The following is a 102,410-nucleotide window of genomic DNA, read 5'->3' as shown; positions in this document are numbered from 1 at the left end:
TAAGTAAGGATTACGCGCGAGGCCCGAATGTCTGGGCCCAGAGCTTGGCTTGGCTTGGAGGCTGCTTCATGGGATAAATCTGCGACTGGCCGTGTCTGCGGTTCTGCTGCCCAACAATGGCGCATAATTTTCAGTTTTGACCTCTCAATTCGCCGTCGAGGGACCCGTTGGAGGGAGCCAAGCGGCTAGTCGAGCGGCAGGCAGACAGTCGGGGCAGGGCATCGGACTGAAGGGGCATGCTCGGCCTGGCTTGGCGCTCCAGTTGCGCGGCCTGTGCTGAGCTGCTCTCAACGTTCGTCAATTCAAATTAATCAGAATTAGGCAATTACAGAAATTACAAAAATTACAACGTAATTTTGTTGGGGCTCTTCACTTTAAAAGCTTTTGAAAAATTGCGCATGCGTATTGAGAGCGGGCTCCAGTGCCCCGCATAGCCCGCCCCTCTCCCCCTCCTTCTACTCTCCTGGCCCGCTGGCTGCATCAATCTGCAGCTTGTTTGTGGCTTTGAAATGTGGCCAAGACGCGACGTTTAGTTGTTTCGCTTTCTTCTTCTTCTTGTTAGTTTTGTTGTTGCTGGTCAGGAATTTATCGCAGTGTTTTTAAGTGCGGGTCGTGTGTTGTGCGTGTGTGTGAGTGTGTGTGTGCGTGTGTGTGAGTGTGTGCGGAAATAATTGTTAACGGCAAATTCAATTTTCGGCAACGTCAACGCGCTGAGCGTTGCCGCTAATTGGTTACGTCAGGCCGTAAAAATGCATAATCATTTGGCATTTTGCATGCTTTTTGTGCCACTGTGCAGCGGGGCCATTGGCTATGGTGACCCTGGCTTAAAGCAGCTGCCAGCTGGGGCAGCCCTTCCTCGGGCCACGCCCTGTTTGACCATTAAGCCTGTCTATGTCGCTGTCAATGTCAATTTATAAACAAAGTCGTTAACATTCCGCCCTTTTCAAGCGAGAAGACTCCATTTGAGTTTGAGCTAAGAATTACGAAGAATATTCTAGTCGGGTGTGCGCGACTGGCGAATACTCTGTGCTCATCAGATTAAGTGTCTTGCGATCATTTAAGGGAACTGGCTTAAACCTAAAATGAAGAAGCAAAAGAAATACAGCTAAGAAATCGATATATTTATGCCATAGATATCGTCAATGAATCGATAATAATCGATGTCATAAATAAAATCGATTTGATCGATACATACTCAGTGATAAATCGATATCAATGTAAAACATTTTTATCTATAACTTTCGTTAAATAAAATCGTTCATGTATGCAACAAAATTATACATGTATAGTACATATATGTATTTTTATACCGATAGCATAGTCAGGAATATTACTGTTATCGATAAATATTCTTTTTCTTTAAACTATTGATACGTCGATATTTCTGAATAACTTGAGTTCGTTTGCCAGCATATATAAGAATGAGGTATACAACAAAAGTAATCAATATCGATTTCTAAATATTTTTCATTCATCGATATTTATCGATTTTAAAATTGAGTGAAAATATTAAAAGTAATAGAAACTGCAAAATTCCCTATAAACTCTTTGTAGCAATTGTAAGACGTTTACAGGGTATACAAGGCTAATCAGGCGTGTACAGAAGCTGTTGGCCTCTAGTTGAACTGCGGCTAACTGACAAAAGCAGCTTGCTATAGCACTGCACTGACAAATACGTCAACAACTCAATCGCAGTGGATCGAAAAGGCAACAAGGCTACCGTTTTTGGATATCGGGCTATCAGCTGCTCAATGCGCTTCACTTAGCGTATCGGCAAATCTCTAAATTGCCACAAATTAACAGATAATTCGCTGCAGTTGCAACAGAGACGCAACTGGCAAGTGGCAACTGGCAACTGGCAAGTGGCAAGTGGCAAGAGGCGAACGACAAGAGCGACTCGCTAAACAGATTCCGTTTGACTCTGGCGCGCAAAGGCGACGCTAATAGATACTTTGCGTGCTCACACTTTCCAAGGGGATGGGGAGGGGGAGGGTTAGCGGTTGGGGGAAGGGGGTAGTGGCAGGGGGTAGAGAGGTGCTCCGACCAGCTGGACGAAGCCAGCCAACGAGCTGTGTGTTGCACAATACCCAAATCCAATTTTCGAATTCCCACATGCGTTCATTATCGGTCTGGACGCGGACAACACACACACGCACTAAAGCACGCACACACACGCTCACACACTCGCACACACGCACACACACACACACTCTTTCGGCTGCTGTGGCGGGTGCGCGCGTGCGCATAACTCATTTCGCACTTTGTCCATTTCATAAGACCAATTAAAGCGCCTCGCTCTGAGCCAGAGTCGAAGCAGCAGCCGAGCAGCAGCAGCAGTTGGACCAGTCACAGCTCCAAGAGATTCGGAATCGCAGTTGGATTCGGCTGGAGGGGGCGCACCGTGGGGCGCCTTTTGGCTGCGACAATTTTCCATGCATACGCGCTGCCAAGCGACGCGTCGGATTAAGTGGGAAATTTGACAAATGCGCTGAGATTGGCTCCCAGCCTCGAACTGGATGATAATCACCTGCTGCCTCTGCCCTCCCTGCCCGCCTTCCGGCCAGCCAACCAGCCAGCCGGAGACCGTCTCGAGCAGAGATTTAGCCAACATTTGCGGAAACATACAAATTTGCGCATTTGTCCAAAGCAGCGTGAACATTTGCACAATCAGCGAGGCAACGAGGCAGCGATTCAGCGAGCCCGAAAACCAATGATTCGCATCATCTTCAGCAGCAATTGCGGACAGTGGCGTAGCCCGGCAGGGGCTGCCCATTTAACTCCCCCTCCGTATGTTGAGCTGTGCAGGAAAGGGGTAATTAACTGCATTTTGAGCTGATGATTTGAGAGATCTTATGGAATGAAGAATAATAAGCTACAGGGCTTGAGTCGCCGGCTGGTATTTGAATGTAGCCTGAGATTCTAACTCTCTGCTTATTTGTTTGGATATTTAGAAAAACAACTGTAGGATAAAAAAGGTCCAGGGTTCGAGTTCCAGACTGTTGTATGAATGTAGCCTCATTGACAGCTTTATATATAACTATAGCTATAGCTAGATATTTTTATGCGATTTACCTATAAATGCTATATTTTGTCTGTGGCTAACGGACATATTACATTGAGTTAGCCTTGCTGAGAGCTGAGTTTACATAGGTGTTATTATTGGGTGTTATCATAGGATGTTATTATCAAAGAATATTATTATCAAATTTTCATTCCGGCTAAGATATTATTCACTTTAAACCTCTTAGGCATAAATATTTTGTGTCTCACAATTATAATTCCCTGCAAGCTTATATTAATGTTTCTTTTTAGTCATTCCCCCCTTCAAAACCTTTGTGCAGCCGCCACTGACTGCAACTGCAGCTACCAAAGGGGAGCTCAAGTTAAAAAAAAAAAAAAACGAAAAAAACGAGAACCTGACTGCCTTTTTTAATGCGCACATTTCGTTTTCAATGCGATTCGACCACGAAATTATGTCAATAACTGAGGTCATATGCATAAATTCTGGTCAGGGGCCGACGTCGTGTCTCGCCTGCCACGCAGACCCACAGACCCATAGAGAGCCAGGGCGCAGGCCAGCCCAGGCCAGGCCAGGCCAGTGGCTGCGGCATGTTTAACTGCATACTAAATGCAAGAGGCAGCCCGCTTGCCACACCCCGCGTCACTTGCCGCCGCTGCTGGGCCCAGCTGGTGCTTTTCATTAAGAATTAAGTCAAATGCGGATAGTTGAGCTGCTTGCGGACTTGCGGACTCGTTTGGCAAGTGCACGTGGCTCGTGTTTGTTGTCGACGCCACCAAAAGAGCGCTGCAACAGACTCAGACACAGACAACAGACAACAGACAAGGGACAGCGGAAAGCAGACAGCAGACACCAGAGCGAAGCCATCCATAATATGGCCCAGCAGCATACGCCCGCACCGCCGCGCAGCACAACGGACACAACGGCATGCTAATAAAACGATATTTTATTGCTTTTTGGCGGCTCATCATGGCTAAAATGGTAATGGGAGCTGTGCGGGGAATGCGGGGCATGCGGGGCATGCGACATGGCAAATTGGCTGGCACTTGTGTTGGCCGGCAGTCGTGCGTGGCCAAACGCATTCATTGCCAGCCACAAAGATTAAATGCTCCATTTGCAGCCGCCTGATTGACAGCAGCCGGTTGGCGGGGGGGTGGCGGGTGCAGCGGCTCCTCCCACAGCTGCCTAGTTGTGAAAATTGCAAGCAAGCAGAAACCAGGACTTGCAGGTTCTGACCTAGTAATTGCCTTGTAAGACCTGCAGCAGCAGCAGCAACAAGCACCACCACCAACTCTTAACGGGGCGAATTGGTTAGAAACTAGCCCATAACACGATTAACCCACATCTTGGACGACGCGATCATAAATTATTATGCAGCTAAGGCAGCCGGCTGGAGCAGGCATGTCGCGCGTTTTTCTCTTCTTTTCTATTTTTTTTTTTTTTTGTTTTTTGGCCATTTGGCGACTGCTGCTGCTGCCGCTGCTGCTGCTGCTTCTTCTCCTTCTGCCAGCCACGAGCTCTGGGTACAAGCTGCAGCGGCACGAACATGACTTTCTAGCGGATTTCTTTGCATGCGCCTGGCGCGCTTTTGTTGTCGCTCCTCGCGGCGGCTGCCGGGTCCAGAGTTGGGTAGCTAGACACACATACCACGCTGCTTTTTGTACCCTTTAAGTTATTGATTGAATAGGGTATATTGATATGACAACCAGCTGGGTCCCTCTGGCCATGTTTGTCTGTCTAGAGTTTCAAATTAGTTATAAGTGTATATGAAAAAACAAATTTATTAATTTCCTCGATAAGTTTAATATTCCTTAAAATCGATCAAAATCGATTTGGCAAGTTAAGTCATCGATAACTTTTTTATTTCCTAAAATCGAAATGGCAATCGATAAAAATATAAAACACATCCCGTCGGTTACAAGAGTTTGAAGCACCTAATTTTTTTATTTAGTTTATTTTACTCTTCGCATGCTTAAGCGGATTTTGTCAACAACTTTAATTTAAACCCTTTATGCGAATCATTAATAGGGATCCGCACAGCTTAAAAAGGTATATCATTCCCAAACCGGACATTGTTTATCCAAGATAATCAACAACAAAAAAACTCAAAGAGTTTCCGCGCGGAATTATGTCGTCTTTAAAATCAAAATCAACATTTTTACCCAAATTGGAAAAAAAATTAATTAAAATAATTCTAATTATTATTTTTACGAAAATCGGGTTTGGTTTAAAAATGAAAATTGTTTTGATGATTTTTTTGGAATATCTCGCAAATATCTCCGCTTGGAGATATGACGTTCCAAAACGACATATCTCCGCTTGGAGATATGACGTTCCAAAACGACATATCTCCGCTTGGAGATATGACGTTCCAAAACGACATATCTCCCGCGTCATACCAAGCGGAGATATCTCCGCTTGGAGATATGACGTTCCAAAACGACATAGCTCCGCGGGAGATATGACGTTCCAAAACGACATATCTCCCGCGTCATAACAAGCGGAGATATGTCGTTTTTAAAACTTCATATCTCCCGCGGAGCTATGTCGTTTTGGAACGTCATATCTCCAAGCGGAGATATGTCGTTTTGGAACGTCATATCTCCGCGCGAATATGGAGATTTGTCGTATGTAGGCGGAGTTATATCGCTTAAAAACAACATAATCTCTCGCAAATTTTTCATTTTCTATTTTCAGACAATTCTGCCAATCCCATGGACAACATATAATCAGCAAATGATCGATACCCTTGGTACCTAGTTGACCTATATATCCTTGGTTCCATATCATGGATATAGTCCTAGCGAACCTAAAGGACCGAGTTCTCGCAAAATGCGCGAGAACAGGGTCCAAAAATATGTATGCTTTTGTTTTACAGCCGCCCCCAGCAGCAGTCCCGCCCCCTGGATGGTTTCTAGTTGACTAACATATCCTTGGTTATACCATGCCATTGATATAGTCCTTGGAAACCTAAAGGATCAGATCCCTGCAAAATGTGCATTGAAATGGTCCAAAAACATGTATGATTTTTCTTTTACATTAGCTGCAGCTGCAGCTGTTGTTTAACAGCCGCCTTACATCACGCTGTTTACATTATCTGCTATTTAACAGTACTCATTTTAATTGAGTTACATTTTTGCCCCTTAATGCTATGCAATGAAAATTTTTATTCAAACCACTCGGCGACCTTCTGGGCATTTCTGTTCGCCTGGTATTTGAGTGGAATTTTAGGGCAAATTTGGGGCGTAGCCGCCGACCAGGGCGCCCCGTGAGGGTATGCAATGAAATTTTTCGGCAGCTAAAAATATTTTTTGTCGACCTTCTGGGCATTTCTGTTCGCCTGGTATTTTGGCAGAATTTAAGAAAAATCCCGGCAGGCAGCGGTTGCCAAAAAACGCCCCTTGGGGTATGCAATAAAAAACAGGAAATTCTTTTTTATTTTAAATATTTACTTTATTTATGTTTAAATGTATAAAATTGTTGTTTTTTATGCTAATTTCTTAATTATATGTCTTAAAAATAAACAAATCGAGCATAAATTACAAATTTTGTCTTTTTTTCGCTTAAAATAGCTATATCTGGCTTAATTGAAGTCTGATCCTGGAAAAATATGCTTTGTCAGTCGTGGAGGTCCTTAGAGCTCATTGTAGTCCTTAATTTGTCAGTCTGAAATGATAAAAACGCATTTAAAATGAAATAAATAAAAAAAATTTTTGTAAGGAAAATGGGCCATAACTCGGGCATGTCCTTGCAGATTTTCAAAGGACATGGTGCGTTAGGATCCTATAGACCCCCTGCATCGATCTGCATCATAAAAATATGGGGTCATCTAAGGATCATATTACCCGAAATTGGACTTGTAAAATTTCAGTCCCCGGAGCGCACGGAAATGGCCCGAAATCACAAATCCTTCAATATCTCCAAAACTAGCAGGACGATCTTAATGAATTTTGGCCAGTTGGTAGGCCTGGTCCATACAATTTATTTGCCACAGGACTCGTCAGGATACGACAGGATATGGCGGAGTTATGGCCTATTTTCTCTTTCAAAAATCGTCCTTAAAACTTCGCCGTTTGAAGGACTATCGTCCTTTTTTTTGTATTTTCTTAAATGGGAGGCCGAGCACTTTCTACAGTTCAAAGGACATCCCGATAGTCCTTCAAATGGCGAAGTTAGACCCGAATTTTTCGATTTTGGCCACTTTTGCGACTAAACCCCTATGAAAAATTTTGGTGAAATTTTTTGTCGAATCTTGGAAATCCTTGAATGCCAATCGATAGTCCTGTTCCCCACGAGTTCAAAAAGGTATATCCTTCCGATATCCTTAAGGATTTGGCCGAGTTATGACCAATTAAAAAATGTCCTTTTTAGTAAATAAGGCATATCTCGGAAAGTAGAAGGACGATTTTGATGTCCTTTGGACAGTTGATAGCTGGGATCAATACGAGTTGTTTGACACAGGACTCGTCAGGATACACAAGGATACGGCTGAGCTATGGCCTTTCTAATATTGAAAACAAATGTCCTTATATCCCGGCTCTTAGAAGGACTTTCGTCCTTTTCTTTGTATATTCTGAATTGGCAGGATAAGCACATTTTGCTCACCGAAGGAAATTCGCATAGTTCTTTAATTGCCCGAGTTATCGCCGATTTTGTGATCATGTCCTTTTTAGAAAAATAGCCATAACTCGGCCATATCCTAACAGATTTTCAAAGGAAATGGTGCGTTAGGATCGTATGGACCACCCGCATCGATCTACATCAAAATATGATGGGGTCATCTAAGAATCCACGACTTGGTAAAATTTCAACCGAAAATTACTTGGAAATTAGGTGAAAACAGAAAATCCTTGATATTTCGGAAAGGATAGGACGAGCTTGATGCCCTTTGGCCAGTTGGTAGCGCTGGTCAATACAATTTATTTGCCACAGGACTCGTCAGGATACGCCAGGATATGGCCAACTTATGGCATATTTTCTTTTGCGAACATGATCCTTAAAACTTCGACACGTCCATGGACATACATACAATCAGGAATTGAGCGCCATTCATGGCCTATATGTCCTTGGTTATTTTATATCATGGAGATTACTATCGATTGGCATTAAACATATGATAATCGGGGTCGCTTTGAAAATCTGAAATAAATTGGAATATTTAATATAAAAACCATTCGATTTTTGAAAGTAATACCTTTTTGAATTTGTACGGCAGCAGTGCAACAGCTGCATTGCCTGTCCCTCCGCTCCTCCTTAAATACTGGCAAGAAGGGGCTGGGCAGTAAAATGCGGCTGAGACTGCGCAGGATCCACTCTGTCCTTTTGCCAAACTGGGTAATTGGATCGCTATAAATAAATACAAAAATTCATCAATAAAAGGAAACGAAGTATAAGACTTAAATAAAAAATTAATTTTAGGTATGTTAATCCCCTGATTGTACAGTTAGTTTAACACGCGAAGGAAAAGTATCAAAAAATATTCCAATAAAGGAATTTAAAAAAAAATTAATTTATTAAATAAATGAAAATCTAAATTTCGACCCAAATCGAAAAAAAAAAACAAAAATAATTGAAAGGGGTTTGGTTGTACAGGGTATCTGCTCGTCTAGCACACACATGGGCTAGGCACTTTTACTTGTTAGCTGCTGCTGTTGCTGCAGTTCGCTGCCCGCCTCTCCACATTTAATTATTTTGTTTAAAAAGTTTTGACACCGCGACGCGCATGCAGATTTACAGTCTGGCAGCTCGGAGCTCGGAGCTAGGAGCTTGAAGCTGGCAGCAGCTTCTGCCCGCTGCCAGAATGACAGCCCTGGCCAGCGGCAGTGTTGCAAGTGGCTGAACGAGTGTGTGAGTGTGTGTTGCAAAGAGGGGCAAGACATGACGCTGTGGCAATAGCCAAAAAGAGAGAAGTTTTTTGCCATTCAATTTGAGTTGCGGCTTGTCGTAGATTGGATGGCAACACTGGCTGATGGCCTCCCTGGCTCCTCGTTAGTTTGTTGTTGCAGTTGTTTGTGCTTGTTGTTGTTGTTGGCCAAAGTGTATCTAGATGAAGGCGCGACAATTGGCATGCATTAAGTTGTTGCCGCAACAGCCGCAGCTAGTTTTATGGCAGCGTGTGAAGTTGCGCGTTGGATTAATTTAAGTCCAAGATGTGACAATGCGACAATGGAGCCTACGACTACGACTGCGACTTGGCCAATATTTGGCCAATTCAGTTGCATTTGTATATACTAAATTTAGATGTTGTTGTAGCGCAGGCTAACTAGACATAGTATGAATAGCAGCTGGCATTGAGGTTAAGCTCCGTTGACTAAAAAGATAAAAGTGATGATTGAATAAATACTCAATGCTTAATAAGAAACAAATTATAATTATATTTCATGTTTGTTTCTCTTTCCCAGAAAAGCTCTTAATCAAAATTCTTTTATCTCCTAGCAAGGAGCCTGCTAAAGGAAGGAGATTAAAAAGGACCATCCCAACAGATCTGGTCCAGCGATGCCTTTAGCGTCAGCCCAGCACACTAGAATCTAGTCTAGTCTAAATACCTATACTAACTGTATATAAATATACTACTCAATCAAAAAACTATTGTTAGGCAATGAACCAACCGATCCTCACTCTGATTTAATAATGCAATATAAGATTGAAGCAAAGATAAAGAAGAAAAATAATACTTTCTGCTGCCATCAAATCCCTTTCTCCATCAAATCCCTTTCTTAAACATTGTACTTTATGTGTTTGGACCAATATTATGTTAATAGCTTCTTTAATGCACATTTGTGTACCATAAATTGTTATTCTTGTATTACATAAACTGCACTTAGCTGACATTTGAAATTGATTTATGCTAAACTCAAGGAACAACGCCCGCAGCCATGCTAATTATTTGGCCCGAAACTGAATAATAATAATAGAAAAAACAACTAAATGCGCTGGCAATTTTAATTGTTAGTCAGCCGAGTATTTGCTTGGGCGCTTTGTCTGGCCGCCGCTGGAATTGAGCAAACGCAGAAACAAATTGAATTCGACGCATTCCACGGCTAATCAAGCGGACAACTGGCCAGCGTGGTGCTGGTGGTGCTGCTGGTGGTGGCGGTGGCGTTGGCTGTTTGCACTGGAATTTTAATTGCAACGAAATCGAAATCGCAGCCAAAAACCCCGCCACATACGAGCATCGATACACCCCAGCCCCTGCTCCAACCCCAGCCCCAGCTCAAGTCGCAGCGCACCTGTCGATGGGGCCCACAAATGCCAGCGGTTAGTCAGCTTGCGGTGGTGCACATTGGCTTTTGGTTTGTGGTTTACTTTCCGTTTCGGCCCGAAAGTCAAATCGAGTCAAAAAGTTAATTACGAGCAGCCAAAATTGTGTGCACTCTTGACACCGCACGTGACGTGACAATATGAGAGATGCCAGCAGCAGCCCGAAATACCCTGTAAGAAGCTTTTGCCCATATTTACAAACATTTTGTTTCCTATAGGCAAAAATTTAAAGTTCGTCGCGCCGAAGAATTAATACCCTTGCAGACAGAACCTTTTCAGATTAAAGAAATAGTTGATGCCAAAAAGTTGTTCCTCATTTTCGACCGATCGTTCCTATAGCAGCTATATATAGTATTTCCGGTTATACCATACCAACAGGGAGACTAGTTTGCAATGAAACAGACAAACGGACAGATGGACTCTTGTTTATATCAAATCGGTTATTGATGCTGATCAAGAATATATATACTTTATGGGGTCGGAGAGGTCGCCTTCTAGTGTTGCACAAAATTATAAAAAAAGTTGAAAAAAAAATATAGACAAAAGATATTTTGTTTAACTTTCGTTTGGTCTAAAAAAGTTTATAGCTTGCAATTTCTTACAGTGTATGGGAGCCTGCTAACTGTTTGCCGCTTTGCACTGGAATGTTTTTCATGCACTTAGGCAAATGCCCATTGAGCCTGGCTGCTCCTGGGGGCTCATTAAAAACTTTCTTCTGGCCAACATTGAACTCGACTTTTCCCGTGCAATCAGTTTTTTTTTTTTGTTTTGATTTTGGCCAAAACTACTTCATTGGCTGCGGCCAGTTCATGAATTTAATGACAGCTTCGTTATGGCGGGGCAAATAGGAAAATGTTGTTTTTTGTTGTTGTTGTAAATCATCGTCGCAGCCAGACATAATCTCAGCCAGCGGTCAGTGGGTTAATCATGGAGCTTGTGGCTGAGAGCTGCTGCTGCTGATGTTATTCGCGGGGCGCCCAATTAATCATGCCCTCTGACTTCCAGTGGAAAGAGCCCAACTCAGAAGTTGGCGAATCAAGCCGCAAAGAGGCGAAAGTTAACGTTGATTCTATGGCTCGGGGCGCAACGGGGTGGCCAACACTTTCACAGCCGAGATTATGCTCCAGCATGCAAATGCCTCATCAATCAGTTAGATACACACACACACACGCACACACACATACATGACGACCTTTTATGCAGATGCTGGCAAGTCAAACGTTCGGAACGCAGCTGACATTCCAGCTGGCTACTGTGCTGCGCCGCAGACGGCAATCAACGCGTCAAATGTGCAGGAAACACTGACTGCCGCCCCCTCAACTCCCCTCTACGACGTAAGCAAACACAGTTAGGCAAACCGTTTGCCATTTGGCTTGCAGCGATATGTGTGAAATCTTGAACAGTCGCAGTCGCAGCAAGCAGCATCCGAAGCTAGCAAAACGTTTTTGACAGCTGCCTACCAAATGGCAGCCCGTTCCAGCTGGGCAGCAGCTGGAAAAGAGCGGGCGGCGGCAAAGCAGTGCAGTGCAAAGCTCTTATTAGCTGCACGCTAATTTATGCCAGAAATGGGAAGAGAGCTGCCAATTGGAAATGAAAGAAAGAGCGAGACAAAGCGGCGCCAGGCGAATTGTGAAAAATGGCAATTGCCTGCAAAATTAGTGCACACAATTGCAGCTGGGCGCTGACCTTGAAAATTGAGCGAGCAACTAGAAGTGAGAACGAGAGAGAGAGAGAGAGAGAGAGAGAGAGAGAGAGAGGGAGAGCTGCAGCAGCTTAGCTGGCGCACACATACAGATATACATAAATAATTTTAATTTAATTGATAAACACTTACATACATATATAAATACACACATTTGCGCATGCTTGGCTTTGCCTTGGAAACAATTAAAATACAGTCTTATGACTCACCACACAACTAACTGTTCTTTGAAAGCACACACGTATAACACAACATAAGTCCGACACGCACTAACCCTTCGGCAGCTGGCAGAGCACTGAACGCATGCGAAATATATGTACATATGTATGTAAATTACTCAATGGGTTTAGCTTAGGCACCGTTACAGTTATGCTGCGCTCTCAATAGCGCCCTGCATTGTTGCTATTTTTGGCGCTCCTTCTGTTCCCTTTTCTGCATGATGCGTACGTCACAAATTTAAACAGCATAAGCTGAGCAGCATAGCTTTTCTATTGTTTCTAGCTAGCGAGGCCAATTCGATGTCGAATTGGAGTGAGATTTTGCTGACCAGCACTGTTATCGTTGTTTTCAAGGTGAGACAAATACACCAAAACTGTTACTCTATTGAGTTTATTTTTTTTTTAAAGGCACACTGAAACTTTTTATTAGCAAAACGTATTTTTTTCTTTTTGCTTATGATTTTACACATTGTGTGCAAATATTTATATATTTAATTTGTTCAACATGTGCCAAAAATATATATCAAAATATGTTTTTTTTTTTTCAAATGCCCAGAAAAATATAACAATGTTAATATAACAAAATGAAACATTTCTTCAATTTCTACTGCAAGTTCGAATTCGAGTTAGAGCGCTTATTGAACAGCAGACCATTTGCTGTTGCTTTTCGCTTCGAATTTAACTCGAATTTCGAGTTCGAAATTGCCCTGCTCTCATGCAAGTGACATGCTTCACCAAGCAGCCCTGTTAATACAAATGTTAACGCCTAAACTAACTTTCACTTGTCCCGAATCGAATCTTCGCATAATGTTGTCCATTCTCTTTATCGCGCGCTCTCTCCTTCTCTCTCTTTCTCTCTCTCTCGCTGTCTAGATCGCTCCGCATTCACACTTTCGGTTTTTAATTGCAAGCCGAAATTGAAACGGGCAGCAAATGGCAGAGGCAAAGGTAACCAACTACAACCTAAACCTGTAACCCGCGCCCCCCAGCGACGTGCCGATCATTTGCATAAAACAAACAACAATTTTTCGCATGCAAGTTGTGAGTGTGTGAATTGCGCGATCTAAACAGCGCTGTAAATGTGGCCCGCAGCGACGACGAGTGCAAAACGAAATCGACAAACACGAGCAGCGGCTCGCGACTGCGCAGTCGCCAGCGGCCCACGCTGCTAGGCCACGGGTGGATAAAGAGCAGAAAAGTGACGAGTGAAGAGAGAGCGGCAGCGAGAGCATATGAGGATGGCAGGGCAGCAAAAAGCGTCACATCAAACATGCATCAATAGGTACACACAAACACACACACATGTGTGCATTTGCAATTTGCAAATTTTGCATAGCCAACCAAAATGGAGGCTGGCCTCAGCTCTCGTTGCGGGGCCCAAGGCAGGTGCGGCTGTTGTCGTCGTCGTGGCGCGTTGAAAAGGAAATTTTTCATCTGGCAAACAAATGGTCCGAATGGAGTTGTTGCCCCGGCCGAAAGCGCATAGCGAAAAAAAAGGCTATCGCTATCGCTTGTGGCCAATCTGCATGCGCCGCGGCCTGGGCGAACGTTGCGCTGCGTGTGTGTGACCAGCCGGTGGAGCTGCTGCCGCTGCTGCCGCTGCCGCTGCCGCCGCAAAGAGCGGACAATGACAACAATGAACAAATCATGAGCACTTTGCATTTGCCAACAATCCACCCACCCCCTGGCCCATCTCCTTCCCCCTTCCGCTGTGTCCGGCCCAGCCAGCATTACATGCCACACAAAAGGCTAAACAGCTTAGAGATGAGCGCGAGCCAAGCACGGCACAGCACGAGCACGAACTTGAAACACCTCTTGAAGATTATTTGCAAACAAATTACTTTGAGTTACATTTAACTTAAATGAAAAATGAAAATTAAAAGCAATTTTCAGGCTATCCGTTTCCTTTTTTTTTGAGAATAACTTATCCTATTCCATGTTTCAACATACGGACAGACGGGCGGACGGAAAGACAGATGGACATGGCTAGATAGACTCGACTATCGAAGCTGAACAAGAATATATATGCTTTTTATTGGATCGCAGATGCTTGCTTTGTTCCTTCTTACCCATTTTCAATGGGTGCAGGGTATAAAGAGATAAGATTTTGAGAGGGATAACATTTGGTACATAAACCTAACAAGTTTCTAATAAGTGTCTTACCTAGAACTCAAGCTACCAATGCACATGATTGATGACATATTGGCCGTGGTTTGAGCTGTAGATTTATGAAGCATTTTAAGTTGAAGAGATAAGTTTTCCAGCGCGATTTGTAAGCACATTTCATTGAAGCTAAAAATTGAAGATAAGTTCAATACATCTTAATTCTAGTCTTGCATTAAGTATTATAGGAATAAGTTATTAATATAAAGAGCACGAAACAGTTTTGAATATATAGCTCGTGTCACGGCACGCGTTCATCTGTTGCATAGAGTATACATTGCTGTGTGTTTGTATGTGTCTGTGTGTGTGTGTGTGTGTGTTAAAGTGAGTCGACAACAAATGGCATTTTTAGCTTTTGACATTTCACGCGTTGCGGCAAGCGTTGCCCGTTTAGTCCGCGTTGTCACACACGTCGTATGCGTGATGTGATAATTTTTGGCATGCCGTGACCCGGCTGCCAACAACAACAACAGCAACAACAAGAACAACCTGGTCGGCTCTTGAAAGCTGATCGGCAATGGCAGTGGCAGCTTCTAATGCCAGACATTTGATTTGGCCAGCTAATTCACGACAATTTGCGCTGATCGGCGATTGCAGTTGGAGAATTCCCGTTGTTGCCGTGTTCCTGGCTGGCTTCACTTCCTAGCGGCAGCCGACGCGGCGGTCTACGCGCCTCTTTAGGCCGCAAATGCATTTTTAATTACATTGGCAAACATTTGCGCGTTGCCAAGCAGGCAGCAGGCAGCAGGCAGCAGGAGCAGGAGCAGGAGGAGCGATCTAACAATGGACTTGGACTTGCTGGCAGCGACTGCAACTCCATTTGCCTGATTGTTGTATTTTGGCTCGAACTGTTTAATGCACGGTTGCAGCTTGGCTCAAATGCCTCAGTCCCAGCCGCATCGAATCTGACCACGTATTGATTTCAGGCTATCTTTCTCTCTCTCTCTCTCTCTCTCTCTCTCTCTACCGCTCCCTCACGCCACGCCTTCTGTTTCGTTTTCCCACTCCCAGCGAGCTGTTTCCCAGTTCATCTTCGGCTGCTGCGCGTAAATTTTCATGTCGCTTCTTGATTTGCAAGCATTTAACAAAGTCAAAACTATTTTAATGCGCAGACGCGGCAGTTAATTAAAATTGCAACGAGCTGTTGACCATTTGTTATACCCTGTAACCATCAGAAATGGGGTATGCAACAGACAAATCAGCAACTTGTGCACCAGCAGAAAAAGCACTTAAATATTTAAATAAAATGAAATAACAAAATAAATCAAATAAACAAGAGGTTCTAGTCGGGAGCTAACGACTAGGGGATACCCTGAACCCTCTTCTTACAACATCAAATGCATATATATATTCTTTTTTAGAAGCTATATGTCAAGTTTGCTGACTCTAGTTCTTATTATTTACCAAAATTATCCAAAAAACAGGATATCGATATCGATTTTTATCGATTGAACGGAGTAAGTTATCGATTATCGGAAACAAACTCGATCTGCGCGGGAACTAGGAGCATCTACATCTCTAGCTCTTATAGGTTCTGAGATCCTCGCGTTCATACATACGGACAGACGGACGGACGGACAGACGGACATGGGTAGATCGACTCGGCTATTGGTGCTGATCACGAATATATATACTTTATGGGTTCAGGGTATAAAAAGTAACTCCTGACTGGAACTCGCCTCGTTTACTGCGCATTGATCTTGGTCAAATACTGGACTCGAGCTCTTGCAGCACAACTCAGAGTTCTGGCTAGAGGGTATAACATAGTCAGGCATAGATGGCAAGAGCATTCACTTGTCGTCGTAAATGATTTTGCTGTTATTGCTCGCTTGGCTATTTTGGGCAGCTCCCAGGGCAGCAGCTGGCAACTGGCGACTGGCAACTGGCAACTGGCAACTGGCAACTGGTAGCCACCCGACACTTGTCAGGCAGTGCTCGGAGCGCCACCAACAACTCACGACGGCAGCTTGGCGAATCTTTTGGCCGCTGGCCCGGGGCTGTGGTTGCCTTTGCCTTTGCCTTTAACCAAATCAAATTAATTTTAATGCCGTCGGCAGCTTTGGCGCACATTAATTACCGCAAGCATCTTTCGGCGAGTGCAACTGCAACTGCGCCTGCTCGGAGCATCGAGCATCTGCATCTCAACTTGGCGACTGGTTTATAATTCAATAAAATTTGATTAGGCATTAATTTGCCGTCGCAACTAATTAATGAGCGCACAAATGCGCCGATGCCGCGACCTCTGGGCTCGATCTATGCTTCCGCCTCGCAAATGCAGCCTCCTATTCAACTATTCCAACTTCCCCCCAAGCCCGATCTGAGTGCTTGCCATATTTGGTTAGATCTGAACGTTTAATGCCAACTTTTAGACTAAAACATATATTAAATGCTTTTCGCTGTGTCAAATGGGCGTTCAGCGGGGCTGGGCGGTGGGCGTGCCACACACACACTGCCACTAACAACAGCAACAACAACGACAACAACAGCAACAACAACGACAACACTCAGCAAAAATATCAAGTACTTTGCGCTCGCATCAAGTTTCTAGCTCAAAGTCTCTTTAACTAAGCACAAAACTATTTTTACAACAATTTTTTTATTAGTTGACGAAATGCTGTATTTATATAAGTTTTTTTGTACTTCAGTTAAGCTCGCGTTGCACTGGCTTTAAGTATGCTTTTCTTGTTATAAATAATCACTATTTTTTTTAGAATTTTTGAACTTAATTTAAGCACGCTTTATACTTATTAAAAGTGTGGCAATTGTTGTTATAAATGTTTACTGACGAATTCAAGATATTTGTTCTTATTTTCCAAACATTTCAGAGCATATTTGTGAGCAAGTGCTATAAATTTTAATCTAAAAAGTATTTTGAATTTCATTTAAGAAGCTTTTTACTTAATTTAAGAAAGTTTAAGGAAATAATTGAATACAGATCCAAATGAAGAGTGGAATAAAAGATGCTTGTCATAAGTATTTTGTGCTCAATTGAAGCAATTTCCTCAAAGTTATGAGAAGTTCCTTACCTTATTAAGGTAAGTTTATATATAATTTATATTTGTTTGTTACACTTAAGAACAGCTTTAAGTTAAGTAATATTAAAACTTAATTCAAATATATCATACGCTTAAGATTTGCGTGCTGAATTTAAGAAGTCTTGCAGCCTCTAGTTAAATTTTTCTGCGCTTTCCTCCTTTTATTTTAAAGTTAAGAAGAGTCTTAAGTCAAGCAATATTAGAGCTTAATTTAGGAACATTTTTGCATACAATTTACTTGAAATTTTCTTAAAAATATGAACTCTATAAAGATTATATTAGTTGTCTTTCGCCGAGTGTACTTGAAACAACAACAATGTTGTGGTACAGTACGACCTACTGCCTGGCTCTGTGGCATAATAGGCCAATTATTGCTGCAATTTGCATTAGAACATAGCCGCTGTACGGACGGACAAACACACACACAGGCACACACAGAGACACACACACTGGTTGTTTGAGATGAGCTTTAGCTGCATATTCGCATTATGAGAAGGAAGCTGGAGACGTCCAAAGAAATTCTTTAGCTCTGCGGCAGCGTGTTGTTATTATGAAACCGTTTAGAGAACGTGTTTGTGAACACCACAGTAATTTGGTTAGATTACCAAGGCGACGGCTCTGCCGCGGCGGCAACGTATGACGATGCATTCAATGCAAGCATATGACATGGACCAGGGGAAGGTTGCTGGAGGTGGCTGCAGCTTGAAGCTGGGGGAGCTGCCGCTGCCGCTGCTGCTGCGGACGTTGCCTGGAAAATTGGCAGCCAAACGCGACTCACAACGAATGTGGGCCAATCTATCACTGATGGAGCAGCAGCTCTTCCAGGCCAGTCGTACCATGAAGCAATCGCGTACCCGTTCCCGTTTCAGTCGAGGCGTGTGAATAGAAACGTTAGCGCTGGCACGTTCTGGGTGCCCAGCCTGATAAAAGTTGATTGCAAATTTATAGAGGAGCTCTGTGTGTGCGCGCGCACAGATTGGCCATAAATGTCAAGTTCCCTGTTCTCTCTCCCTATCTCTCTCCCTCTCGCTCTCTAGGTACCAGCTAACAGCCAAGAGCGGGAACAACTTAAGCGCCCAGTTTGATTAGAATAGCAATCTATCTACTGCTTCATTTATCTATCTATCTATCAATTTATCTACACACACACACATGTATGTCTTCAAAGTGTCATGGTAAAATATCAACGTGATTCTACACATGTAACTACAAACCAATCGATAACTCGATATATCGATAACATAATCGAGTTCATTGTCGCATGTATCGATATTCCTGTAACATTTGTAAATCTATGTGATTATTTTATTTCAAAGGAAAAGATATATCTAGTTAAATAGTTGCAAACTTATCAATAGCTTAATCAAATGTATCGATTACAAAATCGAACTCATTATCGCATATATCGATATTCATGTTATGTATGTACATTTTGTGTGGCCTCTCTTGAAGTTTGTTTAGTAAATTGGCATAACTTCTTTAATTAGCCATTCATATTGCGTTAAGCTTTGTATTTGAAGCAGGTTTAATAGTATAGAGATATCGATTGCACTTTTCTATCTCATCGATTGGCTGCTCTTGTCGATTGTTCTTGACAATATCGATAGGTATTAATCTCTGTTCTTTCACCCTTATCGCAAAGACAACAATGAACAATTGTGTTGATATATATCAATATATTAATTTTACATACCAAATATTTCAAACAATAGTTCAGTAACTAAATTATCTACTTCGAATGAATGATAGAATCGATAAGGGCAGCATTTGACTATCGATAGTCGACTGGCAACAGTATCTGATGCATGCATTATCGATAACTTTGGTAAACGCCCTATTTTAAAAACCAGACCAGAAATTCTATTATTTTTTAGATGCTATCTATCTTCTGTCCGTCAGCGCACGTAGATAAGCTACCTGTCAATTGTCAACACAAAAACAACTTCCGCAAGCACTCAATCATCTGGCAGCTGCTGTAACATCAGCTTTAACGGCAGCCTTAGCATCAGTATTTGCCACGAAAGTGAAAACCGATTCAGGAATTGTCCAGTGACTGCTCTTCTAATTGAATTAATTAGCAGCAGCTATGCAAATGCGGCAACTTGTTGCACATTTATTTTACGATTTTTATTCGCCTCTAGATGGTTACTTACTTAACATGTTCGCCAAGTGTCAACACAAACAACACAAGCACCACAAATAACGTGAGCTTAACAGTCGCATATATATATATATACATATTCACATGACTATTCACATGAGTATTCACATAAGTATTCACATATGCTGGCCCATTATTCTTTAAACTGCGCCGCAAGCAGCCGCAATCTGACTGATCTCGATCTAGAGCTCTTATGGGCTATACACTATCTAGAGAGTCCTTTGGCTTTGTCATGCTTTACAGATGAAAGAAGTTTGAATATTTTATAAATCCTTTTTCTACATATTCCTTTCTCATAAACTTATATGGAAGACCCACTTCACTAGCATGAATAAATGGATGGGGAAAGCAAGGTTTACCAGGCGCACCTAAAAGCAGGAAGCTGGTTCAAACTACGAAGCATACCACATTTTGATTTGTCTTGTTTTACACATGAATGAAATATGATTATTTTATATATTGTTTTTCTATATATTCTTTTTCCATAAACTTATATGGAAGATCCAGTCCTCTAGCATGAATAAATGGCCCTCGCAAACCAGGTTAATTAAACGCAACTGAAAGCAGGAAGCTGGTTCAAACCGACAGTGAACCAATCCATTGTCTAATTATGTTAGGTATTTTGTTTAACCAATTCGAATTCAATCCAAAGATATTTTCTACAAAAATCCCTTGATTTTCATATCCCTTTATAGCTAAGCTTCTTGGCGTTAATTAGTAAAGGGCATCTGAGCTTCGGCATGCCCGGGACAAGCTGTGCATTCTTATGGCGGTTTGTTTGCACTCGTATTTCATTTTAGCAGCAACAGCAGCGACGACGACGACGACGACGACGGCGAAGGCAACGCCAACACACTCCAAAGCTGCTGCCAAGTAGACCTTCAGACGCCAAACACTCCAACGCCAGCCGAACAGCCAGCCAACGCGACAAGAGCAGTCAGCCAGTCAGCCAGTGGGACAGGTGGGACAGCTGGACGGGTGGGACAGGTGGGACAGTGGGACAAATAGACAGCGAGACAGTTGGACTGGTAACAGCCGACAGTTGGGCTTGCAATTGCGCACTTTTGAATGCGACTACAATTTTGATACGTACAACACCACAAAAAGCACCACACAGCACCACCGAGCACCACCGAGCAACACGCGGCAACACCACACACAGAGACCGCGCGGTCTTCCATCTTTATAAGTTGAAAATGGCAAGCATTCGAATATTGGTAAGTCGATGCGTTAATGCCCTGCACAGTAAAGAGTTTGTCCTGAATGACTAAAAACTTATCAAAACGCAAGAGCGAGGGCCTAGACAATTCCTGGTTCCACCTGGTTTCGGACAATTCGAACTTTAAGTGGATAAAAACGTAGGTCAAAGTTTGCAAAGCTTCAGACATGAACAAGCGTCGAACTAACGAGCGAAAAGTCGCTGGTTCAAATCCAGCAAATCCTAAAAAAAAAACATAAGTAAAGAACGACCATAAAATGGAAAATGACAAATATAAATGTTAAATCAAATATATCTTTTATTTTCCTTGCTTTATCAGCTACAATTCTATGATATTCCTTGACAGAAAGTTAAGAGATCGTACCCCTTGAATAGAGCGAAGCGGAAAGTTTGGAGATTGAGCGCCTTGTGAGCAGAACGGAGCAGGAAGTGTAGGGTTCGAACCCACAGGAAGACAACGTATTCCAATAATTATAATGAAATACAATTCTGTCATATGTATTTTTTAAATAGTGCGGACCAGGAAGATAAGGGATGCAGCCAATTGAATTGAAGTTTGAGGATCGAACCCCATGAAATTAAAGTATTCTAATATAGATCTTGATCTCTTGATCTTGACTGAACTGTTTGATTTCGATATCTATAGCTAAGAAAAAAGCAGCCAAATCAAAGCTAAAACCAGGCAAGCCGTTAAGTATTCAACTTGCATGCACACTTCACGCCTAAATTCGTATACCCGCATTGTTAGGGTATACACATATAAGAAATATAGCCGCCATGTGTTTTGCAGCTCATTTGTTTATTCAGTGCTTGATTCATTCACCTGCGCTCGCAGCTCGCAGTTCGCAGTTGGCCTCAAGTGCATTCAGGCAGCGAGTCGGCGGGTCGACCTGGCTGTGTGGATATGTATGCATGTGACTTGGCGGATTGACACCTGACATGGCTGCAGAGCTGCACAGCTGATAGTCAGTCGAGTGGCCCGCAACTCAAATTGCCTTATCTCTAGGGGGCAGTTGCGGCTTCGAGCTGCGGCGGCGGAGTCTGCTCTAGTTGCTTGCAAATATACCTAAGTGTATTTATATTAGATACGACTCGTGTCTATATAATTATATAAGGCCCGATTTGGTTGGCCTGTGCGCGAACACCACTCGCAGCGCTTGGCAGCGCAGGCGTTGAATTATTAGAATGAATAAACTTGTAGATGATTCATGCACTCATTTACTCACCCAACGATCGATCGATCTATCACACGATTTATGGCCATGTTGATAGGCAAATATCCGTTTTAGCTCTGCAACTCATCAAAATGTCGAAATTAGTACTTAAGGGTTACATTTTTTTTATCGATTGGTGTGTAATACATGTATCGATAAATCAAACGATACGATGGCGTAACAAGATATAATTGCTTAATATAGATATAGAGTACAGATATAGCTACAGATATAGATAGATATAGAAATAGATGAAGTTTGATATAGATATTAGCTAAATAGATACAGATAGACATATATAAAGACATATAGATAGATAGATAATATATATAGATATATCGATATATAGATATGTAGATATATAGTTATAAGATATATAGGTATATAGTTATAAAGATATATAGATATATAGATAGATAGATATATAGGTATATACATAGATGTATAGGCATATAGATATATAGATATAAATAGATAAAGATATATAGATATATAGGTTTATAAATATATAGATATATAGACATATAGATATATAGATGATATATATAGATATAAAAAGATACATAAATATATAGGTATATATTTAATATAGATATATAGATATAAGTATAATATAGATATATAGATACTATATAGATTATTAGAATTAGAGATGTATGGCTTTAGATTTATAGATGTATAGATATATAGATGAATAGATATGCATATAGGTATAGATCGAATAAATCGAATGCAGATTGACATTATAACTTTCTGTATTTTTATTGTATTCAGCGTATGCGTACAAATCGAATGTTGGATATGGTTTAGTTTGCTTTATAAGTAAGTATATATGTTTCAATATAATCACACTAATACTACTATCAGTCTACGTATGCATAAGGGTTATATAATCATATATATATATATATATATATATATATGTGAGTGTTAAGAAAAGAAAAGTTAAAGGACTCTAACTGAGGTGGGCTCGAATAACTAAATAAGTAAATCTAAAACTAGGCCAGCTTCGTTTACAACCTGCGCATTTGCACTTTGAAATCATAGGTATATAGTACATATAGTTATAGATATATATATGATATATATTAGAAAATTGTCATAAATCATAAATATATTATAAACTTTCCACTCTCGCCGTCAATGACACAATCACAAAAATAGGTCGCCTAGCCGACCGAGGCGCTTATTAAATAATACCCATAAAGATTATGCATATAGTTTAAAACACATCACAAAAATGTTTGTTTTCTTCTTCATCTTCTTTCTTCTTCTTGAAGTAGGTTTTGTGTATATAATAATATTTGTTGTCTACCATTTTTTTTCTTCTTTTATTCGTTTTTCATATGCCTATTAATTGATTCATATGTGTGTGGTATATATGTCTATGTATGCGAATCTTGCAAGTGAAGTCTACTTTGTTTTTCAACTATTATTAATATATATTCATTTGCGATCCGAGTCGCTTGTATATATTTTTATCTACTGATATTTTGGTCAGATCTCAAAATTCAAATTCGAATACGTGCACTCAACAAAAAATTGTTACCTACATTTTTATCAAGATTTGCCGCAAATAAAAAAGTTTTCCAATTTCAAAAAGTTTACGTTTTTAAAAAAAAAATCAACCGAAAAAAAACAATTTTGAATTTTAAGGAAAATAGAAAAAGTTTTCATGTAAGGCAAATTTTCAAAATTAGTAGCACATTTTTTTTTGAGTGTATAAGTATACAAGTGCATATATATATAAGGTGTATATATGTGTGTGTGTATATATATGATATACTTTGGATTCTTCTTCTTATTTGTTTCGGGGTGGGCTCAAATCATAGCTAAATTCTATTTGGACAGTCTCTCAAACAGTTGGATTCATATTTCTATTTTTTCGCTGAAAAGTGGCTTCATCAAATATAAAAAAAAAAGTCTTTCAAAAGGTATTGTTGTTGTTGTTATTGGGGGGAACACTGTGGTCTATTGGTGGTACTCTACGTGCTGGTGCTGCATGCTGCATCCAAATCCGGCTTAGACCCGTCGATTGCTCTGCTCCTGCTGCAGATTCACATTGTTCATGACGGCGTTCATGTCCACGACGACGGCATCGTTCAGCTGGCATTTGCCGGGCGATTCCAGCTCCGTTTGACCCTCGAGCAGGCCAACATGCAGTCCATTGGGCGTGCCAGCGGGCAGATCCTACATTTTGCATCAAATGCATCAAGCATCAGAGGGTAGTGCGAATCACCTGAGTTACCTGATAATTGACAGCAGCGGCATCCAGAGCCATCAGCTCCTTGCGGGACAGCTCCTCGACGACGGCGGCGGCATAGCAATCCCCGAGCATGTTGTTGGTGGTGCGAATGCGATCACTGCAATATCTGAGCCTTTAAACATCCACGCAAATACAGTAAAAACTCTGCCTAACGGACACAGCTGCCCTGCGGACTCGAGCTCCAAGTTGTCTTCTTTTTTCCCAGATTGATAAATATGCGATATGATATAGTGCTCCGATCCAATCGATTGTAACTTATCTACACATCTACTTATCATCAGATATTTGTAGATATATTCTGGAGGTAAGTTCAAACCGGCCAGATCAATTTGCTTAGAAGCAGACAAAGGTACAGACAGACCTGGCTATGACGAACAGTTTACTTATAAAATATGCTTCTAAATATGCTTTACAGTGTCAGAAATATCTCCCTCTAAGCGAAACACAGTCGAAAAAAGAGAAATATTGTAGATTTTTCCTGAAGGTAGATCAATTTGCATGAAAACAGACAAAGGTACAGACAGACCTGGCTATGACGAACAGTTTACTTATAAAATATGCTTCTAAACATGCTTGCATAGTATCAAAAAACATCTTCCTCTAAGCGAAAGACAGTCAAGAAAAGAGAAATAATGTAGATATTTCCTGAAAGTAGAGCAATTTGCATGGAAACAGACAAAGGTACAGACAGACCTGGCTATGATGAACAGTTCACTTATAAAATATGCTTCTAAACATGCTTGCATAGTATCAAAAAACATCTTCCTCTAAGCGAAAGACAGTCAAAAAAAGAGAAACGATGCCTTTGCAGTGGAAACATACTGGTGCGTTCAAGGGAGTTTTCACTGTATGTGTCTATGTTCACCTGGTTTACTTACACAAACCAATCCACGGCGAAGAGCAGCGTCACATCCTGAACGGGCGCATCGATGGCGGTGAGGACAACCAGAAGTAGGACCAGAGCCGCGCTCGGCACACTGGCCGAGCTCATGGAGGCCGCCGTGGAGGTGAGCAGGACGGTGAGGAGTTCGCCAAAGCCGAGTACCATGCCGCTCATCTGGGCTATAAAGATGGAGGCGACGGCTATGAAGAGGGCGGTGCCGTCCATGTTGATGTTGCAGCCGATGGGCAGGACGAAGCGTGTGATGCGCGGATCGATGCGCAGCTTCTCGTTCATGCAGCGGAATGTGAGCGGCAAGGCGGCGGCGCTGCAGGCGTTGCCAGATCAATTGAAGTGCGTTTCGGGCGTGGTTTCAAATTCGTTATCGATTGTGATTTAAATTCGATTGTTTTGTTTTTTTTTTTTTTTGTGAGTTTTGTGAGTTTTCAAATCAAAAGAGTTTGTTTTTTTTTTTTTTATAAAAGAGAACGTATGGAATATCAAATCGATTGGTAACCAAAAAGAAGGAAAAATACTTGTAACATGTTAAACGTTCGCATAACAACCAGAGAGAGTGAGAGAGTGGGGGGATTATATGTCTCCACAAAGAGAGAGCAAGAGAGAGAGAGAGAGAGAGCATAGATTTTAATGGCTTACGTTGATGCGGTGGCAAATGCGGTTAGCATGGCCTCAATGAGGCCCGCGTAGAACTTGAAGGGATTGCGTCGCACGAACACAAAGTAGATGAACTGCATCACAATGAACTGGTAGATCACCACACCGATGGCCACCGTTATGATGAACCAAACGAGCTGCGCCATCACCAGACTCAGATTATCGACACTCAGTATTTTGCCAGCGATGACCGAACTGATGCCCACCGGTGTCAGCCACATGACGCACGTCACCATTTTCATGATCACCTCGAAGACGGCCGCAAAGAAGTCCACAACCACCTGACCCTTCTGCCCGATGGTGCCCAGTACGGTGCCAAACACAAGACAAAAGAACACAATGCCCAAAGTATTTGTGCCGCTGCGATATTGTACGTCCCGCACCAGCACCACCTCCTCCAGTTCCGGCAGCTGTCGTTGCGCCTCCACGCCGTGCAACAGCGCCGCAGCCGTATCATTTGTCACCGTGTCATTCGGGCTGTGGACCGGGATTGGCTTGGGCAGGTAGACGGTGTGCGCCTGCTGTATCGATGCCTGGAATAGGTTGTCCGGAAATACGTTTCTGCAAGCATTCAAAATATTCACAGTCTGTAACGGACGCCGCGAGAAGTTAACAGTCTTGTAAGCAGTGTAAGCTAACAGTACGTCAAGCAGGGAACAAGCAGTTGAAGTGAAGTTGTAGCAGTTACTTTAAAAGGTAATAAGCAGTGCAACTTATCAGAGTCAAGCAGTTCTTGCTGGCAGGTAAGCAGATTTGCTTAACAGTTTTGCTAACAGTTAACAGTGCGTTAAATTATTGATACACAGATATTTTACGATAAAGTCCACTTTACGAAATTTAAAAAGAATCTTCTTGCCAAATAAAAACGCATAAGGCATTTAAGTTCATACTTAAGGTAACAAATGGAATATCTTAATAAATTAATAAAATCAACAAATGCTTCAAAGATCTAACGGACTGAATCTATGTGCATAGGAGGATTGTATTAAAACATATAAATAATAAATAAATAACAATAAAAAGCTATTTAAAACAATAGCAATGAACTACTTTTTTTGACGCTTACTCTTAATATGTTTAATGGTTCTTTTTATATATGCAAATATAGGTAAATGATAAGATAAAATATATAACACCTTCAACACTTAAACTATTGCTTATAAAGAATAAGCAACAGAAAAATATAGGAAAGCTTCAAAATATATCTTTCTATCTTAAGCGTACTAAAATCATGTGAGTGGACCCGAAACTCCCCTTAACAAATGTTGGGTTCTGTAAACCACGATAAGCAGTGCACACACGACTGCTTGCAAGCAGTTCAATATAACGCGTTTCGCGCGCGTTTTTAAGTATTCGCTCACCTGCCCAAATCCAAGAGGCTATCCAACAATTTGACCGCCCGCCTGTCCGACGCACGATCATCCGCATTGTGCAAGTCCGGATTACCCGGATGGATGAGCAGCACCAGAGCAATGCCCAGCGCCGCGTTGAACAACGAGGTGCTGGCAAAATAGAAGAGCGTGCGCAGCGCAATTTTGCCATTCATCTTGGCATTCAAGCTGGCCGAGCCGGCGATCAGGCTGGAAATTACCAACGGCAGAATCATTAGCTTCAGCACGCGCATGAACAGCTCGCCCGGATACGAGATCAGCATGATCGAGTCCTCGTGCAGATGCAGCGGACGCAACGAGAGGCCTGCGCAAAACAAGAGAGAGAAGGAAACATGTGAGTGCAGGCAGAGAAAAAAGCAAGACTTTCAATTAAAATGCAGTCAAGGTCGTCAATTCTTAAACTGAACACATTTTCAACTTAGTTCAAGCGCTTTCCTTCAAGTCCTCAACTCGCAAATGCGAGACTCAAATATTAAGAACTTTTTACGAATAGTTTGACTATGCGAGCTCTTGTTAAAAGCAGTTTGTGTTTAATCCAAGCAGTGCTTTATACTCTGTTCACAAAGTGTGAAGCAGCATATTGGTTTTATGCGCAGCATAAAAAATGTATAGTTTAACATCTTGCGAATTTAATCAGGAGCAAAAATTTACTTAGGATCTTTAATTTAATTAAAATAAAACTAAACTTTAATCAATTTCATAAATCGATCTCAAATGAAGTTCAGCGTTTTGCTTGGATTGTGTTTGTGATAATGTTAAGTCCAAATATGTTTCAGTTTGAGTTGATTCTGAACCGTTTCCGGCTAACATTTATCTGTTAAGCCTTGCTCCTTAAATATGAACAAAATCCTATATACAACAGGAAGTAATATGACATAACTGTCATATGAATAATCTATCGACAATATGTTCACAAGGATATTTTAAAGTCGAGGATACCCTTTTTTTTTCTATCTCCTTGCGAAAAGTACGCGAACTTCTTTTCCATTTGCCTAAAGGACTTTTTTAGTATCAAGAAGAGTTGATACCTAATTTAAGAATATTTATAAAGTTGATTTAAGGATACATTCACATACGATTTTAGTTGGGAGCTGTGTTGGTAGAGTATATCTAAGTCGAAGTCTAACTAACCCAACTGACTGTTGGGCCATTTGAGGTCTACTCACCCAGAATGACGCCCAGCATGACGCCGGAGAGCGTGACGAGAAGCATGAGATTATCGCAGAGCCATTTGCGATATCCGGTCAGCTCGATGGGGGCATCGCTGCGCTCCGTGGTCTTCGGTGGCAGCTCGGTGCCGTGCACGGCTGCCGTCATATTCGATGGACCCATTTTGGTGAAGAGGTAATCTGAAAATTTCTCAGACTTTTCCATTGTACGCGCGGCCGTCGGACAAATAAAACAGAAGAGCCAAAACTTGCAGCAAAAGCAACAACAACAACAACGAGAACAAGAACAAGAACAAGAACAAGCAATGCGAGCGAGACAGCTAGAGTTGTGTGTTGAGCGGAACGGAGCGTGTGTCCCTTTTAGCGAGGGCTCACTTTAGAATATTATATTGCTGGGTTGATGGGCTGTCTCCACAATTGACAGACTCTGTGCGCAAATTATTGATTTTTTAAGTACTTCACATTGAACTTGAGTATGTTAATTAGGTAAGCCATTTGGTTGACTTCAGCTCCAACTCCGACTCCCACTTGGCTTGCCACGCCCACTGCGGCTACTCCTATCGATGTGGCGTCGTCTTTTTCAGCGTCAACGTGCGCGTTTTACTGTTAGCGGCGTCTCGGACAGCGCCTAACACCAAGTCTCGCTCGTTGAATGGCTCCGTTGTTGTGGCTTTCTGTGCGGCCGCTTCCCCTAGAATTGGAGCAACTGCGTCCCGCTGGCCGGGCGTATGTGACGGCTTGTTGCACCTGCCGCAACGCTCGAAATAATCGATAATGCTCCTGCTGCAGCTGCTGTAGCTGTCGCTGTGGCTGTGGCAATGAGGCTCACTCGGAATCTGTGTCACACTGCCGGACACTGCGCCTGGCTGCACTCACTCCACCAAGGGACAAGCACGGAGACGGAGACGGAGACGCTGATGCTGATGCTGACTTTGACGGCGGAAAATGCCTCACTTTCTCACTTTTAATTGGCCTTTGGCTGCACTCTGTTCTCGAGCTGCACTTCTTTTGCTTTCGTTTTCACTGTGCACTTTGCTTCGTTTATTTTTTCCTTTTTTTTATATATATATATTTTTTTTTGTTGATTTGCGTCTGCTTCTATTTCCACTTCCGTTTCCGTTTGCTGCGCTGCTCGAACCTTCGACTTGAAGCTTGCTCCTGTGAATGCGCTTCTCTCGGCCTGTCGCACGCTTTTATGCTGCTACGTCCTTGCAGAGAGCGCGAAGTTTCGTTTGCCATAATCTGCCTTCGAGAGCGTCACTCTCTGTCACTCTCTCCCTCTTCCTTTCTCCCTCTCTCTTTCTCTCTCTCTCTCGCTCGCTCATTATGGCATCAAATGCCGGCAAGTCGAAATGGAGCGCAGGCGACACGCATTTGCAGCTCGTTTGATTGACGCTCATAATTACCTTGAAGCGGAAAATTCCAAACGGACTCAAGACTTAAATTGATTAGCTTAGAACTGACGCACCTAGAGGACCGCACGCCCGCCTCTACGCCACAAAATTGTTATCCTTGCTCCTAGGCAACTCTTGATTTTCTACTTACTCAATTTAATCGCCTTTTTATGGTCTTGTAGCGGGTTTTATCACTTTGTTACGAAACGTGTGACGCTTTGAAGGAGACACTTAACAGTTAACAATAAGCGTATTAAATGCCAATTATTAGCTTAAGTATTATAACTTATAACTCCTCTCCTTAGGGGCTGGACTCATTTGGATTAGATTTGTTGCAAAAGTGAATTCAAGTCAGCCAGGAACCCATTTGATTAAGGAATTAATAAGGAGACCATCTAAACAAGGTTCCTGAACCCTAAGTCAAAAGTCTACAAACATATTAAATCTTCAGCGTGTCGAAGACATTCTAACTTTCCTGGATATCCTTTTAGCCTAGATTTATACGTGTTTTTTTAGCCAACAATAAAATTAACCTTAAGCCGAAAATTGAGCTCAAAAAGAGTGAACTGAATAATAATAATAATGAATAAATGATCTTGGTCTAATAACATTGTTAATATTAATAATATTACTAATATTTCTATAAACAAATCTTTTTTCATTTTCATTTGTTTTATAGTGCGCTTGAGTAGATCAGACCTTCTGATGTATACTAAGAGAAAAACGTTTTATTTATCAATTATCAAATGAGAATGACCCAGGATCGCAGCATAGACTAGCTTTGTTGATGTGACAAGCCAGGCTCAAGCCGTGAACCAAGACAACAAATTTTATTTTCTGTCTCTGCTATAAGAACAGACTTTCATCAAGGACTCAACACACAGATCCTTAGCCATATATTACTTAGGAAGAGAACCTAAAGTCACAGATGTGCCCTGCTGCAAGGGTATTAGAAATGCAGCCAAACCCAAAGCTCAACTGTCTCTGATTATTAATGGTTTCTAATGAGCCGCCTTTTGTGGGGGGCTGTGGTGCAGTTGTTTGGTTGTCTTGCGGCAAAGGTCACGGCTATCGATCCATTGCAGCGGCTCCTGTCAAGCTGTCATTTCTCAAATCATGTGCTCAGCCGTCGCGGAGCTGTTGCCTCTGCTGGCCATATTAACGTTTGGGCAGACATCCAACTGAATAGGGCACAAATGTGCTTGTAGATATATATATTTAACTTGCGGTCTGTACCAGCAGCGGCTCGCATCGATCCGTTTGAATATGTCGTTGTGGCCTAAATTTACCGAAGCACCATGTGCCAACTACATAGATGACGAACGTCTGCAACTAGCTGACACGCCCGTCCCTTCGATCCTCTGGCAAATAATTAAGATAATTGCACGATATGTGTGCTGTCGCATATCCACCGCAGCCATCGGCTGTCCGCTTCGCTTTGATATACATTTTGTACGCTGTCAGTGGCGATTTATTATGATGTGCATCCATATCTATATATATATATATATGTTTAACATTTATGTTGTGTGCCACGAACTTGAACTTGAACCTGACATTGAGCAGGCGCCCTGCGTTCCCGTTTAATCGAATGTGCCAACATTTTCAAATAGAGCCAAAAATGTTTGCCAATTCAATTAAGTTGTGCGCTTATCTTTAATTCGAGTATATTTTGAGTATGGCCGTTCGACACGATTTGCTTTTCTTAGCTTATTTTTTGTTTTCCCGTCGGCCCACTCGAAGGTCATTTGGGATTCGCCCGCTCAGGTGTGAGCTGGCGTGTGTGCCATTTAATGATTACCTTCGAGTCGCTGGCGTGTTTTTGCTGCTTCGAACACGGTGTTAATGTCCACAACTCTTATCTCTAGCTGTCTCGTCGATCGCAGACACTAGCCTACAAAATCTGGGCTGATGTTAACTCAAAAATGCGAAGCACAATAATTTGATAAAATATTTCACATTTCATTAAATTAAAATATTTCATATTTTGAAATATTTTTGATCATGTTTTCATTTTATTTTAAGTTTTTCAGGAAAGGAGAACGTTTTGCTAACCCTTTGCTTCTCATATATATAAATCTTATCAAAATCGGACAATTATATCATATAGCTGTCAGAGGAACTATCAGTCGAAGCATAAGTTCTTGTCTTGTCTTGACCAAACTCGGCCTTTATTATTTTCTCATATATACAAAATCGAATCAACATCAGACTCCTATAACCTATATCTTAGCTATATATAGCTATATCTTATTTAGAAATATCATTACTTCCTCGTTTTAGACACAAATTGTATTCCAATTTTTTCAGCTTACTTCCAATTGTCGCTTTATCATCTTAAAAAATACTAATATATGTCCTTAGCATGCCAAAAACATTTTATGTACGTTCTCTAAAACGTGAACAAATGCAAATCGCATTCAATTTGTATGTTTGAGTTGGCTTTGGAGAAGAAAGACTAGAAGCTGGTTGAACAAGTCTCAAAAAATGTTTTGTAATGTATTTTTTAGATTAAGTACTTTTCACTAAAAATATAAATGAGCCTTAAATAACGAGCCGTCAAATAATGTTTGTGTTTTTTACTGACTGAGTTGTTGGCTTGACGCTTGACTTGTAATTTCCAACAAGTTAAAGCTTTGAAAGGGAGACAAGACGCTTGCAAGCCTAGAATAAAAAGCAAAGTGTGCTGCTGAGAGAACCAGAAGGTTCTTGAATTAGTTCTGGTGTTCATATTTTCTTGTTGACCTCGAGCCGGCCAGCTGCATAAAAACCCAACGATAATTGCATTTGAGTAAATTATATTTGCCAGACTTTGCGAATGCCTTCAGCTTAAAGTTGACTGCGCCACAAAAATGGGGAAAGAAATTAACGAGGTGGTGGGTTATAAAAATAATAATAAACCAAAAAAATTGCAAAAACCAAACAAAATTGGAAAATTGTATATTCAATTCTAGAAAAAAGGTTTGCTTCTTTTTGTGCCGCATTTTCGTGTAAGAAATAAATTTCAGCTGCCCGGCATTCGAAATATTCTGTGGACATGTGTTATTTTTAATGAGCTTTTAATAACCATATTTCGGACACATAATTTGTTGCTTTTGCTGTGCGGCTCTGTTGACATTTGATGGGCTTGTCGCCGAACTTACCTCTAATAATAAGCCACAAGTTACCCAGGTTTATGCTGGTTTCTAAACACTTTGCACTCGACACTTTGGCGCCTTGGCAGCAGCTTTCACTTTGCACTTTCCACTTTTCACTTGCGACTTTAGCTCTTACTTTTAATTAATTTGTCGTTGCCACGTTGCGTATACTTAACGTTTGTGCCAATGCAGTCAACTGGTGGAACTTTCGCAGCAGCTTGAGCTGCCGTTGCATCAACAGTTGCAGTATGCGTTGCACCGCTGTAGCCGTTTTAGTGGTTTTTTACCTTCAAGCTGCCGGTTGAACGGGTGGTTTGGTTGGTGCAAGGTCGAGTTTAGCTGCGGCCCCTTTTACCTCTGACACCTGTGTGTCGCAAATTCAATTAGGTCAGGCCAGGGAAGAGAGAGAGCGAGAGAAGGTAACCAGAGCAACGCAATCGCGATGCAATAACTAAAGCCCACCACAACAAAGGGCTTAAGATTTTGCTTCCTTTTTTTGCCGCGTTTGCTATGCTCTGTGCACCTGCTCGCTGTCTCTGGGCATTATAAGTTACGTGTCTGGCTATATATATATGTATATAGATATATTATATATAAGTGAAACTTCCGGCGGTTTTTACCTGAACACGGAAAAGCGCGCCGAAACGGAGGAACCGCTCGAAATGGAAACGTTTTGTAAACTGCGTCAAAAAATGCGCAGGGATCGCGTTTTAACCAGACGATCGTTAATATATAGATTAGTACTATACATGTATATATATATATATATATATATGTATATTTGTGTGTATATATATGTACCGTAGACACTTGCCAACTGTTTAACAACTGCGATTTGTTTGCTGGCTCGGAGACGCGTCAGTTGGGCTCGGCTATTGAACGAGAAGTGAGCGATAATGCTTTTCTTTTAGGCAGCTGCACAAATTGAACAAGAAATAGGCGGAAAAAACAAAAAAAAAATAAATAAATTGTATTCTACATTTCTTTGGCTTTGTTTTGGTCACACACACACACACACACACACACACATGTCGGAGAATTTACATACGTAGCCTTTATACCCAAGCATTGGGGTACTATAATTTTGTCACGGATTGTGTGACGCATTCGTAGGTGGGTTCTTATGATGCCATTAGCTATATATATAAATATATATTTATATATATATTCCTGAATAGGGTAAGAGCTTCCTAAATTGTGCGAAACAAGCCGATTCGTCGCCGTCTAAACGTGTGCCTTTGTTTTTAATTAAATTGTGTTTATATTTAAAGAGTCTAGTAGAAGCACTGAATGGGACGTTTAGGGATCGAGACCCGTTAAGAAAAAAGTGTAGTAGACTATAGTATTTTATTTTATTTAATTCTGTTTCATTATTTCTTTGGTTACCGTCTTTTCTATTTAGTTTAGGGATCGACTGCCATGAAGAATAAGGTTTCTTTTCTGAAACGTGGAAAAAAAGGAAAGAAAGTCTTCTTTCAGCTACTTACAATGTATCGATTGCTATGTTGAAACTATAACAATCGATATCGATATAAAAATCGATAACAAAATAATTGGTAAAATCGAAATCAGAGTTTCAGTTCGTAATTTAAAGCATTAATCGAAGCAGAAACTTGACGAAACTTTAAAATGGCAAATTTGCAGAAAAGAAAACACTCCGAATAAATGCACTTTGGCAGGATCAAGAGCCCTCTACGCTCTCCCACATATCACAACATAGATGCTAACTATACGATTTAGTTAACTACCGCAGGCCTTGTGTAATGTATTAAATGTTCGGTTTCTTCGAAATAGACTCTTTCTACTTATTTTCATTTTAAAATACCCGCAAGGGTTAATGCTTGACAACGGTGCAAGGGGGGCGAGAAGGTGGGTGGGTGGGTGGTTGGACGTAAATGGGTAATGACGTGCACGCGAATAACGTCAAAGAGTCCACAAACAATGCATTTGACAGCCTCTAAAACTAGACGTATGCCTAAAACAATTGACAATTGCTTGGCTTGACACACTTTAAGACTATTAAGAGAATCTTCTGGCGAGGCGAAAAATGAACAACCCCAGCAAAAGGTGACGATCAAGCAAAAATTACAGTAGATATATATACACGAGATCGTATGACGCTATAATTTCCATTAGTTGCAATTTATGCAAAAAAAATTGAAATTGTTATTTCCACAGCACTCATTGAGTCGACTTCAAGTGGAAAATTGTGTCCGAAAGGTGTGAGAATAATGATGATAAATGGGTTTGGCCGCCATAACGCATACGCCCCCCCTGTCCACCCGCGTCGCATAATAGAGAAAACAAATAAACGAATTAGCTCTTTCGCAATACGCATTACACTCTTTTCGCAGCAGAAGGCAAACGAAAACTAGAATTATACTCTATAATGAGCTGTTGTGTTAGCTAGTCAAATCTGACAATTATTATTCGTTTATAATTCATGTAGAAAACTCGGCCTGAAGGAGAAGGCAGTCTTATGTTTTCTAGCAACTGAACGAAGCTATAAAATGCAAGTTGCTTGATCTATGTATACTATTCCAGAAGCTAGATGTCAAGTTTATTGACTCTAGCTCTAAAGACAAGAGATTTGCTCAAGAAACGGAATTTCGATAACGATTTATCGATTGCTTGAAAACGGGGCAAGCCATTGATTATCGGAAACTAACTCGTACTGCGCGTGCAATAGGAGGAACTACGTTCAAAATATCAAGTCTTTAGCCGTTGTAAGTTCTGAGATGGGCAGAGAGATTGACATAGCTAGATCGAATATTTATACCCTATGCGGTCGAAGTTGCTTCCTTTCTTCTGCCTGTTGCATACATTTGCTCAAGTACATTATACCCTTTTATCCATGTTCATGGGTTCAGGGTATAAAAATAAAACTAAAATATTGTAAATGCAACCGAAATTAGTTTAAAATTAACGTCAGATTTAGACATTTGCATTTCATTGTGGTATTTTGTTTAATTTGTTTTAAATTGTTTTATCATTCATGTTTTTGAGCATTTCTTTTGAATTTGAGCTTGCGACTTCCCCCTTATTGGTTTGACGCGCAGACACATCAATCCATTGTTGTTGATGTTTTTGAAAGAAAGTTGAAACACCTTTTACCCACTTGGTATTGGAATTCTGACCGTCTTAGGGTTCACTTACGAACCAAAAGAAAGCTTTAGTATCATATTTTAGCTTCTTAGTTCTAAGGACTTGGGCTATGCGTGTAATCAAGTTAGTCAGAGCAAAGTCTTTACTAAGATGTAATAGCCCTTAGCACTTAATACTAATAAATTTAACATAGATTATGCAATTTATATAAGCCAAGCACCTGTCAGAAACAAGGCTCTTCTTCCAATTGTATTACGTCAGCTTTTATACTGTTTGCAGAGTATCTACAGGTGTGACATGTCCAACTGCGCTCTTCCTAGTTATTTGCATTTGTCATTATAATTATTAGGCATATATTATATGCATATTAGAGCAAGGCGGCCAGCTGACAACCCCCCAAAGCGGAGGGGTGCGCCGGCAGATTATAAAAATAAATCAGCCAGCTCACTGAGAAAGAGAAGGCGAGAAAGAGAGAGTAAGAGTGTGTGTGTGAGAGGGAGAGAGAGAGAGAGTGTAAGAGAGAGAGATAGTATGGTTGCATCGGGCAATTTGCATAAGTTATGAGCACGCGAATTGCGTGATGGGTCCCAAAATAAATTAGTAAGTAAACCAGGTAGTCAGGCGACTATCTAGTCGGACTAACTAGTCGGTTTGTCGTTAAACAGTTAACCGATTTAAAAGGTTAGCTGACTTGCATAAGAGCCAATAGCCATTAAAAGCCAATTAGGGGTCAGTTCTAAAAATTGCACTCCAACGCAGCGGACAAAGTCACGCGCAGCTGGCGCATACCCAAGTTGATGGAGCTGGGCGGGGGGAACGGCTGGCGCTGCACCTGACCCACTCAGCGCACATTGTTGCGCTCTGTGACTGCCCCCCCCCCCCCCCCCCCCCCCCACCCCTCCTTTTTCGATACCCTGTACACATGCGATAAGGATAAGATGAATTTGATTGGTTGCTAAGTTATGTAACAGGCACAAGGAGCCCGGAAGATGTCTGTAGAGATATAGTCTACTCAGTGTATGCCCTATAAATGGTTATAGTTGTCTGGGTAGTTATACAAAAAGTGAAATAATCATACTCTCTATACACTATGCGAGTAGACATATACCAAGTTTGAAATATCAAGCTCTTATAGGTCTCGAGCTATGCTCAAAAAACTAATTCTCGAAATCGATATTTGTCGATATTACGAAAATGAAACGAGATATCGAAAAAAGAGGATAAGCTCGTTTTGCCTTTGATGTCTAGCTTTTGAAGTTTTAGACGTAGATAGGGGGATGGAAGCGAGAGATACATAAAAAATAGGATTTTGGAAAATCATAGCCTTAATTTTCGGTATATATATGGATTTGAAAGGCATCTTAATGATGTAAAAGTTCGGTAATACTCAAACCATAAGCAATAAAGTAATTCAGGAATGAACTAAAAAGAATCTTAAAAGCGCGAAATTGTCTAACCTGGTTACAGGATATCGCTAGTTTAATACTCTGTATTAAAGCAATCTTCGCTCTGGTAACGGAAAAACAAAAGGTAAACAAAAAGGGAATACAGAAATAAGCTTAAAAGCACGTTAACATCTAGCCCGGTAACAGGGTATCTGCTAGTCGAACACGCTGTGCATAAGAGCACTCTTCGTTTTATTTGTTTTTTTGGGTTTATTCACAATGAGCGCACGCAAGAGGCGGCGCGCCGAGCCGAGCAGTACAATGACACCGAGCAGCTGTCTTTGTTTACGACCCATCTCTTTCTAGCCCTGAGACGGACAATCGAAAGGCCGAGCGGGCAACGCCGTGTGGCCCGCCGAGTGGCGTCCATTCAGTTTCTGTTTTGGCTTCGTTTTGTTTACGATGCATCCCTTTCGCACCTGCTGCAGCGGGCGCTCTCGCTCTCGCACATGCGCAATGCCCTGGCCGCCTCCTTATGGCAAAAAAAAGCTGCGCCCAATTGCTCTTGGCGAACATTTACTGTTTGTTATGGCAGCTGATAGCCATAAATTTTGGGTGCTTGTCCCTGATAGCCCGAAAGCTGTGCACAGCACAGGGCGATTCGTGTAGGGACCAGGCAACAGCTGTGCTTTGTTTACAGCCGGCGCGAGAGAGACAATGAGAGAGAGAGAGAGCGAGCGAATGCTCCGTTGAAAGCGCCCAAATTGAAAGCGGGCCCGTTCAATGGGATGCTGGAGCGGGCCTATAAAAGCAGCCAGCACAGCGCCAGGCAGCAGCAGTGCGCGTTTTTCCGGCGGCGGCAAATTTCCTAAACTAACTAATCGGCATTAAGACACTTTTGGCCTTTATCTAAACCAAATCAAGTGCGAGAGTGCGTAACCAAATCAACGCCTAAGCTAAAGCCAAACACAAGCGTCAATCAATGCGGCAATCGAGTTAAAACTGCAGCAGCAGCCCCTGCCCGCCCCTACCCTTCCGACCCCCACGCCCAAATCCAATCAGCCTCCATTTGATGGCCAACAACATTCAGCGCATACATTTCGATTGTGGCCCATAAGAGAAAACCGTTTTGCCTGTTCGCTAATTTAATAAAACGCGAACCGGGCAAAACAACAAAAACGAAAACAAAAAAACAAAAAAAATGAATAAGCCATGGAATCAAATTTTATCAAGCATTTTATGCAATTAGCAAGAAAAGCGCCGAACAACAAATACGCGAAACTCTTCAGGGGAAAAAAACGCCTCATAATTAATGCTAACAAACATTTAAAAGTTTTCTTCTTTGTTAGCTACTTTATAAGATTGTGATAATATATGTTAATACGTGTTAGACTTGGAAGAAGAGAACCCTTAAAGCTAAATTTACTCTATTAGCGGGCAGACACATGGCCTATGTGAACTAAGCTAGAAATAAAGCCAGCTGGTAAAAACTGTGTGCAGTTATTTATTTATTTTATCTGCGGATGGTGTATACTATATAACTGATCAGTAGGTATTACTATATCACATAGCTTTCATAGAAATAGCGATTGGAAATTAGGAATTAGCTCGAAAATTTCCTTTTTAATTTTAAGAGAAGCAAAGCTGAGAAATCTCATTTTCTTGTAGAAGGATCACAACTTTAAAATGTCACTTTTTCGTAGAAGCATCAAAGCTAGGAAATTTCATTAAAGCCTAATTTTCTTTTTAAGAAATGAAAACTAATTTGAGCAATTTTTTTAAAAATTGTCTTTTCTTTGACTGTTGAATGTTATTCTACACTGACAAATAGCCTGCTTTAGCTTAATACTAATAGACTCTGCGGTCAAAATCTGTTTGGTTTTTACTTCAAACATCTAAAAATAATAAACTCTTGATTAAAACAACCTTTCCGCAAATGCCTCAACAATATTTTCTTTTTGAACTTTCACGCCAAACTTAAATTATTATCTTTTCTTGTTATAAATCTAGCAACAAGTAATAATATCCGGCAAACACATACCCATGTTAAATGTGTTAGTCACGAATTGGTGTTTCTAGAGTTTGAGACAAGAACCTATGTTTATAGCTATCATAGTAGAGTACTTAGTTAGAGTACTTAAGCTTCGGCATTCGTTCTTCGTTCTGCATTCTTCGTTATTCATTCTTTTTGAATATTTTGTTGGCAAGAGCATCTTTTGCGAGTGGTGGGGGCAGCCAGCCCAGGTAACCACAACAGCACGCATTAGGTACACACACATGCACACACACACACACACACGCACACACACGCACACACACATACCCATACAGAACAGTCGCTCTCGCAGAGCGTTTAGCTAACACTGTAAATGGCCCAAAAAGTTTGTGTAATTTTTTTTTTCGTTTCTTAAATATGTGCAACACCTGAAAATTGAATATTTTCATTAAAAGTTAAAAGCTTCACATCGATGGCAGCCGCGGCTGCCAAGTGAGCCACAAAATGGCCGCGCCACACACACACACACACGCACACGCACACACACACTCACACACACACGAGCTTGGTAAGAACCAATATACTTTGAAAGAGCTCGAAAATGTATTTGTAAAGAGTGCGTAGCATCTAGAACGTCTGCTATGCCCAGCCTGCTGCCACGCCCATTCAGGGTTTCTCTTTAAGCAACTAAACTAATTTACAGAAGCTTCAGGAGCAGCACCGTGACTTGGACAAGGACAAGAAACGCACGTGTTGCTTGCCGTTGAAGTTTTGCGCTTCATTTTAAGCCGGGCGCCATCATAATCAGACGCTGTGTTCATCATCGCAGAAGCGCCGGAACACCACTAATATGCTATGCTCTAAAAACCAACTCCAAAACCCCAAGTCAGCTAAGCACCCCTTCCTCCTTTAGCCCCTCCCCCGCTACCGTCTGACAGCCACCTCAGCGGCTCAGTCTATACGCCTGTTTTGCTTTGTTAAAAGGATTTTCACGGATTTCCGTTGTAATTTGAAAAGTTTTTTATGCAACTTTTTTCATTTACAAAACACAGCGGTGCTTGGTGGTGGAAGGGGAGGGTGTTGGGGGTGGGCGCGGTCTGAGGTGGTTTTGTGGGCGGTGTGCGAATCGTTTGTTGGCTTGTTAGTTCTCAAGTAGCTGCCAAAAGCAGGCGACCAGGCCGACAAACAGGTGTTAATTGTTAATTGTTTTCAAGCCAATTTGCCAGAAATAAATGAATTTTTGGCCAAAAAAGAAGAAGAAGAACAAGTCACATTATAATTAAAAAGCTCCCAAAGCGACGCTTGATTAAGATTTAGATGCCTTGTTATTTGCCGCTTGCATCGCTCAGCCATTCAGCGTATTCCGCTGTTAGCCTGAAATGAAGCCGTTTTTTTTTTGTATGCCACTTGCAAAAAAAATGAAGTGTGCGAAAGTCGGGAGTGACCGACTGGGAAATACCTTCCACCTAGCTGCCGTTACTTTCAGTTTCATTATATAAATAAATACATGCTCTAAGGCTCACAAATCTGAGCTTCTTCTTAGTCCTATCACTACACTCTGTATTGGGAATGAATTCTCAATGAATTTCGGTACTCAGAGTCCGATTTGTTCAAGTTTGTGGGGAACGGGAATGGGTATCCAAGAAAGGAGTCGTTTGTTATCTGTTTATATTAGCAATAGCAAGCTATACAATGAAAAACCAAGGCACAGAATCGATATTTATTGACATTATAAAAATAGGTAGAGATGACGAGCATATATCCGAAAAGGACATCATTTTATACCTTTTTATACTATACGAGAAGTTGTAATGCCTATAATTTTCGAGTTAAGCTTTAAAAGCCATGTCTCAGCATCGATATTTATCGATATATCGATTTGGCGAGGAGATATCGAAAAAAGATATGACAAGCTGATGCTGCGCATAATATAAGAAAATATTATTACACATGTAAGATCTACTTTGTAAAGGAATACGGCTTGATCGACCTTGCTCGTCCTTCTGACCAAAAATATATATACTAAATGGGTTCGTAGCAGCCCCCCTTCACCTGTTACATGCAAGTGGACAAAACCATTATACCCTCTTCCAGCCATTATTGGTGGTTACGGAGTTTAAAAAAGTGAGTCGTTGTTGTTGCTGTTGCAAGCACACCGAAGCCGTGCTACGCTATGGGCTACGGGCCCAGCAAAGTGCCTGACAGACAATAAAGTTGTCGACGTTGACTGGCAAACTAACAACGCACCACCACACCACTCAACACCTGCCGGAGAAGGCCTTGAAAAGGTGAGCAGGTACGAAAAGTGCGTACAAAAATGGCAACATACAACTTTAGTCGGGCTTTCTCTCTGCTAGTGTATGTGGGTGTGTGTGTGTGTGTGTTAAAGATAATTGAATTCCTAATTTTAAGTGCTGCGCTGTTAGAGAACATACACCACACACACACCACAACGCACACACACCGACAGGCAAAGTGTGTGTGGCTAAACAAGTCACAAAAGTGTTTGCGCCGCAAAGTATGCAACGTTAAATTACGCATACGCCATGTGCGACGACAAGCAAAACGTGCAAAGTGCTCGAATCTCTCGCTCGAATCTGTTTATCTCACACTGGCCAAAGTCCAAAGTTAGCAGTAGTCAGTTACCAGTCATCAGGTGCCAGTTGCCAGTTTTACTGTAGCTGTTACCACCTGACAATTTGCCAAGTGTCCGCAAACAAAAATATAACAAAACCGAAGCAAATGAAAGAGAGAAATAAAACTATTTTCGAGTTGACGAAGTTTTAATGCCCTTAGATTAAGGAGAAGTGGGTAGCAATTGTTAAACTATTTTAAATGAAAAGATAGAAACTAAATGACAAATTCAATTGGAGAAATAACCATAGTTTAAATAGAAATTGATTTGATTTTGGCAAATAAGCTGGTCTCATCCCTTTATACAAAACTGTTGATCCTGACTGATCCGAACCTTCACTGTAGTTACCTTCTGTCATGTAGGTGCATGCTAAATCGAGGTTTGAAACCGTTTTTGTTTATCATCCGATCAAACTTAATTTCAATTTTTGGTAATTTTTGAACCATGTCTATATACGAATCTTGGGGTAAGATTTGGACATGAATTTTGACCAAAAAATCCGTGTCGAGATTTGAATGCCACATTAATCTAGAGGGAAAACCATGAAGAAAAAGACAAACTTCGTGGAAATCGGATGAGATTTGACCGTGTTATGGGGGTGGTAATTTTTGACCCATGTCTATATACGAATCTTGGGGTAAGATTTGGACATGAATTTCGACCAAAAAATCCGTGTCAAGATTTGAATGCAACATTAATCTAGAGGGAAAACCATGAAGAAAAAGCCAAACTTCGTGAAAATCGAATGAGATTTGGCCGAGATATGGGGGTGGTAATTTTTGACCCATGTCTATATACGCATCTTGGGGTAAGATTTGGACATGAATTTCGACCAAAAAATCCGTGTCAAGATTTGAATGCAACATTAATCTAGAGGGAAAACCATGAAGAAAAAGCCAAACTTCGTGAAAATCGAATGAGATTTGGCCGAGATATGGGGGTGGTAATTTTTGACCCATGTCTATATACGAATCTTGGGGTAAGATTTGGACATGAATTTCGACCAAAAAATCCGTGTCAAGATTTGAATGCAACATTAATCTAGAGGGAAAACCATGAAGAAAAAGCCAAACTTCGTGAAAATCGAATGAGATTTGGCCGAGATATGGGGGTGGTAATTTTTGACCCATGTCTATATACGAATCTTGGGGTAAGATTTGGACATGAATTTCGACCAAAAAATCCGTGTCAAGATTTGAATGCAACATTAATCTAGAGGGAAAACCATGAAGAAAAAGCCAAACTTCGTGAAAATCGAATGAGATTTGGCCGAGATATGGGGGTGGTAATTTTTGACCCATGTCTATATACGAATCTTGGGGTAAGATTTGGACATGAATTTCGACCAAAAAATCCGTGTCAAGATTTGAATGCAACATTAATCTAGAGGAAAAACCATGAAGAAAAAGCCAAACTTCGTGGAAATCGGATGAGATTTGACCGAGTTATGGAGGTGGTAATTTTTGACCCATGTCTATATACGAATCTTGGGGTAAGATTTGGACATGAATTTCGACCAAAAAATCCGTGTCAAGATTTGAATGCAACATTAATCTAGAGGGAAAACCATGAAGAAAAAGCCAAACTTCGTGAAAATCGAATGAGATTTGGCCGAGATATGGGGGTGGTAATTTTTGACCCATGTCTATATACGAATCTTGGGGTAAGATTTGGACATGAATTTCGACCAAAAAATCCGTGTCGAGATTTGAATGCCAGATAAATCTAGAGGAAAAACCATGAAGAAAAAGCCAAACTTCGTGGAAATCGGATGAGATTTGACCGAGTTATGGAGGTGGTAATTTTTGACCCATGTCTATATACGAATCTTGGGGTAAGATTTGGACATGAATGTCGACCAAAAAATCGGTGTCGAGATTTGAATGCCACATTAATCTAGAGGGAAAACCATGAAGAAAAAGCCAAACTTCGTGGAAATCGGATGAGATTTGACCGAGTTATGGGGGTGGTAATTTTTTACCCATGTCTATATACGAATCTTGGGGTAAGATTTGGACATGAATTTTGACCAAAAAATCGGTGTCGAGATTTGAATGCCGCATTAATCTAGAGGGAAACCCATGAAGAAAAAGCCAAACTTCGTGGAAATCGGATGAGATTTGACCGAGTTATGGGGGTGGTAATTTTTGACCCATGTCTACATACGAATCTTGGGGTAAGATTGGACATGAATGTCGACCAAAAAATCGGTGTTCAGATTTGAATGTCAGATTAATCTAAATGGAAAACCATGAAGAAAACGCCAAACTTCGTGAAAATCGGATGAGATTTGGCCGAGATATGGGGGTGGTAATTTTTGACCCATGTCTATATACGAATCTTGGGGTAAGATTTGGACATGAATTTCGACCAAAAAATCGGTGTCGAGATTTGAATGCCAGATTAATCTAGAGGGAAAACCATGAAGAAAAAGCCAAACTTCGTGGAAATCGGATGAGATTTGACCGAGTTATGGGGGTGGTAATTTTTGACCCATGTCTGTATACGAATCTTGGGGTAGGATTTGGACATGAATTTCGACCAAAAAATCGGTGTCGAGATTTGAATGCCAGATTAATCTAGAGGGAAAACCATAAAGAAAACGCCAAACTTCGTGAAAATCGGATGAAATTTGGCCGATCTGCGAGGGAGCTAGGAGCATCTACATCTAAAATTTTAAGTCTCTACCTCTTATAGGTTCTGAGATCCTTGCGTTCATACATACGGACGAACGGACGAACGGACGGACGGACGGACAGACAGACGGACATGGCTAGATCGTCTCAGCTATTTATGCTGATCAAGAATATGTATACTTTATGGGGTCGGAGTTGCTTCCTTCTGCCTGTTACATACATTTGGCTTTCGCACAAATACAATATACCCTTATACCCATTTTTAATGGGTTCAGGGTATAAAAATCAATGAAAAGAATAAATATGATTTCGAAGGAATATATATATACTATCGGAAAGTATAAATGAATTGTTGTTGCTATTGATGTATATTTATTTTTTAAATAAATTAAAATCAAATTAAGCCGCTTCAATATGAAAAAATAGTTTATGAAATGAACAGATAGCTTGTTATGATAATCCGAACAGATTTTAGCAGCGAGTTGATTTAAAACATTAATATAAATTAATTAAATAGAAATACAGAAATGACAAACATAATATGCCCATTAGAAAACGGATAAGTTTGAAAAAGATATGATCAATTTAAGAATAGCATTCAGAGTTTAATTAAAATTTGCAATTTGTTTGTCAATGACAAGCATTTAGAAATGATTGTAGAATGCAATAGAAACAACAACAAATCAGATTTTGCATGTGTGCATGCCATATATTTTATCGGCAACAGAGTATACTAGAAATGTTTAGCTAATATATATATATATATATATATATATATATATAAATTCAGTGTGACAAACGAGATTTGTGATTTTGTGTTAGCTTCCAGATAAGAGAGTAGGACACACAACTGGCAAATCAATTTGGCTGATCGATTGCTGGGCAAATACTCGACATGGCAACAGTTTGGATAACAGATTTAATTCGTATTTCTTTGCCGTTTGACAGCGCAGCCAACTCCATGACAGAATTATAAGACTTTATTTAAGCCGCCCAAAAAAGGTGATGTGAATATTTTTCTGGCTACATAAAAAGTTGGCAGCTTCATTTCAAATGCAAATGAGGTGTGTTTGTGTGTGTGTCTGTCTGTGTGTGTGTGTGGGTTCTCGACCGTCTGGCAAATTAGTTTAGCTAAGGCAACATGATATAAACAAGGCTTATATATCACACATTAGGCCCATCAAGAGTGCTTCCAACTCTCCCCCTCTCTCTCTGTCTCTCTCTGGGCTGCCATGTTTGCCTTCATATTTGTCCATTTTCGAAATTCAACGTAATCCGCTTTATTTTGTTTTGGCCGCTTTCAGACTTTTCAGCATTTTGCCCACTCGAGACACACGAAATGGAAATGGCCCAAAAACAAAGGCTAAGGCCGCAAGGAGGGGCCACGTTAACTTCTTAAGTGCAGCGCAACTTTTTGACACTTGAAATTGAGTTTTGTGGTGTAATTGCATTTTATTTGAGCTCCAAGTTGGAAGAAAAAAAAACAAAACTAAAGCCCAAATTCCGCGCCTATTGTTGAGCTGCACAAACGCCGCGCATAAGGTCGCACATAGTATATATATTATATATATACTGTATATATTCCCAGTGGGAGCGCTCAGTTGCCCAGCTACAGCTCCAGCTCCGGCTCTAGCTCCACTCCGGCTCTGGCTGTCGTCTAGGCAACCAGCTGCTCTTCAGCTCCTTTGCTGCGCTGTTGCAACAAATTTGCATGAAGTGGGCCTGCCTGGCGCCGTTTGGGGTTGCAAGTTGTTTGGTCCTAGGCTAAAACTCAAGTCAAGTGACGATAATCGCAAGTTGTTGCCTACCCTCGTGGCTAAAGGCTCTGCTCGCAGCTAGATCTCTTTCGCCAGTTTGCCACCAAAAAAGTTTGGCCCAACACGGAGCTTGGGTCTGGGTAGGTAAATGCATGGCAAATGGATTTGCCAGCATTGGGTGTTAAGTTTATTTGCAAATTGTGTGTGTAAATTGCAGTTTTCAGTTTGTTGTACGCTGTTTACCCAGCACGCTGTGCAGCCCATTGAGAAATTCAACTCAATTTGCAGCTGAATCAACTGTGCGTGGCGCAAATATTAATTACTATCTTGTGTTTCATTTTATTGGACAGCTTTTCGCTTTGAAAGGCGCAAAAAATGTATGTGCAGAGATCAAAAATCAAATTATTTGTATGCTTCAACTCGAATGCTTTGTACAAGAGCTAAGGGCAAATGCAATGAGCTATAGCTCAGCTCATAGAGCGGAGCGCGTGTCGTGTTTTCTGGCGTGACACGAATGCACATGAGAAGCCATATAACGTATGCGTGTCCTTATCGATGAACAAACGGTTTATAAATCCGTTTTCTGCCCTTACTGTAGATTCCACATATACAAATGCCTTAGAAGCTATTAAGCTGAATGCTTAAACTCATTGGGAATTTCAACGCGAAAGGCTTATTCGACCAATGTCTATATAGGACATTTGAGGGTAACATTTTAACATGAATTTTGACCAAGATGATACTGCCAGGCTTGGATACCAAATTGATCTAAAGGACAAGCCATGAAGAAAGAGCAAAACCTTAGGATAGTCGGTGGAGTTTTTACCGAGTTTTGGGGATGGGAAATTTCGACTTATGTCTACACCTACATATATAGGATATTTGAAAAATTATGTTGTCAGATTATGAAACCAAATTGAACTAGAGGCCAAACCATGAACAAAAATACAAACCTTATGAAAATATGATGAGATTTGACCAAGATACGGGGGTGGGAAATTTTGACCTATGTCTATATACTATTCAGTTTATAGGATGTTCCACGGACTTATAAATGATGGACCTTAAACTTAAGCGTAAGTTCGTGACGCATTCGAAGAGATACGTGACACGCGCTCATCTCTAGCAGCTACTCACACATAAGCACAATGATTTTAATGCAGAGATAAAATGAACTCTTCGGAATAATAAAGTGGAAATTATGCTCCAAGTGGATGTACTATAAATACGATTTGTTTTCGAAATCAATGGCAACGAATTGCTTACAATTACGCAGGAAATTTTATGCTTTTCAAAGAATAAAAACCAAAAAATGTTCAAATTGTAAAGAAAAAGCTAGCTAGGGGATGCCCTGAACCCTAGCGATAGCTACAAAATAAAAGAAACTTGATAGATATATTATTCTCAAAGATTTGAGATCCTTGTGTTAATACATACGGACGGACGGATAAAGGGACTGACGGACCGATTGACTCGGCTGTTGATGCTGATATATATACTAGAATATACTTATATACTCTATGGAATCGGATATTTGCCAGTTAACATTTGTACCTTTTTAACCATTTTCAAGGGGTTCAGCGTATACACATATGAGTTTCCAATTATTTCACTCCGCCAATTGTTAGTCAATCACTTTGTTTTCCCTATTGAAATGACCTCACTTGTTGTTCAATCAAAAGATTGAGCTACACGAAACTTAATGCTCTACCCATAAAACACAAGCTGAAAACAGAGTCTGCCGGCGAGCATTTTATCCTGTCAGGCATAATGAATAAATGTTGGAATACAAAATTCGAGAGACGTCTTCAAATGCAGCCATAATTAAAAGTGTCCTGGCTGTCAGCACGCACCAATTGTGCCAGCATCAATTGCAGCCTTCGGGCTGCTTAAGAAATGCATTGCGCATCGACAGGCTGACAGCCGAGAGGCCAACTGCCGACAGCTATTGTACTCTATTGTACTTGCCCCCAACTGCTTTCCAATGCCCCCACGCCCCTCGCCCCCTCCACGCGACCCTGCTGGCAGAGTCTGCTGCTGGCTGCACAATAGTAAATGAATTTTTCATTAAGACAGTTGCAAATTATTTAGTTTCCATGTTGGGCATTAATTTGCATTTAAAGTTAAAGTTGTTTGGCACGTTTTTTGAATTTCCCAGGCGCAACTTTTGCGCCAGCTTGTTGCTTATTGCCACAGCAATACACACACTCGCACACACACACACACAGACACTCTCCAGCGGAAGCTGTTGCTTTTCATGAATGAATTTTGGCGCCTTTTCTGCGACGCCTGCGCAATGCGGTGAGAGCATTGAAAGCCGATTGAAATTGTTGGACCATTTACCATTGAATGGTAGCCGCAGCAGCAGCATCCTTCAATCAGATTGACATCAATCGCAATGCTTCTTCAATTTGCCGTTTTATCAGAAAAGCGGCGCGCATTCAATTGCCGACAACAGTTGCGGTCTGGAGCTCATCGCGTGCGCCTCGCCTCGTGAATCCAACGCGCACCAACTTTTCGGGGCCGTTCACTTTCCCCCCCGACCCCTGCCCGGCCGCTAGCCAACGGAAAATTAAGAAACAATTTACGCACAAAAGTTAATTTGCGTATTTTATGCAATTAATAATAATTGTAAGAAAATTGTGAGAGTGCTTTCATCAAAGTATGTGTGCGATGTGTTTGGGGGCCGTATACGTAATATTGTGTTGGGGTTATTAAAAATATAAATAAAATGCGGAAATAATATGTGCAAATTATGCTTAAAAGCTAGTTAATTAAACTATTAATATAAAAAAGTAATAATTTATAATTTAATATAACAAGTAATTATAATTATAACGATAAATAATATTGATAAATTAAAATAATAGAAATTTAAATACTAATAATACTTATTAATACTAGTTATAATAGTTATAATAACAATATTAATCAAATTAAAAATGACAATAAGAAACAATAATAAAAAACTATTAATGTTTATTGCTATAATATAAGTAATAATATTATAACAAATAATAATAATAATAATAATAATAAAAATAATAATAATAATAATAATAATAATAATAATAGTAATAATAATAATATATTATAAAAATAATAATAATAATAATAATAATAATAATAATAATAATAAGAATAATAATAATAATAATAATAATAATAATAATAATAATAATAATAATAATAATAATAATAATAATAATAATATAAATATTAGAAATGTTAATATTAAAAATAATAATAATTATGCTAATTAACAATAATAACAAATAATAGGAATAACCACAATACAATTTAATTATAAAAAGAGTGCCATAATTCATAAGCGACAGCTTTAAACATTTCAAAAGCCAAAACTGAGTTAGCTTTAACTCAAGTGTAAATGAAACAAAAACAAAGCAAACAATTCAAAATACAAATAAGAATTAACATTGTTTTTAATCATACAAAGTGAAAACAGAATTGTACATACCCGACTGTTGAGCTTAAGTCTTGCCCAATACCAACATGTTCTGCAAATATAAAAAAAACGTTTGTCAATTAAATGAGATCCAGAGAAACATCTTAGCCTACGGAGATTTTATTGAGGATTCATTTGAATTCGTTAAAGTCAAAACGAATTGCAATAGCGTAGACATTATCAAGCATGCTCTGCATTTTAATTGAGCTCAAAGAACATTCAATGAACATGAATATGATTCAATATATATTGATATTTATTATTATTCATGCTCTGTACACCATGTGGAAACATTGATCACATTCTTCTTATTTAACCAGTGTTGTAAATTTTAACCATCCAATAAACCTTTTTATAACCTAATCCACCAAAGATATGACTCTCACTTGCATATCAAATTCACATAAATTTGCATAGCATACTTTTTGGGACGGAATTGATTTAAGAACTGACAGTTCTGTTGTTGGCTTATTTAATCTATTTACCATCTTTAAAAGTATAGAATATAAATTGAAAAGGCAGTAATTGGAAATATGGAACCAATAACAGGTGTTTCAATTATTTGGATCAGACTGTAATAAAAACCTAATGCAGATAAAGTAAGGCCTTAAATTAAAGAATCTTTATATCTAGTATATATTTCAAAAACTTGCATCAAAATCAAGAGGTCTTGAGACGCACCCGAGTGACTGCACTTGTAGACGAAGACTCTTAAGCCTAAAGACTTGATACGTCAAGCATGATATATGTATATATATGTATATATATACAAAAAAAAACTGATTCAAACCCTTTCAATAAGCCTAGAGCTATAAGTAATATATATATATTTTTACATATGCATCTCTATATATACTGTAAAGCTGTCTTAAAGCCTTTCAGTAAGCCCAGAGCTAACTATAAAGCTAATTTTGTATAAATTGAATAAAGCTAATTTTGTATAAATTGAATATGGCTTTCAGTTTCTTGGCATTTGAGCGCTCAAATATGCAGAAAGACGATAATATAAATACTATATTATAGCCAAGAAGTGCCGCAACGATACAGGAGAGGTCACATGAGAAAGCTCGAATTCAATGTGATTTAACATATATGTATACACAATATGGATATATGTATGTATTATATTTGCTGGTTATTTTATTTTATATTGTGGTTATGCCAGTGTAAATCCGGTTTTTGTGTTGCTTTTGGAATAATAAATGTTTTTGTGAGTGTCCGTGTGTGTGCGTGTGTGTTTGGCCAAGTAGAAGCAGTGAAAAACGTGCATAACAAATCGCATCAACTATTCAGCAGATTCAAGTGCATAAGAATGCACTTGGGCAGCTCAATTTCGAGCAGCTGCCTTCGTGATTCGCCTGCAAGAAATGCCAACGAACTGCACAAGCGAAACATACGCACACACACGCACACACAGACGCACACACAGACGCACACGCACATATGAGCAAAGCTAGAAAAATGTAATCACAATTACAAATGCAGGCAGCAGTTTGCATAATTTATGTCAAGCACAACAACAGCAACAGAGCCCAGGGGGAACGGGCGAGTGGTGGGCGGTGGGCGGCAGACGGGGGGCGACTGTGGTAAACTCACACGCTTGCATGCCCATAAATAAGTGCAGGTTTAAATACCACGGCAACAATTGTGAAATATGGCAGAATAATAGAAAGAAAGCAGAGAACAAGCAGAAAGCAGAAAGCATAAAATAAAAATGTAAAATGTATGAAATGTAACTACAAGTAGCCCGCTGACATGCACCAACAACAAGTGTGGGATGGTGGGAAGCTTGGGGGGAAGTGGCAGCAATGTGTGCGCGCCTGCACAGTGGGGCAAATGTCAAGTTGCGCCAAACTTTAGGCGACGCCAGCGACATGTGTATTAAAGTCTTGTCAAAGGCTTTAAATGATGTACAGCTATATATGTGAGGGCGAGAGAAACGCTCCGCTGCTGCCACTGTGCTGCTGCTGCGCTGCTGCTGCCTGGCAAATGGAGAACTCAACATGCAATGCGAAGCTAACGAAAGGCAAAACAAAAGCCAAGAAACAAAATGGGCCAAAAAGTTATTTTAAGGACACGGCAAAAAGTGCGCGTTTCTCGTTTCGAGAAAACTAAACGAAACGTAACGCAAGAAAGCGCCCAGTTCTGTATTTGTGTGCGTGCGTGTGTGTGTGTGCGTGTGTTTGTTTTTAGTAATCTCGAAACAATTATGCATACGTGCATACACAGAAATCTGTGGCGCGTGATGCTCAAAAGTAGCCCAAAAGCCTCGAAATGAAAGCGCAAAATGTTTTGCCATTAGCATAAAAAATAATGCCAATGGGCTAACTGGCAACTGGCAACTGGCAATGGGCAATGGGCAATGGGCAATGAGCAAAAGGCAACCATCGACAGCAAAAACAGACGCAAAAAAAAATGGTAAAAAAAAAACCAGATACAGTAGCCGAAAACTAAATACTCTAGCAGACAGCCAGTAAGTGCTTTCAAAAATCATCTTGAAACGCGTAGGCAAGCGGCCTTCCTAATGTGTCTTCACTGTGGAAGCTTCGCACTGCTGAGCTTCCCAACGAAACATTTTTAGCTATAACTAATACTTTTATTGTTTTCATTTGTTTATTTATTAAACATCTTGTAAGGGTCTCAATACTTGGCTTTCATACAGGGCATTCATTGCTGCCCTCAATGCTGTCTTAAGTAAGCTTCTTTATTAACCTAACAAATCTATCTTCAGTAAAAAAAATAAATAGAATTGCGATTTTATTAAATTTCAAGGCAAAAAGTCATAAAAAGTAAGTAGCAATCACTTTTTAAGTAATATATACAAGTTATTCCCTCAAAGCTTCCTGAAGCAAACTTTTTTACCAACTTAACAAATTTATCTATACTTAAACAAAAAAAATTGAATAATTGCAATTAAAATCAAGCTTTAACTTAGAGACGATAAATTTTAAGTAATCTAAAAAATATAATATAAATGCCGTGTTAAGGTTATAAATATAAATAAATCAATAACATAAAATGAATATATAAAATATATGCTCTTATATTAAATCCTAAGGGTATTCATAACTGCATTCAAAAATCATAAGCAGCTTTGTTCTTATAAAATGTATTTATCTGAACCTTCACTCTCTAGACCAATTTTCGACCTATTTCTTAACTGATTAGTGTTGAAAACACTTCTTTTTTCATATGAAATCCCTTTAGTGTTGATTGACAGTTAGACAATAGAATGATACCAAATCCTTAGGGTATTTGCAGCTGTATTCTTAGGCAGTATTATCTTTACTTAATTTATCTTAATCTGCACTTTCCAATCTTTCCAACAACCTTCTATTCCATTTTTAAACTGTATACTTGCAAAGTTAGTGTTGGAAAATAACTGCTTTACTCTCATAAAATCCCTTCAGAGTTGATTTAAAGTCAGACAATAGAAATTTTTGGGTCGTTGGCTTTGGAAGCTTGCTAGCGCAATGCTAGAAAACATTTAAACAAAAAACAGCCCTAATTACATTTAATTAAACAAACAACAAATTCAATTGTACAACAAAGTTTCTTTTGGCCAAGCTCTTCATTTTTTTTGGGCCACAGGTAGTTCGAGATTCACTTGAATTATCCCTGGAACACTTGAAAAGCTTTTTGTAGCCAGCTACCGCAAAGGACTCCAACCACGCCCATTCATCAAGAAATCCGAGCGAACGTGTGCAGCAGTCTCTTGTAGTTGTCATAGAGATCTCGACCACAGGGTTTATGCACTGGTAGAATTCTCGGCAGCCTGACAAGCAAAACAAAAAAATCGTATCAAAGGCAACAATCCTCAAAGGACGACACACCACAAGCCACACGCCAGGAATTGAGCTTTCGATAGACACAAACTCTCCTGCGTTGGAGTTCGAAGTCTGAGCTGAATGGGCATCAATTAATGCAGCAAACAAACGCTAAGCTAAATAATAAATACTTTATGTGGCCAAAGGTTTGAAAGACAAAATCAAGCTTACGAAAAGAATACCCTGTAGCTGTAGACAAAGGCTTAAGAAAGGTGCACATGTAAGTAACAGGAGTCGATCTAGAGAGGGTTACGGGAGTGCAAGAGACATCCAAGTTGTAATACAAGCCCTCGCATTTAACATTAGAAAGACAGATATTCCAGATATCGCTGTTATCGATAATTATCGATTGAACGTATTTGTTTTTTGAGCAAATCTCGTGGGTGATAAGGGCTAGAAAGCTCATATTTCCTATACATATAGGCTCTCCTTTCATGTTATATTGTGAATTCATCGACTCGTTCTCCTTACTTTCCGATATCGATAAATCATTTTTAGGTTCACAGTTAACTAACAAGGTGTATAACAAAACAAACAAGCAAACGAAAAAGATTTTGATACAAAATATGAATTGATACAAATAAGATTCAGCAAAAAAGGAGTTTAAATTTTGATCCTATTCGGACTACAATAAATATAGTAGATCGATTCTTATATGAAAAGCAGTTTGTTTTCTTCTATTACGAACAAATTGCCCTCAGATAAACCTTTGAAGAACACATTTTTTAAAACTTCAAGAAACTTTTGTTTTTAGCCGATTGTTCAATAAATATATAATAACTATAACCACCTCGACAAGCCAGCTTTAGTAAAAGTTAAGCTTACGTAACTAGCAAAAATATATATACTTTTTGTTATAAGAATCCTGTTTTGCCTTACATATAACGTGACAAAATGCATGTACTCCATTTAAAGGGCACAAATGGCAGCAACAACAAAGCAACTCGACAATCTGAACAAAAGTCTATGGCTTTGGCATTTCACGATAGCCTTGATAGCCACGTGTGTGTGTGTGTTTGAGTGTGTGCGTGTGTGTATCTAAAGGGTGTGTGTGTGTTTGTCTGTGAGTGTGTGATGGGTGTGTGTGGCTATTTTCATTTCATCGAAGACTTAATCCTTTCTCAACTGCCAACAGGCCAACTGGCAATTGTTTCGTTTTGTTGTTTTTTTTTTGTTCATTTGCAAGTGCCAGCGATTGCTGGCGGGCAGAGGGAAGGGTAAAGGGTAAGGGTAAGGGTTCTGCTGTTGGGCGTATGGGTGCATATTTTTATGAGCCACATTCCCTTTACAGTGTGTGCCCAGTGCGAGAACAGATAAATGGCAGCCAGGCAAATGGTCAGGCAAACAAAATGAGACCAAAAGTGAGGCCAATAAAAAGGCGATAAAATTGACGCCAAATACAGAACGCAGAAACGAAGAGCTGAAGTGCGCCAAGTGTCTACATAAAAGAGCAATAGATAGAGCTATATATATATATATACATATATAAATAAACGGCGCCTGGACAAACATTGTTTATTGCCACGTACATCCGTGCGAGAGATAGCGGAATTCAAATGCTGGGCTGATTAATGGGCCAGTGGCCATTTAGCCAAAACGGTATGCGCATAATTCACGTGAGTTCGAGCCCAAATGGCCAGCGCCAGCGGCTGCTGCTGCTGTTGACCGCGCTGCTGGCGCTTGGCCTGGCTGCCGCCGCCGCCGGCATGGAGTCGTCCGCCGAGCTGCAGGCACTGCAGCTGCCGGACAGCGAGACGCAGCAGCGTGCCGCATTCAGTGGCAATGGGCTGAAAGTCAAGCGGCGACAGCGTCTCAATTCGCACAGCAATTTGCCGACCATCACGGCAAACACGGCTCTGGCCGCCAATCTGAGCAGCTGGCAGCAGCAGCGCTATTTGAAGGTGAATCAGGTGTTCGAGAGCGAACGTCGCATGTCGCACGCTGAGATCCAGCGCAATCATGGCAAAATCGTGCTGCTCGGTCTGTTTGAGCTGTCCACCAAGCGCGGCCCGCGCCCGGACGGGCTTAGCGAACTGGGCGCGGCCACCATGGCCGTGGAGCACATCAACCGCAAGCAGCTGCTGCCCGGCTATACCCTCGAGCTGGTCACCAACGATACGCAGGTGAGTGTCGCCCACAGTTGGGTTCGTCTTTCCATTACCAAATTGAAATTTCATTTAGTGGCGCGTGCAACATTAAAACTTAATAAGAAAAATCTGCAAGCGCAGCAGCAGCAGCAGCAGGGGGCAAGCAGCTAAAAAGAAATTTGTCATCAACGTTTTTTCTTTATACTCTGTTTGAAAATTATTAAGGAGCTTATTTGGTTATGGTTACGGTTTAAAGTCACTAACTAACTAAAGGGAATAATGTCTAAAGACACAGTCTTTGACTTACAGAGAATTACCTATATCAATAGGTCTGATATTTATCTCTTTTAAACTATTTGACATGCACTATTAAAGGCACAGTTTGAAATTCACTGCCTTGATGTCACATTTGAAAAGTCACTGATTGTGATAAGGCTGATTTTAAGCTTCTTCTCAACCATGCACTTACAGACGACACAGTTTGAGAGTTAGTTATATCAAGAAGACTGATCGTTTATCCTTTTTAACTATTTTCATATCGCGAACAGATATTACATAGTAAAAGATTCATGCATGCAGCTATAAGAAGGTTCTAGGTTTTATCCATTTTCAACTGTTTTTTCACTGCGAACAGTGCATTACGCATTGAAAAGATTTATACATGCAGCTATAAGAATCACAGTCTAACAGTCACTGCCTTAGAGTCAAAGTTTTAGAATCACTTATGCCAAGAAGGTTACTTTCTTCTTCTGATTTTGATTATGTATTACACAGTGGTAAGATTTATATTGTAGTCTTACAAACTACAGTTTAAAAGTCACTGTCTATTCATTACAGTTTTAGAGTCAGATACTTCTTTAAACACCGCGAACGGGCCATTCAATAATGGTAAGATTCATGCAAATAGTTTTAAAACAGAGTTTAACAGTCATTAAATAAGAGTCACAGTGTAAGAATCACAGGTCTCTGCATTTGCCGGCAGCTGCTTTAAAATCGTGAACAGTGTATTACGCAGTCGGTTGCATCCGATTGCATCATGATTTTTTTACTTGATTTTTATTGCGAACAGCAGCAGCAGCAGCGGCGGCAGCAGCGGGTTGTGGGCCGCGATTTGATGGCACTTGGAGACACACGAAGCGAGACTTGAAGTCGCTCGGAATCGCCTCATATCTGGGCGTCGGCATCTCCTATCAAAACTTGAAAGTCGACATTTTAAAAATGTTTATTGCGCCATCTTGACGCGCGATTTCTTTTATGGCTGTTGCTGCTACTGTTGCTCCAGCAGCTACTCCTTAAGTTAACCCCACTCGGTGCTGCTTACACCTTTCCGTTTTACTTCTTCGACTGCAGTGTGATCCAGGCGTGGGCGTGGATCGTTTCTTTCATGCCATCTATACGCAGCCCTCGACACGCATGATGATGCTGCTGGGCTCCGCCTGCTCGGAGGTAACCGAAAGCCTGGCCAAGGTGGTGCCCTACTGGAACATTGTGCAGGTAAGTTCAGCTCAATCAGGCTCTGCTGGTTTTCGGGTGGTACGCTGATTAAAATATGCAAATATGCTGGGGCTATTACTCAAAAATTTAATCAACTCACGTGCCGAAAGGAAACTCACTCGATTAGCATAAATACCACGAAAGCTAAACTCAAAAGGCAGCCAATAAACATTTCCGCGCTCAAATAAACAGCCTTCTACAAATTACACTAGACAGCACAATTTTCTTTCTGGCATTTATAAACAGGCAACATTCATTTTGTTTCCCAAGCCACATGTTTTTGCTGCTCAACAGCATAGGAAGGGAAGAACCTTTATTCGGTTGAGCTGCAAATATTTCTGATGTACCTATTCGTATACCCTTTGCTGTGCCGCAGATAGCTTTTTATTTAATTTATTTACTTTTAGTGTGATTTATGTGCAGCAATTAAGGTAGCATATTTAAGTAAAGAAAAGGCAAGAATATTTGGTCTTTATGGGAGCTCGATCCTTAGACTTTTTCTTCAGTGTGCCAAGGTTAATTTTTGCTATAGACCTTCAAGTTTGGAATTAGTTTCGAATGGAATCTAAATGTATTCCTAACATTATGGTCAGTGTGTTTTCTTGCTTTTAAGACCTTTAAGTTCTAGATTTTATTTAAAGTGGAATCCAAGTACATAGTTTTATATTGTACTCATTATTTAATCCAAGCAAGTTAAATAAACTCATAAAATGTTATGAAGCTGCCATAAAAAGTTCATAATTCCGTAGACCCGTGTTATTAGACAAGAAATGCGTAAATATGGTTGTGTTCTTGAGTGGGTGAGTTGACTACCAGAGGAGTGTGTGTGTGTGGGGTTGGGGGAGGGGGAGGAGCAACATAAATTCAGTGGGAAGCGCGCTGCATGCAAATGCCGAGTTGTGGCCTTTGAAGTTCAGTTTTCGACTGCCTGAGTCGCGTATGTGGCGACTAAATGGGCCGAAACTTTGGGACGCACACATGCGTGGCACAAAACTTTGTCTGCCACATGCAGGCAGCGGGGGGTGGGTGCCACGAGGTGGCACGTAACAATTGCTTGACTTGCTAACTGGCTCTTGATTATAGGTCTCCTTTGGCTCGACATCGCCGGCGCTGAGCGACAGACGGGAATTTCCCTACTTCTATCGCACAGTTGCACCGGACTCATCGCACAATCCGGCGCGGATCGCGTTCATCCGGCGCTTTGGCTGGGGCACCGTGACAACATTCTCACAGAACGAGGAGGTGCACTCGCTGGCGGTCAACAATCTGGTCACCGAACTGGAGGCGGCGAACATCTCATGCGCGGCAACAATCACATTTGCGGCCACCGATTTCAAGGAGCAGCTGCTGCTCCTCAGGGTAAGCGTCGATTAACGTGCTGAGTTAAAACGTGGCCAATATGTCGTTTTGCCACGCAGGAGACGGACACACGCATCATCATTGGCAGCTTCTCGCAGGAGCTGGCACCGCAGATACTCTGCGAGGCCTACAGGCTGCGTATGTTTGGCGCCGACTACGCCTGGATATTGCACGAGAGCATGGGCGCACCCTGGTGGACCGACCAACAGACACCCTGTACAAAGCATGAGCTGCAGCTGGCCGTCGAGAATCTCATTGTCGTCTCCACACACAACAGCATTGTGGGCAACAATGTCAGCTACAGCGGACTGGTAAGCGGAGACAACGATTGGGTTTCTCTTTGAATGACAAGAACCAGCACAATTATGCAGAAATATATCGTAATAGTATAGTCCAAAATGTATGGATAATATATAAAAATCTGGGATAAATTCGATTATAAGACATTCAATGTGCTTCCCTGAACACGGTATTCCAAAAACTTCACAAGAAATCGATAAGTATCGATTTTGAAATTATGTTTTTTTGAGAAGTAGTTTCTTGTATAAGAAAGACAGCTCCATGTTTCCTCAAAATTTGAAAAGATTTTTCAGATATATATTTTGGCTTTACTATTTATGCACATTTGGATAACTTATTTATGGCCTGAAAATTTCATAAAGCACGGACTCATTACTAGATTTCCCATTAATTGTGTGATATTAAAGGATGAAGAATCATAGTCTCTTAGTCGGGCATATCCGGGTATACAATATACCCTTTTACTTAGCCATCCTCAATGGGTACAGGCTAAAACAAGAAATTAAACACATATTAACCTTTAAGCGAACGCCAAACAAGATTACAAGCTATAGAGCTCGATAGGTTTGTTTGTTTTTTTTTTTTGTCGTTTTCGAATGAAATAAAGACATAACATTAACACAAATCCAGCACGAGGCCAGATCCAGCTGCCAGCTCCCCACGCGCAGAGCCCAAATGAAATGCTACATTTGATTCGAAGCGGACCCGAGGCAATGATAAAAATGGTTTTTATTATCGTTTTAGTGCCAGCCATGAAATCGGCGGCGCATAATGAGCTGGCAATCTCATTACGATTGAGGGGGGTATGGCGAAGGGGAGGGTTGAGCTGTGGTTCGGCTCGTATAGTTGATGAGCGGTCGATTTAATCGTTGCAATTTTGCATTTCTATATAGAACAATCACATGTTCAACTCGCAGCTGCGTAAACAATTTGCACAGTTTCACAACCAGGAGCCGGCGGCACCACAAGCGGATCTGCGGTCGCGCCAGAGGCGTGGCACTGCCAGTCATCATCTACCGGATGCGATATCCCGGTACGCGCCCCAAACCTACGATGCCGTGTGGGCCATTGCGTTGGCCTTGCGCGCCGCCGAGACGCACTGGCGCCAGAATGCGGCAAAGTCCAAGCTGGATGGCTTCGATTATACGCGCAGCGACATGGCCTGGGAGTTCCTGCAGCAGCTGGGCAAGCTTCACTTTCTGGGCGTATCGGTAAGTGGACAACGACCCGGCTGGTTAACTAACCCATCCACCCAACCACTTTTATGGCACCGACAGGGTCCGGTCTCGTTTAGTGGTCCGGATCGCGTGGGCACCACCGCCTTCTATCAGATACAACGCGGCCTGCTGGAGCCGGTGGCGCTCTACTATCCGGCCACGGATGCCCTGGACTTTCGCTGTCCGCGCTGTCGACCGGTCAAGTGGCACAGCGGGCAGGTGCCCATCGCCAAGCGGGTGTTTAAGCTGCGCGTGGCGACCATCGCACCGCTGGCGTTCTACACCATCGCGACGTTATCCAGCGTGGGCATTGCGCTGGCCATTGCGTTTCTCGCCTTCAATCTGCACTTCCGCAAGCTCAAGTAAGTATCAAGCCTTGTCTTAGTCCACACTCAATGCGGCCCCGTCCCAGTTGCTCGAACGACCTGAACATCTCTCCATCTCCACAGAGCAATTAAACTTTCCAGCCCGAAGCTGAGCAACATTACCGCTGTGGGTTGCATCTTCGTTTATGCCACCGTCATCCTGTTGGGGCTGGACCACTCAACGCTGCCCTCGGCGGTCGACTCGTTTGCCACGGTTTGCACGGTGAGTTCTCAAGTGTCTGCCAGGCACTCTGGCAGTCTCTCTCCCAGTGAGCCTATGCTTGAGTTTCGGTTATGCAAGCAATACAGCCTCCAAGTGGGAGTTCAAAAGGGGGACACACACACACAATACCACCTACAGTTTCGCCTCATCAAATATGACTTTCAGTTTCAGCGCAACTTTCACGTCGCTCACATGTGTTTGTTATATACCCAGTAAAACCATTTGGCTTCAAGCAGTGTGAGCATAACAGACCGAAGGACCCAACAATAACAGTCAAGTCATACAGCACAGCTGTCTTTCAAAGTCAAAGAGTCTAAGTTCCAAAAAGAAAGGAATAATAAACACAGTGGGTTTTCCATACATTCCAGCAAGTAGGAACAACGATGTAAAGTTTTTATTTAGCTTGGCTTTTTAAATCTTTGTCGAATGCATCAGCTCGATATGCCATATTAGTAGAAAGTAAAGAATGCTCTTATTCCACAACTTGGTCTTTCGAATATATTCCTTTCTTCCAAGAATAGCAATCTTAGTCTGAGTCTAGCTTGCATGAATTGATGAAGGGTATCCTTTGACAGGGTATCTCTTAACCCAAAACTCTGGGCTTAAGTACTTTTGCTTATTTTATTTATGAAAGTTGTTGAGTTGTTGGATTGTTGGACTGTGTGTGCGGCTGCGCCATAAATAGCTGCAATTTTAAAGCCAAATCTTTTTGCCAAGCTTAATAAATCTTTAACTTTACCGCGCACTTTGGGCTAGACGAGCTCTACGGCCGGAATCATAAAGTCCAATTTGATGCGCTTGTCATCGGCATTGCGTTTTTTTCTTGTTGTTTGTTTTTTTTTTGCTGTTTTTGCCAGCCTACCGTCAAAAATGCGACTCGAGGGAAATTCAGAGTGTGCTACATGTTGGGCCTGTTGTTGTTTTTGGCACATGTAATGCCCAGAGTTTGGGTATATGAAATGTGTGGGGGTATGCGGGGAGGGGGATATAGCTAACAAAGGCAAACACATGACACGGACACGTAAATTCACAACTTTTGTGATATTCTTTATTTTGCATAAATTTGAGAATGCCTCCTTGGAGTCCTCGGCTGTTGTTGTTTTAGCCTGTTACGTAGCCCATTGATGACTTGTTTAGGAGCAGAAAAACACAAACACACACACACACACTTTCACAACCTGACACCAGCTTATGCCTATTCTCTTTGTCTCTCATCGTCATCCCGCCCTCTAGGCACGCGTGTATCTGCTCTCGGCTGGTTTCTCATTGGCATTTGGCTCAATGTTTGCGAAAACATATCGGGTGCACCGCATCTTCACACGCACCGGCAGCGTGTTTAAGGATAAAATGCTGCAGGACATTCAGCTAATACTGCTCGTGTGCGGCCTGTTGCTTGTCGATGCCCTGCTCGTCACATTGTGGGTCGTTGCCGATCCCATGGAAAGGCATTTGCATAATTTGACACTCGAAATCAGCGCCATTGATCGAAGCGTTGTCTACCAGCCGCAGGTTAGTCTTGTGCATCTCCTACACCCACTCCTGCGCCCAATCCTTGTTCCATTTAAATGCCTTGTTTTTATACCCTATGGCTAATGAAAATTGATAAAAAAAAAAGGGTATATTGCTTATGTGCAAATGTATCTTACAGACAGAAGAAATCATCAGAAGCTCGATTTTATATTTTTGATAAGGATGACGAGCTCCGAGTCCGTCTGTCTGTCTGTGCTCCGTTCTCGGACACTACAAAAGCTCAAGAGCTAAAATTTGAGAAATGAATTCTCCACTACCCAACGCAGTTTAAATTTATCATCTTTTTTCGATATCTTTTCACATCGTAAGTAACATCGACAAACATAAATTTTGAGACATATTCTCTTAAGAATAACTCGGAATGTAGAAAATTACAGATCGGACAGATCGTATAGAAAATTGCATACAGCTCGGACTATAAGCCCCGAGGTTACATAGATAATGAAGGGCATCTCCTAGTCGGGCACTGACGACTAGAGCACTCGCTGGTGTCTCTTGACAGACTCAGCTTTGTAAATTAACGCCCACATCTATGTTCGAACTACTCCTCCGCCCCCCCTAAACATGACTGCCTTTTCGTTTGCCATTCAACGATAGGTCGAGGTTTGTCGCTCGCAGCACACCCAAACCTGGCTGGGCGTGCTCTATGCCTACAAGGGTCTGCTTCTGGTGGTGGGCGTATACATGGCCTGGGAGACGCGTCACGTGAAGATAGCCGCCCTGAACGACTCCCAGTATATAGGCGTATCGGTCTACAGTGTTGTCATTACCAGCGCCATTGTTGTCGTGCTGGCCAATTTGATATCGGAGCGCGTAACGCTTGCCTTTCTCACGATAACGGGCCTGATTCTAAGCTCGACCACGGCGACTCTTTGCCTGCTCTTCATACCCAAGCTGCACGACATTTGGGCACGCAGTAAGTGTGCGAGCTGCAAGTCGCCCAGATTGGGTGATTTTCATAATGTTCTCCTCCGCAGACGATATCATCGATCCTGTGATACACAGCATGGGCCTCAAGATGGAGTGTAATACGCGTCGCTTTGTCCTCGATGATCGCCGGGAGCTGCAGTATCGAGTCGAGGTGCAGAATCGTGTCTACAAGAAGGAGATACAGGCGCTCGATGCGGAAATACGCAAGCTGGAACGCATGCTCGAGTCCGGCCTGGGCACGGCTTCGACGAACACCTCCTCCTCCACCTCCTTGCTGGCCGGGCATAGTCATCTGAAGCCCGAGCTGACTGTGACCAGCGGCATCTCACAGGCGACGACTGCAGCAGCGGCTGGGGCTGGGGCGGGGAATGCCAAGTCGCGCACGCCCAGCATTTCGGGCATTTTGCCAAATCTGTTGCTCTCCGTTTTGCCACCCGTAATACCACGCGCCAGCTGGCCATCGGCAGAGTATATGCAGATACCGATGAGACGTTCCGTGACCTTTGCCTCGCAGCCGCAGCTGGAGGAGGCCTGTCTGCCGGCACAGGATCTGTTCAATCTCCGGTTGGCCCATCAGCAGGCCACCGAGGCGAAAACTGGGCTCATCGATCGTTTGCGTGGCATCTTCTCACGCACCACAAGCAGCAACAAGGGCTCCACGGCCAGTCTGGCGGATCAGAAGGGTCTGAAGGCGGCCTTTAAGTCGCACATGGGCCTCTTCACACGGCTGATACCCTCCTCGCAGACGGCCTCCTGCAATGCCATCTACAGCAATGCGAATCCTCTGGGCGTTGAGGCCAACAATAGCTTGGAAGCGGTTGAATGTGGCGCCAACGGTGCACATCTGCAGCCCATACATCGTGGCTCGCTGACCAAGAGCGGCACACATCTCGATCATTTGACCAAGGATCCCAACTTTTTGCCCATACCCACCATTTGCGGTGAGCGCTTCGATCTGCAACAGCAGGAGCTGAATGCGAGCGGCGGCAAGTACGTTAAGCTGCCCGAGACCAAGGTGAACTTTCAGTTGCCCAACAGTCGGCGTCCCTCGCTGGCACAGCCGGCGCCCAGTTTGAGGGAGCGCGTCCGTGGCTCTCCGCGCTTTCCGCATCGCATTCTGCCGCCCACCTGCAGCCTGAGCGCTCTGGCCGAGTCCGAGGATCGTGTCGGCTCGGAGGCATCCACACTGGCGGGCAGCTGCAAGTCCATACCGCGCATATCGCTGCAGCAGGCGACCAGTGGCGGCACCTGGAAGTCCATGGAGACGGCGGCCAAGTCGCGACTCTCGCTGGACTCGCAGGAGGAGCAGCCAATGACGATGCCGCCGATGCCACCGCCGCCAGCGGCAGCAACAAACGGTCTTGATTAATATTGTAAGTTCAAACAAACACAGACACACACACACACACACGCCCACCCAACATTTTCCGCCCAAATCCTTGTCAATTAGATGTGAACACCAAGCAATTATTTTCAAACACGCGCCCGCCACGTCCTCCTCCAGCCAGGGAAAAGAGCGCGCGCGTGTGCAACTGACCAATCATCGGCTTAAAGCAATCAAACGCATTAGGATAAGTTACGATACGCGTAATCCTTCTACAAGTAGCTAGTCACGAGTTCCCTACTTGAACCCCCCCTCTCTCCCCTCCATCAGGCTCTTCCTAAGACCCATAATGTGATTCGACCTAAGCTCATTCTAGAATTTTTGCTCTTCATAGGCTAAGTAGAGGTCTTTGCTGCATTAGTTGCACAAAACGTAAGTAAACTCCACTTTCATTTCCACTTCCGTTTCCGTCTCTGTTTTAGCATAAGTTTGATGTTCCCTTGTGCCAAAGAGCAAAATAGTTGTCGTCTATGAGGTGGTTGTGGCCATCTACGGTATCCCATAAGCAATACTATAATATATAGGCTAAGTCCAAAAACAATCTATGATTAATTAGCAAACGGTGCTCGAACCGCCCACTTTTAAGCAAAAACCGACACCTAACGATGCGTCTCACCAAAAAAAAAAAATACAAATAAATAAATGCATAAATAAAAACTCTGTTGTAGCCGTAGCTGTAGTTGGTAGTCGTAACAATTGGTAGCCTGCTCAATGGAAACTCTAGCATAAGTGACTCAGTCTTAGCATTGTAATCCTTGAACCCGAACTTCGCCGCACACACTACCCCACACACAAGAGCCCACTATCGATGCGATGCGGCATTAAGTCAATAAACAACAACAGAAACCAGAACAGCCATGCCAAAAAAATAATGATTAATTAATTAACTTGTTTTATTGGGTGGCTAGTCTAAGAGGCCGCGGCATGGGGAGGGGACGAGAGTGCGAGCGAAAACAAAGAGAAATGACTTTCTATAGAACCGAAAAATAAGTTTGCCTACCCCCAGCATGGGCGGGGCACTGCCGAGCAGTACTGCCAGACTTGGACAAGCAAAAATTGGAATTGGAAAAAACGCTAAAAAAAAAGCTAATATATTGTGGACTGCAATTGAGTCAAAGGCCATTCGTGAGATGTTTGAAATCTTTGAAGGCGTCTTGTTGCAACAATTTTCCAATTTTTAACTTGAAATTATAATACTTATTTGATTGTAAAATTAATTAAGCACAATCCTCGACAAAAATAAAAATAAATAGAGACTTATTTAAAATATTATAAAAAACTCTTTCCTCACTTATAAGCTAGTTTATCGAAAATACACCTTTTGGTTGAAATATGTATACACATAAACCTAAATACAAATAGTGTTAAACATGAGTTTCCCTTAAAAATATGGCTTCGCGCTGAGCCTAAAATGCGCAAACCTCCCAACTAAGTGTTTTATGGCATCTGCTCCACCCAACTCCAGCAACAGTCATGATGTAGAACATGTATTCCACGAACCATATGCCAAATGCCGTATTGCCTCGTTAAGTTGTCCAACAGCATCCGCTTTTCTTCGCCTACATAAGCTCGGCTGTTTTCTGAGTATTTAAGCGTTGCCAGACTACTCAAAGGCTATATAACTATATGCGAAATTTGCCGTCACTTAGCGCTTCGTTTGCATTAATTCAGTTTGAATGTGTTAACACATGCAGCGGGCATTAAGACTTTGTCACCAAGCTCTTGACGCAGAATCGTTGATATCTGCAAATTTGTTTATAGCCGTGTCATTTTCTTCCAAGCAATACAGACATGTCTTTCGGCAAACTAGTCTTGCAGTTTTCAAGCTTTTTCGATAACTTATCGACAAGCCCCGATAATATATCAAAAATAGTGTCAACTAGTTATCCCCAGCCATCAAATTTTATCTACGCACACATGTTTATTGAAACAAATCGATAAATTATTGACTTAAATCGATAGTAAGCTTTAAGCACTGCTTAAAAGTTGTATGAAATACGTTGATAACTCATCGATAAAAATCCATAATATACCGATAATTACGTCCTATTATTTAATCGAAATTTGTAAGCAGAGCACATAAGATTTGTGACGCAAATCGATAAATTTTAAAACAAAATTGGTAATTTAACAAAAATAATATCGATAAGTTATCGACAAGTCAATTAATATATAAAATAAAAACGAAATTAATATCGATATCTTATCGATTACCGTCAATGTGAAGCTCTAGCAATATATTAATTTAAAAAAGCCAACAAGAGTAAAACACATTGAGAAAACGGCTAAGATTCCCGCTGCTCAACGCATTCATGTTCATTTCCGGCAGAATAAAAGCCAGAATGGCCGCGACAGCAGCAACAGTATTAGCAGCAGAAACAAAGAGCCGAAACTAATAGAGTTCGGTGATTAAGTTGACATTGCAATTTGTTACTATAAATAAATAAATAAAATCGCATCAACGAAATACCAAGACGCTCCAGAGGCCAACAACTGAAACGGTGCTGACCTGGTCGACCTGCTGTCGAGCTCGAACTCCCGCAGCCGGATCGTGTGAATTTATCTTTATGCTCGTAAAAACGAAAAACAACAATAAAAAGCTGCACATGAAACGAAATCGTCCAAATAAACAGGGACAACTGGGACAATGGAGGCGGTGCCGACCCTGTGGGCAGCGATGGAGGGGACGATGGCGTTGACGGCGGCATCCGCAGCCATGCCGAATGAATGCTCCCGACATTTTTCATGGCTCCATTTTGCAATGGCTTGGATGCGGCATGAAGATTTATCTCGCCGACACGTCGCTACCAGGCACGCCTTCCGTCCATCTCCCACCCCTCTTTCCTCTCCCATCGCCCAGTCAGCCAGTCACCGGCTGTTTTCCTCGGCCGCACATTGCGCATACGTCGCGTGTGCCGCATCAATAAAACCTAGCAGTTTGGTAAGTCTTACATTTGGTTTATTACAGCGGTACATGGACCATGAAGTACCTAGGGCCGGCGCCTGTCACTTTGAGAACAATAGCCAAGAAGTGTTTATTTATTGTGTGTGTGCGTTTGTGTGCGGCGCTTCCCTTTTGGCAGCAGCTGGCGACAGCAAAAAATAAATAAAAATAAAATACTTGCGCAAATATTCATTTTAATCAAGCTAATTAATATGGTCCAGTTATGCGGAGCAAAACCCAAAATACAAATGAATAAAAATGCGACCTTATAAACGAGCCGGTGACAAATGAGGCAGCCACGCCCCCGGCCTGCACTTTGGCCCGCCCGACCTCAGTCGGGGAACGAGGCCACAAAATTCTTGCTCGTTGCGGGCACCCATTGTCCCGGACGACCCTCAAATGCAGCTCATTAATGTTAAAGGACCCAGACTCGGCGCACTTAATTAGCAGCTGCTTGGTAGGCACTTGTACAGAAGCTGTTCCTGTCCTCTTCCCCTTCACTCAGTCAGTGCCTGTCATTTTCTCTTCCTCCTCTCTGGAGGCTCACTACACATTCACATCGGATTATGTTAAAGATTATCGCAAGATGCTCAATAAATTAAAGCTGCATACAATGCCCAGGGGCAGTTGCTCCCGGGTTTCCAGTTCCTCAGTTCCCAGTTGAGCAGTTCCCTCTTTTCCAAGTACAAGTGCCCGTCGCGTCCAGCCAAAGGACTGAGGCACGTCGTGTCTTCACTTTATTTACATACCTTTGGCATAAACTGGTCGAGTTTATTTCGTGCTGCCTTCCCATTCCCAGCTCAGCACAGTACAACACATAAAGCGGCACTAAGTTATTTTCAATCAATAAAAATAACATAAACAACAAGTATGAAGCGGCATGTGCCAAATGCTGAATACCAAATACCCTTGCAGACATAGGCCTAGCTACAAAATGTCAAAAGCATTATAAACTAGCCTTTAATTGCAAACTTATTAAAATGAACCTGTTTTTCATATAGATTAATTGTGAAGTTCACGCACTTCTCGCCTTTCTTAAGGTTAGTTTATGATTTACAAATGAGCTGTTCGATCAATATGAAGCAATTTAGACTTTAATGTAGAAAGTCAGCTCTGAAGCAATACACACTTTAAAGTTGGCACTCGTCTCTCTTAAAGCGTAACACATTTCGTAACAAAATTAAAATACTTGACTGCAGCAAAGGGCATGACAAGCTGTAAAAAATACACTCAAGTGCTTTTCACACACATCTCTATACACAGTCCCAGTCCCACACCCAGCCGCACACACAAGCCCACACAGACACCCACGCACACGTACATTAGTTCTGCTGCTTGAGGAGCAACAATTTGGCATTGCCTTTTGCTTTTGGCCCACCCATCGAGTGGAGCACAGAAGGAAAAGCACTGTGCTCCCAATTTGCCAATAAATTTGCCTGCCAATGCATGGCCCGTAACTCAAAAGAAGCGAGTTCAACCAGAAGAACCAGACAAAAAATAAAATTAAAAAAAAAAACAGAAAAGAAAATAGAAAAGCAAGAAAGCAACAGACGTCGACAAATGGGTAAAAAATATTTTTGGAAAATGCGAAAATGTTGCTAAAAAGTTGCTCATCGACTTTCCATTTGTGGCGCGCCACGACAAATGAGAAAATATATGTTCGCATATTTGGTTAGCTGGCAACTTCCCCTCTATCCCCTCACCCTGCCTAGCAGGGCCTAATGAGGCGTAAAAACATGCAGTTGAACAATTTTCGAGCACACACTTTTAATTGGTGAGCAGCACGAGAGGATGTCTAAAAAGCTGTTGAGGATTATCGAAACGAAAGGTGTTCTAATTGGTTATCAGACGACAAGCATTAAATGTCTTTAAACGAGTATAGGAATGGGTAGCTGGCGGGGACGGAGCTCAATTCAATCGGCAAATGACAAGCGGAAAACGGATTTCTGAGCGACTGAGTCCATGATTGACGTTTCAAGTGGCACCAGCCAAATCGCAGGCGAAGAATATGCGACAGCATTTGAGACAATCCGTGTGACAGAGTCTCACGCAGAGATTGCTACACAGAACAATCGCATGACATTATCATGACTCAGGCAAATGCTGCTCATAAACAGCATGGTTATTCCGCTTTTTTTATAGCCGAATCTGGCTTTTCTGTGCGGTAGATATGTAAAAATAGCCAGAAAATGTTTTATTTTACGTTTTCCAGTTTATATTTAAATCAAATGAAAGAGACAAAAACAGTGTGGGTATGTCGTACTTTTTGCATTTATCGATAGCATGATAACGATATTAATTACTACTTAGCCAATTTGGTAAATAATTTTAATAGAAAATATGCAAAAAAAAGCATTGGGTAAAGCGTGCTTTTTGAATTTATCAAGAGCATGGCACCGATAGTTATCAATATTTTCCCAATAAAATTATTTATCCGTTTTTCCTAATCAGTGTTCAGTGTAATTAGTGTTCGATTCGGCATCATAAATGCTTAAACAGTGCTCGAAAGCACTTCGATATTTTGGCAGCGATAACATGTTCAGCGATCTGGCAACACTTTGCCAGCTAAACATGCAGTTGGTTCCGGCTCAGGCAAACTCCAAGCTTAAGAGAATAATTAACCAAATCAGTATTTCTTAAACTCTATAAAAAAAAATGCATAAGCAATAAATGTTATGTAAATTGGGTTCTGATCTGAAACTTTTATGCATTTTTTTAAAGCATTTCCCTAAATAAAGCTTAGCGATTTTTTCATCTCTTGCCGCTTAAACCTAGATATTTTTTGACAAACCCCAAAAGCTGGCAGCACTGTTCAAAAATGCACACAGAAACAATCAGCATATGTGCGTGGGAGATTTGAAAAGCTGCTCCGGTATGAAGCAGACAAACTTACAGGTTATTACATTGAAGATGAGTGCTGCAGACGAGAGAGAGAATGCTGGGAAAGAGATAGCAACAGGGACAAGTTGTTGATTTCAGAGCCAGAAGGCAAATGAAAAGGAGTTGAGCGAGTCGCAAATTGTCGCGACAACTGACGGTGACAGCAGGGAAAACGTTGCGGATGGGGGATTGGGTTTGGGGGTTGGGTTTGGGTTTGGTCTTGGTGCGAACAGATGCACTCAAATGTTCAGATGCGTAAAAATACCATGGGAAATTACGCGAGTGGAATACCAGCCGAGCAAATCGCACACATACACAACATATGTGAGTGTATGTTGAGTGCGGATACCAACGTATGTATATAACATAATGCTGTTGACATACTGCAGAAAAGGACGCGTCCTGAGCTAAAGCTAACAACTAGCAGCGGAAACGGAAGTAGCAACAGCGACAGATGCGCTGGGAAAGCGAAAGAGAATGTTGCCGCGAGTCTCTTAGAACTGATTGCCAAAGTAGAGAGCGAGCTGTGCAGGACTAACAGATACTCTGTAAAAAGTGTTAAGCTAAGTTAAAGCTCTTATGGCAAATGTGCTGAGCTCGTCTACCCTATATACTATAGGGTATAACTATAGGGTATAACTATAGGGTATAACAGCGAAAGCAACGGCACTGGCAGCATTGCGGCCTGCCAGCCCAAATGATTAATTTCGACAAGCTGCCACAAGCGCTGGAAACTGTGCCGGGGCAGCGGCTTGAGAAGCGAGGCAGCGGTGAGCTTGAGGAGCGGAGCGGGACAGCATACAATAAGAATGTCTCGCGCATACGTGCCAGCGTCTGGGTTTATTGACTATGTGTAAACTGAATGCAAAGTTGCGACAACGTGCGTTGATTTTGTGCTTCAAAAAATAAATGAACCACAAAATAACACAAAACTGCAAGCGCAAGGATAAAAGGATAGACACATATATACATATGTGCACAGGCAGCCAGAGAAATGCTAACTGCAACAACTCGTACATGTCTACAGTCATATGCATTCCTGTGGATGTGGTTGGGGATGTGGATGTGTCTGGGCGCTGGTGTTGATTGTCAGCTGCAATTGTAATTGATGGCAATGCCAGTTTTATTATGCCCTGTCATGCTCTTACAAGGCATATTTGTCTAGGCTACAGGCCAAAAATAAATATTGGCCGCCTGTTCAATTAACGGATGGAAGTTCCAGTTTGTCACATTAGAGAAAACTAGATTCTGATTGAATTCACATTTTATTTTGATTTAAAATCTCGTTAAGTCTTAAGGCAATTGTTTTCAGTAACCTTTTTAGTATAAATACTAAAGATTTTATAAATATATTAGCGGGTATAATACGGCCTTACCTCTAGAGGTCAAACCATGACCAAAAAGCTAAACTTTATGAAAATTAGTTGAGTTTTGACCGAGTTATGCCTTGGGAAATATAGACCTATAGGTATTTGAGGGTACGATTTTGACATGAATTTTGACCCAGAATAATGTTGCCAGATTTAGATGCCAAAGTGATATAGGGGCGAAGCCATAAACGAAGAGCCAAACCTCGTGAAAATCGGATGAGAATTGAACGAGTTACATAGGATACCCCAGCCTTGCCCGTAGCAAGGCTACAACTAGCTACAGGGTAACTGCTAACCGTGCACTCTTTTCTCTCTTCCATTCCTTAGTCGATGTTTGAACTGCTCTGCGAAGGCTGCCAATGCTAGACAACATTTCTGGGACGCAAACATTGCAGACAATCGAAAAGAGGCGAGCCGAGAATCTAGCTCCGGCGAACAAATAACTGAGCACAGTTCAAGCTCATTTCGGTCAATTTTCTTACCTGGCTGACAGCCTAAAATTCGCCCGCACTGGCACCCTCTTTACCATTTGTCTGTATTTGATTTGCGGTTGTGCATCCATTGCACTGCAAATGAAGCAAACGAGCCGTGCGGTCATTAGATGCCCAGTCCGGGGACCGAGCCCGTGTCCGTGTCCGTGCCACAAGAGTGTTTGCCCAACTGTCCTCTGGCCTGTCATTGTGCCACATTGGCCCACTCCAGGCGAGCCGCGCCCGTCCAATCACCTTCTGCTTGCTCAGCGAAGCATTAATATTGGTACACATTAAATCCCAGCCTGACGGCACATTAAATTCAGCTCAATCGCCTCGCATTGGCCGGCAGCAGCATCATTAATTTGCGGGCGCTGAAATTTTAATTAATGCCAAATGCGAATCTGACGCGCCGACAAAAGCAGGGACATGCAAACAGATAGACAGGGAGTAGCTGAAGCTGGAGCTGGAGCTGAAAGCTGAGCGAAGAGCACAAAGAGTAGGCGTGTCAAACGCAGTGGAAAAGTTTCGGTAGCTGCGCTTCATTTAACTTTTCAGTTAAGCTAAGTAACCTCTATGCCAACAGCACTTGACACTGACACAGACATAAAAAGAGCTCGGCACACACGGCGTATGCGTAACCTGCAGCAAGTCGAATGCAGTTCTTGCTGCGATGACTTGATAAATATTTTCATTGACGCCAACAACAAACAAGAACAAAAGTGGGTAAGGGCAAGAAATACGTAATTGCAGCAGCCAGAAGCGCCCTTTGCCTTGGCAACTATAATGAACATAAATCAACACAACTAGCAGTTACCCTGCAGCAGAAACAGAAGCACAAATCTCACATATGCAAACGAAAATATCCAACAATTTAAATTCAATGTGCACGAATGCCTGACTAACAATGGAGATACTATCGCTAAAAACTTTATGATAAAAATTATCGATACACAATTCTAATATGTTATCTATAGGGATTTTAGAACGAAAATATACATTTAAAGTTTTTGTTACAGTATTTAGTTAGCTTTAGTTTGTAGCTTAAAAATATTAAAACTGCGTATAGATATTAATGCTATCAAGACACAATCGGTACTATCCGTATCGAATAAAATAAATATAGAATAGAATTTTCCTAGTTTTCAAGACTGCATTTTTATGCTTCAATGCATCAAATAAATTGATAGATTTTTTTGATTAGATGACTTTGACTATCGATAGCCATTATTATCTCATATTTTCTCTGACATTGATAATTGTTTATTTCTAAATTTAGTTAGTATTGATAGATACAAAATATTGAGTGGAAGTTGTTCATTATCTAATAATAACATAATCTGTCCATAGTACAAAACAAATCTGCCGGCCAAATTTAATGCACAAGCTCTCATACACTCTCATATCGGATAGATAAAATATAAATGATCGTAGCTGATCAAGAATATATACAATTTATTGACTTTTCAATCAGTATTTCTGCTTGCAGCATGCACTAATAGCACACTAAGAAAACATTTTTCCTATCACGATTACAGGGTATTCAAATGTCTTTTAATTAAGGGCGGCTACACGTTGTTTTCTGTTGGCGCAAAACTTTTTGGCTTGGCGTACGCGACGTATGCGTAATCTGGCAGCCAAACGCAACTTTTAATCAAAACTTGTGCAGCGCTCCTTTTGGCAATTAAGCGACAAGAAGTCACTTCAAGTGCAGACTCCGCAGACAAGTGCATCCCCATCCTCGTCTAGGTTTTGAAGCCCGCCCTCCACTAACCATTCCCGCTTTAAAGTTCACTTTTAATTAAGCAATGCGCAGCATTTAAGAGTATGAAAATGAGGCAATGCAATATTAATGCACGCACACACACCCACACACACGAAGTGTGTGCGCCTATTCTCGGTTAGTCCGTGAATGGGCTTTGTGGCCAATGACAAGGACACAAAAACCAGGAGCTAATAGCTCCTTTAATGTCACAGTTTAGTTGCTGCTGTGCACACGTAGAACACATAAAATTATATTTATATATATATTTTTTTGGCAGCAGCCGTGATTATTATGAAGGGTCGAAGGTCGTTTAGAGCAGAGCCAGTGTCAGAGTGGGAGCTGCAGCTAAAGCAGGAGCTAGAGACATGCCAGGAGAATGTGCTCGTAATTTCATTAAAATTTTATTAGCTCGACATGAGTGCGGGTCGTTATGTGTGTGCCGGTGTGTCTGCGTGTGTGTGTGTGCGTGTGTGTGTGCGTGCGTTGCTCATGTTTTGATATTATTTGAGCAGCTGCGCAAATGAAATTATCACCTATGTGCATTTTGTACATAAAACCTACTCTCAAAAGTACTTCTAAGCATTTTTTAAGGAGCCGCACTTTAAAGCACACAACGCAATGTTTATTAAATAAATCTGACAATATAAAAATAATTTTGTACACTCCATAAATAGCAGAAATTTATATTTTTGTGTTTGGGCATATAAAAACGCAATTTACGGCGATTGAAAGCTATTTGATGTAGTTTTTCATTGTTGTAAAGATTTCTCTCATGCAATCGAAACAGTTCTCGCACTAATTTTTATACCCTGAACCCATTAAAAATGGGTAAAAGGGTATATTGTATTTGTGCGAAAGCCTAATGTACATAACAGGCAGAAGGAAGCAACTCCGACCCCATAAAGTATACATATTCTTGATCAGCATAATAGCTGAGTCGATCTAGCCGTGTCCGTCTGCCTGTCCGTCCGTCCGTCCGTATGTATGAGACAAAGGATCTCAGAACCTATAAGAGCTAGAGACTTGAAATTTTAGATGTAGATGCTCCTAGTTCCCGCGCAGATCGAGTTTGTCTCCGGTAATCGATAACTTACTCCGTTTCCAAGCAATCGATAAAAATCGATATCGACATCCTGTTTTTTGGGCAATTTTGGTAAATAACAAGAACTAGAGTCACCAAACTTGACATATAGCTTCTAAAATAGAATATATATATGATATAGGATTTTTCTTCATGGTTTTCCCTCTAGATTAATCTGGCATTCAAATATGAACAGCGATTTTTTAGTCGAAATTCATGTCCAAATCTTACCCCAAGATTCGTATATACACATGGGTCAAAAATGACCACACCCATATCTCGGCCAAATCTCATCCGATTTCCACGAAGTTTGGCGTTTTTTTCATGATTTTCCCTCTAGATTAAAATGGCATTCAAATCTGAACACCGAGTTTTTAGTCGAAATTCATGTCCAAATCTTACCCCAAGATTCATATATAGACATGGGCAAAATTTACCACATGGGTCAAAATTTACCACGCCCATATCTCGGCCAAATCTCATCCGATTTTCACGAAGTGGCGATTTTTCTTCATGGTTTTCCCTCTAGATTAATCTGGCATTCAAATCTGAACACCGATTTTTTAGTCGAAATTCATGTCCAAATCTTACCCCAAGATTCGTATATACACATGGGTCAAAAATGACCACAGCCATATCTCGGCCAAATCTCATCCGATTTCCACGAAGTTTGACGTTTTCTTCATGATTTTCCCTCTAGATTAAAATGGCATTCAAATCTGAACACCGAGTTTTTAGTCGAAATTCATGTCCAAATCTTACCCCAAGATTCATATATACACATGGGTCAAAAATGACCACCCCCATATCTCGGCCAAATCTCATCCGATTTTCACGAATTTGCGATTTTTCTTCATGGTTTTCCCTCTTGATTAATCTGGCATTCAAATCTGAACACCGATTTTTTAGTCGAAATTCATGTCCAAATCTTACCCCAAGATTCGTATATAGACATGGGTCAAAAATCGCCACCCCCATATCTCGGCCAAATCTCATCCGATTTTAACGAAGTTGGGATTTTTCTTCATGGTTTTCCCTCTAGATTAATCTGGCATTCAAATCTGAACACCGATTTTTTAGTCGAAATTCATGTCCAAATCTTACCCCAAGATTCATATATACACATGGGTCAAAAATGACCACCCCCATATCTCGGCCAAATCTCATCCGATTTCCACGAAGTTTGGCGTTTTTTTCATGATTTTCCCTCTAGATTAAAATGGCATTCAAATCTCGACACCTATTTTTTAGTCGAAATTCATGTCCAAATCTTACCCCAAGATTCGTATATACACATGGGTCAAAAATGACCACACCCATATCTCGGCCAAATCTCATCCGATTTCCACGAAGTTTGGCGTTTTTTTCATGATTTTCCCTCTAGATTAAAATGGCATTCAAATCTGAACACCGAGTTTTTAGTCGAAATTCATGTCCAAATCTTACCCCAAGATTCATATATAGACATGGGCAAAATTTACCTCATGCGTCAAAATTTACCACGCCCATATCTCGGCCAAATCTCATCCGATTTTCACGAAGTTGCGATTTTTCTTCATGGTTTTCCCTCTAGATTAATCTGGCATTCAAATCTGAACACCGATTTTTTAGTCGAAATTCATGTCCAAATCTTACCCCAAGATTCGTATATACACATGGGTCAAAAATGACCACAGCCATATCTCGGCCAAATCTCATCCGATTTCCACGAAGTTTGGCGTTTTCTTCATGATTTTCCCTCTAGATTAAAATGGCATTCAAATCTGAACACCGAGTTTTTAGTCGAAATTCATGTCCAAATCTTACCCCAAGATTCATATATAGACATGGGCAAAATTTACCACATGGGTCAAAATTTACCACCCCCATATCTCGGCCAAATCTCATCCGATTTTCACGAAGTTGCGATTTTTCTTCATGGTTTTCCCTCTAGATTAATCTGGCATTCAAATCTGAACACCGATTTTTTAGTCGAAATTCATGTCCAAATCTTACCCCAAGATTCGTATATAGACATGGGTCAAAATTTACCACCCCCATTACTCGGTCAAATCTCATCCGATTTTCACGAAGTTTGGCTTTTTCTTCATAGTTTTCCCTCTAGATTAATCTGGCATTCAAATCTGAACACCGATTTTTTAGTCGAAATTCATGTCCAAATCTTACCCCAAGATTCGCATATAGACATGGGTCAAAAATGACCACCCCCATATCTCGGCCAAATCTCATCCGATTTCCACGAAGTTTGGCGTTTCCTTCATGATTTTCCCTCTAGATTAAAATGGCATTCAAATCTCGACGCCGATTTTTTGGTCGAAATTCATGTCCAAATCTTACCCCAAGATTCGTATATAGACATGGGTCAAAAATTACCACCCTCATAACTCGGTCAAATCTCATCCGATTTCTACGAAGTTTGGATTTTTCTTCATGGTTTTCCGTCTAGATTAATCTGGCATTCAAATCTGAACACCGATTTTTTAGTCGAAATTCATGTCCAAATCTTACCCCAAGATTCGTATATAGACATGGCAAAATTTACCACATGGATCAAAATTTACCACGTCCATATCTCGGCCAAATCTCATCCGATTTCCACGAAGTTTGGCGTTTTCTTCATGGTTTTCCCTCTAGATTAATGTGGCATTCAAATCTCGACACCAATTTTTTGGTCGAAATTCATGTCCAAATCTTACCCCAAGATTCGTATATAGACATGGGCAAAATTTACCATATGGATCAAAATTTACCACGCCCATATCTCGTCCAAATCTCATCCGATTTTCACGAAGTTGCGATTTTTCTTCATGGTTTTCCCTCTAGATTAATCTGGCATTCATATCTGAACACCGATTTTTTAGTCGAAATTCATGTCCAAATCTTACCCCAAGATTCGTATATACACATGGGTCAAAAATGACCACAGCCATATCTCGGCCAAATCTCATCCGATTTTCACGAAGTTTGGCGTTTTCTTCATGATTTTCCCTCTAGATTAAAATGGCATTCAAATCTGAACACCGAGTTTTTAGTCGAAATTCATGTCCAAATCTTACCCCAAGATTCATATATAGACATGGGCAAAATTTACCACATGGGTCAAAATTTACCACCCCCATATCTCGGCCAAATCTCATCCGATTTTCACGAAGTTGCGATTTTTCTTCATGGTTTTCCCTCTAGATTAATCTGGCATTCAAATCTGAACACCGATTTTTTAGTCGAAATTCATGTCCAAATCTTACCCCAAGATTCGTATATAGACATGGGTCAAAATTTACCACCCCCATTACTCGGTCAAATCTCATCCGATTTTCACGAAGTTTGGCTTTTTCTTCATAGTTTTCCCTCTAGATTAATCTGGCATTCAAATCTGAACACCGATTTTTTAGTCGAAATTCATGTCCAAATCTTACCCCAAGATTCGCATATAGACATGGGTCAAAAATGACCACCCCCATATCTCGGCCAAATCTCATCCGATTTCCACGAAGTTTGGCGTTTTCTTCATGATTTTCCCTCTAGATTAAAATGGCATTCAAATCTCGACACCGATTTTTTGGTCGAAATTCATGTCCAAATCTTACCCCAAGATTCGTATATAGACATGGGTCAAAATTTACCACCCCCATTACTCGGTCAAATCTCATCCGATTTTCACGAAGTTTGGCTTTTTCTTCGTAGTTTTCCCTCTAGATTAATCTGGCATTCAAATCTGAACACCGATTTTTTAGTCGAAATTCATGTCCAAATCTTACCCCAAGATTCGTATATAGACATGGCAAAATTTACCACATGGATCAAAATTTACCACGCGCATCTCTCGGCCAAATCTCATCCGATTTTTACGAAGTTGGGATTTTTCTTCATGGTTTTCCCTCCAGATTAATCTGGCATTCAAATCTGAACACCGATTTTTTAGTCGAAATTCATGTCCAAATCTTACCCCAAGATTAATGTATATAGACATGCGTCAAAATTTACCACCCCCATAACTTGGTCAAATCTCATCCGATTTTCACGAAGTTTGGCTTTTTCTTCATGGTTTTCCCTCTAGATTAATCTGGCATTCAAATCTGAACACCGATTTTTTAGTCGAAATTCATGTCCAAATCTTACCCCAAGATTCGTATATAGACATGGCAAAATTTACCACATGGATCAAAATTTACCACGTCCATATCTCGGCCAAATCTCATCCGATTTCTACGAAGTTTGGCTTTTTCTTTATAGTTTTCCCTCTAGATTAATCTGGCATTCAAATCTGAACACCGATTTTTTAGTCGAAATTCATGTCCAAATCTTACCCCAAGATTCGTATATAGACATGGCAAAATTTACCACATGGATCAAAATTTACCACGTCCATATCTCGGCCAAATCTCATCCGATTTCCACGAAGTTTGGCGTTTTCTTCATGGTTTCCCTCTAGATTAATGTGGCATTCAAATCTCGACACCGATTTTTTGGTCGAAATTCATGTCCAAATCTTACCCCAAGATTCGTATATAGACATGGGCAAAATTTACCATATGGATCAAAATTTACCACGCCCATATCTCGTCCAAATCTCATCCGATTTTCACGAAGTTGCGATTTTTCTTCATGGTTTTCCCTCTAGATTAATCTGGCATTCATATCTGAACACCGATTTTTTAGTCGAAATTCATGTCCAAATCTTACCCCAAGATTCGTATATAGACATGGGTCAAAAATTACCACCCTCATAACTCGGTCAAATCTCATCCGATTTCTACGAAGTTTGGCTTTTTCTTCATAGTTTTCCCTCTAGATTAATCTGGCATTCAAATCTGAACACCGATTTTTTAGTCGAAATTCATGTCCAAATCTTACCCCAAGATTCGTATATACACATGGGTCATAAATGACCACCCCCATATCTCGGCCATATCCCCTAGTCGGGAGCTCCCGACTAGAACCTCTTACTTGTTTATTATTTCAAACGTTAGGGCTCGGTTTGAGAAGCTGTTTAATGGATGATGAGCCCAGGTTTTGGTTGAAGCCTGGATTTGTCATACTTTTGCAAAGTTTTAACAATCCCAATCCATTTTTTTTGTTCATAATTTAAAGGTAGGTGCAATATTTAGTTGGCATACCCTTGTAGAGTGTTGCATAATTTTGTCATAAAATGTGTGACGCATAGCAGGAGGCATCTGCGAGCCCATAAAGTAATATATTCAAGGGCAAGTAATATATTCAACAACCGAGTTCATGTAGTCCGTCTGTCCTTCTGTCTGTTTCTATGCAAACTATTCTCTTAGTCTTAAAGCTATCGTTTGGAATTTTTGCATAAATCCTTTCTGTTGCAGGCAGTACATAAACTTTTTGTTTATCTAAATATCCTGACCAAACTCGGCATTTATAAGATTCACCATGCTCTCTACACGTATACAAAATCATGTCAACATCGGAAAACTATAAAATATGGGAACGATCGGTCCTAAAGTATGTTCTTGTATGGTAACATATTCTTTCATCAAACTTCAAATTTACGAGGTTCACTTTTCTCACATATCTGCAAACGGCAAATGTCTACCAAGGTATTAAATCTTCGGCATGCCGAATTGATTGAAAACTATTTTGTTGCCTTGCCAAGAAAAGACTTAGCTCAGCGTTTAGATTAAAAAGATATATATATATATATATCTATAATTTTTGCTGTCATATATCCCCTATTCTGTATTCATGGTATGCCTTAATAGTGAAAACAAAAGTAAAATAATACAATAGGCTTCGCAAGTGCATAGAAATTTCAATTTAGTTGCATTTCACTTCGATAATCGAATTTCTAGCAGAAAGTCGATTTTGACAGGCAACGTTCTGGCCATAAAAGAGTGATTTTATATCCAAATCGAGGTAATATTTCATATTTTCAATTTCTGTTTAATTATCTAGAAATCAAGCCAAAATTTTCAACGTGTGTGTGAGTGGGTGTGTGTGTGGGGGTGTGTGCGGGTGTGTGTGTGGGTGTGTATGAATTTGGCATATTTCAAAGTCCATTACGAGGCACGCGCTTATGGCACTTACAATACCTTTGGACGAAGGGCTTTTAATTTACATTTTGCTATTAATTTCAACCTCAAAGGTTGCACACGTTGTCGGTAGGAAAAGCCTGGGAAAACGGATGCGAATGCGGAAAAAGGGGAGGGAGCGGGACAGATGTATCAGTGTTGTAATACACAAAGCCGCAAAGCCGAACATGGGCTTTGCTTAATCCGGGCAGTTAAAGCGGCAGCCGCACACATACACAGACACACACGCAGACACATACATAGGTAAGCCGGTGGCCCTGGTTACTAATACAGGCACAGGTTGAAGGCAGCATTGAGCATATGCAGGCGCTGCCTTTATGTTTTCTTGATTGAGTTTCACCTTTTGCATATGAAATTCAATTTAATCGGTTTGCCAGGTCATAGGCTGCCATCCTGTCAGTGTATCACAAACACGCATACGCACACACACATACATGCACACACACGCACAGTGCAGCCAATAATAATGAAGTCCTTTTGTTGTGCCCGACATTGCGTATACGCAATGTACAATTTCTCCTCCACATTTGGCAATTTGCCGACCTCAATAATGTTTTCACTTGGAAATCAATAAATACAAATAACAAATATAATATGTATATATGCTTGTGGGTGTGTGTGTGGGTGTGTGTGTGGGTGTGTGTGTGAGTGTGTGGGTGTTTACATACAGCATCCAAAAGCAAATAGCAACCGCAAAACCAAAAGCAGCGCCGGGCTCTTGATGGCCATAAACGGGCAAATTGTATGCAAATAAAGCACAAGCGAATGCCGCAAGATAAAAAGCGTCGCGTGCCAACGACCACGCCCCCGCCTCCAAATTCAATCGCCTCCTATTCAGGCCACCCTATATATGCCTCCAGTATGGACGGGATGTACTACATCAGCTGTAGCAATAGAATCGCTGACGCTGCATTTGCCCAAGCTCCTCCTCAGAAAACATGCCTGAAATATCTAGGCGGGACCGCTCGACTATGAGCTACCCTGTAGAGATTTTTATTTGAGCTAAAAACATTCTTCGGTTTTTCGATTAATAATTAGTAATAAAGAAAATGAGTTGAAGCTCAATATTTTACTCTAAAAGAAAAATGGTTTAAGCTCAATATTATGTTCTAGCAATGAACATAAAATGGTTTGCATTATCGTAAATATATCTTCCAGGCGACAGCGACCTTAAGGTCTATCCAGAGCTTTCCTTTCCTCCAGCATATAAGAAAATCGTAGAAGTTTTGTCTTTTGGTAACTTTCACAAGCTTATTTCCCAGGCGAACCCGATTCCTAATGCCTTATAAAAGTATTTTAAAGTCGTAAATCTATCTCCCGTTCGATTCTGAGTTTCAACTTCACAGTGAAACGTCTTGCTTTCCGGCATAAACAAAAGAGTTTCATTACATGTTAATTTATTTTAACTAATGGAAAATACAAAAGCGATACAAATAAGTTATCTAGTATAAGAACGGCCTTTTGTTCGTGCTGATCAAAATGTTATATAACTCAATATTCCCAGTCTGCTTGGCTTATACAACATACCTTACTAGCTGAAATGCCTATAGGGTATCTTGGAATAAGAACAAAAACTGTGCGCGTGGCGACAAGACAACTTTTTATTAACTCTTTGGCTCTCTGACCGCAGCTGCGGCAGCTTGAATGCCCGCAAGCCCCGAACCCACAAAGCGGCTTCAAGACATTCTCTGTGCTTTGTCTCAGTCCCAGAGAATTGGCAAAAAAGTTCGAGACGTACAACTTGTTGTTTTGTCTCGTAAAGTTTGTCCGGTCATTTCTCATTTCTCATGCTGCATGCAAATCATCATCAGTTAGCAGGATTTCGGAGGGATAAATGTGCAAATGGTCGTTTTCTGAGTTTGGCTTTTGTTTGTTTTTGCAGGGTATTTTTTCTCATTTGTTGGCCGTTTAAATGGTCGAACAATCAACTGAAATTGCGGCTACTATTGATTCAACTCAAGATGGTTGGGGGGCCTACTATCCTAGGGGCAGGCATATGTTACATACACACCCACACACCACTAGTCACACGCACACACACACATATTAGTTCACTTGAAACACAAGTCCTTATTGTCTGTTAGTTGACATGTTGTGAGCTTTCGTGCCCGCTTATAATAGCGTCTGTCTGTGCCAAAATTTAATCGCATTTAGCTCATTTAGCGACAAATTGAATTTGCCAGAGCACATCAGAACCCGCCGCGAGCCCTCCGCCAGCCTCTCTTGAAAATGAGAAATTCAATTAAAATCAAATTTTGACTGGCGCGTTACATATTTATTTTGTTTTTTTTTTCTCCGTTTTCTTTTTGGTTGCCAACTTTAAACAGATTTTCGTCGTGGCGGCTTTAATGCCAATTGCCAGACAAACACACAAATCAGCCCAAAAAATAAATAAGGCAAAAATAATTGAGACAACGAGATGAGAGCCGGACTGAAAGCAGCTTCCCAACCAGGCCCAGCTCCAGGCCCAGGCCCACCCCAACGCACAGCCCAACATTGACGCAACTTTTATCAAGGACAAGAAGATAATCCTGTTGCCGCTTCCATCAACATTTTTTGCTCCTCATATTTTGTCTATGGCTGGTTCTGGGGGCGGGCCACGAGCTGCGGCTTGAGGCACATCCCTACCGCAAACTCAATCAACCCAATGCTGATTAGTTCTTTGCGTTCGTTCATATTCGGTCAGTCCTCGAGCGATAATTAGGCGTTTACCAAAAGCTGCAAGTTCTCTGGTCCAGAGATGATTTATGATGTGTGCACTGCAACAGTTCAGAGCCTCTCAATTTGTTATAAACAAAGGCGGCTCAAAGCCCGAAGTGCTGCTATGACTAATGCTTTGCTTTTCGCACTAGATCTGCCCAAAGCCTTAAATTATGCGAAATGCCTCTCACTCTTGCCTCTTCTATGTATCTCTTCTTTTCTTTTTTTTGGCTCTGTCTCTCTGCTTGGCTGCTGGACTGCACTTAGCGATGGCCACACACATGTAAAGTATTTCTTTAAAGCATTTTCAGACTTTCCATCTAATTTCTCTTGCATTCTCTTTTTTTCGTTTGGTATCTGTTTTTCATATATTTACTTACATCTGTCTCTCTATATCTTTCTCTTTCAGCATTCAAAGTTTATCTTTTCTTTCCTCCTTCCGGCTACATTTCTTTCTTTCTGTCAATAATATGTAATTCTCCTTAGCTGTTTTTTTTCTTCTCCTAACTCTCTCTCTCTCTCTCTCTTTCCCTCTGTCTTTATCTGACTTTCTCTCTCTCTCTCTTCCTCTCTCGCTCTTCCCCTGTTAATCTGCTAAAGACTCCACTCTTTAGTTTAACGTCTCCGACTCCCTTCGGACTCATTCCTCTCTTGCTAATTCTGTCTCTATCTTTTGCTGTCTTTTCTTCCTTTCTAAATCCCCCTCTCCGTCTGTCTCTTCACCGCTCTTCCTCTCTCCTTCCTCTTACAAAGTTGCAGTTAACAATTGGAGTTATTCTTGTACTCAGAGTTCATCATTAAGTAAATGTTTGATATAAGCATGCTTAGCGTTTTATGTAAATGATATTTTTCAGTATTACGAACCATTAATTTTGCTATCGATAGTTATTGTTGTAGTAGATTAGTAATATGGCTGCTCGTGCTTGCTCGTGTCACGACATGCACAAAACAAGAACTGCATTTGAGGCAAGTCTGTGTGCCGCAAAGTATGCAACACTTGCTGTAGCAGCTTCTTTATGTTAAACCACTCGAGCGCAAATCCCAAAACCATTCCTACCCTCCCCACACTACCCTTTACCTGCTAGCGCCCCGCACAAACAGATGGATGCCGCTGTAAGTGAGTGTCGCATTCCCGTCCCCCCATCTGCCGCTCGTGTTTTAGAAACTGCACGCCATTTGAAACAGCAGATGGCGACACATCAGCAGCTGCAGCTTGCTGCTTCCACTAAATTTGTGACAAACGGGCAGCTGTTGAGTTAAGTTGCAGTCTCAAATGGCTACCAGGATGCAGGAGCGCGGTCAGGGGCGGAAGAGTTGGGCTAAAGACGAATGCGGTGGCACATGAAATGCAGCCAATGCTATACACAAAGTCGTCCTCATCACAGTCAGTGGTTGGTCTGGAGCATTGCCAGAGGCGGCTAACAGACTGGACTTGCAGGAGAAGTGGGAGAACTACAGAATGTTGGCATGGGCGTTGTGCAAAAAGAAGGAAGAAAAGAAAAGCCAAAAATGTACTTTCGATAACACTTATCGAAAGCATCGATAGAGCACGCTCCGATTGTGGCAAACGAATAATTCTTAATTTCGATATCTGAAAAACCCCAATTACAAGGGACCAAAACAATTATCGATAGCATCGATTAGACTTTCGACCCTCCTCAGCATTGAATATTTTAACAATTTTAGTTTGCAAACTTCCATAAATAAGTAAAAAGTATCGATAATACTGTTCAGACTGACTATCGATTGTCTTTAACAACAAGTGCATCCACTTTTAGACCAATGTAGAAAATCATAGATTAAAAAAAACCTAAAAGTATCGATAACTGCGTTATGAATGACAATCGATGGTCTTAGGCATCAAGTGCAGCCACTGCAAAACGTTTTAGAGCACTGTTCATTATTTTTTATTTGCAGTGCTGTTAAGCGATTGTTTTTTGTGTATTAGCCCCTAAGCCATGCTCCTGGCTACGCCCCTGAGCCTAGCGCAGCCAGCCAAATGTTCAATTGATTTGCATGCGCTGCAAGCGAATGCCAAGCTGCGTTTTACTTCCTACACAGCCAGTACTTCAGCTGCTCCTCTTGGCTTGGCTGGGGCTATTAAGCCGGTTCGGTGAGCGAGGCAACAGCTCGCTGGGGAATTGTAAATCACGTCGAGCGCAAAGCGCAAATTGGTTAGCGAAACATACACATATGCATGTGTGTGAGTGTGTGCTTCGTTTGTGCTGGCTAAACTCGCGCTCTGCAAACATGAAAGCTGCTCCAGCAGAAAATACTAAAGCAGCAAAAGTAATCTGTTAAAAAGGAGTAACGCCAAAGGCGAAATGAGGGGGGGTCTAGAGCTGGCAGAGTGCATGTCAGTGTGTGGCAAGTGGCAGTAAAATCATATTACCCCCATATAGTATACGAATTAGTTGGCCATCTCGAACAGGAACATTGCTGGGGCAGGATGCAGGAAGCAGGATGCAGTAAACTGCTCGCACATAGTTTGCTGCTCATCTTCAGCTGTTGCAGAGCTTCACAAGCTACACACACAAATTGGAAATAAAAAAGGCGGCAAGCAAGCATTTTACATTGAAGCGGCTGCCACAACATAGTTTGGCCTTAACGGCACATCCTGACAACAACAAAAACAACAACAACAATAATAATAATAAAAGGAGCAGCAGCAAAAAACAAACGTCAAATAACTGTCAAGTGAAATGCAGCGCATGCGATCGAAGCTGTTTTCCCCTTTCAAAAAATAATCACAACAATTGTAAGCGAGAATGCTCGACTAGCAGTTATTCTGTAAATTTAATAATTATATCGGGCTATCTATCTTTCTTTCGTTCTTTCTTACTTTCTTTCTATCTATCTATCTATCTATCTATCTATCTATCTACTTATCTATCTCTATCTGTCTTTCTATCTTTCTTTCTACTTATCTGTCTATCTTTCTTTCTATCCATCCATCTCACTCATATTCAACAAAGTGAATTGTATTAACTTAAAGCTGAAATAAAACACGACTTCCCTGAAATCACAGAACTACGTGAAATCGCTAAAATCGTCTAAAGGGAATCAAGTATAAAGAAGCTTTGTAAATTATAGATATACGATATGTAGATCTGTATAGATTTTCAAAAATGACCGAATTGAATTTGAAGCTTGGAGTGGAGAAGAACCAGAAGAAGGCTACCAGATGTGAAGACTAAAATTAAGTAAGTGTTGGATATAGATTATTTAAATAATTAAATAAAGTATATTTGCACTTGCAATGCCTCATAATATCGCAATTAAATATAGCAGATATTTGCACAATTTTATGCTACCCATTTTATATACTTTTATGAGTACAGGGTATAATAATCATAAATATTGCACGCTGCTCAGCTTGTTGTGCCCATTATGCTGACAGGAGTGAATGCATGCAGCTGCCATTAAGTATACGCCACGTTGGCTGACAAAAGCCAAGCCCACACAGCTCTCCCCCGAAAAAAACAGCTCATACCAGCCGCCGCTGCCTCGACATATTTACAAGGCACTACATTCTATGGCTGGGTATATTCAAAAAAGCGCCAGCTCGCCGTAAAAATGATTTGACGCCAACGAAACGAGGTTAAAAAGGTGTTACAAGCCACGGCTATGCAAAGAGCATTTAAAGCGCTTCGGGTTGTTTCCACTTTCAACAGCGAAAGTTTTGTGCAGCAGCCCACACTCTGCCATCGCCCCCAACCGCCCATTTGATCCGCGCCGGCTTCTTAAGGATTTGGTTTTGTGACACCTTATTCGCCTTTCGAGCACCTTGCGAAATTAAAAGTTAAATGCGTCAAGTCAATAAAAGCATGATACTAAAAATAAAGATAAAGATATCTGCGAATTGCAATGCAAATGGAAAAGCATGGGAGGGATTTGCGGAAATCCGCACCAGTGTTGCAAAGCTTTGCTATTTTAGAAATGTCTAGAGAGCGGGAATTATTTTTGTAATAACTGAAAAGAACAAGTGTTGATAAGCTATTTATAAAGGAGTATTAACATTAACAAGAGAAGAAGAGACTTGACTTAAGTTTTCATTTATATTGAGTATTGTTTTATATTTTTTTAGTAAACTTAACTATAGAAAAGTCGTTAAGAGCTAGAACTTGAAAAGAAACCGATTTGACTTAACGATAGATAATTAGTTTTGTCATATAACAACAGTTCGATAATAAAATATTATTGAAATTTATCAATGTGAGCTACTGCACCGGAACTTAAACATTATCCAAACGATTTACACCCATAAATATCGATATCTCATAGATAGGGATGACAATTTATATTGCCGTACATTTATCGATAGGAACAACTAATAACTATTTCTCTACTTTCTCAAACACAAACCCGAACAGAACACGCGCAAAATCTCACTCTACTCTCTCGAAAGAAGGCTTATGCTTTTCAGCACTTTTCTTCAGCTTTCTTTGGCACAAAAAGCCAGCTTTTTGTTCTGCCTGCTCAAGAGTTGGCAGCACTGCTCGGCACATTTATGCCCGAAAAATCCCTTAATGCAGCTAGCATTTGCATGGCACCCACGGCAAGGACAAAGGCGACACTTCATTTATGTCTTTTGTGCGCCCAATGCGACGCCAACTGTTGGCCGAAAGATAAAAAACAAACTGAAGCCAGACTCTTTAAATAGAAAGCAGAAGTAGCTGGAGCAGTTGCAGGAGCAAAAAATAACTAGGTACAGCGCTGGCTAATAAAATGCAGTTTGCTTTTTATCTTTGCCAACTGACTGGCTGCGTTTGCTTTACTAATTGATGCACTGGCATTTGTATATCCTAGAAATTATAAAAAGCAGCCCGCAGACGAGAGGCTGAGAGCTGAGAGTTGAGAGCTTGGGCTAAGGAAATTGCACAGCGTCAATAAACGGAAAGATGGATGGTTACCAAGTAGAATGGCAGTCGTCAGGGACGTATCTGCTTATCAATGCGGCTGATTCAAATGCCAATTGAAGCACAACAAAATCACCCGCAGCAAATAATTGAAGCCAGTTGCCAGCAGCTCATCCAGCTGCTCGCCATAGCAATCGGGGCTGCGTTTCACTCAAGCGAATATCAATAGAAAGCGCATTGTGCCACGCACAATAGCAAAAAAAAATAAAGCGAAAAAATAATAAAAATGAAAATCAATGGAAAAATATGCAGAGCGTTTTTAATTAAATTTGAAGATCTTTGCCAAGCGGCTAAGCCCAGGCAAAAATTATTACGTGTTCGCCGAATGAGCCAGTGGGCGCATTGAAGCGTGGATTATTTTGCAGAGCGCAAATTTTTAAAAATCGGAATGTTAAATACCATAAAAAAAATAAAAATGCAGGAAAAACGGGCGAGCATTGAATACCCTTAAGATGTTAAGGATCTGTGAATAGAATTGTAAATTTATTTATTTATTTATCAAAAAGGTTTTGACATCCAAGTATTTATTTATTTGCTTCATTTTGTATTCACCTATTTATTTATTTGTTTGGTTCACTTATTTATTGATTTATTTATTTGTTTCTTGATTTATTTTGTAGGTTGTGGCTGCCTTTGTATTGACTACATCGCAAGTAAGGGCAAGGGGCACTAGTCGGAAGTTGGCTCTAAAATGAAAACTTGTTTAGTCTGGATTAATCTGCCTATTAAATTCTAGAAGCTATGTCAAGTTTGCTGACTCAAGCTCTTACAACATAAGATAATAAATACATTATACCATTTTTAACCACTTTCAATGCGTTCAGAATATAAAAAAAATACAAATTAAAAGCTAAAAGTCGAATTTAAACCGTGTCATAGCTACAAACAGAAAAATCTAGCTAAATTAACATAGTTAATTGCATTAAAACTGTTTAAACTTTAAGGCTTATAAAAAAGTTAACCTTGTTATGCATTGCACATTCGTGACCCAGTTTTAACAACGCCAATGGCAAAGGGTATACAAATTAAAAGCGATTTGTTTCAAGCATTTTAATTGCAATTGTACGGCTCGCATTAAAGCGCTGCGAATGCGAAGTGCAAATTAAATTTTCATTTGCAAATCGGAATCGGCATCATATCTGGTTGGGATTTTGGGCGCCCGTATGGGCAGATGACCCGCATATGTCAAATAAGGAAATTAGTTTGGTAAATTCTTGCACCAAATGTCAGGCAAAACATAGCAAATGCATTTTTTTCCGGTCTTGAAGCGAATGCTATGTTGCACGCACACACGCACACACACACATACACACAGGGAGGCACTTGCTTTTAACACTAATTAGTCAATTGATGTATGTGCAATTTGCTAATTTGCCAATATCCCAATTGGAAACCGGTAGGCAGTTAACCAATATGCTGGCCTTTGCTGCCCTATGTGCAGGGTCCCACAGTGCGTATGATTAATATTTAATTGCATTATGCTTTTGCAACTAGAGTGCTCCACTCTCTGCCTGTGTGCGTGTCTACGTATGTGCCCTTGTGTGCGTGCAATTTAAATGGCATAACAAAATTAAATTATAATTTATATATATACATATATATTTTACATTGGCAGCACATAGAGTGCATCCGGTTCCTCGAGCGCTCAGCTAGGACAATTTTGTTATTGGCCACAACCAAAAGCCACACGACTGGAATCAATGATGACAATAGACAAAACACATATTCACTTCAATATCATGATTACATTTGAGCGTTTTGTATTCAAGTTTGGTTTTGGGTATGCGTTCTGTTTGTCTAACTGCCAGATAAATGGCAAATAATCAAAGCAGCAACTGGTTATAAATTGTGAAAATTGCGCAAAGTTCGTGTCAAGTGCAAAATTCACTTTGCAGACTGACAAGACTTGAATTTAATATTTATTGTTCGTTTTTTGCACAACTAAAAGATATTATATAAATACAAAATTTCTGCTGTGTTCTGGGTTTCAGATTAGGTTTAAGGTTGGAAACCCGGGCCCGCCAAAATCAAAACCTTTTTGGTTTGTGGCTTGATTATAATATACATATATATATGTATATATATATATATATTTTAAATTGATTAGCTTCTTGGCTGACCGAGGCGACTCTCAAGCTCAGCGGTGACCTTTGTTAGCAAGTTTGTCCTGTCCCTGGATGAATGCTGCCTTTGGGAATTAAACTCATGACCTTTCGACGCTGGGCACAGCTTTGAACTAGTCCTGTTCGAGGTCATTTCGAAGCTAAACGCTTGCGTCAACAGTTCCATTTGCAATTTATTTTTCACTCAACAATTCTAAATGACGCTGAATTTTAAACTTTAGCTTGTTGCTAGATATATATAATTTTTGATTATAATTTATTATCAGGCAAATTTGTGCAGGCACATGTATTGCTGTAATTCATGGAATTTGCTATTGATATAAAATCTGTATTCAATTACTTGTGTAGAGGCTGTAGCTGCCTCACCCACCCACACCGCCCACCACTGGAAGCTAATCTCAAATCCCATGCTTGGCTTATACATATTAATAAAAGTTTTTCTGTGCCCGTGCAAAAATCGAATGCTGAACACATTTTCCGGGCGGATTTCAAGCGATTGCGGCGGAGACAGTTGCATAATGCACTTCGAGCAGGACGTGCGGGTGTAGAGGAAGGTACAGAAAGGCAGGGAGAGAGGAAAACGGAAATCGAAATGTAATTTGTTCGCTGCACAACGCAATGATCAGCTCCAGTTGACAGCTGGCGGCCATGGCAGCTGGCAGTAGATGTGACAGTCGTTCATGTGGCAGCCAGACAACGAATGTGGCACGTACACAGGCAACGAAGAAGGCCTTGAAGTTGAAGCTAACTCGCCAACAGCAACAGCAACAACAGCAGCAGCACGAGATGGCAAGGCTCAACGCAAAGACAGAAACGCAGCGCAAATTCACAGACAATCTGCTGCTGCCAGCAGGGGATAGAGCTGGCCGCGTGACACGAACAGGCACGACTCGAATCGTTGGAGGCTCGTGTTCACAAAACGAATTTCTCAAATGGGCATTAAAGCAAATAAGCATGATGCAACATGGAGTCAAAAGATATTGCTAAATAAAAATGGTAAATTGCTCACGATTAGCAAGCGTAGCCGACTACGAGATGCCCTGTGTATACAGCTCTGAAATTCCTTAAATATATATATATATATATATATACATTGCGCTGAATAAATTTCATACTTATGTTCACATAAACATACAAAATCGGGCTAAGGACACTTTTTATCTTGATAAAAAAGAAAATAATTGAGTACTTATTAAAAGTATTCGCTAAAGTTCATACACAACACTTAGAAGTAATTTTTTTTGTTATAAAAAATGTTATATTTCATATTTAAATTTGCTCAATATTAATAATAATTCCACACGCGCCATCTCCAATTGCAATCAAGTTGGCAGCGCTTTGGCTTAAAGTTTGGTCAGGGGTGTTTTTTTTTTTTTGGTATGCTTTAAATTTGTGCACATCTTCCGGCCAACTTGGCTGCAATTATGTCACACAAAATGTTTATCCTGCACATCCTGCCATAAAAAACAAGCTAAACACTTTATTTATTTGGTGCTGCTCGTCGTTAGTTCTTAAAAGTTTTCGCATTAAACGAAAGCAGAGTTTGCCAAACTATTGCAATGAAAATCGCACAGACGACAACAACTACAACAACAGCAGCAGCAGCAACAGTATGAAGAAGCAGAAATATAAGAATAAGAGATGCAATGCAAACAAGAGCGACAGAAGAGAAAATTGCAGTCGAAAGCGCCCAACGGCAAGATACCCTGTTGTTTCGAGGGCGAAATCAGCTGCAAGCAGTTGGACTAAAAGTCTTGTGTTTGTTCAACTCTTTAAGAACGTCTTAAAGTAGTTTTTTAAAGTACAATAATTTAAGTATAATAATTTACTTAGACAGGCATAACCTAGGACAACATATTTTCTGACCTGACTGTATTTTCTGACCTGCTCAGTATTCCTTATAAACATACAATTTTTGGGCATGCTTCACACTTTGAAAAATATAAGCCTGCAATTATTGGTTTTTCATTTCAGTTTGATTCTAAAGAAGTCAAAACGAAACAAAATTGATTACCTCAACGGTAAGAAGAAATACAAATCTCAACATTCTAGTACTTATGCACGATGTTTTAACAGGCGATCAGACACATAGCACTATACAAGCCCAGCTTCTCGGCAAAATTAAATTTACTTTATAATAGAGAAGATTTTTGACCTTAAAAATGTACTTTAATCAGGGCTGCAAAAGACTCAATCTGCATAACTAACTTGTTTTTTTCGCATTTAATTCGTAACACATTTAATGAGAAAATGTTCATACCCAATGCAAGTGACTAAAATGCCAAAAAGCAGGCAACAGTTGGCCAAGCGCCCGAAAAATTAAATGCTGCCTTTGAAGTGCTTGGACTTGAGCAAAGTCTATTTTAAACGCATTTCAAATGTTGCTGACTGTGCATAGAGTGTGTGCAAAGTGTGTGTGCGTGTGTGTTGTGTGTGTGTGTTGTGTGTATGTTGAGTTGCTGCCAGAGTCAGGCACAGTGTGAACTCTGAGCTAGCTGCTGTTGTTGCTCCTGCTGCTGCTGTCTCAATACACTTTGGCTTAAATCTTGAGCAGGCCTCAAGTTGACTTTGGCATTCGACAAGTCAGGCAGAAATGGATCAAAAGTCAGGAACACACACAAACAGAGAGACAGAAATAGAGAGAGAGAGAGAGGAAGAAGGGCATACGACGGGGCGAAACTACATTCATTGGGTCAGCGGCGGCACAATTTTTATTGGTCATTAGTGCGAGCCTCTATCGGGCATTCGTAAGCATTTACACATCGTTAAACTTTCATTTCCGGCAAATTAAGCGCATTCTACGTACCTTCTGTCCCGGCCCAAACACAAACACACACACACACACACAGACAGAGGGTCGCAGAGGCGAGGCATTATTCACACCATGTCCTGCCCCGACTGGGTATCCGTTCGGCTCTTTGTCAGCAAAACGTACACTGTGCACACTCAGAAAAAAAATAAAGAGCCTGAAATCAGGCTTACATTACGATTTTCTAATCGCCCTAAAATTTGGAAAAATAAAATTTAAAACAATTTGTAATTTTTTAAAAAGCACAAAAAAAGTCTAATAACAAAAAGCGTTCTAAAATATAGAAAGATAGATTTTATATATAAAACTATTTTTGCTTTAAGCAAGAAATATATTTAGAAAATTACACATTTTTCAAAATGTTAAAAAAAAAATGTTCAAAATTTTTTTGATTGAGTTACAATGGAGAAAAATTGTAATTTTATGGCAATTTTATTGGGGCAAATTTTTTTGAGTGCAGGCGCAGACCGCGCTGGCCAGGGTCGCGTCTCATCAAATGACCACAACAAACCCCGCCCCAGGCACACATACAGATGTATTTATATACATATATATCTATATATATATACCGGGTCATATTTAATGGACAGCAAGCAAATAGCGACACGCCCCGTGGGCGGCATATTCGCACTTTTGTTTGCTTTTCAATCAAAAGTCAATAGCAGAAGCGACCATATAAAAGGCAACGCAAAAATTGTGGTCGCTCCGCTTCAGGCTCGGTCTATTGTGCACGTCATGTCCTTCTGGGCTGTAAGTCGCGGCTTAACGCCACCGGGCAAGGTGGCGCCCATGCTGAATCCTAATCAACGCCAGTTTCTGGAGGATGAGCTGCGCTATCGTGAGAAGCTCAAGATGCTGGCGGGCGGCACAACCATCGAGGATGGCTATGTACGCAAACCGGATAGCGTGGATGATCCGTTCGAGCTGGACAAACATGATGCATTCTATCGTGCCACCAAAAGTCTGCTGGTGCTGTTCCAGATCATGGGCGTAATGCCCTTGATACGTAATCCGCCGGTGAAGAACATGCCAAGAACCGGCTACACCTGGACATCCAAGCAGGCCATGTGGGCCATGTTCATTTACGCCATCCAGACGACAATTGTGGTGCTGGTGCTGCGCGAGCGTGTGAAAAAATTCATAACCAGCCCGGACAAGCGTTTCGATGAGGCCATCTATAATGTCATATTTATCAGTCTGCTCTTCACGAACTTTCTGCTGCCCATCGCCAGCTGGCGTCATGGACCGCAGGTGGCCATCTTTAAGAATATGTGGACCAACTATCAGTACAAGTTCTTCAAGACGACAGGCTCAACGATTGTGTTCCCGAATCTGTATACGGTGACCTATGTGCTGTGCACCTCCTCCTGGCTGCTGAGCATCGCCATAAATCTGTCGCAGTATTTTCTACAGCCGGACTTTAGCCTGTGGTACACGTTCGCCTATTATCCCATTATAGCCATGTTGAATTGTTTTTGCAGCTTGTGGTATGTGAATTGCAATGCCTTTGGGACGGCCAGTCGTGCCTTGTCGGATGCTCTGCAGGCGACGATACGAGGCGATAAGCCTGCCCAGAAACTGACAGAGTATCGACATCTGTGGGTGGATCTTAGCCATATGATGCAGCAGCTGGGTCGCGCCTATTCCAATATGTATGGCATGTATTGTCTGGTCATCTTCTTTACCAGCATCATCGCTGCCTATGGCAGCATCAGCGAGATTATCGATCATGGCGCCACCTACAAGGAGGTGGGTCTCTTTGTCATTGTGTTTTACTGCATGTGCTGGCTGTTCATCTTCTGCAATGAGGCGCACTTTGCCTCGCGTAAGGTGGGCCTCGACTTTCAGACCAAGTTGCTCAACATCAATCTGACAGCCGTCGACACGGCCACGCAGAAGGAGGTCGACATGCTGCTGGTTGCCATCAGCAAGAATCCGCCCACAATGAATCTCGATGGATTTGCGAACATCAATCGCGAGTTAATCACCACAAACATCTCCTTTATGGCCACCTATTTGGTTGTGCTGCTTCAGTTCAAGATCACGGAACAGCGCAGATCAAACATTGCTTAACAGATAATCACGACAACTAATCGAAGAGCTTGGAACACTTTCTATGGGTACACTCAGAAAAAGCAGATACCAGTAAATAGGCATAATGATTTGTAAAACTTCTAAAATAGTTTTCAGATAATAAAAAGTAGCTTAATAAAGGGTGTCAAAGCTATAAAATATAGTAAAATATATATTCTATTGCCCAAATGAATCAAAGGAAGCGCTGTCGCACCACCTATCCAAGCGTGGGCAACAGGAGGAAGTATGTGCAATTCGGGGGGTTAGGAGAGTGAAGAGCAACAATCGAAGTAAGCTCACAATTCTTTTTGTTCGTATATTGGATATAAAAATTTCTAGTTAAGTCCATTTTGTTTGATTTTGACCAAAAGGTGAACCGTAATGTGCCACAGACCTGCACCCGACTACAGTGGCAACACTTACTTGGGCATCCACATGGACAGGGAGAAGATTGAGGCGTTGCTGCTAAATGCTGAACTCCAGATGACATACAGCGCCGTGGTGCGCTACGATGTGGATCTGCCCGAGTACAAAACCATAGATGGTGTCAATGCTGGCTCCGAGCCGAACGAATATCAAATAAATCCGGTCATGTATATCAAGGCGCTGGACATGCTGTTCAATTGTCTGGCAACCAGGGGTGCAGATTTGCATTCGGTGGCCGCCATTAGTTGTGGAACGCATCATCATGGCGCCATTTACTGGTCCCTTGCCGGTTTTCGTGCGCTCTGTGGCCTAAATCCAAAAATGCGCCTGCATGAACAGCTAACAGAAAAGGCATTTGCCCTGCCCACGCTGTATTGGATGAATGACTCGCTTGAGAAACAGTGCGTCGCCATGGAGGATCTGGTCGGCTCCATTGAAATACAAAAACGAACGGGCTCCAGGGCCTCAGTGCGCATGACGGGCCCCGAAATCCGTAAAGTCTATGAGGTCTATCCGGAGAAATATGAGCAAACCGTACGCATTTCGCTAATGAGTAGTTTTCTGGCATCGCTGCTTATTGGCAACATTGCGTCCATTGATTACACCGATGGCTCGAAGATGTGTCTCTTGGATATAGGCAATAAAACCTGGTCGCCCGAGTGCCTGGAGGCATGTGCGCCCAATTTGGAATCACGTCTAATGCAGCCAATTGCCACGAATCGGCTGCAGGGACGGATTGCCAATTACCATGTGAATCGTTGGAATTTTCGACCCGACTGCATGATCGTTGCCGCCACGCTCATCAGTGCCTGCATGCTATCCAGCCTGAAGGATCAGAGATGTTTTTTGATTTTGTCATTGTCCAAATCGGACCACATCATTATGCACTTTAAGGATCAGCCCCTAGTGCACGAGGGCAATGTCTTGTGCCATCCGACGATGCCCGACGAATACATGGGCTCATTTTTCTTTCGCAATGGCAGCACGGTGCGTGAACGCATCTGCCAGGAGGTGGCTAATGGCAAGTGGTCCGTCTTTAATGAGATGTTAGCCGCCACGCCCAAAGGCAATGCGGGCCACATTGCCATACATTTCGATGAGATGGAGTATATACCGGAGGCGTGTGGTTCGCTGCGCTGGGATAACGACATTAACGAGCTATCGCAGGAGGCGCTGCACGGACGCGAGCGATTCCCAGAGCCCAGATTTGAGGCTCGCGCCGTCATCGAGGGTCAGTTGTTGCATCATCGTGCCGTTGCCGCCAGCATGGGTGTGAGCTTCTGTCCGGAGACCAAAATCGTTGTCGCGAACGATTGCTCCAGGAATGATAGCATACTGCAAATAGTTGCCGATATCTTCAATGCATCCGTCTACCGGCTGGAGGAAACGTCACAGGCGAGCGTTCTAGGTGCCGCCTATCGTGCTCGCTATGCCTTCTATCAGTATCGCGAGGTCAACTGCAATTGCCGCAGATGCAAAATTCGCCGTGGCAGACAGCCGCAACTCAGCTACGCTGAGTTCTTCCAACGCACTCCGGACAATCTGAAGCTCGTGGCCGAGCCGACGCCTGGCTGCAATGCCATCTACGATCCAATGATCCAGCGCTGCATACGGATGTGCCAACTACTGGCTGCCAGCAAATCCATCGACGAGAGCCGCATCAAATACAGCGACGAAAACTCACTCCGGCCCCTCTAAAGGACCTCAAATAAATTTCCGTTATGCAAATCTAGTTATTGAAGTCCAAAGTCAAATAAAGTAGTTACATTTTGACCTGTGTCTATATAGGATATTCGAGGGTACGATTTTTACATGAATATTGAGCAAGAATAGCGTTGCCAGACTTTGATGGCAAATTTATCTAGATGTAAGATGCAAGTTATCAAAAGTGAAGATATTCTAATCTGTTTTTATTATACTAGAGCATAACTACCAATTTTTGCGAGTCTAGGTCTCATAACAATCAATATAGGCTCAAAATACGATATTTATCGATGTGCAAGACGAGTTATCAAATATTTGAAAAAACTTGACTACACAGATCAAATCTCGTAACACTAGCTGTTAGCCACGGGCGAACAGACAGGCAGGTATGTTTAAAACACCTGAGCTCGTTGTCCTGATCCGGAAAATGTATACTTTGTGGAGTCACCGCTGCCTCCTGTCGCATGTATTTTCACAATATCAACCGCATCTCTGTTCACTATAAGGCTAAAAATCCGCATCCCAGCCGGAGAGCTCATCCGGCGGCTCGCTGGGATCACAGGGAAAACGATCAAAGTAACGCACGTCCGTGGGATGAGCGATGGGTCGCACAAAGGGCGGTATCAGCAGCTGACTGGCCAGGCCATCCCAATCGAAACCCAGAAACCATCTAAATAGTAGCAGCAAAGTAAATACGAAGCCCAGCTGGATGTAGATCCACACTCACTTGTGCTTCTTGATGTCCTGTATGCCGCCAGTTTGATAGCCCAGACGTTCGGAGGGCACATCCCGGCACAGGCGCTTAATTAGCTGCACGGCCCAGCGTGAGATGTGCTTGGGAAAGGTGATCATATCAATGCCTCTAAGGATGAGATTGTACGTCTGCATGGGATCGGGAGCGGTAAAGGGTGGACTGTTAGGGAAATAATAAAGGAACTATTAGCTGGAATAGGTAGCTTGATGGCACTCTCCCTGCCAGACTTACGCGCCATTGAGCAGCTCGTGAATGAGTATACCCAGTGCCCAATAGTCCACGGCGCGATCGTGTCCCTTGTTCAGTATGATTTCCGGCGCCACATACTCCGGCGTGCCACAGAACGTCCACGTTTTGGCGCTATTGCCAATATACTTGGCAAAGCCAAAATCCACCAGCTTTACATAGCCGCGCTCATCCAGCATCAGATTCTCGGGCTTCAGATCCCGATAGAGTATGCCACGTGCGTGCAGATACTCAAAGGCTTGCAGAACGCAGCCAATGATAAACTGTGCGGCATTATCCTCAAAGGAGCCGTGATCGCGTAGCATTGTCCAGATTTCGCCGCCCATGCATGCCTCCAGCAGCATATACACATACTTCTCGTCCCGGAAGGTGCGATAGAGACGACAAATGAAGGGCGAATTGGAACTGAGCATAATGCTGCGCTCGCTATAGATGTGATCCTCCTGCTTGGTGTCCACAATGTGCCGCTTTTTCAGGCATTTCAGCGCGAATATATCCTCGCGGCCCTGATGATGCGCCTTCACCAGCTCGACACGTCCAAAGCCCCCAATTCCCAGCGTGCTGACCACCTCCAGGTCGGTTAGCTTTAGATCCGGATACTCCTGTTGCGCCTGCGCACCAAATGACTCCTCATGTTGAGCCTGAGCCTGTTTCATGGCCAGCATGCGATCCTCGTCCCCGTAGTCCTTCTCCTTGAGCTCGCACAGATCACCAATCAGCCGCTTAAACGAATCCCTATCCAAGCTGAGACACTCCACGCCCGGCGCCAGGGCTATGATATTCGCCGTACGTTTATCCTCATTGATGAGCGCCTGTTCTCCAAAGTAATCCCCGCGGCTTAAGGTGCGCAGCTCCGTTTCCTCCAGCGCAGCGGGCGTCAATTTCTGCGTGACCCGAACATTGCCCTGCGAGATGAGAAAGAAGCTGTCGCCCGCAGTGCCCTGGCGTATGATATAAGTGCCCGCTGCATAGAACTCCAATTCCAGAACATCGGCTATCTTGGCCAGCAGCTGGTCGCTGAGATTACGCAAAAGCGGCACCGACTTCAGGAAATTCACGCTATTCTCAATGCGCTGCAGTCCGGTGCGCATCATAATCTGCTGAAAGACGCGCCGATCCAGCACCCAGACACGCGCCGCATCGCTCACCACCCGTATGGAGGCGGTGCGAGTGCAATTGTAGAGTATGGCCAGCTCACCGAACGCCTTGCCCGGCCCCATCTTGTCCAGCACTTTGCCCTGCTGCATGACGGCAAATTCACCCGCCGCGGATACATATAGATGGGCGCCCGCCTCACCCTCACGGATGACAAACTCGCCCGCATCAATGCTCTTCGAGTACATCGAGTCCACCAGTTCGCGCACCTGTGAGGCATCAATATTCTTCAGAAAATCATTGTCCATGATAGCATCCTTGATCTGCTGTTTGGCACTGCAAGAGGTGAAGGGTTTTATTGAACGTGACCTGTCGGCAAGTAGTCGGAGACATTATTAAACATTGCAACCATGTCGCTAGACTCCTGTGGCTTATTGAGACGGCATCAGAGCTCTGTTCCATCTGTCCGGCTCTATGCATAGCTAGACGCCCTTTTCTTGGAAACTATTTCACATTGGACTTATCAGATATCTTCAAGCAAAGTCCCAAAGGTCTTTAGACTTCAGCATTGTGAAGCCAAGACCTTCATTTATTTTTCCATTGTACTCCGGCAGCTTCTAAGTGAGTCGAGGGCGACTGCCCTTACCTAATTTAATGTTTCTTTCGTGTACCAATTGGATGCCTGTTGAGCGGACTTGAAGCTTAACCTAAACCTCTGCTGATCCATGGCTACAGCCCTCGTTAGATGGCTAAAGGTCGGCTCACCTGAAATCCTTGTCATATTTGGGTATGGTTGCGCTGTAGGATTGCTGTTTGGACTGCACAGAGCTTTCGGCGGATACACCCTGTTTTTTGATGGCCGCCAGCAGCGGCTTTGGACGCAGCTCCACAGGCGTCGCCACATCCGTTTGTAATGCATTTCCCGCTGCTGTTGTTGCTGTTCCTGTTGTTGCTGCTGTTGCTGAGTCCTGGCTTAGCGCCTGCGGTTCGAGCTCTGTGCTGGCGGCCGGCCTCGCCAGACCGCAGGCGCTGCAGACATGCTCCTGCTCTCGACTGCTGCTGACCACGTCACACTGTTCCGGTGGCTGTTGATGCTGGCTGGACAAGCTCACATGATTGTTGGTGGTTTGCTGCAGCACACTCTGCATGGAATCAAACGGAATGACAATTGAAAGGCGTCGATTAATCAATTCGACAGCCAATTGAGCGTTCAATTAGCGACACATGTGATGCAGCTGAGACTAAATTTCAAGCCAACAGCCAATGACCCCGCCATGCCATCAAGTGGGTAGGGCGGCACACGACCTTCGCCTAAATTGGGCCAACCGTTGTTTTGTCCGTCATCTTATCTTACACGGCGCGTAAATAGCATGCAAAAATTGACCCCAAAACGAAAAAGGCGTAAAGATAAGACTGCCAAAATCTGAACACGGCTCGTATAGATATATATATATAGCCGAAAAACTAGATAAGCCAAAAGTCGCGACACCCCGGCGTTCCCTTGACTAAACACACACATTTCTGTGCTACAAATTATTTACATAAAAATTAGCAATTCAAAAATTGTCTACATACCCTCTAAATGATAGGGAACAAGGGGTATATTGCTTGAGCCGCGTCTTCTCATAATTGAGTGTCTCCTTAACAGAAGGTCCGAGTTCGACAACCGACCTTATGTTGTGATGAGAATATACACATATTTCCAACGGATTCGCGACCCTTCTACAGGGCATCTTATAGTCGCGCACGCTTGTCCAGTGCATTTGAACTATTTTTATATTTTATTATTTTGCTCATTTTTGTGGCATTTGCTTTATTCTCTTCTGGAGTGCGCGTGCTGGCGCCCGTCGAAAATATGGAATATAGCATGGTATTTATTTACACCAAACAAACAGACAGCTCGCCGAATGAGAGAGGGCTGACTGCGGGGAGAGGGAGGTAAACGCACGACGCGACGTCCAGCTGAAGTCGGACTCGCAGACGCAGTCAAAGCTAAAGCCGATGGTGATCCGGCAATTAGCAGCGCACAGCAGCAAATCCCAAAAATGTATCTGTATTTGTATCTTCATCGTCAGCTCTGTATCTGTATCTGTACCCGACTGTGGTCTCTCTGCGAGCTAAGCGCGCAACTTTTGCTCTTTGCGAGACGGCGGCATGGAAATCTCACGAAGAAGTGCTAATCGCTTAGCTCAATAAAAACGCTTTACAATTCAAATACACACGCACACACAGATACACACGCACACTAACACAAGCCGGCAGCTACGATGAACAATGCCAAATGCTGTTCAAGCACAAAATTAACAAGAAAGAACCGCCATCTTAGTGAGGCCGAAGATGAAATACCCTTTCGTCAGACATTTTCATTAATTAAACTTAAACTATTCTGAGACTCGAAG

General features: G+C 41.6%; 6 protein-coding genes across 13 annotated transcripts in view; 3 read left to right on the top strand and 3 right to left on the bottom strand.

Annotated features, from left to right (window-relative positions):
• Nucleotides 1–6,583: 6,583 nt before the first annotated feature.
• Nucleotides 6,584–50,162, bottom strand: LOC115765994. Of its 5 annotated transcripts, XR_004018170.1 has the most exons (6): nt 49,896–50,162; nt 22,004–22,068; nt 14,363–14,491; nt 8,214–8,365; nt 8,049–8,158; nt 6,584–6,685 (listed from the first exon to the last, which is right to left on the bottom strand). XR_004018170.1 is itself a non-coding variant. In XM_030709761.1 (4 exons), exons 1-4 carry the CDS (start codon nt 22,039–22,041, stop codon nt 8,112–8,114), a joined length of 366 nt encoding a protein of 121 aa, XP_030565621.1. In that variant the 5' UTR covers nt 22,042–22,091; the 3' UTR covers nt 8,037–8,111. The 5 variants fall into 5 exon arrangements, 1 of the variants encoding a protein (XP_030565621.1); XR_004018169.1 differs by lacking the exon at nt 49,896–50,162 and having other exon boundaries at nt 22,004–22,091; XR_004018171.1 differs by lacking the exon at nt 49,896–50,162 and having other exon boundaries at nt 6,651–6,685; nt 8,045–8,158; nt 22,004–22,091.
• LOC115765990 (excitatory amino acid transporter) lies at nt 23,732–33,723 on the bottom strand. Of its 3 annotated transcripts, none has more exons than XM_030709755.1 (8): nt 33,705–33,723; nt 32,910–33,267; nt 28,370–28,552; nt 27,174–27,507; nt 25,795–26,373; nt 25,136–25,465; nt 24,240–24,354; nt 23,732–24,181 (listed from the first exon to the last, which is right to left on the bottom strand). In XM_030709755.1, exons 3-8 carry the CDS (start codon nt 28,533–28,535, stop codon nt 24,014–24,016), a joined length of 1,692 nt encoding a protein of 563 aa, XP_030565615.1. In that variant the 5' UTR covers nt 28,536–28,552; nt 32,910–33,267; nt 33,705–33,723; the 3' UTR covers nt 23,732–24,013. The 3 variants fall into 3 exon arrangements, with proteins under 3 accessions (XP_030565615.1, XP_030565614.1, XP_030565613.1); XM_030709754.1 differs by lacking the exon at nt 33,705–33,723 and adding an exon at nt 33,524–33,622; XM_030709753.1 differs by lacking the exons at nt 32,910–33,267; nt 33,705–33,723 and having other exon boundaries at nt 28,370–28,592.
• Nucleotides 50,163–55,416: 5,254 nt separating the features above from the next.
• Nucleotides 55,417–65,447, top strand: LOC115765860 (gamma-aminobutyric acid type B receptor subunit 2). Its single transcript, XM_030709590.1, has 10 exons — nt 55,417–55,833; nt 57,148–57,291; nt 58,375–58,650; nt 58,710–58,961; nt 59,844–60,161; nt 60,228–60,529; nt 60,617–60,755; nt 61,989–62,264; nt 62,883–63,201; nt 63,263–65,447. Exons 1-10 carry the CDS (start codon nt 55,417–55,419, stop codon nt 64,582–64,584), a joined length of 3,765 nt encoding a protein of 1,254 aa, XP_030565450.1. The 3' UTR covers nt 64,585–65,447.
• A 28,849-nt stretch (nt 65,448–94,296) lies between these two features.
• Nucleotides 94,297–95,912, top strand: LOC115765971 (gustatory and odorant receptor 21a). Its single transcript, XM_030709725.1, has one exon. It carries the CDS (start codon nt 94,449–94,451, stop codon nt 95,784–95,786), a length of 1,338 nt encoding a protein of 445 aa, XP_030565585.1. The 5' UTR covers nt 94,297–94,448; the 3' UTR covers nt 95,787–95,912.
• Nucleotides 95,913–95,948: 36 nt separating this feature from the next.
• On the top strand, nt 95,949–97,987 carry LOC115765970 (xylulose kinase). 2 transcript variants are annotated; one of them, XM_030709723.1, is made up of 2 exons: nt 95,949–96,076; nt 96,158–97,987. In XM_030709723.1, the coding sequence occupies exon 2, from the start codon at nt 96,168–96,170 to the stop codon at nt 97,908–97,910; it is 1,743 nt and encodes a 580-aa protein (XP_030565583.1). In that variant the 5' UTR covers nt 95,949–96,076; nt 96,158–96,167; the 3' UTR covers nt 97,911–97,987. The 2 variants fall into 2 exon arrangements, with proteins under 2 accessions (XP_030565583.1, XP_030565584.1); XM_030709724.1 differs by having other exon boundaries at nt 96,131–97,987.
• Nucleotides 97,988–98,130: 143 nt separating this feature from the next.
• LOC115765930 (cGMP-dependent protein kinase, isozyme 1) overlaps nt 98,131–102,410 on the bottom strand; it is a 6,528-nt gene continuing 2,248 nt past the window's right edge. The window contains exons 2-5 of the mRNA XM_030709675.1: nt 100,777–101,153; nt 98,902–100,347; nt 98,644–98,829; nt 98,131–98,586 (exon numbers count right to left, since the gene is read on the bottom strand). Of these exons, the coding sequence (XP_030565535.1) occupies nt 98,424–98,586; nt 98,644–98,829; nt 98,902–100,347; nt 100,777–101,153 (2,172 nt within the window). The 3' untranslated portion in view covers nt 98,131–98,423. The remainder of the gene's footprint in view (nt 98,587–98,643; nt 98,830–98,901; nt 100,348–100,776; nt 101,154–102,410) is intronic.

Source organism: Drosophila novamexicana, unplaced genomic scaffold (assembly GCF_003285875.2).
Source record: "Drosophila novamexicana strain 15010-1031.04,08,12 unplaced genomic scaffold, DnovRS2.1 tig00001059-arrow-arrow-pilon, whole genome shotgun sequence".
Lineage (NCBI taxonomy): Eukaryota > Metazoa > Arthropoda > Insecta > Diptera > Drosophilidae > Drosophila > Drosophila novamexicana.
The sequence above is the reverse complement of the archived record's forward strand: the minus strand, read 5'-3'. Positions and strand labels throughout refer to the sequence as shown.

Coding starts and splice junctions, on each gene's coding strand:
- LOC115765994 (XM_030709761.1), bottom strand. CDS start 22,041: ATGGCCATAAATCGTGTGATAGATCGATCGATCGTTGG. Junction 14,492..22,003: donor ATAGATCGATCGATCGTTGG/GTGAGTAAATGA, acceptor TTCAATTTTTAG/CTTCAATGAAATGTGCTTAC. Junction 8,366..14,362: donor ATTGGTAGCTTGAGTTCTAG/GTAAGACACTTA, acceptor ATTTATTTATAG/CGATCCAATTACCCAGTTTG.
- LOC115765990 (XM_030709753.1), bottom strand. CDS start 28,577: ATGGAAAAGTCTGAGAAATTTTCAGATTACCTCTTCACCAAAATGGGT. Junction 24,355..25,135: donor TTCGCCGTGGATTGGTTTGT/GTAAGTAAACCA, acceptor CAGATATTGCAG/TGATCGCATTCGCACCACCA. Junction 24,182..24,239: donor CCGCTGCTGTCAATTATCAG/GTAACTCAGGTG, acceptor TGCAAAATGTAG/GATCTGCCCGCTGGCACGCC.
- LOC115765971 (XM_030709725.1), top strand. CDS start 94,449: ATGTCCTTCTGGGCTGTAAGTCGCGGCTTAACGCCACCGGGCAAGGTG.
- LOC115765860 (XM_030709590.1), top strand. CDS start 55,417: ATGGAGTCGTCCGCCGAGCTGCAGGCACTGCAGCTGCCGGACAGCGAG. Junction 55,834..57,147: donor TGGTCACCAACGATACGCAG/GTGAGTGTCGCC, acceptor CTTCGACTGCAG/TGTGATCCAGGCGTGGGCGT. Junction 58,962..59,843: donor ATGTCAGCTACAGCGGACTG/GTAAGCGGAGAC, acceptor ATTTCTATATAG/AACAATCACATGTTCAACTC.
- LOC115765970 (XM_030709723.1), top strand. CDS start 96,168: ATGTGCCACAGACCTGCACCCGACTACAGTGGCAACACTTACTTGGGC.